This window comes from Haliotis rubra, unplaced genomic scaffold (assembly GCF_003918875.1).
Source record: "Haliotis rubra isolate DU_JTF1 unplaced genomic scaffold, ASM391887v1 Scf38, whole genome shotgun sequence".
Lineage (NCBI taxonomy): Eukaryota > Metazoa > Mollusca > Gastropoda > Lepetellida > Haliotidae > Haliotis > Haliotis rubra.
In genome coordinates this window covers 1,911,204-2,026,559 of record NW_025767057.1, presented here as the reverse complement: position 1 = coordinate 2,026,559, position 115,356 = coordinate 1,911,204, and the positions used below count along the sequence as shown (strand labels likewise).

General features: G+C 41.9%; 9 protein-coding genes and 1 long non-coding RNA gene across 17 annotated transcripts; 7 read left to right on the top strand and 3 right to left on the bottom strand.

Annotated features, from left to right (window-relative positions):
• Positions 1-6,189: 6,189 nt before the first annotated feature.
• LOC124286299 (60S ribosomal protein L19-like) lies at positions 6,190-10,847 on the top strand. The gene is made up of 5 exons (XM_046722657.1): positions 6,190-6,285; positions 7,480-7,586; positions 7,889-8,132; positions 9,644-9,754; positions 10,671-10,847. The coding sequence occupies exons 1-5, from the start codon at positions 6,281-6,283 to the stop codon at positions 10,795-10,797; spliced, it is 594 nt and encodes a 197-aa protein (XP_046578613.1). The 5' UTR covers positions 6,190-6,280; the 3' UTR covers positions 10,798-10,847.
• Positions 10,848-19,449: 8,602 nt separating this feature from the next.
• Positions 19,450-26,280, top strand: LOC124286250 (probable E3 ubiquitin-protein ligase DTX2). Its single transcript, XM_046722595.1, has 4 exons — positions 19,450-19,858; positions 20,808-22,348; positions 23,230-23,447; positions 26,151-26,280. Exons 1-4 carry the CDS (start codon positions 19,450-19,452, stop codon positions 26,221-26,223), a joined length of 2,241 nt encoding a protein of 746 aa, XP_046578551.1. The 3' UTR covers positions 26,224-26,280.
• A 4,836-nt stretch (positions 26,281-31,116) lies between these two features.
• Positions 31,117-43,247, top strand: LOC124286271. The gene is made up of 5 exons (XM_046722626.1): positions 31,117-31,221; positions 36,168-36,593; positions 37,862-38,820; positions 42,443-42,567; positions 43,049-43,247. The coding sequence occupies exons 2-5, from the start codon at positions 36,173-36,175 to the stop codon at positions 43,095-43,097; spliced, it is 1,554 nt and encodes a 517-aa protein (XP_046578582.1). The 5' UTR covers positions 31,117-31,221; positions 36,168-36,172; the 3' UTR covers positions 43,098-43,247.
• Positions 41,706-42,373, top strand: LOC124286273. The gene is made up of 2 exons (XR_006900995.1): positions 41,706-41,786; positions 41,821-42,373. It is a non-coding gene; the product is annotated as an uncharacterized LOC124286273 (long non-coding RNA).
• A 12,295-nt stretch (positions 43,248-55,542) lies between the features above and the next one.
• LOC124286270 lies at positions 55,543-73,070 on the top strand. Of its 7 annotated transcripts, none has more exons than XM_046722624.1 (6): positions 55,543-55,629; positions 60,294-60,738; positions 64,974-66,619; positions 68,495-68,712; positions 69,117-69,259; positions 69,350-73,070. In XM_046722624.1, exons 2-5 carry the CDS (start codon positions 60,312-60,314, stop codon positions 69,205-69,207), a joined length of 2,382 nt encoding a protein of 793 aa, XP_046578580.1. In that variant the 5' UTR covers positions 55,543-55,629; positions 60,294-60,311; the 3' UTR covers positions 69,208-69,259; positions 69,350-73,070. The 7 variants fall into 7 exon arrangements, with proteins under 7 accessions (XP_046578580.1, XP_046578574.1, XP_046578581.1 ...); XM_046722618.1 differs by having other exon boundaries at positions 55,549-55,608; XM_046722625.1 differs by having other exon boundaries at positions 55,574-55,680.
• A 2,576-nt stretch (positions 73,071-75,646) lies between these two features.
• Positions 75,647-79,463, bottom strand: LOC124286272 (kelch repeat and BTB domain-containing protein 12-like). 2 transcript variants are annotated; one of them, XM_046722628.1, is made up of 2 exons: positions 79,278-79,463; positions 75,647-76,678 (listed from the first exon to the last, which is right to left on the bottom strand). In XM_046722628.1, the coding sequence occupies exon 2, from the start codon at positions 76,674-76,676 to the stop codon at positions 75,876-75,878; it is 801 nt and encodes a 266-aa protein (XP_046578584.1). In that variant the 5' UTR covers positions 76,677-76,678; positions 79,278-79,463; the 3' UTR covers positions 75,647-75,875. The 2 variants fall into 2 exon arrangements, with proteins under 2 accessions (XP_046578584.1, XP_046578583.1); XM_046722627.1 differs by lacking the exon at positions 79,278-79,463 and adding an exon at positions 76,994-77,117.
• LOC124286249 (kelch-like protein 12) lies at positions 77,384-78,698 on the bottom strand. The gene is made up of 2 exons (XM_046722594.1): positions 78,292-78,698; positions 77,384-78,154 (listed from the first exon to the last, which is right to left on the bottom strand). Exons 1-2 carry the CDS (start codon positions 78,696-78,698, stop codon positions 77,479-77,481), a joined length of 1,083 nt encoding a protein of 360 aa, XP_046578550.1. The 3' UTR covers positions 77,384-77,478.
• A 2,034-nt stretch (positions 79,464-81,497) lies between the features above and the next one.
• Positions 81,498-84,446, bottom strand: LOC124286248. The gene is made up of 2 exons (XM_046722593.1): positions 82,742-84,446; positions 81,498-82,267 (listed from the first exon to the last, which is right to left on the bottom strand). Exons 1-2 carry the CDS (start codon positions 84,444-84,446, stop codon positions 81,498-81,500), a joined length of 2,475 nt encoding a protein of 824 aa, XP_046578549.1.
• A 9,236-nt stretch (positions 84,447-93,682) lies between these two features.
• Positions 93,683-94,720, top strand: LOC124286247 (protocadherin-9-like). The gene is made up of 2 exons (XM_046722591.1): positions 93,683-93,703; positions 94,154-94,720. The coding sequence occupies exons 1-2, from the start codon at positions 93,683-93,685 to the stop codon at positions 94,718-94,720; spliced, it is 588 nt and encodes a 195-aa protein (XP_046578547.1).
• An 8,532-nt stretch (positions 94,721-103,252) lies between these two features.
• Positions 103,253-106,940, top strand: LOC124286305. Its single transcript, XM_046722664.1, has 4 exons — positions 103,253-103,938; positions 104,513-104,610; positions 105,760-105,819; positions 106,445-106,940. The coding sequence occupies exons 1-3, from the start codon at positions 103,253-103,255 to the stop codon at positions 105,792-105,794; spliced, it is 819 nt and encodes a 272-aa protein (XP_046578620.1). The 3' UTR covers positions 105,795-105,819; positions 106,445-106,940.
• The last annotated feature ends 8,416 nt before the right edge of the window (positions 106,941-115,356 follow it).

Sequence of the window (115,356 nt, the reverse complement as noted above, 5' to 3'; positions counted from 1 at the left end):
TCCCTTAAAACAATCTCAAAGTTAAGAAAGCATCTCAAGAACAATACTCAATAATATACCCATAATGTATGGCCATTTTGACTTCTTTCTATGGCCATTTTGACTTTGTGGTATGGCCATTTTGATTAGGGGTTGTGGCCATTTTGACATTTTGTGTGGCCTTTTGACCTGTTCCTTAAAACACAGCCCTCTGAATATAAATCAAGCAATCCAAATGGTTGAATCTTGATTATGATGGGTAGTCAATACTATACTGAACATATTTTACATGATATTATCTGAGGGCATACCAGTATCCAAGAGGTACCAAATGACAGATCGTTCTTCATTTTCTGCAATTTGTTAAAGAAATATTATACCCCAATATGCTGTGATGACTAATATCTCGTTAATCATATTACCCACATAGATGTGAAATTTTGGTTATGACTTTGCTAATAATTCCTTCACAATAAGATGGAAGCTTTTCAAACATTGGACATCGAGAATATAGTTAGGCTGACTACTTTTAATTAGTTAGTTAGGTAGGTAGGTAGGTAGGTAGGCCACCATGATTTGGTAGGAGTCCATTACTTTTCAAACAGACGGATGTGTATAATGGCCGATATCTCCAATCAAGAGACGTGACTTGCTTAATTATTTACAGGCCACCATGATTTGGTAGGAGTCCATTACTTTTCAAACAGACTAACACGGATTTGTATAATGGCCGATATCTCAAATCAAGAGACGTGACTTGCTGCAGGAAATGGCCAGGGAGAACATTGACTTGACATACTAAAGTGACGAACGGCGGAAACGAAGCAAACAGTTTCTATTTCATAGTACTTCTTCAAAGTGCTACGTGATATTTAGTCCGTCACCATAATGTCTTGACGCAACACCACAGAGTTAAACTCGACAAACAGGATGAAACCAAATGTGCACAACCAACCAAGTCAGCTGCCTGTCACGACTGAGTACATTTCCTTCTCAACGTTAGCACACCATTTTCTTTATCCGAACACACACATATATCCGTACATTGCAAATAGGGGGGGGGGGTGGGTCTAGCAGTGGTTAAAACGTAAGCTCGTCACGCCGAAGGCCAGGGTTCGATTCCCTATCTAGGTACAATGTGTGAAGCCTTTCTGGTGTCCCCCGCCGTAATGTTGCTGGATTATTTCTAAAAGCGGCATAAAACCATACTCACTCACTCGTAGTTTTTATCAAACGTTTTCGGTTTTCTCCATACATTTGTAACGTCATGTTTGATTAATGAATCCAGAGGATTGCAACTAATGTGTCGTGCAAACATTAAACACTAAATATATGGCTTGTTGAACGGGAAACTAAAACATTTAATCGGATTTTATGCTTTACTAAGGAAAAAACACAATTAACTGTTAAGTTTAATCAAGCATGTTCCGGGCCATAGTTGACAGCGCCTCATCTATATTGCATACGTGACCACGATTATTTAAATACTTGTTTACCATCGACGGGACGTAAATTAGCAACGTCGATCAAATACACCAGCAGTGAATAAGTGGGTGAAGGCTGTTATAGTCATATCAGCAAAATTATGGCTGTCACGGAATCTAGATATAGATTAACAGTCTACTCAACTTTGGACTAAGCGAACCAGAGGTTGATAACATGAACAACTATATTTTTGTGCAAGGCATGTACGTAATATAATGCACACAGAACTCAATAAAATACTAATATATTTTATGGTGTTTACACACATACACCAGTGTAGGACCAGGGACGAGAATTCAGTTTTCAGTATGTCCCTAGAAAACCATTAGCTTGTATGTGCACATATTCCTCTATATGCTTGTACTCATCATGTGTTTGTACTCATCACATTGGGAACAATAAAAAAATGTTTTTTTTTAAAAGTCCCTAGAAAACAAACACAAAACAGGTAAACACGTGGAGACAGGGCCGAGTTCATACGAAAATGAAACTGTTCAAACCATGGCATAAGGTTGCAGTCGCCTATGTAAACCGACAAATACAGCAATTTGAGCAACATGGTGTATGTGATGAAGTTTTGTCAGTATCTGACTGTTGGAGGATAAAGACAGAATTGTCGTCTTTTTAATATCGTTGAGGTATTGATCACAAGTACGGTAGCTCCACACACATCTTCCAGTCCCTGTAGTAGGGGAACATCCCAGTGTAAACAGAACCGACAGTCCCTTTAAGTGCTCCGGATTCTCAGTGAGACTTTATGGGATTTTTCCTTTGTTCTATTTCACCATAAATGGTGAATCATAGGTGTTAAAGGACATCAGTTCAGTCTGCATGATCGTATCCATTTTCTATGGTTCTTAACCTAAACCTAAACCAAGTGGCGGCGATTCCTGTGAACAGGTAGTCAATATATTTTGACCCTGGCAACCAACATCTGGACAAATACATCATTACAAAGCTGATGTAAGCGGATATCTAGTTGCCGCTACATGTATAACCAGTCGCATATGTCTTACACCGTGACAGCTGCTCTGCGAATATAACATGCAGGGAGTAATCGCAGAGGGGGAGAAAACCATGGTGTTTTGATCAGTGGTAGTACAGAGTGTATGGGGTGGTTGCCATTAATACTCATTTCTCAAATAAAATGAAATATCAAAAATCAAATTCAAAACCTAAGTCAACATTGACCCAAATGTTTTTTTCAACAAGCATGAAGCTAAATGCGCATAACCAACATAGTCAGCTGCTTATGACGATTTAGTAAGGGGTGGGGGTGTTCCATGAGCGCATGTGGTGCCTCAGTTGGTAACTGAGTACCTGGGTTCTAAATATGCCTCTGTTCACAAAGCAGCTGACAATACCCAGTAGGACGGCAGGACGCGCGGTGACTGTTGACCGTCTATCGCCTCACAGACAGCTTGTGTTACACATGTGTACTCCCCATGGAGCTGAGATTGGAAATCTGGTGCACACTCACCTATTAGTGGGGATAAGAATGTAGACCATGCTGGTGTATGTTTGCCGCATGATAGATATTCTTCTAATTATCTGATATTAACATAACGCATGAATACTCCCTGGACAGTGATACATGACACTAGGAGAGATAAGCAGTTTATTGAATAATCGTGGTCAGCTGTAAAACATTGGTTTCACAACATAGCGTTCTTGTGTGAATGTCTTTGTATGTACAGTACAACCAGAAATTATTGAGAATTTAGAGATTGTAATTTTTTTATTTTGTTCACTCAATACTCACGTATTAAATGTGAATATTAGCAGAACATAACTCCAGATTCAAAGACAGGTGAACAGTTAGTATTTTGTCAAGTCACCATGGGCAGCAATGCAGGCTTCAATGCGGCGGGGCATACTACTGATCAAAGAAGTTAGAAAGTCGTGGTCCATGCTGTCCCAATATCGGACCACCTCTTCTTTCATTTCAGCAATATTTGTCAGATATTTCTTATTGACACTTTCCTTCATAATTCCCCAAACATATTCTATTGGATTTAGGTCAGGGCTATAGCTTGGCCAATCTAATAATGTCATATTTTGGGTCCGAAACCAGGCCTGTGAATGCTTTGAACGATGTTTTGGGTCGTTTTCCTGCTGGAAAATCCAAAAATTTCCATAGGACACGTGAGCAGATGGAAGTAAATGTCCCTCGAGAATATATGTGTACAGCTCACTGTTCATATTCCCTTCAAATACACAGAAGGGCGTTGCCCCTAACACAGCTATGGAAGCCCACACGTTAAATTTCGGACTGTACTTTAATTGGGCGCTGATACAAAGGTTTTTGAGTTTGTTTGGTCCAGAATTTCAGTGTATTAGGAAACAGCCACATAGAACTTTCATCTGAGAAAATCACATTGTCCCAGTTAAAATTTCTATGCTGTAAGCACCAGTTCAACCTTCGCTCCTTTTGTTCAGGTTTCATGATCGGTGATGGAATTCCTCGACTTTTCTGCCAACCCATTGCATGCAGCTCAGTTCTAATTGTCTCCTTACAGACAGCCACAGTTCCTCTATCAATCATATCCAGCCTTAAGTTTTCTAAACTCCTCCGTTTGTTTTTAGAAACAAGAACACCAAGCCGCCTCCTCACCGACAGTCAATTTTCTGGGCCTACCTGCGCCTCCCTGGTGCTCAATGCCATAACCATTTGCAATATTTTTCAAAACACGATAAACAGTGGACAAAGGGATGCCTGTTCTACTTGAAATCACTTTAGCTGATCTGATGTCCTTGTTATAATACTCTAAAATCAACTTCCTCTTCTCTAAATCACCCATACTGAGGATCACTGACAATGTCGTCTGCTGGCAAGTAAACAAAGGGGGGTAACTCTTCACAGGTTGTTTATACTAGAAATCCAATTAAACATATTCCTAAAATTCTCAATAATTTCTGGTCATACTATATATGTGTATCCAGGTGGTGGTTGTATAGTTGAGTCAACTTGAGTGTGTATATTTTGGATGGGTTGATGAATGGCAGACAGACAGATAGACAGATATTTTATTTCAGTCTCACCTCACATAAAATACATATATAAATATACTTACGAGATAATTATAAAATATATAAGTGAGCCACCCTTTAAGGGTTAAGAGAGACTAGTGTGTTAATGCATTATAAACACTAAAAATACATAATGATATAGTTATATACAGTATAAAATCTATCCGTATAAAATATGTTTTCTTCTTTGCAAGATATAAAAGCAGGTTTTGGCACCGAAATATACATGGTGTTTAAATAGTAAAACTAATTTATCATTATCACAGAAATCTAAGAAGTTGGGATAGCTAAAACAGACATTTTCATATAAACTTTCGCGCAAATCATCATACATCGGGCAATACAACAGAACGTGTCTTTCATCCTCAACACTCTCACAGCACCGAAAACATACCCTCTCATTCACATTCACATTTGTATATCTGCCGGTTTCCAAATGCAGAGGAGCAGTACCTGATCTGAATTTGGAGAAGGCAGAGCGGTAAGAACGGGGCATACTCACATAACTTTCACAGCCATACACATCCTTAAACATTCGTAATGAGTGAGTGAGTGAGTGAGTGAGTGAGTGAGTGAGTGAGTGAGTGAGTGAGTGAGTGAGTGAGTGAGTGAGTGAGTGAGTGAGTGAGTGAGTGAGTGAGTGAGTGAGTGAGTGAGTGAGTGAGTGAGTGAGTGAGTGAGTGAGTGAGTGAGTGAGTGAGTGAGTGAGTGAGTGAGTGAGTGAGTGAGTGAGTGAGTGAGTGAGTGAGTGAGTGAGTGAGTGAGTGAGTGAGTGAGTGAGTGAGTGAGTGAGTGAGTGAGTGAGTGAGTGAGTGAGTGAGTGAGTGAGTGAGTGAGTGAGTGAGTGAGTGAGTGAGTGAGTGAGTGAGTGAGTGAGTGAGTGTTGCTTTATGCGGCATCAGCAATTTTGCAGCTATGCGTGGCTATGGGTGTGAGTGAGAATCTGAGTAAGCTGGTATGTTGTCTGAACTGTGCTCTGATTATGTACCGCCATATTGTACAAAATATGAACATGTATGTTATAACTTTTGTTAATTAATGTGAAATAGTATATGGTCTCTCATATGTCAGTAATGGATGAGTAGTTACTTATGATTATACCATTTCACGTACCACGCGACAACGAAAAAACATAATCATTTATGAAATCTATAATTATTACCTGGCTCGATCAGTATCTGCAGACTAAATTAAAAATCCTTTAAAATTGCATACTTGTCGTTCAGTCATTATCAAATTATCTTGCTGATCATTTCGCAACAAAAAACTAGGGATTTCTGCACACCAAGCAAATACTTAACCAATGCCGGCTACATGTGTATCATAAAAGTATTTTCGTTATTCTAAAATAGATACAACATAATTCTGACAAAAATGGATATAGACATGTGTAGATATGTAATTAACCAGCATTGTTTAATTGCATTCCAGAACATCGTCGTGATATTATTTATTCCATGTTCGCATTATGCACAAAAAGTCTAAAAGCACAATTCAATTTCGGGTGATGATACATCGATGCACATGTGGTTCAAGGGAGGTAATTCTAATATAGCACGCGGAGGAATATTGTCTGATTTTTCGCTTGTAGATCTATGTTATGTAAACATGCCGTTAATGTATAAAAATAGTCTTAAAAGCCATATTGTATTCTTTTACAATTAATATAATGTTGTTTCATGACAACATCCAGACAAAAATACCGAACTATTTTTATCTGTGCTGTCACACCACGTGTTAGTATCCCTCCACTTCCTCTTTCTCAACAACGTGAAACGAAGCGAACATGAGGTGAGGCATGGCGCTGTAAAACAGCATCCATACCTGTATCTTACATATACATATCAGCGCATTCGATTTATATTAGAAATAAAGAATGGTTCTCGGAGTTAAAAATGTATAAAGGGCCTTGATTGCCACATGTCACCACACACTGTGGCATCAAAATGTGTTAGCCGAAGTAGCGAGCTTCTTTCAAAATGGCGGCTCCCATATGAAAGCACGTTTCACTAATGTGATCATCAGATCATTTGATTTTCACACTGTTTAGATGTCATTTGACTAGCAGTGGGCCGGTCGACACACTTTATTTTGCCCAGAGTTCGTTCATTATGGAAAAAGCGACACTGGCTACTTAAATTTGATGTACAAATACATGTGATCAGCAGGCCAAATGGTCAGTGTTGGGCTCACGAAAGGATGGCATAGCTGCTTGCATGCTTAAGTTAAATGGAAGGACAGCAATGAATTTTTGCCTACATCAGATCAAGGAAATAGATATAAATAACATGGTCAGGTCTAGTTATTACTGAGACCAGATTGATGTGTAAGCCTTGATGCAAGGACCATGACAGACACTGATCAAATAAAAAAGATCATGTCATAAATTCATGTCAAACTGCAGATTGCCAAGTGTATAAACACATGGCTTTGGACGTGAATAAATATTCATATATTCATTCCTCTGTGATGTTTAGGCACATCAGGCATGCAAAAATAATGTTGTGGTTCCGATTACCCAACCGACCCTTGAATTCTGGTGCCGACCCTATTTTTTTAAGAGGTATGAATAAGATAAGTGTTCAGATACCATTGTTTTTTCCTGGCACCGACTGACTTCGGTCATTCTGATAGAGAAAGTTGACATGATGGCCACAAGCTTGGTTGAATAAACAATTACACATTGATAAATGTGTTATTTGTTCATACTTTACTTCTAAAACAAATGTAAAAAAGAATTATTCCTACTTGCGTACCCTAAATTTTAAAGAGGTGTAATCGGACCCACAACATTTTTTTTATTTGGCCTCAGTTGTGTTGGGATGGGTTATCCCCAATTCTATCCTTGGCCTGTGGGTACCCTTTTCCAATGAAACACTCTTTCTCATCATTGGCTCGCCTCGTCTGTTTTGATGAATAAACTAATGTAATCTGTTGAAAATATGTAATGTCTTATTGAATGAAGGTTTTGCTTTTTGTTTCCAGCACGCTTCGTTTACAGAAACGGCTTGCAGCCGCAGTGCTCAAATGTGGTAAAAACAAAGTATGGTTGGATCCCAATGAGACCAATGAAATTGCAAATGCCAATTCTAGTAAGCATTTTATCTGTTGTTCTTTTTGGAGTTTTCAGATTTAGTGTAATAGACTGAAAGTCCTGTTATGTATAGAATCCAATTTAGTAATTGCTCTAACATTTCTCATTACTAGTAAAAGTTGTGTAATGACCTGGAGTTTCTGGGATGTAGTACTTCATAGACATTGACATTAATTGGAATGTTATCTCTTTTCAGACAAGTAGTGAACCTTTCTTGTTAATTTGTATCGGCTGAAACTGTATTTTGATACTGATCACTTACTAGATATATATTATAAACAATGTCGTAAAACATTTCAGGACAGAATGTGCGTAAACTGGTGAAGGATGGTCTTATCATCCGCAAGCCTGTCAAGGTACACTCCCGAGCTCGTGTTCGCAAGAACACCATCGCTCGGCGGAAGGGTCGTCACATGGGTCAAGGCAAGAGGAAAGGTACAGCTAATGCCAGAATGCCAGAGAAGATCATCTGGATTCGCCGTATGAGAGTCCTCCGCAACCTGCTCCGCAGATATCGTGAAGCCAAGAAGGTCGATAAGCACTTGTGAGTATTCATAGCAGTTTCAAACATTGCAAAGTTTGTGGGATGTATGGGTTTAAATTACACCCGCCTATGCTTTTGGTAAAGTGATCTTGATGAAATGGGTGGTCAGAAATTTTGTCAACTGACTGGTATGGATTGTTGTTCATATTATCAACCACTGGTCATCTGGTGTAGGACTCAATTTGGGCGGTGGGGTAGCTGAGTTGTTAAAGCGTTCCTCCTCACAATGGGTAAAAAGTGTGAAGCCCATTTGTAGTGTTCCCTGCCATGATATTGCTGGAATTTTTCTAAAACTGGTGTAAAACTAAACATGCTCACTCACTAGACATTTACATGCCCGTCGTAAAACTGAAATATTGCTGGCTGCAGCATAAAACAACAAACAAGCAGTCCGACTCAGAGAGTAACTTTATCCATGCTGCAGTGTTCATGAATGGCGTTTCAAAGTAACAGGACATTGGGTCCTGTAAGTTTCAGATGTCAGTCTGACCCACTGAAAATTCACAGGACCCACAGAATAAAATTAAACGCACATTTCAGATTTAACATTTCTTATAATTGGCATTGAAATTATCAACAAAAGATTTATAAACAGCAAACAAGTGTCACATGTCACATATAACAACTTCAGTCAAAGTCATTGTGAAATATAGTCAGACACTGGGGCCGGCGGGTTGTAGACTTCTATCGGACCATTGGCGAATCTGCCGGATTTGTCAGAGGGTCAGACGCTATTCGTGAACACTGAATGCTGCTGAGGTTGATGTAACCTTGTTAAGAACAGATTCTTTCCTCACTACTGACTCACTCTAGCATGGCCTCGTAAATATTTACAGATGACAGAAATGACTGCACAATGACCAAATGGAATTAAGTATTAGTGCTTGTTTATATTTGCCTTGGCAATTGCCTCAGCATAATACTCAGTAAGGACCACTGAATGAGGATGATAGGAAGCTAGTTTCTAAGACTGCTGCAATTCAAACCTCACCTCCAAAATAGTGGAATTTGATTAAACAGCAACCAAACATCCAGTTGTCATGATTAGGCTACTGTTTTAAGAGTGAATGCTTTTTTCTCGCTTTTCATCCATCAACTGATTGTTGCAAAATAAACTTATCATTTCACCTTGAATGAACATGTATTGTCTTGGGTTGGCTTTTAAAAGACATACATGTTCTTGGATTATAGCTCCTTTGATTTATTATTGAACTCTGATACTGCTGTTATATGCATGTAAATGCAACACAAACTTCTCATGCAGAAATTTCGTGTCTTTGCAAAGCATATTAGAAAACATGGCTTAAAGATGAAAATTCTAGGTGAACGTTCTTCAGTCGCAATTATTTCAAAATGGAAGTTTTTAGGAATAGAAAAATATGAAAACCCTTTTCTATTTTGAAAACATTTTGTGTGTTTTTCGAAGGTATGGACAACATACAGAGTTCTGTGGACAAATCCTGTTTCACCAGAAGATTTTCCCAAAACTGATAAGTGTGTTTTTGTTTCAGGTACCATGAGTTGTACATGAAATGCAAAGGTAATGGCTTCAAGAACAAGCGTGTTCTTATGGAGCATATCCACAAGAGGAAGGCTGAGAAGCAGAGGTCCAAACTGCTCAGGTACTTACAAATGTCACTGGCAGTGAGCTGCAGAGTGCTTGAGATAATCATCAATTTTCCTTAGAATCGGACACGTAATGTTTTCCAAGTCCTTGGAGGGTTAATAAAATATTTTGAAAAGAAGTATAACATCATCAAACTTCTGTCAAGACAATTTGTTAACATAGGTTGGTTATCAAGAACAATAGTATTAACATTGTGATGGCTTTCTTCTAAATTAAGCGACCGCCTCCATGGTGTAGTGGTTAGAGTGTCCGCCCGGAGAGCAGAAGGTCACGGGTTCGATCCCCAACCGCGTCATACCAAAAGACGTTAAAATATGGTACTTGTTTGTCCCTGTCAGGCGCTCGGCATTAATGGGTACAACAAGGACTTGTCGGCTCGGAGTCAGTATAATGTGTCTGAGTGGGGTATTCATGCTTCACTGCGGCATGGTATCTCAGTGGGCTAGCACTATAAAACCTGCTTCAGTCCGGGCTAGTACAAGCAGCCGCACATACACACGCATGCACGTCGTCATATGAGCGAAATATTCTCAAGCACGACGTTAAACCCAATTTCACCTCACCTCTAAATTAAGCACGTATGTTAAAGAGTCAATGTCGTAACCCTGATGTGGGGCTCAATGGGGGCCCTAATAATCAAACATGACTGGATGCTTTATCATTTTGCGCAGTGATATTTATGCTCTGCAGTCAGAGCAATAACCAAATGTGTGCCTCAATAAAGACACAAGTATTGATCAACCCACTGAACAAATGTGTTAAAAACATTCTTTGTGCATCCTGCCATGATAATGCTGGAATATTGGTTGTCTTGAGTTCAGGATCATTATGTTCACTTGTCATTTTTAGTAGTTGTCATTTAAACTTTGGATAGAACTTCCAAATTGTAATACTGAGTTATCTTGTTATAGTGACCAAGCCGAGGCTCGCAGACAGAAGGTGAAGGAGGCCCGTCGCCGTAGAGACGAGCGCATCCAGCAGAAGAAAGCAGAGATGCTCAAGTCTTACCATAAGGAGGATGAGGCTTCCAAGAAATAAGCACTTCTGTACAATTGGTGTAAAATAAAAAAAATTGAAAGATGTTTATATATATTTGTGATAGTATTTTTGAGGGTTGTAGGGGCATGCATTCTTGATAAGGCAAAACTATATAAGGTAATTAGGAGCACCCATGCAAATCAATCATAAAGGGGGGATAATTTTGCTATGGATTTAATCTGCCCTAGAAGATCTGAACCTTGTATTAATCAGCCAATCATGTTGCTACATTCTCAGCATGAATGAGCAGAATGTTCATAGCATTGTCTCATTTCCTCATTTTGAAGTAATTAATCAACCTTTTCTCAATTGAACAAATATAGACCGTGACTTTGAAGTGTGTTGGTGGATACACCATGAAAGTAATGTTTGTATCTGTTTTTGGGGTTGCTAAACTTGAAATGCTGAAATGAAAGTTGTGAAGAAGCGGAAGCGTTTAAGGACCTGATATTTGATTGGTTGGAGAGCTTTTATTCAGACTGGGCACTTGACATGCACTCAGGGATCTTCCCACAGCAGGGCTATGGCTTTTAATAAGATTGCCTTTAAAGGGTCCATTTTTGCTGGAGTGTGGCCACTGACCCTGCATTTCGTTGGACATTGGGTATCATGTTTATCTGAAAAGCCATTCAGTGTTGGCCAAATGAAACTGTATGTCATATCAAGCATGCGAGTCCTTTTGATTATAGCCAAATTCATAAACGAGAGCTGCAAACAGCTTTATCATAGGGAGTTCTATGCTGGGATTTTTTTCTGTTATGAAGTTTTTCTTCTGGGTAGTGGATGGAACTTTCACAGCAAGGTAGATGGGAGGTGTGAGAATTCCTGGTTAATAAGTGTAATTTGGCATGTTTCATTATTCCTCAATAGGTGGATTCCTCATTCCTGTTACTTACGTTTAGACTGCAAGACTCAGGAACTAAAACAAAGTGTGAGTTGTAAACAGGAATGTGAAAATGGCTTGGTCTATGGACGGCTTTCAATGTGTCATGATCGCGGGTAATAGTCTGACGGGTGTGGTGTCAAGAGTGGAAATATCTGTATTCTGTGAGTTCTAGGATAGAACTGACTATAGCAGGTGTGCTCTTGTTTTTGCAAAGTCGTGCTGACGATACTCTGATGACTGAAAGTACTAATCTTTGACGTTTTGATTTCACTCTCCATGTTACATACATCTTTTGTTAAATCTGCAGGGCTTCAACACTAAATAAATATCTGAATTGCAAATGCCAAGAAATATATCGAAGCTCCCTTGTCGCGTGTAATCATTTTGAACCATTTTGCATAGAAATCCAATACTGCTTGTATTAAGCGGAACGTATTGTGTGTCAGTCACGACAGAGAGGCCACATGGCTTGGAAATAAAAACTTAAAAGCGTTCAAAAACAAAATGAAATGTAGGAAAATGTGTTTGATGTTCCGTGATATAGTGTCCGTCACGTTTTTTAGCCATACAAACCGTAGGTATATTATTCATAGCGTCCATATTGACAGAAATGGTCTCTCTGTGGAGGAGTTATAAAAAGTACAATTGCGCAGATCGATTACTGCTGTTGATCACTGGATTGTCTGGTCCAGACTCGACGTTTACAGACCGCCGCCATATGTTGTTACCCTGCGGCGTAAAACTAAACTGCACTCCCTATAAAAGCATTACTCCAGCTGACCATACCAAAATACTTACAAATCTACTTGTTGGGACTCAGAACATGGCATCTCAGCTGACCAGTACTCTCCGTAAGCGTAGTAATTTTGTAAACTCAAATCTTTGGGGGTATCGCCCCATACCTGGTGCAGAGTTGCGTCCCCTTTGGTAGGTCAGAATCCTATCCTCGTTCGCTCTGTTTATGTGTGTAGGTTATCCAGCACCATACCCATACTTGAGGTTTGAACAAACTGACAAACGTCTCGGACGAAAGCTGAACGGTGTTAAACCCAACTGGCTAACCTAACCCCTTTTCACCTCCAGTGGGAGAATTCTTGTCATAAAAGGCGACTATGCTTGTCGTAAAAGGCTACTAACAGGATCGGGTGGTCATAGCTCGCTGACTTGATTGACACGTGTCATCGGTTCCCAATTGCGCAGATCGATGCTCATGCTGTTGATCACTGGATTGTCTGGTCCAGACTCGATTATTTACAGACCGCCGCCATATAGCTGTAATATTGCTGAGTGCGGCGTAAAACTAAACTCACTCACTCACTCCAGTGGGAGACGTTGATCAATGCACTGAGTTCCATGTTTGGATCCGTTTTTGCTGTCAAAGCCCCGATCCGCCCATAATATGACTCACGGTTTGGGCAACATGTGGGAGGAAATTGAAATTCGCCTGTACGCAAAAGTAGTCGCACATCATTTTGCTTGAACAGTTTGCTTCTAGGCATCAGTAAAGAATCTCTGAGGAGACTTCAAAAAGTCCAAAATGTAACGGCAAGAATCGTTACACGTGCCCCAAAGTACTCTCACATTACGCCGATACTGAAGTCATTACACTGGCTTCCGGTTGAGGCGAGGATAGTGTTTAAATTACTCTGTATCACATTCAAGAGTCTACAAGGCATGTCACCAGAATATCCCCTAAAACCATCCAGACAACTGCGATCTGAAAGCAGATTCTTTTTGAAAACTCCTTATAGACTGGCTTATGGAAAGCGTTCTTTCAGTGTTTTTGTGCTCCATCGCTGTGGAATGAACTGCCCCTCGCCTTAAAACTGTCCCCATCTTTTGCTGCGTTCAAATCACATCTTAAAACGCATCTCTTTTCACTGCACTATTAACTCTATTCAAACATTATTATTATTTTGTGGCGCTTTGAGCACCCACTTAGTGGTTGGATTTAGCGCTATATATATTTCCATTATTATTATTACTATTTTTATTATTATTATCATTCAGCAATACAATCTCCTGTGTATGACACCCCTCAGAAGTCGTCACCTTCTGAATCCTCGTTCCTTAACCCGATGCTGTTCCAAAGTGTAAGGTACACATGGAAGTACCGTATTTCCTCTATAATTAAAACACTTCCAATTATCCGGCCCTTACGCTTATTTGTACATGACAGTATAATATACATTGCTGGTTACACAATTATCACTTATTCATGACAAAAATATACATTGCTGCTTACGAAAAATATATAAACAAAATTATAAGCGTACAATCGCAAATCGAAAGTGCAAAATTGTGTACTTCGGTTTACTTCCCAAGAAACGAAGCAGCCGGGATACCGAACCCAGTCAGAGCGGGTGGGTGTGCACTCAAGTGTAACGGCTGGTTCATTTGCAGATGCCTTCACGGCTAATTGTGTGTATATATATAGAGATGTTGGGTTTTGTTAATACATGCTCATTTTTTGTGTATAACATTTTGCAATCAACAGACATCATAACATGTCATGTGTTCAAGTATCACACCTGCCTGTCTGTGTAATTACATAATGTGAGAGAGACCGAACTCGGGCCATAAATCAATGCATTTTGTTTATGGTGTATAGCCTGATTGGTGTTAAGTTCAAATTGCATGTGGTCAGTGATAGCAGCTGTGTATTGAATATTGTCATTAGCAGACAGGCAGGCAGACACACAGGTGTCAATAAAACCAGACATTGAGTTTTGTCTGTGACAACGACATATCTATATCACAGTTAGAAATTCTGTCAACGCTAAATAATGACATTGCTTTTAAGTATCGAACTGAGAAAGTGTCTCAGTAAGAAGAACGTGTGGTGAAATAGACAAATGAAATTATATAAACAGTTAATTTACTGTCATAACATATAAAAAGCTCGCGCCTGTGAGATATCAACAAAACAAAACATTAGAAAATAGCTCTCACACCAAAGCCTTCACCGAGTATTCACCCGACAACCCGCTTCCAAGCTGCGCGAACCTATTTACTTGCGCACGTGCTATGAGCGCAGCCCAGCTGTTGAAACCCGTTTTCCCCAGAAAAGTCTGGGGAAAATTAGTGAAACGTTTGAACTCCGATTTCGCGCGTTTTTTTTCATCGCGTTATTTTTCAACTTTATAAGTTGAATTTGCATTTTTGACGCTTTGTTTCGGTAAGTCCATACCGAAAGGTATCAGAATCTGCAAAGTTGTGTTTTACGTTGCATGTGACCTTTAATAAATCTATTTTTGGATCAGGGGACAATACATTTATTAAAAAAGCTCTACGGCGCTTATTAGAGGAAATACGGTAATCGAAAGCCACATTCTACAGCTGCAGCCACTGCCACGTGTGTACACAAGTACCTGTTGTCAGGTAGCAGACACACCGTAACAAATCTTTTCTGGACGCTTTTCCTCTAACCTCAACCGACGTGTTTCTGTAGCATTGTATTGCCCACTGATATGCTTGCCAACAGTCCCTGAAAACAGAAGTCATGACTTTGCCAACTGATATCACCCTCTTGTAGGTCAATTGTCAAATTAGTTTTACATGATGATAGGGCCAGAAAAAGCTCTGAATAAAAATAAAAAGAAGATGAAATCAAGAAAATTATTTATGTTCATAAAATAGCGTCTTCTGAAATGCCAACCAAGCGTCTAATTCGTGTGGATCGTTCTGTGCCAACCCTTTACGTGCACATACCATGACAGCTTAATGGCCGTAGTTTGTATCACTTTGTAAGTTATTGATAACAGAGGCGGTAATCAGCCTGTCATCTTGTCATGTTTTTTAACGTCGCATGGAGCAATGTACCAGCTATATGACGGCGGTATGTCTTGACCAGACAATTTTTAATGATTGACATCTCGATCATCGATCTACGCAATTGAGATGCATCAATCAAATAAGCCAGCACTGCCCACCCGATCCCGTTAGTCGCTTCTAACGACAGGCATGGGTTGCAGAAGACAGGTTCGAGCCCGGATCTTCTCGGGTTTGTTATATCTTCCAGGAAATGATGTTTTTAACTTCGAAACCTCACTACTCAAAGCAATATCATTGTTGCCACGAACTTTGTGATTTACCCTCATACCTACGTATTATCCTCTCATCTTGTCCTTTCCTCCCAAAATTAAGCTTACATGTGGGGTATTTCTAAAATACTTTACAAAATATCTCCAAGCTGTCTCTGGCGGTGTTGATTTAGAAATCCATAACCGTTTCCGTCTTCAAGTGGAGGAAAGTGTTGGACTAAGATCTTTAAATATTGAATGAAAAATCTGACTTTTATTCGAACCGATTGAGTGCTATTGTACAAAACAACCTAAGACTACCTTAAGTCTGTGTTAAGGTATGGGAGTTACGGTCACCTTAGAGCAAAGATCGCTTTGTACAATGGCACCCTGGAAGTTAATACTAGACCATTTGGCTGTTTCAGTTTGAAATAAATCATGGTTATTCACACGCGGAACATACCTTGATATAAAGTCTTTTGAAATCCTAAACAGACTTAATCAGGCATGTGCTGGTGTTAACATACAGGTCAATGGAACAACAGTTAGGAACCGCTTCTTAGACTCAGACTTATATGTGTCACGTGATCATTTGTTTGCTTCCGGGCCACTGTTTAGCCATGGCCACATGACTGCGCTAGGTTGGATATTCGCGGTGTTCGGAACCCCCCGGGTTTATCTACTACTGATGTGACGCACGGTTCGCTTTGATACGTAAGTACATACCCTAAACAGATATGTTCACAATGACTATATAATTACCCATATGTCTTGATGCTAAGTGAATATATGGAATTCACAAAGTGAACAACTTTAAAGACTGGATACTTATTAGTTTTGTGTATTTTTTCGTCAAATACAAGTTGCCATGGTCCACAATATTTGATGCCACTTCCTTAAAAATGAAGTCAGTGTTGACAGCAACGCCTCTCTCTACTTGCTATGTATTTGAACTCTATTTCCACCCTATGAGGAATGTTATAGTGGTGCTCAATACCCTATTCATACCGTCTCAGAATGGTGCACATCGACTTGTCACTGTTTTCACCGATGTGCGACCTACCGGAAATGAAAGGGGTCCGTTTGGGGTATATGTGTCTTCCAACTTATGGTGGTGGTGGTGGTGGAATTGGGTTTAACGTCGTGCTTGAGAATATTTCGCTCATATGACGACGTGCATGCGTGTGTATGTGTATGTGCGGCTGCTTGTACTAGCCCAGACTGAAGCAGGTTTTATAGTGCTAGCCCACTGAGATACCATGCCGCAGTGAAGCATGAATACCCCACTCAGACACATTGTACTGACTCCGAGCCGACCAGTCCTTGTTGTACCCATTAATGCCGAGCGCCAGGCAGGGACCAACAAGTACCATATTTTAACGTCTTTTGGTATGACGCGGCCGGGGATCGAACCCGCGACCTTCCGCTCTCCGGGCGGACGCTCTAACCACTGACAATGTTAAGTTCTTCACGTCACCAATTTCAACGTGTTTAACTAGACTGGAATTTGATGCCACACATCCGAGCTATTGACTGACTACGAATAGTTGTCGAACTAAGAAAGCTTTGTACAACTGAACCGAAAGAATTCATTCAGTAAAGCGACAACAGCGTAACGACAATCGTATATACATGTACATGCATTTATGCTTGATGTGCCGATTGTGGTGCTCTGGCGTCCGCTTGGTGGAACAGAACCGGTGTCCCTCGTGAGACCTTTACATTACCTGGAGTCTGTCGTCGTGCCACAAACTAGAACACCTTCTTTCAGAGAATCGGGCAACTTCGCTATGTTTGTTGAATTGGAATATCATTAGAATGCAAACATACAGACAACGCCCCTAGTAATGTAAATAATGATGAAAAAAGGTTATCGTGTCGAAGAAGCAAATTAAATAACAATAGCACTGGTGCATGTTCCCATGTGAGCGCAGTATCAGCAACATGTCGGTAGATGTATAGACACGCAATACCATGCCGAAAACACAAGGCGTTAATTCACCTGTATTACCGAACGTAAATTTATCCAGCAGTAAAACTGCATATATTGGCAATCAAGACGGCAGTCACGGAACACAAGTAACACAATACTGTGGTATACACGTGAACGGCAGTTGGCGATGATAACCGCTTTTGACTGCTGAACAAACAAGATAGGAGACCGCTTATGAATTGCATTGAAATCAGGCATAGAAAGCCGCTAGGCAAAGTCGACTCATCGTATCAACCCATACAGGGCCTCTACAAATGTCAACAACATTTCAATAGAGTCAATATTCGATATCAACTTGGTATTGATTTCTCAGTCCCGTAAGTAGGGAATGGCAGCGTATTGAGAAGTCTTCTGGTGGCCCGTGCAGCCTTTGTGTTCTATACCAGTTCTGTACATACAGTACACGTAAATAGCTCGTTCACTCGTTGTAGTTGACAGCGCTGGGAGTGGACTCAATATTCATGTACAGTGTAAGTACGTGATCGTGAATAGCTTAAAACTGGAAATAATCTCTTTAATCCGATTTTGGTTTTCAAAAGAAATCGCATGATGAAAAGTCATTTTTTTAGGTCTTAGTTTTCAAAGTAATCACAGAGAGAGAGAGAGAGCTGTTCCATTTGTATTTTGTTATGTGATACACGGGAACACTCAGTGCCTATATCGCACATGAAAAGAAATGAACAGTCGTATGGAATATGTACTTTTAGGTATGATTATGTACACAATCCCTGAGAGATAACCAAATAATATTAATTCGAGATGGGTGATAAAAGTTTGACTGAGTTTGAGGACATGTTACACATCTTATATCCAGGCGAATGAATACCCGCCCCTAGTACCATGTGGTATTCAGCATGTTTAGATTCCTATTTGTGTTGATCATCATATTAAGATTTGATATCTATGCTAAATACGCATCGAGTTGACAATTCAATCTGAAACTAACATGTCGCTACCGGTATAAAGTATGTCGGGTTTCTATATACACGCGTGGTAGCCAGCAGAGACTAATATTGGGACTGACCAACACATAGTGCACGGGGTGGTTTTGGAGATGATGTAGCATGTATGCGCAACCATAGACGATCTATATGAAGGTGGGTATTCCTCTCAGTTGGACGAGCGAGTGAGTAAATGGTGCTTTAAGCGGCATCATCAACTGGACGAGGTGGTAGCCCTGTGCTTACCTACCTGTTCGATTCACGACTTTGGTGCACTCTGTTTAGATTTGTATCCCACTTTTACATGAGAAAAGCGGGAGAAAACCGACTCACTCACTCGTAGTCAATCGGCACTGTACAAGAGTGAGTGAGTGTGGTTTTACGCCGCTTTTAGCAATATCACGACGGGGGACACCAGAAATGGCCTTCAAACATTGTACCCATCTGGGGAATCGAACCCGGGTCTTTGGCGTGACGAGCGGACGCTTTAACCATTAGGCTAACCACGGCCCCGCACTGTACAAGAAGCCGAACCTGTAGACTGGGTCCAGTATATCACCGGCTGGACAGTCCTGTTTTGATTTCAGAATCCTGTCGGGGCTTCGGGCAAGAATATTTCTCGAGATTTTAAATATGAACTTAAAGTTGGCGGTTATGGCTGGATATCTGGCTGATTGCATGGCATCGTATGTTGAAGGTCGTTTTTCATTCTTTCAGTCACTAGCCTCGAGTATATACAGACCGCTAGTACAAATGAACATTGTCATTGTAGAGCGTTTAACAACTTTTGCTCCCCTTATTTCAGGTGTAATGGCAAACTCGGAGACGAAAATTCCCAAATTTCAATTCAAGTCCCCGTTTGGTCTTCACGTGACGACGTATGTGGGTGACATCACTGACGCTGTGGCCGACGCCATTGTGACACAAGAAGACAAGTTGATGAAGCACGAGAGCTTCGTCACGAAGGCTCTCATCAAACTGGACCCGCTGTTCGAGATCGACAGAGAGGACATGAAGAAGAAGCACCTGACCTTCCCCCTCTGGAACGTGCTGACCAATCGGGCTAAAGACCAGGTCGTGTTCCACGCCTTCCTGTCCGCCTGCACGCCAAGTCAGACCAAACACTGGGTCATCAACATGAAGAAACTGTACGAGACGTTGTTCCGGGAGGCGGAGAAGAACGACATCATGGTGTTGGCGCTGCCGCTGCTGGGCGGAGGTGGGTATGATGGGTATATTACCCGGAGGTGGGTTTGATGGGTATGTTACCCGGAGGTGGGTTTGATGGGTATGATGTTACTCGGAGGTATATATGATGGGTATGTTACCCGGAGATGGGTATGATGGGTATGTTACCCGGAGGTGGGCGTGATGGGTATGTTACCCAGAGGTGGGTATGATGGGCATGGTACCCGGAGGTAGATATGATGGGTATGTTACCCGGAGGTGGGCGTGATGGGTATGTTACCCGGAGGTCGGTATGCTGGGTATGTAACCCGAAGGTGGGTATGCTAGGTATATTACTCGGAGGTGGGCATGCTGGGTATGTAACCCGGAGGCCGGTATGCTGGGTATGTAACCCGGAGGTGGGTATGATGGATATGTTACCCGAAGATGGGTATGCTAGGTATGTTACCCGGAGTTGGGTATGATGGGTATGCTACCCGGAGGTAGGTATGATGGGTATGCTGGCCCAGACTTCACTATTTGCAGACCGATGCGATATGGCTCGTGTATTGCTGATTCCAGTTTTATACACCATTAAATCCTATTGTAAATACGCAAGAAATGATTTCCCAGTTATTTAGGAATGCTGGATTTAGGGATCGGTGATGAATGAGTAAATGAGTATTAAGTCTCATAATTCGCATGAACAGTTTGGTAGTATATTTGTAGTCTGAAATCCACCCCATTGTGCATTTGCACACTGTATAACAGTTCTGAGTCCTTTAGTTGCAAGTGGCGAGTATTATTTTTACAAAAACAAAAACAAAACAAAACAAATGAACAAACATTTCCTCGAGCGATCTGTCCATATTATTATTGCGTCCCTGACTTGTTATTGTGTTGTCCTTTAACTTGTCTAGTAATTTCACATTATTTGATGCATTCAGGGCAGTTGCAATACGTTTCTTTTGCTGACGTTATTCATGCATTTCTACACTCAGGTGTGTCTAATCTCGAGTTCGCTGTGCAAGTTGCTGTGACCTCTGTAGCGACCTTCAAACCGAAGACACTGACTGACGTGTTGTTTGTGTCCATGGACGAGCAGCTGGTGGATCAGATTGCTGCTCTTTGTGAGTTCGAGTTCAGTGGGCGGCCTCAGAGCGACAAGACCAAGAGAACGGTGTCCTTCAAACTGGATGAGGATGAGGACGAGAAACCCAGATCCAAGTCAAAGCATAAAAAGTCCAAGTTCCGACGTGGTGGAATCCGGCGTGGTACCAGAAGAGGCTCTGGGTCTTCTATAGACAGTACTGGTTCTGACGATCACGAGTGGTCCAGGAGTAGACACAATAGAGAAAACCAAACAGTAACCAGAGAAAATAAAGGAAATCACAGATCTAACAAGCAATCAGGAACCAGGGAAAAGAACACAAATAATAGTCCCAAACAACGAGCAACTTCAAATGGGCATGATTCCCAGTTAGAGGATTATAATCCACCGAAGATACATTTTGGAAGAAGTTATCTTGATACATTTGATGCCTATGACTTTACAGCTGATGACACCAGCGAGACTGGTGGTGCATTCCGGAAACCGAAGAAGTCAAGATATTCCCCAGCATCATCTGATGAGGATCATCGAAGCGATAAACCCGTGGTCCGTCCGTCGATGAAGGGGACGAGAGTCAGTGTCGATGGGAAGACTTATAACATGAACATGAAGTATGAAGGCGGCCCTCTACTCAAGTCAGCAGAGGATGTCAGAGAGAAGGTTATAGGACCTGGTAAGGAGAATAAACCATCTTTAGAAACACCACGGAAAGAACAAGCTGTGACGAAATCCGTGAAGGTTGCAACTAAACCTACATACAAACCGACATATATTCCACTGCCCACAACCAAACCGTCTCAGGTTAGACAAGCAAAGAAACCTGCGGAACCCAAACCAGTGTTGCCTGTTAAGACTGACCAGTTGAAAGTGGACGACCCGGACACCCCGAGGAGGACGAAGTCCAGCGAGCTGGGAAGGACAAGGAAGAGGTCACAGTCGCTGGCAGCAAAGGTGGAGGAAGAGGCCCTCGAGCTGCTCCGAGCTCAACATGAGATGAACAAAACCAAAGAAATCGTGCCTGCTATCAAGATCAGCACCGAGACCGACTTTCCAGACTGGACAGTGGGTAAGGGTCATAGTCTCACCCCCGAAGCTAATCCCCTGTCGAGCCAAAACAGAAGTTCCTGGAGTTCTGATGAAGAGGAGGGTAAGACAGAGAATCAGGGTGTAGACTGTCCTATATGTTCACGTGTGATGAAGCACCCGAAAACGTTGGCTAAATGTGGACATGTATTCTGTAGGAGGTGTATAGACAAACATTTCGCTAGTTACAAGCCTGTGTGTCCCACTTGTGACATGGTGTACGGAGTCATCATCGGGAATCAGCCAGAAGGGACGATGGAGGTGGGTCTGGTGGATGATCGCTTGCCTGGCTACAGTAAATACGACACCGTAGTGATCACGTATCACATTCCTGACGGCGACCAAGGGGTGAGAAGTCACTTTATTATATTTATTTACTTTATATTTGTACATGTCCAGGTGCTACTCCTTAGTATTCGTGTTCGATGCCGGCGTGTAGCCGCTACTCCTTGTTGCACGTGCTCAATGCAGAGTCTGGCGTTAGTCCTTATTATACGTATCCGTTGCCAATGTCTACGTGCTGGTCCTAATTATACGTATCCGTTGCCAATGTGTTCGTTCTAGTTCTTATTGCACGTGCTCAATGCCAGTACCTAGTGTTGGTCCTTATTATACGTACTCGATACTCCTGGTTCAGACTCGTGAGTGAGTGAGTATGGTTTTACGCCGCTTTTAGCAATATTCCAGCAATATCACGGCGGCGAACACCAGAAATGGGCTTCACACATTGTACCCATGTGGGGAATCGAACCCGGGTCTTCGGCGTGACGAGCCAACGCTTTAAAAACTAGGCTACCCCACCGCTTCTGATAATGATGAAATAGACAACATACACATGGCTCTACCCTTTCAGAGTGAGTGAGTCATCGAGTGTAGAAACATCATTTCGAAGAATATTTCAGATATGTCATGGTATTGCGTCTTAATGTGACGTGAATTGTTAATGATGCTCGTCTTAGAAAATTACCAACTAAAACACCAGACGCGATTATATACAGACTGCCGCCATATACTAGTATATGCAGTATTGCTGAGTGCGGCGTTAAACAACAAACAAAAGAAAACTTAACGTGACATTAAATAGAGGGTATTTCAAATCTTCACTGGCAGCTACGTGGCAACATGATTTATGATATTGCAATAAGCGCGAATTTCTAGTTTTTGCTATCAGCTGAGGCAACATATATATTAAATGTTTAACGTCATCGACCTTCACCTTGTACCCACAGCCTGCACACCCTGACCCGGGCGAGCCATACACAGGGTTGACTCGGAAAGCCTACCTACCGAACTCGACTAAAGGAATGGGAATTCTGAGACTTTTAAGAATCGCATTTAAACGGAAGTTGATATTCACGATCGTTCGTGCGACCTCATCGGACCAGAGTTATGTGGTGACGTGGGGCGACATTCATCACAAGACCAACATGAAGGGCGGGGCGACCAGGTATGTATGAAGGGACGACATTCACCATTAGACCAACATGAAGGGCGGGGCGACCAGGTATGTATGAAGGGACGACATTCACCATTAGACCAACATGAAGGGCGGGGCGACCAGGTATGTATGAAGGGACAACATTCATCATTAGACCAACATGAAGGGCAGGGCGACCAGGTATGTATGAAGGGACAACATTCATTCCATCATTAGACCAATCATTAGACCAACATGAAGGGCAGGGCGACCAGGTATGTATGAAGGGACGACATTCATCATTAGACCAGCATGAAGGGCGGGGCGACCAGGTATGTATGAAGGGACGACATTCATCATTAGACCAACATGAAGGGCAGGGCGACCAGGTATGTATGAAGGGACAACATTCATCATTAGACCAGCATGAAGGGCGGGGCGACCAGGTATGTATGAAGGGACAACATTCATCATTAGACCAGCATGAAGGGCGGGCGACCAGGTATGTATGAAGGGACGACATTCATCATTAGACCAGCATGAAGGGCGGGGCGACCAGGTATGTATGAAGGGACGACATTCATCATTATACCAACATTAAGGGCGGGGCGACCAGGTATGTATGAAGGGACAACATTCATCATTATACCAACATGAAGGGCGGGGCGACCAGGTATGTATGAAGGGACAACATTCATCATTAGACCAGCATGAAGGGCGGGGCGACCAGGTATGTATGAAGGGACAACATTCACCATTAGACCAACATGAATGGCGGGGCGACCAGGTATGTATGAAGGGACGACATTCATCATTAGACCAGCATGAAGGGCGGGGCGACCAGGTATGTATGAAGGGACGACATTCATCATTAGACCAACATGAAGGGCAGGGCGACCAGGTATGTATGAAGGGACGACATTCATCATTAGACCAACATGAAGGGCAGGGCGACCAGGTATGTATGAAGGGACGACATTCATCATTAGACCAACATGAAGGGCGGGGCGACCAGGTATGTATGAAGGACGACATTCATCATTAGAGACCAACATGAAGGGCGGGGCGACCAGGTATGTATGAAGGGACGACATCCATCATTAGACCAACATGAAGGGCGGGGCGACCAGGTATGTATGAAGGGACGACATTCACCATTAGACCAACATGAAGGGCGGGGCGACCAGGTATGTATGAAGGGACAACATTCACCATTAGACCAGCATGAAGGGCGGGGCGACCAGGTATGTATGAAGGGACAACATTCACCATTAGACCAAGCATGAAGGGCGGGGCGACCAGGTATGTATGAAGGGACGACATTCATCATTAGACCAGCATGAAGGGCAGGGCGACCAGGTATGTATGAAGGGACGACATTCATCATTATACCAACATTAAGGGCGGGGCGATCAGGTATGTATGAAGGGACAACATTCATCATTATACCAACATGAAGGGCGGGGCGACCAGGTATGTATGAAGGGACGACATTCATCATTAGACCAGCATGAAGGGCGGGGCGACCAGGTATGTATGAAGGGACAACATTCACCATTAGACCAGCATGAAGGGCGGGGCGACCAGGTATGTATGAAGGGACGACATTCATCATTAGACCAGCATGAAGGGCAGGGCGACCAGGTATGTATGAAGGGACGACATTCATCATTATACCAACATTAAGGGCGGGGCGATCAGGTATGTATGAAGGGACAACATTCATCATTAGACCAACATGAAGGGCGGGGCGACCAGGTATGTATGAAGGGACAACATTCATCATTAGACCAGCATGAAGGGCGGGGCGACCAGGTATGTATGAAGGGACAACATTCACCATTATACCAACATGAAGGGCAGGGCGACCAGGTATGTATGAAGGGACGACATTCACCATTAGACCAACATGAAGGGCAGGGCGATCAGGTATGTATGAAGGGACAACATTCACCATTAGACCAGCATGAAGGGCAGGGCGACCAGGTATGTATGAAGGGACGACATTCATCATTATACCAACATTAAGGGCGGGGCGATCAGGTACGTATGAAGGACAACACAACATTTCCAGCAATATCACGGCGGCGAGAAATGGGCCAACATGAAGAGCGGGGCGACCAGGTATGTATGAAGGGACGACATCCACCATTTGACCAGCATTACAGGAAGGGCGACCAGGCATGTATAAGGGGTTTTCAGTTTGCTATCTGTTTCCTCTCAAGCCATTAGAGAATCATGTGTTGTTTCACAAAGGAAAACAATGTGTGTTTTTGTGTGGCATGTAGGGGTGGGTATTGCAGGGAATTTTCGTATTGCGATATATTGCGATGCGAAAGCATGTATTGCGATATGTATTGCAATATATTGCAAGAATTATTTTTAACAAAAAAGATACTTATAATCGAGTTAATGCTTGATTTGTAAAGCAAAAACACAACAAAATCACAATGCTTGATTAGGCTTTAATAAAACTTTTAATCATGGCAAAATATAAATGTAAATAATGTTTGGCACAAATGAAACAAGGAAAGGAACAATTTAAAAACGGAAATATCCGAAGATTTCCGAGTGTTACGAAGTTTTCCGAATGCATGTCAAAATACCGGTTTTCGATCAGCGTATCGCAATACGTATCGTTTCCATGTCTGAACCGGTAAATACCGGTAAACCGGTTATATTGCGCAGCCCTAGTGGCATGTTGTGTGAACTGACCGCCATATTGTCATGCAGGTTCGGCTACCCAGATGAGACGTATCTGACACGGGTCAAGGAGGATCTCGCCAGGAAGGGAGTCACAGAATAGGATCTCAAGTCATAAACGTTAATGTATTTTAATTAACAAATATATGTTCTTCAAGCGCATTCGTTTTTGTCGTTGATGGTAGCGTGTCCACTGACAAAATCAACACGGAGAAAGCGCCCGCATCGTCTGGCTCTATGACACTACCGACAAAGTACCGTGCTGTTTTAATGTGTGGGTGTATGAGGTATTACCAGCATGTGTTGTATCTTGTTATCTGATGATATGAGTTAAAATAGGGAATATCAATAGTAAAGACAACAACAACAAACCGACCATATTTAAGATAAAGCTCAAGCGTTCTTTTATTACCCTGGTCAAACCGGTTAATGGATCAGTGTGCAAACGATTGCCATTTTCAGCTCCCTGGGGAGTACACACCTCATGCTGCCCGTGAGGTCGCTTAGCCGTCGAGTTCTACCGCAACAAGGTCGTGTTCAAGAATATTGCACTTACACAGCAACGTGAATGTGTGTATGTGCGTGCGTAGTGCGTGCGTAGTGCGTGCGTGTGTACCATCTTTTACCGTATGACGCAACTCGGGATGGAACCACCGGCCTTCCCCTCACCGAGAAGACCGTCTATCAACTCGAGTTTTCTAGACAATGGCTGGGGTCGGTTGGAGTGATGAACGCCTGCTCCGTAGTTTGAAAGATATTAAAATAATCAAGTGGCCCAGAAACAAACACACCATCGGCATCCGTGATATTATTTGATTATTGCTGAAAGCGGCGAAAAAAAACAAACTTCGTGTGTAGGGGAGACCGGGGGCAATAGGGCGTGTAAGTGAATCCTGCGCATCGCGAGATTTCGTGACTTCCGGTGACAAACAAAGTTTTCAGCAATGGCGCTCTCCATTATGTACTGGGTGAATTACACTTCAGACAGGCCAAAATTGATTCGCAAGTCCGAAAATTCTGTAAGCTGCGATCGGGTACTTAGGGGGCAATTATAACAAGGGCAATGACTCTAAAAGTTTTCGCTCGAGCATAGTGTAGGTGAGTAGAGTTATTTCCCTTTTTGTTGCTGCGGTACACATCCAGGCGTTTTTCAACTGCTCGCTCATGGCGAGATACAGTTGACGAAAAATCGTTTTTAACATAGGTAAGTAAATTTTTCACAAAACGTAATTAAACGTTCTAAAGCAGTAAATGTTGCTTGGTGTGAAATTAACTTTTCAAGTGTAAAATTGAGGTATTACGACATATTTTGAAGTAGAAATGTTTGAGAAGCCCAAAGTGGTTAACATGTGACGTGGCATTAAACATAACTACCACCATCTGGGGCAATTGTAACACTGTCTTACAATTGCCCCCATGTAAGTTTTCCTTGTGCTATAACTATGAAGAAAACTATGATGATGGTTTTATGTTAGTTCTTTACTAGTTTTATCATAGTATAACCTTTTCAGTGTTATGTTGATAGTATTAGCCCTCGGGTGACAGTTTTGGTGTTGGTTACTCTTTGTAATTACATTTTAGGCATACGAAAAGAAGAATTATAAACCAAACACATTTTAAATGTCGATGTGACAAAGGTTTGATGTTAATCCATTTCCACCTCAAATCATCAAGATAGCATCTTTATTATTTTGATTCTATCTGGAAAATAAACAGATCGTTACATTAGTACCTTCTTTGTTACAACTACCCCATCCACCTGTTACAATTGCCCCGTGCTTGGTGTCAGTTCTAACACTTGCAGCCATTGCATTTGATACGTAATAACTTTGTAACGACATGATAGTAAAACGACACAGGTATAAAGCCAAGATGCCAATGTACTAGTTAGTACCGATTAACTTTGTGAACGGTCGAGTAATATCGAATTACAAGAAGTTAAGTAAAAAGTGTGACAATTCACCCCGGTCTCCCCTATTTATGTCATTCCTGATTCAACGTTAATTGATAGTTGAGTCTGGGAGGAACAGGAGAGGAAAACAAACTTTCTTTCCCGAAGTAAGCGCTGACACTAAGTTCAGGTACACGTCCTGAGTCTACAACGAGCACATCCGAGCACTACACCTCTTCACAGAATATCAAACCTTTCCACTGTTCTTTTTTGCGATTTTCCGGCGTCTCTCAATGAAACATAAACTAGTTGAGCTACCATTACTTGTGTCGTGAAGACGAATGTCTCCCCCTGCTTCCGAAAAGTACTGTTTTGGGTTTATAATGAACAGTGAATTATTTTACGTCAACATGACACTGTTAAAGGGTTTGCAGTTCTCAAGCTCCGTACAAACTACTGTCTCCAACATTAACAATAACCCTCCTGAATTAAAGTATGGACTTCCCGGAAGGTATTTCCGACAAGTACAAATCGAGGGGTTGCTTGTGCTGAGTTATAGTCTGTTTGCAGTGAAAACGTACCGATGAATTTCACTCTAAACAAAAAAGTAAATCGAATAAAGTGAAATTAAGATTGCGAATCCTCATAACTTTACCTTGCCAATTGAACATTACAACGGGGTATGCACATGAAATGAAACACGAGAACAAGTAGGTTTGGGCTAAGTTAACGCTCATCACGTACCGCACGCGCATTTGTTTCACTGTTCCATCTACTGCGCTTACCCCATTGTAATACAAGCAATAATAGAGATTTGAATCTATGATCGTTTGTTAAACAACTGTGATCCTAAGTTGAATACAATTTTGAGATTTAAATGATCATTAGGCAAGGTCAAATTATCTTAATTTCACTTACAGTGGAATCTGTAAAATCCGGACTACTCTCGGAGTCCCGGCAAAATTGTACTTAATTTATCATTAAAGCTTGCTTTATAATCCGGACTCTCTCAATTGCGGATTACGGACTAAAATAACAGTCCCAACAATCAACTTGCTATGAGAACAATGCTTTGTAATCCGGGCTTAGCTGACCGACCGTTGTAAAACAACTCCCTTACTTCGGTTGGGGTCCTAATCACGGCCAACTCAGACCACAAGACAGCTGGCAGTTTCTGTCTTAGATGTAAAATGGAAGGATGTTCAAATATACATTTTACTGACCCCTTACGTGGGAACCTGTGTTGGTTTTCTTTTTAAGATCATAACGATCACTGTCAACGAGACTGTAATTTTACTCAAAATGTTAAAACAGAATGTTTCTGCTAGCTGCAGTGAAATCGTGTGTCCCCCGATATTTATAACTTCGACCCTCTTTATTCACAGCGATCACTATCATATTTTGTCTACTCACGCCTCGAAGTGTAGTTGACAGGAAATGGATACGTAAACATATTTTGTTTCGCTAAAAGTCATAATGAGTGTAGCTGGACAATCACATGTCAACAAACTGTTTTTTTATTTACTTTTTTGTTTAAAATGAAATTCATCGGTACGTTTACACCGGAGACAGACTATACATGCATACCGACAAACATGGAAATAAACATGAAATGCCTGTGTCTCGCATATTCCACTATAAGGAAGATAGTACTTGCATTAACATTTAGTTAATGGGGAAATTCCCTTCGTTTTAAGCTTATTTTGTTTCTGTTTTGACTTATTAAAATGTGGTACACCGTTATTTTGATGTTAGCAATGGGGATCAAATGTTGGCACCCTCCTTGCCAGTCTGTTGTTTTAAGTTTACGAAAATGATTTTCTGCTGGAATTTGCAAAATCTTAAACGGGAATTTGTCGAAGATATTTAACTTATTCTTTAGATTTATCAATGAATTGATATCGTTCAGTAATGGTCCAATACCAAACTGCTTTGTTTTACCCACCTGAAAGAGAAATAAAAGGTTAAATCTCCTCATCCTATCTGTATCTTCTTACATGATCTCCGGCACTGAATGACAAGACCTCAACTTTCCAGGATTAAAATTCAAATATTTTCAGCAATATTCCAGCAGCAAGTTTGGCTGCCTAACTCATAACTCTACGGTACAATAAATAATACTTTTGTCAACGAAGATCTTCCTCAAACTGTTGTTTCATCAGGGCTACAACATGCAAGTCCTTTGTAAAGCACACAGTATTTGACAAAGTATTTGACAAATTTCAACGCGTAAGATGATGTTCGATGCACTTCCCTGTTTTGACTTATTCACTGCCGCGATATTGCATGGATATTGCATACAACCATATTCACCCGTTCTCGAGTTTCATGCTTTCCTTCGTTACTGAGAATGTCAAATCAAGTTCATTATTTTGTCCAAATGAAAACCATGGTGCCAGGCAATGAACCAAATGGCCGAGCCTGGCCACCCGTCCCATTCCCGTTACAGTCACCAATAGTACCTATCGTAGTATATGTAGGCATCTGTAGGCATCTGTAGGAACAAAAGGAAGAGTAGCAATTCCAGCTATAGTAGAGGTCCATAAAGCACGTTGATCATATGGTGGTGGTGTGGAATTCAGCTATGGAACAATATGCCTTGAAGAGTTGCCTCCCTTGCCAAAGTCACCACTCAATCATTGTTGTTGCTGAGATATGGGAGTGCGTTATGCACAATCGGCCCGATTTATGATCGTATATCCATTTGTCTTTTCATATTTTCATTTTAGAGGAATGAGTGAGCTGAGGTATAGATTTAGCTGAACATTATTTCGGTTGTATCAGAGCGTGCCAATATAACGTGATGGGAAAATGGGACAGTCTTTACCACTGCGTGAATTCCATAAGCACCGGTGTTTAGTATGGAATAATTTTGATAAAAAAATAATAACAATAATCATACAATAAAAGCATATAATAAAAAAATCACACTGACTCCCCTCATGAAATATAATTACATTATTCGTGAGAAGCTAAATAGCATACACAGTTTACTTAAGAGTGAAAGAGAGAGTGCCATCAAGTTTACAAACTGAAACGCCGCCTTCCTTATATTACCTCAACCACAGCACAAGTGCACACGGCACAGTTCTCTACTTTCATCCGGGTTCGTGGTTTTCTACTTTCTCTTTCGCTTTAGCTTGGAATTCTGTGACTTCGTTCTGACGGGAGGAGACGGACGGCTGGGTCTGGTCATAGGCACGGAACCAGGTACTGTACAGGTCACGGTTGGGACATTATGTAAGTAACACGACCTTATAATAGAAATATAAACAATTGGTAACAGCTGGTAGTAATACGATAAAGAGAATAGGTTCAATAGCGGTGGTGTGATTGCCATATCCAAGACACTAACACCACCATAGTATTCTTAAACGCACAAAGTCACACATTTTCGGCAATATTTTGGCCTATGTTATATATAAGGGCATATGCACTCACTTTAGCTTCCTATTGATTCAATAAAAGACATATTATCCCTTACAGCTTGCCTAAAATCGATATTTGACACCTCGAGGCGAACAGCTTCCAAACAGAGAAGACTTGCCATATATGTGATATAGTACCTGACAGTAAAGGCCAACGCATGCACCTCAAACGCTTCGTCATTCACCTCGCTGAAACGCTCTATACTCCCTGTTCATGGAAGCTTCACCAGACACAGGTCCGTGTCATTGACATCAGTGAAAAGTGTAATTTATATCTGTCATTGATATCACTGTATGTTACGACCCTCCGCAATACCACTGTATGTCACTTACCTCCCCAATACACACTGTATGTCACTTACCTCCCCAATACACTGTATGTCCTTACCTCCCAATACACTGTACACTTACCTCCCATGTCACTGTACCTCCCCAATACCCAATACACTGTATCCACCCTTACCTCCCCAATACACTGTATGTTCCTTACCTCCCAAATACACTGTATGTCCTTTACCTCTGTGTGTCCTTTGTTCTTCCATTATGTGTCCTTCCACTGTGTGTCCTGTGTGTCCATGTCCACTGTGTGTCCACTGTGTGTGTCTGTGTGTCCTGTGTCTGTGTGTCCACTGTGTGTGTGTGTCTGTGTCCTGTGTCCATGTCTGTGTGTCTGTCCTTCCTGTGTGTGTGTCCACTGTGTGTGTCCTGTGTGTCCATGTGTCCATGTGTCTGTGTGTGTGTCCTTGTCCTCCACTGTGTCTGTGTGTGTGTCCTGTGTGTGTGTGTGTGTCTGTGTGTGTGTGTCTGTGTGTGTGTGTGTGTGTGTGTGTGTGTCTCCTGTGTGTGTGTGTCTGTGTGTGTTCCTGTGTGTGTCCTGTGTGTGTGTGTGTGTGTGTGTGTGTGTGTGTGTGTGTGTGTCCTGTCTGTGTGTGTCTGTGTGTGTGTGTGTGTGTGTCCTGTGTGTGTGTCTGTGTCCTGTGTGTGTGTGTGTCCTGTGTGTGTCTGTCCAGTGTGTGTGTCTGTCCTGTGTGTGTGTGTGTGTGTGTGTGTCCTGTGTGTGTGTGTGTGTGTGTGTGTGTGTGTGTGTGTGTGTCTGTGTGTGTGTCTGTGTGTGTGTGTGTGTGTCTCTGTGTGTGTCCTGTGTGTGTGTGTCCTGTGTGTGTCTGTGTGTGTGTGTCCTGTGTGTGTCCTGTGTGTGTGTGTGTGTGTGTCTGTGTGTGTCTGTGTGTGTGTGTGTGTGTGTCCTGTGTGTGTGTGTGTGTCCTTGTGTGTGTGTGTCTGTGTGTGTCCTGTGTGTGTGTGTGTGTGTGTGTCCTGTGTGTCTCCTGTGTCCTGTGTGTGTGTCCTGTGTGTGTCCTGTGTGTGTGTGTGTGTCTGTGTGTGTGTGTGTGTGTGTCCTGTCTGTGTGTGTGTCCACTGTGTGTGTGTGTGTCCTTGTGTGTGTGTGTGTGTGTGTGTCCTGTGTGTGTGTGTGTGTGTCCTGTGTGTGTCTGTGTGTGTGTCCACTGTGTGTCCATGTGTGTGTGTCCACTGTCTGTGTGTGTCATGTGTCCTTGTGTGTGTGTCCACTGTGTGTGTGTTTGTCCTTCCACACTGTCCACATGTCCATTCCATTGTGTTGTGTCCTTCCACCACTGTGTGTGTCCTCCTTGTGTGTTGTCCTACCACATCCATCCACTGTGTTCCTTGAGATTCACCTTCCACACCTTCCATCTGTGTCCACTGTGTGTGTTCCACCACTTTGTGTCCTTACACCACACTGTGTGTTGTTTGTCCACTGTCCACACTGTGTGTGTATTGACATTACTTCCACACACCTGTTCCTTCCACTGTGTGTGTGTCCATTCCTTCCACTGTGTGTCCTTCCACACACTGTGTGTCCATTATTCATTCCATCCACCACACACTGTGTCATTGTGTCCTTCCACTGTGTGTGTGTCCTTCCACTGTGTGTGGGTCCACACTGTGTGTCACAGTGCACACCTTCCACACACTGTGTCGTTGACATCCTTCCACCACTGTGTGTCCATGTCACATCCACACACTGTGTTATTGACATCCTTCCACACACTGTGTGTCATCACATCCACACACTGTGTTATTGACACCTCCACTCCACACACTGTGTGTCACATCCTTCCACACACTGTGTGTCATCCTTCCACTGTTGTGTTGTTCCATTGACATCCTTCCACACACTGTGTTTCCTGTGTGTGTCCACTGTGTGTCATACACATCCACACACTGTTATGGCCTTCCACACTGTGTCCACACATGTGTTGTGTGACATCCTTCCACACACTGTGTGTCCATCCTTCCACACACTGTGTTATTGACATCCTTCCACTGTGTTATTGTGTCCCCTGTCACACTGTGTGTCATACACATGTGTTCACACTGTGTTGTGGTGTCCTTCCACACTCATGTGTGTCATACACATCCACACTGTGTGTTGACACACCACTGTGTGTATTGACATCCTGTCCACTGTGTGTCATACACATCCACACACTGTGTGTGTTGACATCCTTGTGTTCCACACTGTGTGTGTCATACATCCACACACTGTGTTATTGACATCCTTCCACTGTGTGTTGACACCCTTCCACACACTGTGTTTCATACACATCCACACACTGTGTTATTGACATCCTTCCACACACTGTGTGTCATACACATCCACACACTGTGTTATTGACATCCTTCCACACACTGTGTGTCATACACATCCACACACTGTGTTATTGACAGCCTTCCACACACTGTGTGTCTACATCCACACACTGTGTTATTGACACCCTTCCACACACTGTGTGTCATACACATGTGTTATTGACACCTTCCACACTGTGTGTCATACACATCCACACACTGTGTTATTGACATCCTTCCACACACTGTGTGTCATACACATCCACACACTGTGTTATTGACATCCTTCCACACACTGTGTGTCATACACATCCACAGACTGTGTTATTGACATCCTTCCACACACTGTGTGTCATACACATCCACAGACTGTGTTATTGACACTGTGTGTCCATATCCACACACTCCACCTCCACACACTATGTGTCATACACATCCACACACCGTGTTATTGACACCCTTCCACACTCTATGTGTCATACAGATCCACACACTGTGTTATTGACACCCTTCCACACAATGTGTGATTGACATCCTTCCGCACACTGTGTGTCATACACATCCATACACTGTGTGTCATACACATCCACACACTGTGTTATTGACACCCTTCCACACACTGTGTGTCATACACATCCACACACTGTGTTATTGACATCCTTCCACACACTGTGTGTCCATCCACACACTGTGTGTCATCCACATCCACACACTGTCCTTTTGATTTCGTCTGCTGCTTCTGAAATCAGAACTGTGCAGTCCCATCAGTGTGTTGTCTTGACATGCCAACGATTGATAAATGTCTAGTCATAACATTGTAAGACCTGTGCTGTGTATTGTTAAGATTAAACACTTGCGACTGGTTTGGAACATATTCCACCAGACTAAGGCGACTGACATGACATAATTTCAACCCCAAAGACCTATTTCTATGTTTCAAATTTTTCACAAAATGTTCTGTAACAACTGATAAGTAAGGCTCAGAGCTAGGCTATTTGTTATGCACGAGCCGACAGATTCAACTGTGTTCTCAGTCGATAAGATATGCACATATCTATACCACCAAAAAGTATTTTGAATAAAACGAATGACTAAGTTCCTAACACTGTGATCTGGCGATGGTAAACGATATTTAACATTCTATGTGATCTTTCAGAAACAATTGATAGGCTAACCTTTCTCAAACGTAACGTTTCACTTTTTGTAACATGATAGACAATCCATATTCAATAAAGGTGAATTCAATATCCATTTTAATCTGTCTAACAGTCCCTGAACCACATTTGTTCCCTACAGCTTAGCCTTCCCTGCAATGCTAAATCCCAAATGAAGCAAGTCTAGATTTCCGCAGCTTCTCTGGTCTCCCTAGGGCTCCTTTACAATTTAAATGGGTTTATTTGTTTCAATCATAATTATACATATTCAGAGAGACTAAGCATTAGTCTATATCCATTTATATTCTATTTCGGAGAATCCAGGTAATCTATTCTGATTCCATATTGGCATTGCAACCGTTAGAAGCCACTGTTGGCTGCAAGGATTCAAAACACAGTGCCATGACGCTGAAAATGAAATAATTGGATGCCCGGAGACTGCGGAATACCAGACTACAGTTTCATGTCCATCCACACAGGACGACAGTGAACCCACATAACAATCCGCTTTCAATACCAGAATCGTTGCATATCAGGCCACATGTGTCATAGAGAATTCACACATATTGGGTATTACTCTGTCCTGGTGAATTTGTATTCACATCCATCCACATTCCATGATAACAAAAAGCATATCTAACCGTATTCAGTAACAGAAAATCCTCACATCCTATAAACGAGAATCTACATATCGAAAACACAAAATATCATATCAATTTATCCACATTCTTGCATAGAATATGCACGTATCAATTAACATTCTATGACGCATAATCCATAATCCATGCACCCGTGCGTATTCAATAACATATAATTCACATATCAAATTGCATAATTTCCTTGAGCTTCAATGTAAACCTAGATTAGGGTAGAATCAAAAGTTGTGGAGTTTAAGTTTGGTATCAATGTGTTCCATCCACAGACAACATGGCTGCGGCGGCTTCTCAGATTGCGGGAAACAGCTATGAATCTCAGTCTGGGTTGTACATAGTCACCTACGTTGGCGATGTTACAAAGGCATATGCAGATGGCATCGTTGTCAGCGAAGGGCCACGTTTTACAGACATGGGATACGTTACAGCAACTCTTCTTAGAATGTACTCAGAATTTGACTTGAATCGCAACAATTTAATAATTAAAGAAAGAGGTCATTTCCAACCATGGACGGCGTACACGACGGGGGATTGCGGGAAGTTCAAGTCAGTGATTCATGCCATTGTCCTACCCCGAGGAAAAAAACAAACTATTGACGAGTGGAAGGTGAAGATGATCTGGTTATACAAGAAAATACTCTCTAAAGCTGAGGACAAAGGTGTCCCTATCCTGGCGGTACCTTTACTTGGCTCTGGTAAGTCATCTGAGAAGTATGGGGATATGATGATATAGTTCCGTCCATTTCCGTTTTCTATCGCAACTGACCGTCTCGAACAATAACTTACATATCTAATCTTCAAATTTGTTAATTTGATGTCGTAAAGCATTTGTATAACACTACGTGTGCTCGCGTAACATGTAAGTGTGAGGTAAAAAGCGGGATAAGACCATTTCCTTAACCTTCAGAAATCTCTTTGATAAATAATTTAATTTTGACAACAATTTCCATAGTACGATTTCAACTGTATCATAAGTATTTATGAATCACTGAAAGGAAGTAATGATACTGATTTGTTACTGACTGAGAGTTTGGTTTTATGCCGCTTTTAGCAATATTCCAGCAACATCACGGCGGGGAACACCAGATATGGGCTTCACACATTGTACCCATATGGGGATTCGAACCCGGGTCTTCGGCGTGACGAGCCAATGCTTTAACCACTAGGCTACCCCACCGCCCGATTTGTTACTTAAAGTATATAACCAACTGCGCTGCAGTCGTACACATACATCTGAAGGATAGCGTTTTCCAATTTAGGTTACATAACTTGTACTGTGCAATTAATCAACTAATTTGGTTAAACTTTCTAAAAGCCACATCTAAATGTCATGCCCTTAATGATTGGACAGTGAGTGAGTGAGTGAGTATGGTTTAAGCCGCTTTTAGCAATATTCCAGCAATACGCTTGCGCTACATGTTCTTCTTTCACTGTCCAGCGAGGAAATAGAGTTGCTTTTGGGGCAACTCCACATTTCGCGTGGACAGCGCTTCAACCCTGTGATCACTGGTACCGCCATATAGCTGGAATATTGTAGAGTGCGGCGTTAAACAACAAACACACACAAGTATCATGCTTGCACGTTACATAAGGTTTGTTGCCATATTCACACCGCATTGCACACATTGGAGGCTGACAGTGCAGTAGAGTGAGTGAGTTGAGGTATACCCCACTTTTAGCAATATACCAGCAAAATGGGCGGGGAACACCAGAAATAGGCTTCACACATTGTACCCATGTGGGGAATCGAACCCGGGTCTTCTGCGTGACGAGCCAACGCTTTAACCACTAGGCTACCCCACCGCCCGATTGGAGAGTCAATGTTATATAATCTACGTATGATTTGACATATACTGTGTATTCACCAAGTTCCATCACTCAGGACTGCAACATTTTCTGATGTACATATGTCTGTCAAAGGTTTACTAAAGCCAGTCTTTGAATTGTCTAATCGTTTGTTCAGGTAAAGGCAACGTGAACCCAGCAGAGGCTGTTCAGGTGGCAGTCCAAGCTATGTTTTCTTATAAGAAAACATCTCTCGTCAAGGTGTTGCTCGTGTCACACCGGGAAGACATCGTAGACATGTTGGCAGCTCAGTGCGCCTACATGTGCAATAAGAAAGGTGGAAAGGCTCTTGAGCCACCACATTCACACTCAAATACAGGAAGAAAGAATGGATCGTCGAATCCTCGATCTCTGCCCAAACCTAAGCTTAATGCAGACACTGATAGCAATAATTCATGCCGTGCGAAACAGGTGGTTGGCAGATCAGATCACAGCAAGGGCATCGTTGATTGTGGTGTCCATCAGCGTGGATTGGTACTCCGTAGTGGACGGGAATTACCACCAGGACAACAAACTGACGATTTCAGTGGCGGGGCCAAACCAAAGGTCTCAAACAAGGCAAAGCATAATGGTCAGGATGACGATGATGATGACAATTACGACGACGTCGGTGGCGGTGGCAGTGACGACGAGGTGAAACAAAAGAGACCCGTTCCTGCAGGATGTAGTTATGAAGAAGATGACCACGCTGATGATTGTGGCGGAGGTGATGCTGCTGCTGCTGCTGATGATGATGATCAGGTGCCAAGTGAATATAGAAAGAGACATCAATGTAAAGAGAAAAGGGCAACAGACAGGGCATCAGATCGAACTGGAACACATTCGAAAGGTAATGAAAGTAGGTCTGGGAAGTACACCAACACAGACCATGACGACCTTACCCTGTCAATGGCAAAGTTAAGTATCTCCCACACGAATGAAAAGGTGACTAAGAACAAACCAACACCTCAGTATTGTATCATTTGCCTTGAAGGAATATCAAACCCAAAGACCTTGCAGAGATGTGGACACGTGTTCTGCACAGACTGTATCAACAGACTTTTTGCCCGTTACAAACCGGTGTGCCCCAGTTGTAACATGTATCAAGGGTAGAATATTAGGAGTCCAGCTGGCCCTCTCATTAAGCAAATTAAGTAATTAAACACTTGCTCTGGTCAGTGAGATGCCATTGTCTCTGGGCAATACCCATAGGAGTGACAGGAGGTACTGGGCTGGGCTGATCCCACTTTCATTGTAGGGATGTGGAAACACCACCTATGTGCACTGAACCATTAATTAATGTGTCTCACAACTGGGAGTTCTCATAAATGGGAGGACACCTCCAGATATGATGATTAGAGTCCTAATTAGGATTAAGAGCAAATGGGGAGAGCGAAGAAGGTTGACTCATCACTGACCAGATGCGAAAGGGGCCAAAGACAAAGGACCAAGAATGACCAACCTGGGTATATAACGGGACAGGCAATAGGCCTGAGAGGAGAAGCTGCAGAGAAGTTCGAGCCTACGCTTGAAAGTGTAGCACTGAATAAACAGTTGTGGACCCTCAGACGGACTTGAGTTATTCATGAAAGGACATCCACTAGAGAGACAGCACGCTCATCTCTAAGTGCGATAAGAAAAAGGAATATCTGATAAATAGGATTCCACCTTATTGCCAGTTTTGAAGATTTCATATGTTGAACATATTGCTGAAGTTGCAGACATGTGGTCCATGTTTACCAATTCATATCATGTTCTGTTCAGTTAAGCGCACTGTGCGTGCCTTACGTTTCAATATATACATGACTTTAGTTATTGATTCCGCAATTTTACACTGATTTGCTGAATTTATCATTTTTGTTGAAAATGAACACCAAGATACGTATTCTCATCAACTAATTCCAGGTTAATTCCATTTCAAATAATATGCTTTGTTTGTCAGATGCATTACCCCAAAATAATATAAATTATTAATTCCTGTTTTGGCAAGCATTAGGACTATTATAAGCGCCGCAACTCAAGGCTTGATTGATTTCAAATCCAAGTAATGTCTGATACCCGTATAGTAATGAAGTGCATAGAACACTTAATCATGCTATCATTCTGCCTATTCGCTGCGGCCATATAGTCGACAAATTATCCATCCCGTTATATCAAGCCCTTGGCCAAAAGACCTTGTGGTCATATTTGACCAACCATGACCACCATCGCCCTTCCAAATATCGGCCCCCACTCACATATCTCTTAAACCCCCGTCATCCTGTCATACTTTAGGAAGATAATCACGCACGGGCCTTTCCCAGACTAGATTGTTGTAAGAGTTGCGGGTAATTTCCTTCGCCTCCCATCACCCTTGTCAGTACTGTTGTCCCCGACCGAGTCCACTTTATCTTCTCTAATTCCAGGGTACTCCCCCTCTCTCCGGTTGATCGGCAGGGACAATGTACATAATAAAACATGGTGTTGTATATATCAGACATGAAATATTGTACGTCATGTATATACCGAGTAGTTGGACATCTGACAGAATTTTGTTTCATATATTTATAACATGCCTACATGAGTACTTCAGTGGCCATGAAAGGAAGAAGGGAACATGTGCAGAGTTAAAACTCACGGCATGAACCCTGAATGAGTGACAAATGAGAAAGGATTGACGTATAAGGGTTATGAAAGAGTATGTATGTTGAGGTAGAGGTGGTGTCAGCTGTCGGAATCAGGTACAGGGCAACCGCAGACAAAAGAGCCATCACGCCATTGTCTGGGGACCCTGGAGGACACCAGTAGTTGTAGTATGTTGAAGCAGGGAGACTATATAAGGTTGTAGAGTATCCCTGGTTGAAGGAAGTAGTAGAGTAGTGAAGAGAGGAGGAGGTGTCAGCTGTCGGAACCAGGTACAGGGCAACCGCAGACAAAAGAGCCATCACGCCATTGTCTGGGGACCCTGGAGAGACACCAGTAGTTGTAGTATGTTGAAGCAGGGAGACTATATAAGGTTGTAGAGTATCCCTGGTTGAAGGAAGTAGTAGAGTAGTGAAGAGAGGAGGAGGTGTCAGCTGTCGGAACCAGGTACAGGGCAACCACAGACAAAAGAGCCATCACGCCATTGTCGGAGGACCCTGGAGAGGCACCAGGTGTTTGTCGCTCTGCGGCAGGGTTAGCTGATGGATTCCACCGCCTACCTGTCTCTTGATCACGGGTGGGTCCACAGGCGTGCTCGATATCCATGGGAGAGTGTTTAGAGCGACCATTTACTCCCCCACAAGTCCCGGTAGTATAGGGCCAGCTGACCTAAGGAAAATTTGTGTAGTTAAAGATGACGTCATTTAGAGGATTAGTTTGATACAGGCGATGTGAGTAGGAGAGTAGGTAACACAAAGGATGTGTTTAGTAGTGACTAGGATGAATGAGTGCACAGAGAGCACTTTAAAGAGCGCCTGTGATTGACTATGATGGACCTATACCTTGTGCCTTAAATTATATCCGGTCAGTTGTTTTACTTTTAGTTGTCAGTTGATTTCACTTTTAACTGCTTAGAAATAGTAATAATAGTTATGCTGACAGTGTACAAGTCAACCCCCACCCACATTCCCAGTACCACCCCTATAATTACCAGCATCACAGTCTCGAGCCCGCACACAACTACATGATTGTGAAGACACACCATACACACCAATGATGGTCTGTCACATATACATCATTGGATTCCGCAAACACTTTACACACCACCATATTTCTGTTAGGTCGCATTATATCTTAGTGGAATGTAATTGTAGCTCTGTATATATGTTATTAGTTTGTAAAGTGACAAATACGGGTCCACATTATATCACAACTTCCATGTATGCCCATCACTTAAATTCAATCGGTAACGGTGCTCTATCATAACTTGTACATTATATAACGCTACTATAACTCGTCTTTGTTTGAATGTATCATGTCCATCATTTAATAACACTCGCCATGTGAATGTGTTGTATGTACATCACATGTAAATACTGTACTCCATTGACATTGTAATCTCCATTCACATGTAACATTATTGTACCTCACGGTTGGTCACGGTCATTGGTCACATTCTCCACGTAAGGACGTGAGGTCACGTCCTTACGATACGACGGGGAAGTATATCCAGGGTAGAATATTAGAGGTCCAGCTGGCCCCCTCTCATTAAGCAAATTAAGTAATTAAACACTCGCTCTGGTCAGTGAGATGCCATTGTCTCTGGGCAATACCAATAGGAGTGACAGCGGGTAGGGAGGTCACTAATAGATGACCAGCCATCCCACGCTAATCGAACACACGTGCTGTCCCCTAAATATAGTACTGGACAGGGGATTAAACTATAGCCCCTGATCAGCGGAACACTGGACAAAGGACACTTTGGCTAAGTCATGATAATGAGGCAAAGCCATAATTAATGTCCAGAAATGATGATTAGAGTCCTAATTAGGATTAGGAGCAAATGGGGAGAGCGAAGAAGGTTGACTCATCACTGACCAGATGCGAAGGGGGGCCAAAGACAAAGGACCAAGAATGACCAACCCTGGGTATATAACGGGACAGGCAATAGGCCTGAGAGGAGAAGCTGCAGAGAAGTTCGAGCCTACGCTTGAAAGTGTAGCACTGAATAAACAGTTGTGGACCCGCAGACGGACTTGAATTATTCATGAAAGGACATCCACTAAAGAGACAGCACGCTCATCTCTAAGTGCGATACATGGTTTATGGCGTCCTGACAGGGAACCAGCCGGAGGGTATCATGGATGTGGCCTTCAGTGGGGAGCACCTACCTGGCTATGAGACCTGTGGCACCACTACCACTTCCATAATGGGACACAACGGGTGAGTTTATGAGTGATCGAGTTAGGTTCTACGCCGCACTCAGCAATATTCCAGCTATATGGCGGCGGTCTGTAAATAATCGTGTCTGGACCAGACAATCCAGTCATCAACAGCATGAACATCGATCTACGCAATTGGGATACGATGACATGTGTCAACCCTGTCAGCGAGCCTGACCACCCGATCCAATTAGTCGCCTCTTACGACAAGCATGGGTTACTGAAGATCAATTCTAATTATATGTTGGAGAAAACCACCCTGAAGACTGTGTTCCAGGAACGTCACTGTTGTTTAATGAGAGAGAGTCATCATCTACACACCACCCCACCCCCACCCCCAACACACACACACACACACACACACACATCTCCCTCTTCCAGTGGGCATATAGCGCACACTTTGATATTTCTGAGACTTTGTACGCAACCTGTATGCTTTAGTTTGTAGTATTTTTTATTGTAATATGTTTGCATATTCTCAGGCTGATCATCCGAACCCTGGAGATTTCTACAAGGGCACCACACGTGTAGCCTATTTACCAGATTGCGGAGAAGGTAGAGACGTTCTCCGTCTCCTGAGGAAGGCGTTTGACAGGAAGTTAACATTTACCGTCGGTCGTTATACAACTACCGGTCGTGAAAATGTCGTAACGCGGAACGACATCCACCATAAGACGAGTATTAACGGTGGGCCCACACGGTAATCATGTGTGATTATCTTATGATTGAGATACATTTAGATTAAATGTTATTTTGTGAAAACCTAAACTATGATTATCCAAAAAGGTGTCTCATTGTGCACGATCACATGTGCCAACAAGGCAGGCGATCCTGACCACCCGACCCCATTAGCCGACTATGAGGACACGCATGGGGTGCTGAAAAGAATTCTTACATCTTCGTGTGTGTGTGATCATTATTTCATCTTTGTGCGTGTGCGTGTGCGTGTGCGTGTCCATGACTATGACGACACGCATGGGTTGCTGAAAAGAATTCTTACCTCTTCGTTTGTGGTTGATCATTATTTCATCTTTGTGCGTGTGCGTGTCCATGTAAGTGCGAAACAAAGTTTCGAAATAAGAAGGCATAATCGAAAGGACAACCGAACAGATGAACTGATGCGGTACCTGATTTCATTTCGCAAACTTTGGCAAGATACGCAAGTGTTAACTCCCCGCCACCAGGTGGCGCAAACCAGCTTTTTCAAAGTCTCGCGAGAAATTGCCATTCTTCATTACCGGTCGATCCGTGAAGGTCACGGTTGTTTTACTCTTTTTTTCCTGGAGGTTAGTACTTTTCTTGTATATTTATTGTAATTCTATTATATCTACGAACATAAGACATTAAAAATGTCTAGTCCGCCATTGTCGTGTCAAAATAAGGAAAATAACGACGGGTAACACGTGGTCAATGTACCGGCAGGTAATACTGACCCCAGTAAGAAACTGTTGGTTTCGACCGCGGTAGATTCTGATTCTTGAGTGTGGGTTCGACTCAGACGATAACGCTGTCTCAAAACGTTGGTTCATGAGCGATACGAGAGCTAGAAGGGGTGACAGCAGGGTACCTCTAATATGGGGGACACCCTACCAGAACTTAGACATTTGGACCCTCTTGGGACATCAAATGCCCCACGTTGTAGGCTCCCTAAGGGACAATTGGACTACATTAACAAGCATTTCACCACTTTCATAGATGACAAGACTATGGAGGGTGTGTAATCAGAATGTTCTATACGAGAGGGTAAGGTTTTAGAAGCCCCTCAGATGGATGACATTATTGAATCCCTTATGGAACAAAATGGGATAGGTAATGGAAAAGGAGCGGACAAGGGTCTAAGATCCATTCAGTCCAGACTCATAAAAGTTGCTTGAACAGGCCTGTAATGATCAGTCTACTGAGTTAGACTTCGAGTTTGTGATAGAATTGGTTGAGAAAACGATACGTGGCACAGGCCAAGTTGATGTAGCCTTGAACTACAATAGGAGACTAGCTACATTGTACAAACTTACAAAGGATCTCAAGAAGAGTAAATCCTTGGTGAGAAAACATGCCAACATCTTCCATGACACCGAGGCCCAATTGTTTGGGGACGGTTTTCTGCAAATCTTGGAAGATAAGGGCAAGAATCGTAGGGAAGCAAGAGAGGTGGCTGGTGCGCTTCAGCCCCCTCAGATGAAGTTAAAATTCGTGCATAAGCCCAAAACACACCCTAACAATCCACAGTCTGCTAGTTATTCCAGACCCACCACGTTCAAGCCTTTCGGCCTGTGCCCTCGGGAAGCAGACAGGTTTCCAGGGGCGATATACCGGCGGACATGTCATCAGGTGAAGTTTTTCCCAGGACAAGAGAGGCAAAAGACGTGTATCACCAAGTTCCTTACCCCTAAAAAAATCAGCCAGAAAACCTGTTCTTAGATTTAGATACCCTGCACAAAAACGGAAATGTGGTGGCCGGAATGCCAAGTTTGAATTTGTCCAAGCTGGCGCCAGATGTTCTTTTGGCGGGGAGAATTCATGTCGTTCTCGAAAATTTGGATGTTAAGATGGAGGGTTTGTTCATGGTTCGGGACCTCAGAAGAAAGGACTTCATGTGCAAAGTTGATCTAAAAGATGCGTGCGAAAGGTACCTCCGGTTCAAATGGAAAGATATGATTTTTCAATTCATTTGCCGTCCTTTCAGTCTGGCCTTTGCACCACGCCATTTCACAAAGATACTGAGACTGGTCGTGGCATTTCTCAGACGCCTTGGAATGAGAGAGTGGTGGGAGAAGTATTGTTTCATTAAAATCCAGTGACTCACACAACATTCTCCAAATGTATCGCTATAAAACTCGCTAAGTTGGTTAGTGATGGCCTGCTCCAAATCATCTAATCTGAATATGACTACAGTACTTGTTGGCAACAGCGTGGTGAAGTATGTATTAGCAGGCGACCGTCAAGGATCAGTCTTAGGACCCCTAATGTTCATAACGTATATTAATGATATCGTGGATGATATTGATAGTAATATTAGACTTTTCGAAGATGACACGACTATATATATTATAATTGATGACCCCGGCATAGCTGCAGACTGTTTAAATAATGACCTATTAAGAATTTCAAATTGGACCCAAAGAAATTGAAGGTTTCATTCAATCCTAACAAAACGAAATCAATACAGTTTATTAGAAATATAAGATTTAAACCTGATCTTACAATGAACGGTGTGATAATTCAAGACGTAGAAAATCACAAGCATCTAGGCTTTCCCCTTCAAAATAACTGTTACTGGGATCTTCACATAAACTCTATGATTAAGAAAGTTAGTCCATTGATTAACTGCTTAAGAAGTTTGAAATATCGCCTATCGCATAAAAGTTTAGAAAGTATCTATAAATCTTTCATCTTACCTATTTTTGATTATTGCGGCCACATGTGAGACAACTGTACCCAGGAACAGTCCATTTTACTAGAAAAATTGAATCTAGACGCATGCGATCAATAAGTGGTGCGGTTCGAGGAAGAAGCCACAACATGATATATGAAGAAACTAACCAAAAACCGTTTAAAGAACGTAGATATATTTCTAAGCTGACAACATTTTATAAAATGAAGAATAATCTCTCGCCTCAAAATCTCTTACCTACAATACCCAGTACTAATGCTATTAACCTCAGGAGACATTTTTCAGCGTGAACAGTTAAATGTAGAGAGATGCCAGATTATATTTACCTGATACAATAAAGTCATGGAATTCCCTAAGTCCTGAAATTCAAAATATTGATACCTTATCCCGATTCCAAAACTCGCTATGCAGTCCCCATAACAAAGCTGTTATCTTTGACCTAAACTATGGATCAAGAATATGCCAAATTATCCATTCTCGCCTTACGCTCCTGTCATGCCGTACATTATTTCTTCACATGCAATAAATACATGAATTAAGACAAAAATCACCTTTTTAAAATCTCTTTTTAAAGGAATTAAGTATCCACACAGTGCCAAAAGGCTGTGCCTCGCTCACTAACAATGATCTACACAAATTCTTAAAATCATTCATGATTACATAATAAAATCTGATCGATTTGATGTTTCATAAATACTTTGATATTTACTGCCAAACAAACGAATCGATATTCATACATTATCCTAATCTTGACCGCTGATAAATATGAATTTTACACCAACATGGATGCGCAACAGGAGGAGGAAACGCCGCCGGAGGAAGCAACGACACCGATACGACTAGTCACCACCACCAAGAATCCTAAAAAAGTCGCCGCCGGTAGAAAAGGTGTTTAGCCAAGCACCACAAAAATAATAATACCCATTACACTCCGTGGATTGTTGCCGCCGTGGTAACGGGATTAAGCATGGTCGTCGTTATGCTGCTATATAATAACAAGCAACAACAACCACCGCAACAGCAGCAGGCGACGCAATTAGAAATAAATCCGCATGTTAATGTTATAATTTTTGTTTAAAATAAAATAAAATATATTTTATATTCACACACGATGTCGTCCGAAGGAAAAACATTCGTCAACGATGCATATCACGCCGCCGTGGTCGCCGGACTAACCCCGGAACAGAAAGACCAGGAACTGATTTTCGTCATGCTGGGTCTAGCGGCGACCGTGCTGACTAAACAATTAGACTAAAATATATTTATGTATGTATATATATAAAAATGGGAAGGCGTGCACCTTTTAACTGCAAGTACGTGCTGCTAGAAAAAACCGAAACCTGCGGCAGGAAATGCACCACCGAATATTGTGGCATACACATGATGTCTGTACGAAAAGGTTTCGTGAATGTGGCATCTGTTTCTGTATTTACTTGGACATGGTTTTGCCTACGGGAGCGGCCTTCAAAATCCTCTTCGGAGCATGTTGGCCTGTCCACTCATGACGCATATTTTCATGAATGAAACATGTTTAAATAAAGTATGTCGGATGTCACACAGAGAAATCCTTTTCGAAGGTATAGTGACAAGATCGCTGTCAGGAGCCAAGTTGGACATTCTTGATATCCTCTGGGACATGGGGAGGTTTAAGGTAGGAAACATATTCATACTATGTAACAGTTGCAGGAAGAAGCATCTTGAGGATTGTTTCACGCACGTAGTAGTAATACAAACATCATAGTGGATGTGGCATGTTGTAAAACGTATCTTATAGTTTGATTTTCCTAATCGAGTCAGTTCAAAATAATTATTTATATTATGTATATTATCAAGTTTTATGCACCTTTATTTCCACCAGACGATCGTCTGAAGATCAAACAAATTATATACATGTAACTACAAGAAAGGGGGGAAAGTTACAATATTGATATAGATAAAGTTACAATTTACATAAGAACATACAGTTACATGTGTATACAATTAATTTATACAAGAAACTTCCGAAAGTGGACACACATCATTATACATCTGCAGAGATCAATCAGTATAACATTGTAGGAGATGTCGTCTTATTCGGTAAATGTATAAAGAACATCGCAAAATGATTCGTTCCCATGTCCCTTGATCAACATTATCATTAAAAACAGTTTCACCTCCAAATAGAAAAGAGAGCATATCGAGTTCATCCTGCGATTCAAAGGCAACATAGGTTTCCACATCAAGAATATCAGTCATAAACGCACTAAATTCGTTTCTCTCAGTGTGAAGTTGTTCACAGTGTAGGAGTATATGAAAATCATAATCATAGGTATATTTGTTACATAGGTTGCATTCTTTAGATATTTTGTCACGTGATGAGATTTTAATACATATTTGGAGGGCAGATTTATAATTGGGATGTAAGTATGCCAATTGCCAGAGGATATGATAGTTTAACTTGCAATGGAGCCGGGCATAAAGCGTCATGTTTGTATTAATTAAGGTTTCCATAACCCATCTGTGTTCTTCATAGCTATGTAAAGATTTATTTACAATTTTTCGCCATTCGTACTTTGGAGGGAATACACCTTCTTTAATATATTTTTCTAAGTGTACATGTAAGTTATATTTGTAGAGTGTTGATAGTAGATCATCACAGAATGGATGGGATTTTGTAGATGTGGTTATTCCTGAACAAAATATGTTTTTGGCAAAATTATTACAAGAGATTTTGCATAGACGTCCAAGAAAGATGAGTTTACATTTGTCGATGTAACCAATAAGTGTCCACAATCCCAAATTTGCAGTAGTAGAGTCTGTTGGTGATCTTTTATCAAGCCCCTGCACAATACGAGCAAAATATCGTTGTGTAAGTTCAAGTGCATCGGCTTGTTGACCTCTAATGTTAGGTAATATTTCACAGCTATAGAGACTTGTTGTGAGTATCATTCTCAGCCAGATTTTGACACATTTAAATGGTGGAGTTGAGAGTGATGAAGTCCCGCAGATCTTAGGGAATATATGTTTTGTCTTGCTTCAGTTAGGAGAACACTTCCATATGTAATTGATTCAGATTAGGGGATAGGGGTCTCACCAAGGCGGTATTGGAAGTTAGAATAAGTGCATTTTCTTTTGCTGAAGACAACTATTTTATTTTTAGTTGGGTTGTAGGTCAAACGCCATTTAGAGGTATATGACGACACGATGTCTAATGATGATTGTAAACATTTAGGTGATGCACTAATAAGCGTATTATCGTCAGCAAGCAAGACTGCAGGAACATTCATACCGTATACACAAATACCACAACTGGCTTCTCTGAGAGAAGTGATAAGGTCATTTATAAAAATAAGGAAGATTCAAGCTGAAATAACTCTTCCTTGGCCAACACCTTGCTTGACACAATATGTGTCTGATCTCTCACCCTGGTAACAAACAAAGGATTCGCTATGAGTATAACAGTGATGTAAAAGATTCCAGGTATTACCGCTTATACCAATTTCATGTAATTTATAAAATAATCCATCGTGCCAGATTCTGTCAAGGCTTTTTCGTTATCAAGAAAGGCAGAGAAAACAGCAGAATCTCTATGCATATAAAATTGAATACTTTCCATGAGCGTGAAGACAGACATAATGGCTCCATGTTGGCGTCGAAAGACAAATTGTAACATATCCGGAAAATCTGGCCTTGATTTTTTTAATGAAAGGATTAACCAATCCTTTGATATACCCAACCCAGGGATGCTTTGAGAAGGTTTTGGGTGCCATCAAGGGTTTGGGGAGAATGTGAATCTCCGATAAGTTTCTTACGGGAAAACTGGCTATGCTGTTAGCATTAACCTCCGCTGGAAGGGCGTCAGAACTTCAGCAATTAGACACAAGATATGCACTCAAGAGGATAGGCTAACCTTTCATTTGACAAAAGAACAAAACTTGTGGGGCCTAGGAGAACACACAATGTGTTAGAATTTCTTTAGGTTTGAGGGATGACAAGTCCTTGTGTGTAGTTGAATGTATTGAAGGATATTTGTCAAGAACTAGATTATGGCGGGATACTTTGGACGAAGTCCTGCGCCATAATCTGCTCGTGTGTCATGTGAATCCCCATTGGCATGTGAAAACTTGCACCATAAGCAGATGGTTGAAAGACATCATGAGGAAGTTGGGGGTGGCGGCTTGGTTCACATTGCACTCTACCACTCTTCCACTTCTAAGGCTATGGGTCAGTGTATCTCGATTGATGATATCCTGAAACACGCGAAGCATCAACTTTCAGAAAGTTTTATTGTAGGACGACTCCAGAGGTCAACACTTTCCAGCAGGCAGTTTTGACCAGGGAAGCTTTAAACTAACACTTGAGTATCTTGCCGAAGGTTGCGAAATGAAATTGTAGATTTCATCAGCTCACGTAGTGGGTGCCACGAAATCATAATTTTATGAGTAGCGAAGGCAAGATATGAAAGTGTTCCCGACCATCCATCCCGTTTGCTTGCCTTCGGTACTAAAGTATGTCGACTTGTTGCAGGTAGAAGCTAGTCTAAGATGATGGTGGAGTCGCGTGTCGGTGTGCCCTGACAGTGTAGGGCCTGAGATATTGACTTTAACATTCCACACGTTTCAATTCGATTCTGTCCAGCTGCCATGTTGGCTACTTCTTGTTGATGAGCTTGGATCCTTGTTTGCTTCAGGTTGTTCTCCTGCTAGCTGAGAGCTGGTAATGGAAAGTGGCGAGTTCTCGCGAGACTTTGAAAAGCTGGTTTGCGCCACCTGGTGGCTTGGAGATAACACTTTTATATCTTGCCTTCGATTGTTCATATAAGTATGATTTCATGGCGCTCACTACGTGAGCTGATGAAATCTACAATTATAGTTGGGTTTCATTATTATTCCTTGTTTACGTCTAGATTCGGCTACCCAGACGAAACCTACCTGATCCGGGTAAAGGAGGAACTTGCCAGCAAGCAAGGTGACGGATGGCAATTAGAAGCTATTAGTTGTAGTGCAAGATAATCCTGTTAAAAATACTTTGTGATGGAAACACAACAGCTAATATTGTCATGTATCATACGTCATGCATTATATTGTATCGTTGGCTTCTCGCTATTTTTATTATCAAAGTTATGTTTCTCAAGGTTCTTTTCGAGGTCCACTTCTATTGAATCTAGTTCTAGCTTGAAAAGAAATTACTGCAACATGGCCCAAGAAGTATTGTGGTTGATGCAGACTTTTTAGACAGCCATCGTCGAAATATTTCTAAAAACCAAAAACTATGAAGCCAAGATATGTGAGACATATTTATGTAATTATTTATATGACGCTCATCTGCATACTTAATCCTCACCACTACCACAGTGTACACTGTCTTGTCAGCCACCCTGTATCACTCTGTCACTTTCATTAGTTACAGTATATCACATATACATATAGCTTTAATTGGTCATCCCTCTTGGCCGTGTCTGCCATCACATCAACTGGTCCAAGGAAGTGCTATTTTTTTCTCCATCTTTCCATTGTTGAATCTTCGCCTGTGCATTGTTGTAAAAAAACTGTATATATGCTCACATGTATATTGTCAAACAGTCCGGTATTCCGACTGCCTGTGTAGGGACGTCCGTGAGAAGGATAATGTCGCTCACCTCATTTATGTCTTGTAAACTAAAGAAGTTTGAACTCAACCTATCCTTCGCCTTCGTTTTAATTATGAGCTAGTTCCCCAGTCGACCATATCAACGCGATGACAACTGTCTGTTTTACTGTATGCATATGATTTGTGTATATTGATAGTGTTATTAATTCCAAAACAAAGGAACACACGTTTTCGGAACTTTGTCTAAAGTGGGGTTTGAAGCAAAATGTTATTGAAACTAAAATACTTCTTGTAATGTCATAATACTTGATTATCTCCCTTTTCACATGACTGATAAAGGGTGCAGCATTTCTGCTGTGTCTAAAGATAACTTGCTTCAAAACAACTATTATGACACTAATTGGAGTATTATTTTTTTCCTATAATTCCAAGTAAAACATTCTGTTTTGTGAAATGCAACGGAATATTCAAGTCAGTTAAGAGCCATGACTGGAGGTTTTTCCAGAACTTCACAGTCCCAAAAGAGATGGGTAATTGATTCACTGTTACATTTACAAAAACTACAAATGGGAGAGTCTGTATACTTGATTTAAATCTGTATTGTAACCATCTTAGATCAGTACTATAAGTGCACGTCCATGGGATAATATTAAATATTTCCCAGTCCTTTTGTGGGACATTTAGATTCAAGCTATCCCAGTTTTTATTATAGTGTTCTATTTTAGATTTAGAGCATAGGAGTGTTTCATAGAAGTATTTGCTACCTTTTTCACTGAAGTTTAGTTTAGACAAATTAAATGGGTATGTCGGTTTAGTGCTCAGAGTTGTAAAATGTGGGATATTTATCTTTAACATGTATGTAATAATTGCTTGTTTGACCCCTTCAAGGGTCCGGAAATTAATTCTGAGTTTATATAGATCTATAAAGTCATCAAAGGATAGAAATTTCCCTTCTGCTGTCAACATGTCGATTTCTTGTCAAAGTTAAAGGTATATTCAAATTGAGATTTTTACATGTAATTAAGGTGTCATGAATAGAAGCATTTGTCTCATGTCAACCAGAGAGACCAAAAAGATATTTAAGATTATAAAGCACTGAAAATTACAAATAATGCAAGATATAGGTAGTTTGGTAGTAGAGCTTTGTCCCCTTTGTCAAAGTATTATAGAAGTATTAACATAGTTTGGAACTAGGATATCATAACAAAAAGAATCCCAATTATTTTCCAACAGAAGTGTATTTCTCTCAGAAAAAAAATACAAACATCGAAACTGTGCTAAAACATTGTATATGCCTTATCTTTACGTTTTTCATTATGATAAATCACATGAAACATTTCTGATTTGTTATTGCACTAACACTTACAATATACCCATGTATCTGAACGTGGGCTCGTGACCTTTATTCTGTACTCCAATTAATATAAACAAATGTAACTGACAATGTATCTTTGCAACTGACGGGAGACATATTTCCACCGACGCTCCATACGTCTAGTTTGCCATGACAATTGGATTGAGACATTTCTTCTATCATCGAACCGTCAGTACAACGGCAGAAAGCCCATGCCATTGTTTATTGCTTGCAGTACGAAACAGTTTCTCAAATTCATTAATGGTCTTTAGCTTTAAACTACAGTGGGAACCTGATAAGTAAAATTTCAAGGGACTCGCCAAAATTGTTTACTTTTCAGGTATTTTACTTATCCAAACTTATAAAAAACCTGCAAATGACAACCATATGCATGTATATGTATGCATATGTAACTGTGAACAATTTATCAGGGCTGGCCTCCAGTTGTCAGTGTATTGTCAACTGCTTGACGCCAGCGAGCTGTAAGTAGGATGTTTGTTTGACTGGAGACTGACACGACTGCCCCTCATGTCGGATTATGTGGTGATTGCTAATTAGTTGTCCAGTCTCTTTTGTTAAGTAATTTACTTCCAGGGACCGTGAGAAGACGTTTATTATATTAGTTAAGCGGTATTGTTTACTTATCCGAGTTTAGTTAACCGGACTCTAATAGTGATAATTAATGAAGAAAGTTGCCGGGACCAAAGAAAAGTGTTTACTTATCAGGTCTGTTTAGTTAAGCGGTCTTTACTTAGGCGGTTTCCACTATATCATTTCACTTACGTACTATTATGCGTATTCGCTGGCAACTGTAAACGTTATGATGCTTAAATAAACTTTTGTATATCAGACATTATTTTCTATTGTCAGTTTGTTTTACCCCGTGATGAGGAGGAAAGTCACCAAGCGTCCTTTGAGAAGGAGTGAACTGGTTGAGTTTAACGCCTTTTTGAACAGGATTTCAGTTATGTCACTGTGAATCAGTGTATTGTGGGAGGAAAACCCGAAGCAGGTCTCAGGTGTTTAACCAGCACGAGTAGGGTGATTACAGACTTAGACACATCATCATGTCGAACCGGGAATCGAACCAACGTCCACATGTATCTGACATACTCACACACAGACACACTCACACACAGACACACTCACTCACAGACATCACCACACACAGGCGCACGCACAGACATACTCACACACAGATACACAGACATCCCCACACACAGGCGCACACACTCACACACTGATACACAGACACACTGACATCCCCCCACACAGAGATCCACACACAGGCGCACGCACGCACACACAGAGACATACTCACACACAGACACACTGACATACTGATACACAGACACACTGACATTCCCACACACAGACACACTCACATACTGTTACACAGGCACACTCACACATAGACACTCACACACAAACACACTCACATACTGATACACAGGCACACTCACAAACAGACACACTGACATCCCCACACACAGGCACACACACAGACACTGACATACTGATACACAGACATCCCCCCACACAGAGACATACTGATACACAGACATCACACAGACAGACAGACAGACAGACAGACAGACAGACACACTGACATCCCCACACACTGACACAGTCACGCGCGCGCTCACAGTAGGCATTGTTACACCACTTCCCTCCTTTATGTGTGCATCTGAAATGTCACTGAACTGATCACGCTGACGACCCGGGCTCGATTCCCCACATGGGCACAATGTGTGAAGCCCACTTTTGGTGTCTCCCGCCGTGATATTGCTTGTACATATCTGAGTGAGTGAGTGAGTTTGGTTTTTCGCCGCTTTTTGCAATATACCAGCAAAATCAAGGCGGGGGACACCAGAAAAAGGCTTCACACATTGTGCCCATGCGGGGAATCGAACCCGGGTCTTCGGCGTGACGAGCGAACGCTTTAACCACTAGGCTTCTTCATTGTAACCCCAGGTGCAGCCGAGACAGATGCCTATTTCAGTTGATGTTATGTTCTATGTGAGCATTCTGTTACATTCATACAACAAAACACACCAACCGGCGCCATATATTCAACACATAAAGGTCAGTCATGATCCTCTAAGTAAGGCTATATGGAAGGGAGGAGTTACCTCTCCGAATCTAGGTATCTGATTGGTTTTGCAGTTTGAAATTATATACATGGCTGACCGACACATACATTTACAGCAAATATACGTGTATAATGGTAACATTTAGTTGTTGAATGACACGACTTCTTTTTAATTATTCAATGGCAGTCACCATTGCTATTTCTAACACAAGACAACTAAGATACGACAACATACCCCCAAAAAATTCTATGTTTCCCATGTAAACATCTCTTGGAGAAATACAATTTTATGTGCCGAAATACTTTAAAATGACCACTGTTGACATATGCTGTTTGTGCTAAAAAATCATCTTGGTCAGATGATATTTACATACGGGTAAAGGGTAAGAGGTAATTCGACCAGCAAATATTTTCGTTAAAACACGGACCAAAACCAGTTCATCGTGCCCTGCATTCGTCACCATTCGTAGAATTCCGTAATCGGTTTGTCTCGGACTTGCACGAATCAGCCACGAAAACTCGGGTGATGCGAGTCCAGGTGGAGTTACCTCCCTTACAACTACTCTTGACTCGGCGAATCAATGCTCGTCCAATGCAGACGACATTTGGGTGTTCTGGGAGCAGCTGTGGCCACTGGGTATGGTGTCACTAGCCCTGGGTATGGTGTGACGAGCGACAAATCCCGACCTATCGCTCACCTCAGATCAGGGTAGTTCCCATGTTAAATTTTAGAGAATATACATTTATTCTTTTATTCCAAAGTCCACACATAATGGCCTGGTATGCCCAGATTGAGACATGTAGACACCAGGTCGTGTGTATGCGGTGCAATATCTAGTGTATAACATCTGAAGTGTGAAAGGATATTTATCAATCAATACGGATATTAATGTAAATTTTTTCAACATTTTGCTAATTTTCATTAATGCAGATATACCATAAATAGTTATCATAATGAATGTGTATTCACAATGTTAATAAGGACAGAAGTTATCATGCGTCATCTTTACTGTTATTACGTCACTGATGTCATATATCTCTATCGTGGGGTGGTATAATATCATACAGGACGCACAGCCATGAGGCCACTCTTACTTGAACCCGCTCGGTCGTGACACAATTTCCTAGTTTCGGTTTGAAGTCAGTCGATCAAGGCTGCAGTCGTGTCGTGTATATCTAAGGTGAGTACTGAAGAAATGGCAAGCTGACAGTAAATGTAAGCTTCTGTAGGCGACTGTAAGGTCTGTGAAAGTCTCCCGTGCACTGTAAACCTGCCATGGTAGACACACAGGGTAGTGACTCATGGAGCACAATTACTTTTTGAACCAGGAAGTGGGGGGCTGTTCGTCAGCAACATGGCTGTGCTCCGTGATGGCGATCTGACAGCTCACTGTACGATATGATGTTGTTCACGGTTATGTTATCGTAGAGTGGTATTACTCTACAATGTATTTCACAATCCGGTGAACGAATAGATCGTGTTATGATAAGAAGTGGTTTAATGTTTACCTGCAGTTATTAATTTATCACATATTTATCATGTACATTTCTCCGGTATCACTAGCAGTGCATGGATTGTTGGTGATGAAGCAATGTATAACATACATTGATACTTAGAAATGACGTGCACATCACCGATCGATCTATTTTCGCTTTCGTTTTATGCAGATGATTATAAACAGAGTTATCTCCCCTAAATATTCACTGACGCTGTGGAGAGTTCTACAGCGACTGTAGTTGTATTCGGCTGCATTGTTATACTACTCACACTTTGATAAGGATCACAAAAAATTTACAACTTTACTTAAACGTAGATTTATGATATGAAATTGTATCCGTTTAAAACTGGATAAGTAATAATATGGTAACCCTCTTTAGGCCAACAGCCACTTTATTTGAACCTTTTTCACTTGATACACGAGTAACATAAATATGGTTTTCATGGCACAAATCAACCATTTTGCAAATTATGGAACTAGCACAAACAACACCTGTCAATAGCAGGTATGGGATCCACAAGATGCAATGACATACTGAAACCTAGGAACCATGCTTACAATAAGCTTAGATATTTAAACCAAATTTGACCCCACATCATAGTTTTCTGTTGAATCCATGATTTGATCTTTAGCAAAGTGTGAATAGTATATGCTCTTATCAGGTAAAGTATGTAGCTCGTCGTTGTCCAGAATTTGGTTTACATTATTCGGCCATATTTGTGAAAAATGTAATAATATGTGATACGAGTTTAGTTGGGCCAAACGTTTATGTTTCGTTTTTAGTTTAAAATGTGACCTTTACGTGACCTTTGCATTTCAAGCTGATTTTATTTATAATCACTATTCAAACATTTGGTTTTAAATTGTAATGAAACATAGTGTATGTCTAGTTAGTATCGGGATCAAACGATCTGTACCTTATTGTAATGAAACATAGTGTATATCTAGTTAGTATCAGGATCAAACGATCTGTACCTTATTGTAATGAAACATAGTGTATGTCCTGATAGTATCGGGATCAAACGATCTGTACCTTATTGTAATGGAACATAGTGTATGTCTAGTTAGTATCGGGATCAAACGATCTGTACCTTATTGTAATGAAACATAGTGTATGTCTAGTTAGTATCGGGATCAAACGATCGGTACCTTATTGTAATGAAACATAGTGTTTGTCTAGTTAGTATCGAGATCAAACGATCGGTACCTTATTGTAATGAAACATAGTGTATGTCTAGTTAGTATCGGGATCAAACGATCTGTACCTTATTGTAATGAAACATAGTGTATGTCTAGTTAGTATCGGGATCAAACGATCTGTACCTTATTGTAATGAAACATAGTGTATGTCCTGATAGTATCGGGATCATACGATCTGTACCTTATTGTAATGAAACATAGTGTATGTCTAGTTAGTATCGGGATCAAACGATCTGTACCTTATTGTAATGAAACATAGTGTATGTCTAGTTAGTATCGGGATCAAACGATCGGTACCTTATTGTAATGAAACATAGTGTTTGTCTAGTTAGTATCGAGATCAAACGATCGGTACCTTATTGTAATGAAACATAGTGTATGTCTAGTTAGTATCGGGATCAAACGATCTGTACCTTATTGTAATGAAACATAGTGTATGTCTAGTTAGTATCGGGATCAAACGATCTGTACCTTATTGTAATGAAACATAGTGTATGTCTAGTTAGTATCGGGATCAAACGATCGGTACCTTATTGTAATGAAACATAGTGTATGTCTAGATAGTATCGGGATCAAACGATCTGTACCTTATTGTAATGAAACATAGTGTATGTCTAGTTAGTATCGGGATCAAACGATCTGTACCTTATTGTAATGAAACATAGTGTATGTCTAGTTAGTATCGGGATCAAACGATCTGTACCTTATTGTAATGAAACATAGTGTATATCTAGTTAGTGTCGGGATCAAACGATCTGTACCTTATTGTAATGAAACATAGTGTATATCTAGTTAGTATCGGGATCAAACGATCTGTACCTTATTGTAATGAAACATAGTGTATGTCTAGTTAGTATCGGGATCATACGATCTGTACCTTATTGTAATGGAACATAGTGTATGTCTAGTTAGTATCGGGATCAAACGATCTGTACCTTATTGTAATGAAACATAGTGTATGTCTAGTTAGTATCGGGATCAAACGATCTGTACCTTATTGTAATGAAACATAGTGTATAACTAGTTAGTATCGGGATCAAACGATCTGTACCTTATTGTAATGAAACATAGTGTATATCTAGTTAGTATCGGGATCAAACGATCTGTACCTTATTGTAATGAAACATAGTGTATGTCTAGTTAGTATCGGGATCAAACGATCTGTACCTTATTGTAATGAAACATAGTGTATATTTAGTTAGTGTCGGGATCATACGATCTGTACCTTATTGTAATGGAACATAGTGTATGTCTAGTTAGTATCGGGATCAAACGATCTGTACCTTATTGTAATGAAACATAGTGTATGTCTAGTTAGTATCGGGATCATACGATCTGTACCTTATTGTAATGGAACATAGTGTATGTCTAGTTAGTATCGGGATCAAACGATCTGTACCTTATTGTAATGAAACATAGTGTATGTCTAGTTAGTATCGGGATCAAACGATCTGTACCTTATTGTAATGAAACATAGTGTGTATGTCTAGTTAGTATCGGGATCAAACGATCTGTACCTTATTGTAATGAAACATAGTGTATATCTAGTTAGTATCGGGATCAAACGATCTGTACCTTATTGTAATGAAACATAGTGTATATCTAGTTAGTATCGGGATCAAACGATCTGTACCTTATTGTAATGAAACATAGTGTATATCTAGTTAGTATCGGGATCAAACGATCTGTACCTTATTGTAATGAAACATAGTGTATATCTAGTTAGTATCGGGATCAAACGATCTGTACCTTATTTCGATGCATTTTCAATTTGAACATTGGACCAAGAGTATTAGTTATCCCTAAATGCTTTTCCTCTCACCGTGAACATAATGTCATCAGAACACACTGGACTTTTGAAGCTGTAACATGATATAATTATTATTTTCTCCCAATGATGAATTCTGAATTTGTTCAAGTGCAGCTTTTATTCTGTAAATATCTTCTCCTTTACAAAGCCAGAGTGATGAAGCTAAACTTGGGATGTTGTCCGTAATATGATGTCGTTTGTGCAAAGAATTAGGGCTTTGCTGAGCATTTGTGAAACAATAAATAAATTGGGGTAGCCAAGTGGTTTACCTGTTCCCTCGTCACACGGAAGACCCAGGTTCGATTCCCAACATGGGTACAACGTTTGACGCCCATTTCTGATGTCCCCCGTCAAGATATTACTGGAATATTTCTGAAAGCAGCGTAAAACTAAACTCACTCACTCCATATTAACGCATTTACTTTTGCACATAGGAAAGGTAAATAAGAATAGGAAGATAATTGTTTGATATTCGTCTTTACCTTTGTTATTCCAAAAATATATATGAGTATTCATTTTTTAAACTGGCACTTTGAAAACATGTCAGAATGTGTCCCCCAAACTGTGAACTTGTACCCAATATCCTTCACCTTTTGTGAATGCAATATGTGTAGATCAACGTTTCGTACGGAATTTAATATCAAAGAAATGACTATTATCTGCAGTTATTCCAAAGCCTGCGAGTTGAAAGGCCCTGATAATAAAACTGTTAAGACTGTACAACATATTGAACGAATTACTTCTTTGAGACTAAACGTGCGCTACCACATAGAAATCGCCAATCTCAAAACCATTTGGGATGATATGTTGCAGGCTGAAGAAGAAGACGGAATGGCAGAAGCCCGTCCACCGCCCATTGAGAAAACATTTAAGATGGCCAACAAGATTGAGGTGGTCACTTACGTCGGGGACATCACGATGTTGTCTAGCGAGACTGGCGTGACTGGCGTTGTGACAGGGGAGGGGCAAGAGTTTCAACACGAGAGTTATGTTACAAAGGCTCTGAAAGAATATTCGAATGAATTTGCTGAAAAAAGAGAAGAACTGAAGATGAGGGCAAGATATTTTAAATCTTGGTCAGTTCACACAACGAAACTATCCGCATCATCGCCATTCAGTTATGTCTTTCATGCTGTCATCAAAAATCCGGACCATACCAACAGATGGGTGAAGAAGACAGGAAAATTATACAAGAAAATAATGAAGAAAGCAGAGAAGTATGACGTGAAGGTGTTGGCCATTCCCCTTCTTGGTACAGGTGAGATGTGTGTACTCATCTATTATGTCATAAATCATAAATGAATGATTTAAGTACACAGAGATGTCGATGTGCATGCCTTGATTGTCTTTTTCTGTCGTGTGCAGAAGCATAAACCTATATCAGCCTTCGATTAAGTCGGAACTTCCGTATATAGCTCTGACGATAACATGTATGTGAGGATAAACGTGTGTATATACCTCAGAAACACCAGGTGTCTCTTCAGTATAGCTCTGACGATAACATGTATGTGAGGATAAACGTGTGTATATACCTCAGAATCACCAGGTGTCTCTTCAGTATAGCTCTGACGATAACATGTAGGTGAGGATAAACATGTGTATATACCCCAGAAACACCAGGTGTCTCTTCAGTATAGCTCTGACGATAACATGTAGGTGAGGATAAACATGTGTATATACCTCAGAAACACCAGGTGTCTCTTCAGTATAGCTCTGACGATAACATGTATGTGAGGATAAACGTGTGTATATACCTCAGAAACACCAGGTGTCTCTTCAGTATAGCTCTGACGATAACATGTAGGTGAGGATAAACATGTGTATATACCCCAGAAACACCAGGTGTCTCTTCAGTATAGCTCTGACGATAACATGTAGGTGAGGATAAACATGTGTATATACCCCAGAAACACCAGGTGTCTCTTCAATATAGCTCTTACGATAACATGTAGGTGAGGATAAACGTGTGTATATACCTCAGAAACACCAGGTGTCTCTTCAGTATAGCTCTGACGATAACATGTATGTTAGGATGAACATGTGTATATACCTCAGAAACACCAGGTGTCTCTTCAGTATAGCTCTGACGATAACATGTATGTGAGGATAAACGTGTGTATATACCTCAGAAACACCAGGTGTCTCTTCAGTATAGCTCTGACGATAACATGTATGTGAGGATAAACGTGTGTATATACCTCAGAAACACCAGGTGTCTCTTCAGTATAGCTCTGACGATAACATGTAGGTGAGGATAAACATGTGTATATACCCCAGAAACACCAGGTGTCTCTTCAGTATAGCTCTGACGATAACATGTAGGTGAGGATAAACATGTGTATATACCTCAGAAACACCAGGTGTCTCTTCAGTATAGCTCTGACGATAACATGTATGTGAGGATAAACATGTGTATATACCCCAGAAACACCAGGTGTCCTTCAGTATAGCTCTGACGATAACATGTATGTGAGGATAAACATGTGTATATACCTCAGAAACACCAGGTGTCTCTTCAGTATAGCTCTGACGATAACATGTAGGAGAGGATAAACATGTGTATATACCTCAGAAACACCAGGTGTCTCTTCAGTATAGCTCTGACGATAACATGTATGTGAGGATAAACATGTGTATATACCTCAGAAACACCAGGTGTCTCTTCAGTATAGCTCTGACGATAACATGTATGTGAGGATAAACATGTGTATATACCCCAGAAACACCAGGTGTCTCTTCAGTATAGCTCTGACGATAACATGTAGGTGAGGATAAACATGTGTATATACCCCAGAAACACCAGGTGTCTCTTCCATATAGCTCTGACGATAACATGTAGGTGAGGATAAACATGTGTATATACCTGAGACACACCAGGTGTCTCTTCAGTATAGCTCTGACGATAACATGTAGGTGAGGATAAACATGTGTATATACCTCAGAAACACCAGGTGTCTCTGCAGTATAGCTCTGACGATAACATGTATGTGAGGATAAACGTGTGTATATACCCCAGAAACACCAGGTGTCTCTTCAGTATAGCTCTGACGATAACATGTAGGTGAAGATAAACATGTGTATATACCCCAGAAACACCAGGTGTCTCTTCCATATAGCTCTGACGATAACATGTAGTTGAGGATAAACGTGTGTATATACCTCAGAATCACCAGGTGTCTCTTCAGTATAGCTCTGACGATAACATGTATGTGAGGATAAACGTGTGTATATACCTCAGAATCACCAGGTGTCTCTTCAGTATAGCTCTTACGATAACATGTAGGTGAGGATAAACATGTGTATATACCCCAGAAACACCAGGTGTCTCTTCCATATAGCTCTGACGATAACATGTAGGTGAGGATAAACATGTGTATATACCTGAGACACACCAGGTGTCTCTTCAGTATAGCTCTGACGATAACATGTATGTGAGGATAAACGTGTGTATATACCCCAGAAACACCAGGTGTCTCTTCAGTATAGCTCTGACGATAACATGTAGGTGAGGATAAACGTGTGTATATACCTCAGAAACACCAGGTGTCTCTTCAGTATAGCTCTGACGATAACATGTATGTGAGGATAAACATGTGTATATACCCCAGAATCACCAGGTGTCTCTTCAGTATAGCTCTGACGATAACATGTATGTGAGGATAAACATGTGTATATACCCCAGAAACAGCAGGTGTCTCTTCAATATAGCTCTGACGATAACATGTAGGTGAGGATAAACATGTGTATATACCTCAGAAACACCAGGTGTCTCTTCAGTATAGCTCTGACGATAACATGTAGGTGAGGATAAACATGTGTATATACCCCAGAAACACCAGGTGTCTCTTCAGTATAGCTCTGACGATAACATGTATGTGAGGATAAACATGTGTATATACCTCAGAAACACCAGGTGTCTCTTCAGTATAGCTCTGACGATAACATGTAGGTGAGGATAAACATGTGTATATACCTCAGAAACACCAGGTGTCTCTGCAGTATAGCTCTTACGATAACATGTAAGTGAGGATAAACATGTGTATATACCTCAGAAACACCAGGTGTCTCTTCAGTATAGCTCTGACGATAACATGTATGTGAGGATAAACGTGTGTATATACCTCAGAATCACCAGGTGTCTCTTCAGTATAGCTCTTACGATAACATGTAGGTGAGGATAAACATGTGTATATACCCCAGAAACACCAGGTGTCTCTTCAGTATAGCTCTGACGATAACATGTAGGTGAGGATAAACGTGTGTATATACCTCAGAAACACCAGGTGTCTCTTCAGTATAGCTCTGACGATAACATGTATGTGAGGATAAACGTGTGTATATACCTCAGAATCACCAGGTGTCTCTTCAGTATAGCTCTGACGATAACATGTAGGTGAAGATAAACATGTGTATATACCTCAGAAACACCAGGTGTCTCTTCCATATAGCTCTGACGATAACATGTAGGTGAGGATAAACGTGTGTATATACCCCAGAAACACCAGGTGTCTCTTCAGTATAGCTCTGACGATAACATGTATGTGAGGATAAACGTGTGTATATACCTCAGAAACGCCAGGTGTCTCTTCAGTATAGCTCTGACGATAACATGTATGTGAGGAAAAACGTGTATATACCTCAGAATCACCAGGTGTCTCTTCATTATAGCTCTGACGATAACATGTAGGTGAGGATAAACATGTGTATATACCCCAGAAACACCAGGTGTCTCTTCCATATAGCTCTGCTGATAACATGTAGGTGAGGATAAACATGTGTATATACCCCAGAAACACCAGGTGTCTCTTCAGTATAGCTCTGACGATAACATGTATGTGAGGATAAACGTGTGTATATACCCCAGAAACACCAGGTGTCTCTTCCATATAGCTCTGACGATAACATGTATGTGAGGATAAACGTGTGTATATACCTCAGAATCACCAGTTGTCTCTTCAGTATAGCTCTGACGATAACATGTATGTGAGGATAAACGTGTGTATATACCCCAGAAACACCAGGTGTCTCTTCAGTATAGCTCTGACGATAACATGTATGTGAGGATGAACATGTGTATATACCTCAGAAACACCAGGTGTCTCGGCAGCTGAAAGCTATATAAGAACATTACAACAATAGTGTTATTATATTACTCACAGAACGACGTGATGCCCCACATAACATTTATACAACGCTAGTGTCATAACACTACAATACTCTACAGTATCATATATATTCTAAGTCACCCGAAAGCTGCTCTGCAGAATAAATACCCTTACCGATTGCAGGATCCGCTGGACTTGCCAATTAGCATATTCCTCCAGATAATGATCCTACATTACCCGACCATAACCAGTCATTTGTTATGCCATGAGGTAATTTTCGTGAGGTTCACTGGTGACAGTCATATTTACACTCGGTAACTATTACATATCTGAGTACTTGTGTGGTTTGAAGTTTGCCGTTCACGCTGTGTGTTTCTTTGGCTGTCAGGTCGAGGTGGTGCAAAGAAGGAAGACGCTGCCCAGGCCGCAGTTGGAGCCGTGGCTAAGTTTGAGAATCCGTATCTGGAGAAGGTGTTCTTGGTAACAAAGGACACATCCGTCGCCGAAGTAATCGATTCCCAGTGTGAATATGAAAGAAGCCCGCTGAGTCGTGAGAAAACTTTAAAGCGTCGAAAATCATTTATGAAGAGGTTGGGCTGTGCAGGTTCCAGAACGGACGACGGTGACAGTGGTAGCTATAGAAAGGCACCTGTGGACAACCGTTCACGTAGACACCAGAATGCAGACCAGTACCAAAGTGTTTACAAAGAGAAGTACACACCCATTTCTGATAGTAGGCGAGATGAAACCAATATACAAAGGAATCAATATACACGATCGATGGACACGAGCGAGAACCGCCACAGACACTGGCCAGATAACGAGGATGACAACAGCTATAGAAATGCACCAACGAACGAACGTTCAGGATCTGGCCGTAACCACAGACGTCCGGCCGAGAGGTACACACACAATGCTAATGGACATGGCGATGGGGAGAGGGCTGAAGCAACGGCAGCGGTACAAAAAGAAGATAACTCAGTTGATACTCGAGAAGCAGTGCAAAGACCTGTTGCTGGACCCTCTGATGACGATGGAAGACGAGAAGGGAGCCTGCAGGCAAAGGTGGCAGGGGAGATGTACAGAGATCATGAAAGATCTGAGGGGCGCAAAGAGGTAAGGGGAGGCAACTCTGATTACAAGAACATGAAAGACAAGACCACGTATTCTTCACCAGGTCGACAAAACAATGGCGATACAGTGGGAGAGTCCAGACACAGGACGTCGGACGTCGCTGAAGTACATTCCAGTTACATGCCATCCCAAACTGTGCCAAGTGAATCCAGGTCGGATCCTGTAACATCTCTCGCCATGGTACAGCGGAACAACTCCACAACCCACCGCAACACCACACATGACAGCCATCAGTTTAGTTCTGAGGGAAATCGAAAGGATAGACAGGGCGATGATGGTAGGCGGCAACAACCGAGGCAGCAAACCAAGACCACCACGGTGACAGGTGTGGCCGGGCAGACACGTTCTGATGAAAGAGAAAGTCATAGTAGAAGGGTCAACCATGGCTCAGCCTATCCAGTGATCAATCTTGACGCTGTCGGTGGACGGCCAGGGGAAGTAAACTATGCTTCAAGGACTTGCAGGGAAAGAGGCATGGACAACTCTACTAGGCAAGAAATGGCGATAAAGACTGAAATCAATGGGACTTGCAATGGGGATAATGATGGTACAATCACGCAGCTTGTTAATGGATCGCCTGGAAATAACAAAAACGAAAGTAATCATGATGTAAAGTTTCTTGATATGAGTGTGACCAGAAACTGTCCTATTTGTATTTGTCCAATCTCAGATCCAAAATGGTTGGATAAATGCGGCCATGTGTTCTGTAGGGAGTGCATAGATAACAGTTTCAAGAAGTTCAAAACTGTGTGCCCCAGCTGTAACATGGTGTATGGCGTCCTGACGGGGAACCAGCCGGAGGGGACCATGGATGTGGCCTTTAGTGGGGAGCACCTGCCTGGCTATGAGACCTGCGGAACCATCAGCATCACATACGATCTGCCTAGCGGCATACAAGGAGTAAGTATCATTGCATTTCCACGCCGTCTGACCCGTGAAGGTCCGTGTTAGAATAGGTCTTCAGTACCCATGCTTGTCTCTACCCGTGAAGGTCCGGGTTAGAATAGGTCTTCAGTAACCCATGCTTGTCTCTACCTGTGAAGGTCCGGGTTAGAATGGACTTCAGTAACCCATGCTTGTCTCTACCCGTGAAGGTCCGGGTTAGAATAGGTCTTCAGTAACCCATGCTTGTCTCTACCCGTGAAGGTCCGGGTTAGAATAGGTCTTCAGTAACCCATGCTTGTCTCTACCCGTGAAGGTCCGGGTTAGAATAGGTCTTCAGTAACCCATGCTTGTCTCTACCCGTGAAGGTCCGGGTTAGACTTGGTCTTCAGTAACCAATGCTTGTCTCTACCCGTGAAGGTCCGGGTTAGACTTGGTCTTCAGTAACCCATGCTTGTCTCTACCCGTGAAGGTCCGGGTTAGAATAGGTCTTCAGTAACCCATGCTTGTCTCTACCCGTGAAGGTCCGGGTTAGAATAGGTCTTCAGTAACCCATACTTGTCTCTACCTGTGAAGGTCCGGGTTAGAATAGGTCTTCAGTAACCCATGCTTGTCTCTACCTGTGAAGGTCCGGGTTAGAATAGGTCTTCAGTAACCCATGCTTGTCGTAAGATGCGACTTACGGGATCGGGTGGTCAGGCTCACTGACTTGGTTGACGTAATCATGTTCCAATTGTGTGGAATGATGCTCATGCTCTTGACCACTGGCTCGTTTGGTCCAGACTCGATTATTTACAGACCGCCGTCATATACCTGGGATACTGCTGAGTGCGGCGTAAAACTAAACTCACTAGAAACTAGAATTAGTGTGAAATGTGTTCTTTTAAACGCATATTAATACAGTGAATTTGGATATTGGCGTTACATGTTGATTCCCAAGTTGATATGTCAGCCGGAGATCAGTCAGTAAACGGACGAGATGTGAAACCATCAAACAGCAAAGCTATGTGATGAAATAGACAATTGTGTCCTACTATATACTAGTAGTGGGTTCACAAATCAATTCAAATGAATCACGACAGCAGTACAATAGTAGTGCCAGTACAAATCAAAAGATAATATTACACGTGACCAGTGATTAAGCAATATAAATAGAGATGGTAATATCCATCCGACTTATCCATCTTCGAAGAACGGCTTAAGCAGAGTTCCACGGGTATAGAGTGATCACACAGAATGCTGTCTTTCTTGTGGTTAGATATGTGATGTGAGATGAGAGGCAAGAGTTAACTCCCTATCTAAGGAAAAGGATTCTGGAATAAGCCCCTTGTAGCTCTTTCAGATCTTTCTGACTAAATCCAGTTCAAGTCTACATATGGTACACCACTGCCCCGTAGTAACTACAAACCTTACAATGTACAACACTTGGACTGACTGAGTTTGGTTTTGCGCCGCTTTCAGCAATATTCCAGCAACATCACGGCGGGGGACACCAGAAATGGGCTTCACACATTGTGCCCATGTGGGGATTCGAACCCAGGTCTTCGTGACGAGCCAGCGCTTTAACCATTAGGCCACCCCACCGCCCCACAACACGTGGAACATTGTTACACGATATATACTAGTATATGACTGCCTTATAACATTCGTAATTATTGTTATTATCTTAATTGTATGAAGAAGCATGTTGAGGTTTTCCTTCATTAGCTTAAAACTTTTATGAGCATATCGCTAATTTTCAATAATCCATTCACATTAACTTCACCTATATCTTGCCTTTTGCTCCGAAGAGAATCTGTTTCGGCAGATAATGTTGATTTATAAATCGTTACAGCCCGATGCTTTGGTGTAATGTTTTCAAAACTTATGCCAGATCCATGTGGAAACTTGCAGGCAGATCATCCGAATCCAGGACAGCCCTACAAGGGAACAAAGAGACGAGCGTTCCTGCCAGACTGCCGAGAAGGAAGAGACGTTCTCCGTCTCCTGAGGAAGGCTTTTGACAGGAAGTTAACATTTACCGTCGGTCGGTCTTCTACTACCGGTCAGGAAAATGTCGTAACATGGAACGACATCCACCATAAGACGAAAATGGATGGTGGACCTACCAGGTAAACATATTGTGTCTGTTCGTACTTTAAAATGATAATTTTACTATTTATTAAAAAGTCGATACAATATATTTTTTTCCAAAGCAATTATACCCATGGGACATATAAACATGTGAGTGAGTGAGTGAGTGAGTTAACGTTCCATTTTCCCGGCCATATAGCGAACTTTATGTTGCGATTTGAAGCCAGCGTAAGTTTCATATGTAAATACAACTTCAACGAGTGGTATTTTCAAGTTCATCTTACGACTTGGTAAATGATACACTCGCAACACATCGCATAAGCACAAACTGAACCTCTATGAAGTGAGAAATAACATATCCTGTGTACATTCACATAACAACAGTCGATGCTTGTCGAACTGCTTGTTTCTATGTCGTATTGAAGTGACACTCTGTATTTAGATTCGGCTACCCCGACCCGGACTATCTGGGGCGGGTCAAGTGTGAGCTGGCTAGCAAGGGAGTGACGGACAGCAAAGAGACGACGTTTTAGCGGATTTTGTTGTCTCTGAATGGCAGACCGTCAGATGTCCACAGGAACACAGGCCATCACAGGCTACAGCCAAACGCATTGGGACTCAGGAACACAGGCCATCACAGACTACAGCCAAACGCATTGGGAGTCAGGAACACAGGCCATCACAGACTACAGCCAAACGCATTGGGACTCTTGTTTTACTTTCCAAGTAATCCACGCATGAGTCAGATTTAAAACCCTGAAACTTACAGAATGATGGCGATCAGCAGTACTTGAGAAGGTGACACAGACTGACTCATTGGACATAAATAATCCAGATTTCAAAGTAACTAATGGTTCAGTTACAAATTGTTTATTTATCAGCTAGGATTCGTGGTTGCAATGTACCCTGTGCTTGTAGTATGAGGCAAACAATATCGTTGGTCACGCTTGGCTGTTTAATGATTATGTGCTATCTTACCCATTCTGCGTCGGGCTTTATTCATAACATCAACCACGTGTTTGTCTAATCCAGATCCGATACATGTTACTGCACGAGGAGCGGCCTCAACAAACAAAACAAATGATACGTCAGTTACGGAAACTTATGAATACAAACATCTTCTGCTACTAAGGAGTCTTTTGGAGGTCGCACTGCGTGCGTCATAGACGGTGTTGACTGTAGACTAAGGCAGTGCAGAGAGCACAGACGGACACGCAATGCTATTCCGTTGTTGTGAGGCGTTATATACTCCGTGCCATTATTGAAGGGTCATGTGTCTTTTGCATTGATAGGAATCAATTCCATATTATGAATATATCGGTAATGAGAAGTCAATATTGTTTAAAACCCAGTTGACATAAGGCACCATAGAACATTAGGCTACGCACATGTCTCAATGATTGAGAATTTAAATATATACAGTGTTTCAAAAACATGAACATTTTGATTATGTTTGGTTTCCGTGAACACTGTCAATATCTGTATCGCGGAAACGCGGCATTGTGTCTTGCATTGCACGAGAAAGTGCGATTTCCCATACACAGGTTTAGGTTATAAACGTCAACTGTAGTCTCACCCTGACATCATGGTTTCTGATACGAAATAAGATGTTTCCTGACGGTAGCGGAGAGGGGTCAAGCAAATGGTCTCGTGCAAGCTGGTCAACGACAAGCTGCAAATCACTTCAATGTGAGTAAAAGTGTCATTTGGAGACTGTTGCAAAGGTTTCAAGCCACGGGATCGATGGAATATGCGAGAAGACCAGGTCGACCTAGAGTTACCACTGCAAGGCAAGATAGGCACTTGGTTAACGTCGCTTTACGTAACCGATTCCTGACCGCCGGCGACCTTCGGATTGAACATTACAATGTTCATGGTGTCAGGATAAGCAGGAACTCAATACGACGCCGATTACGTGCCAATGGGCTCCTTTCAAGGCGACCAGCAGTCCGTCCACAAAATTCTGCAACGTCACAGACATGCACGTTTCGCCTGGAGTAAGACCAGGTCGACAATATTCTGCAGAAGAACTGAACGGTTCACTGATGCTACAGTTGTCACACACAATAGGTTTGGTGGCGGGTCAGTCATGGTTTGGGCCGGTATCATGGCTACAGGAAGAATCCAGCTGCACATTATTGATGGAAGTGTGACTGGTCTGTGGTATCGAGATGAAATCTTGACCCCCATTGGACGGTAATGCCAGATCTCACAGAGCCAGGATAGTCACTGATTATCTTCAGCAACAGGGTGTGGAACGGATGGACTGGCCGGCATGCTCACCAGACCTGAATCCAATCGAGCATGCATGGGATGAACTTGGCAGACGTGTTTACAGACGTCACCCTGCTCCGCAAGAATGGGAGGCTATTCCACAGGCATTCTTCGTGAACTTGATCAAAAGCATGGCGTCTCGGTGTAACTCTGCCCAGGACCAGAGAGGCGGCTACACAAAGTACTGATTGGTCCTGGACTCGGTTGTTGTGACTTTCCGGTTTTGGGGCATCCCTTTGTTTGATGTCCGTGTAGATACAGCCCTGGGGCTCCTTTCACGAAGCAACCTTTACTAAGATTAACCTTAACTCCCATTCTTTAACATTGCACTAAGGTGTAAGTCACAAAGGTAACTTTAATGCAATGTTAAAGAATGGGAGTTAAGGTCCTTCGTGAAATGAGCCCCTGATCCTTTTCTCACAGCTTAGCACTGAACACTCTTCTCAGTTAATAAACTATCTCTTCTTTCTGTTATCTTGTCACAACAAACTTTATTTTGCATTATATAAAATTATTCCAGCGTGACCCTTCAATAGTGGCACGGAGTATATATATTTATTATGCTTTATATCCTTTGCACATTCCTTTTTAATGTATCCCATCTATTGTAATTACGAATTACGAATTTTGAATATTACGTTGTGAGTTATAACTTAAGTTGCGGTTTATTGATATTAATCGTCACGCAGAATTAATCGTCACGTCACATGCAACAAAACACTTCAACCTAGTGTTACAAGATACGTCACCCTAGTGTTACAAGATACGTCACCCTAGTGTTATGCGCCATCCTAGTGTTACAAGATACGTCACCCTAGTGTTACAAGATACGTCACCCTAGTGTTATTCGTCACCGTAGTGTTACAAGATACGTCACCCTAGTGTTACAAGATACTTCACCCTAGTGTTACAAGATACTTCACCCTAATGTTACAAGATACATCACCCTAGTGTTACAAGATACGTCACCCTAGTGTTACAAGATACATCACCCTAGTGTTGCAAGATGCGTCACCGTAGTGTTACAAGATACGTCACCCTAATGTTATAAGATATTTCACCCTAGTGTTACAAGATGCGTCACCCCAGTGTTATACCTGAACCTAGTGTTACAAGATACGTCGCGTTAGTGTTACAAGATACGTCACCCTAGTGTTACAAGATACGTCACCCTAGTGTTACAAGATACGTCACCCTAGTGTTACAAGATACATCACCCAAGTGTTACAAGATACGTCACCCTAGTGTTTCAAGATCCATCACCCAAGTGTTTGCAAGATGCGTCACCCCAGTTTTTCAAGATCCGTCACCCTAATCTTATAAGATATGTCACCCTAGTGTTACAAGATGCGTCACCCCAGTGTTATACCTGAATCTAGTGTTACAAGATACGTCACCCTAGTGTTACAAGATACGTCACGTTAGTGTTACATGATGCGTCACCCTAGTGTTACAAGATACGTCACCCTAGTGTAACAAGATAGGTCACGTTAGTGTTATACACCACCCTAGTGCTACAAGATACGTCACACTAGTGTTACAACATACGTCACCCTAGTATTTGAAGATACGTCACCCTAGTGTTACAAGATGCGTCACCCTAGTGTTACAAGATGCGTCACCATAGTGTTATACGTCACCCTAGTGTTACTAGATACGTCACCCTAGTGTTACAAGATATGTCAACCTAATGTTACAAGATACGTCATCCTAGTGTTACAATATACGTCACCCTAGTGTAATTAGATACGTCACCCTAGTGTTACAAGATACGTCAATCTAGTGTTACAAGATACGTCAACCTAGTGTTACAAGATTCGTCACCCTAGTATTACAATATACGTCACCCTAGTGTTACAAGATACGTCAACCTAGTGTTACAAGATTCGTCACCCTAGTATTACAATATACGTCACCCTAGTGTTACAAGATACGTCAACCTAGTGTTACAAGTCCTGTAGATGTTATGAGATAAACGTTATGAGATAAGTAATTATAACAGTTGCATGATCCTTCCAATAAAGTAATTCATAATGTTTATTAAACAATCACAAATATTTAAATATTCTACGTGATTCATTTTCGTCACTACAATGCCTTGATTAAAAGCATTTTTTGGTCACACGGCATGATGTTGTTTATTTGCTCACACGAAACGTTGCAGAGAATAATTCGCTAAATCATGGTTTGAGTCCGTTTCTTCTCTGAGCTCTTGGAGAGGGAACATAGTCGTCCAGTGGTGTGAAGAGCTGCCGCCTTTAACTTTCATGATGTTCCTATCGTCGGTTCCAATCCCAAATTCGCCCGGGTTATTTCCCTTGACTTCCGTGAACATCATACCCTGACAGCTGACACGCCTTGGCATCTAAATTAATAACTATACGTGACCGAAATAATCTGTATATATCTATACTCTCCGAAAAAAGAAACGCATATATGAATTTCAACTGTATTTTTATGTTTATTTTGAAACATCTTGTAGGCTTTATGAGTCAATGAAATATAGCGAAAATGCACACTGGGAATGCAGACTTATCCGTCTTTGGCACCAACTCGAGGAAAGTCAGTTTGAGTGTCACATGGAGACGTGTGGTGGCGCTGAAGTCAATACCTCATGTGACCACCGTGAGCATCCAGAACTGCACGGCATCGCCTCGGCCTTCGACGAATAAGTCTAAGAATCTCGTGTTGCCCAATCGCAGCCCACTCTGCCTGCAGTGCCTGCGCGAGTTGCTGAAGTGTCTGGGGCCGAGGGTTACGGCGTCGCACCCGTCTGTCCAGGGCATCCCACAGATGTTCGATCGGGTTTAAGTCCGGTGATCTTGAGGGCCAGGGAAGCACATTGATGTTGTTGTTCTGGAGGAAGTCTCTAGTGTGACGTGCTGTGTGGGGCCTGGCATTGTCTTGTTGAAACAACTCCCTCTGGCGATCAATGATTGGAAGGAGGTGTGGGCGTAGGATTTCGTCAGAGTACCGTTGAGGTGTCAGGATGCCCTGGATCATCACCAAATCACTTCTCCTACGGCAGGTGATCGCCCCCACCTCTCATAACACTTCCCCGGCCGAATCTGTCCATCTGGGGATCGCAAGCGTCGGCGAAACGTTCACGTCAACGTCTGTACACCTGCATTCTTCCATAGCGTCGTTCCAATAGAAATCGTATTATCACTGAACCAGATTCTACGCCAATTCGGTAGGTTCCAGGCCTGAACGTTGGTGCACCATTGAACTCGATGTCGACGATGTTGTTGTCGAAGCACAGGGCCAAAATAAGGTCTTCTGGCACGTAAACCAGCCTCTCTCAACCTGTTCCTGACGGTCTGTGCAGAAAGCCTCCTCAATCCGGGTATTTGTCGATCGGTACGGGTCGCCGTAGCTGTTCGATGACGCAGGTGATGTACCCGGATGTAGCGATCCTGCGCCGCACTGGTCGCTAGAGGTCGCCCACTACGAGGGGCATCTGCTACCGCATTCTGCCGGCGATATCTCTCCCAGAGCCGTGAAATGGTGCTTTAGTGAACATTCATGCGTCGGGCAACTGCACGTTGAGACTGGCCAGCTTCAAGCAAACCAATGGCGATATGACGGTTGGCTTCACTTAGACGTGGCATTTTGCGTTCGTCAACAATATTCCAAATGCAGTGAATAATCGACAGACAGCGATCAACCTTTTATACCCATCATTGAGACTATCTGATCCCCAACTTTCACGTGCATTGCATGTAAATTGTGTATTCTGTGACACTACACGCCGAAATTGAAAATCATGCTGTTAAATACAGGTATTTACGGATGGTGCGTTTTGTTGTGATGTTTCAAAACATAAACACCATAGGACTCATAAACAGAGCAAAACCTTTTGTAAAATGAATCACGTTTTAATTCATTGCTACATGAAATTGCTATTTTCATGATGCGTTTCTTTTTGGGGAGAGTATATTACCCAAACATGGAAAAAACGTATGGGAAAACAATATATTATTGTGTCGAACAGAGTTAGAATGAATTAACACTGTGTGGAAATATATATATAACTCCAATGCGAACAGTGGGCGGTGAAGTAGCCTAGTTGTTAAGGCGTTCGCTCGTCGCGCTGAAGACCCGGGTTCTATTCCCCACATGGGTACAATGTGTGAAGCCCATTTATGGTGTCCCCCGCCGTGATATTACTGGAATATTGCTAAAAGCTGCATTAAACCCAACTCACTCACTCACTCCCAATGCGACCGGAGAGGGTTGCAAAAGCTTGAAGTGTTGACAATTGTCTGTAATATATCTATATGTAATAGATGAACTCTTGTTGGTTGGTTTGTTAATATCCCAGCTATATGGCGGCGGTTTGTAAATAATCGAGTCTGGACCAGACAACCCAGTGATCAACAGCATGGGCACAGATCTACGCAATTGGGAACCGATGACATGTGTCAACCAAGTCAGCGAGCCTGACCACCCGATCCAGTTAGCCGCCTCTAAGCATGGGTTACTGAAGACCAATTCTTGTTGGACAACCCGTTATCACACTAGGTTGGAACCCAGCAGCCACGAGATGCCAGTGACTAGCGTGGGCGGTAAGTCAAGAGGTGGAAGCGTTCGATGGTCTCAACGAATACACGAGTTCGATTCCCCGTGTGTCGATTCCCTGTGTTTCTGAAACAACATAACGTTGCAAAGTTGAATATTATACGTAATGATAAGCTATTTTGGTATATAATGTACTTCTATTTAATGTCTACTTACGTTATAGAATGTAGGATACAAACAAACACTTTTTTTCAATTTTGCTGATCCAGTTCAAATGTGTCCATTTCACCGATCTGTTGTTACGTGGACTCACTGCTAACTCAAGATCACGTGCTACACTATTGTTCAGTGGCTGCCTAGCTCCGCCGTAATATTGTTTAGACCGATGTAAAACTTCACCGGGTTATTACAGATAGTCCTTGTACGTTGGGATTGGCGCTTCGGTCGCCCCGTCAGGGTCCGTCGTGTGGTCACGTTCCCATGTGTCCAGCAGTAGAGAGCTGAGACGCTGATTGGCTTCCATCTGATCCATGCACCTAATTTCATGGATGTTCTCCTCCGTTATCAATGGCATCACAGGGACAGAAATCAACAGCTTCGTCTCGTCCCAAGACAGCTGATTCTGAGCTAGAATCCAGTCAACGAGAGCTTTCAGCAGCACAAACTCACTTGAAAGAATAAGATCATTGCGAAGGGCGAAATGATGTAGCTGGTTGAAGCTCATTGCATTAAGTTCACCCTTCTTCCATATGTACTCAAAATGAAAAAGGATAAACTTGTATACTTCATTTTGGATGAACGAAGAATTATGTTTGATGGCCAAAGCTTGCAATGACAAATAGTTGTGTGCACCTATGATGTCTCTATGGCCGAACTCCTCTTCAATTGCAAGCTGAAGATCATCCATTTGTAGTAATTTTGCAGTATTAAGGAGGGCAGCTATGTTGTCTTCACGAAGCTGCGGTAGGACACCGGTGTACATGAAGTTGAGGGTGTCTTTGAAGGCATCGACATCTACATCCTCCAACGCCATTTCAACATCTCCAGCTGACAACCGCTCTTTGATATACGGTGACATGGACTTGACAATGATCCTGTGACAAGGGAAAGATGCATCACCAACTGTCACGGTCAGATCGGAGTGTGATCCTTCGTCTAGTGCCCTCTTTAGACCTGCCATGAAATGTGTTTGGTGTGATGTTTCCATATCTGAAACAAATAAATTAATTGTTTATGAAACATTTTTTATCACAATTTCCATCATTTCCAGCGACTTATTATTTTCAGGACACAACAAAAAACTGAAAGTATTGGTCCATAAATATATCTTGTGTACCTAGTGAACAGACAAATTGGGGACTAAGAATCACTGCGTGGCAGTTTCTGTGGGAGGAAAGCTCGAAGCGATCATATTCATTAAAAATACCATATGTGTAAGGAAGGCTCTTCAGGTATGGAGTCTACGTGATTGTGTATTGGACTTATACAACATTTTCAAACATATGACCTGAAGCATAACCCTACCAGAATATGCGTCACCAGATGCACGCGTTACACCGTTGTTGATATTGAAACCGTTTGGGTAACTGAAGACCATTCGTCGATGATAGATGTTTTGACTTTGCCAAATTGACAATGCAACAACCTAGCAGGAACCTCCTGGAGTATATGAAGAGTCATTTCATCCAAGTCCAAAGCTAAAATCTTTGTTTTGGATTTAAACTTCATCAGAACCATCAACTCGTTTCCCTTTTGTTCGAGAGAGTAGCCAGTGACATCTTCAAGCTGAGGAAAGTGTGTGATAGCCTGTGGGGAATTGTTATCGTTTATCACTCCGAATTCCAAGTCTGACGTCAGGTAATACATCTTGTCGTCCTTGGAAGCTATGGATGCAGAAAATAATCCTTGAGATGGCTGAAATTGTCCCAGACATGACGCTGCATCAATTCCAAATTCATTCAGAATAAAGACCTTCTTTGTAAGTGAATAATTGCTGACATCTTCTCCAATTAAGTAGACCTTGTCCCCAAAACAGCTGCCGAACAGTTTCTCATCTCTCCTCCAATGACACCAACCATCTTCCAGCCAGGCTCCCCATCCTCATCTTCTTCATACCTCAGTAGCTGGATGCCATCCTCGCATAATCCAAACACATACAGTTTATGTTGTACAGTGAGTATCTGGATGACATGCATTGGCGGCATGTCCATATCCTCCCAGCACCATGTCTGTACATTCAACCTATAGACACTGCTAAGACTGCTGAGCATTAGATCACCATTGAAGGCGAAGCCTCTTGGTGTTCCAGCCACACTGTGCATACCAGGTAGTGCTGGAACTTCGTACATCTTGCGGTCATCCAAAGAGTACATCTTCAGTACTTTTCTCCCATGGACTTCGTCATCACCAAATAGGACATTTGTAGGTTTGTCGTTGTGTCTCACAATCTGTTTTCCTGAGGCATTCTGCTCTTTCTTGGCCTCCTCGACAATATCTCGCGTATTCTGTCCTAGAGTTTCGAGTAGAGGGGCTATTTTAGATTTGAAGGTGTCATTTGAAACCTGGTTAATCGAGACATGAGCCAACAAGCGTGGTAGATGTGTTTCTGAGGAACTTTCTTGGTTTATTGTCCACAGGAGAACAGCCTTCAAAACATCTGCTTCATTTGTCACTCTCAGCTCATCACTGGCAAAATCTCACAGAGCTCGTCCTCAGTCAGGCTTGCAAACAGGTCTGTGTAGGATATTTTCTTGAAGTTTTTACAAATGAAACTGTTTGTCAGTTCGCACAGTATTTCCAGGACATATGTTCGTGCAACTCGCCATTGTTTCAACCACAATTTGCTCACGTCACCCTCGTTTATGAGGAACGTTTCACAACGTTCAATAAGGCTGTCCAAAAGGAACATTGAACTTGCGTGCAACACATCAAGCACATTGGAAGTATTCACGGCTGCGTTTCTGCGGTAAATGTGCTCCAGCACATTTCTGAAGGTATCCGGACTGATGCTTTGTACTTCTATCACCTTGTTGTCGGTTTCCTTGAAGCCCGAAGTAAACATGGCATCAAAGTAAGGTGACATCATTGCCAGGACGACCTTGTGGCATTGGAACATATCATCGTCTATCTTGATTGTGACGTCACAGTCGTTGTTCTTTGTTAAAGCTTCCCAAAGTTGTTCACGTAACTTGTCATAGACCCTTTTCTTGAAAGCTTGTTTATAGGCCATGGTGAGGGTTGGCTTGAAAGAAAATCATTAACTTGAAGTTGTGTCTATGGAACGGTTGGTCCAATCAACAGGTCAAATGTATGTTTGTACATTGCGTAGTAATGTGTAGATATATACTGTGATTATTTGCATGGGAAATATAATATAGAAATAATAATGAAATGAGAAAACGATCTATTTTCAGTTTAGCTAAATGAAACTAATTAAAGGCTAGATAATGCAATAATGTTAGTGGATTAGCATGGGTATACTGAATATTCTTTTTGTGTTTTGGTGGAACATCAACATAACAAAGGTTTTTTGAAAGTAAAATCGATTTGGATATTAATCCGCGTATTTGGAGTGTATTTTGATACAATGAAATTGAACTGTTGGATAGGTATGAACAAATACAATAGCTTGGGCATATATCCGCTCGTATCTTACATGGTGGAGTGAGTTTGTGGTCAATGCAATCGCCATGCCGATAACAGGATACGACCATCAATATGTGTACGTGTGAATCCAAATACCCCTGGCCTATCAATCGTGATACAACACTACCATTGAAGCGTCAGATTTTGCAAGAAAGTTGCTTACCTATGCTTAAGGTCAGGTTGTTATATATCTGCGACCTGTTCCTGTGTGGACCGTCCTTGCCCAGTGAGCTGATGCTCTGCTCAGACAGGTACAGATCACAACTAGGTTAAACCTCCCTGTTGCGAAATACACTGTCACCTCATAGCAGTAGTGATAGTTTCACAAGGCACAGATGAAACTGACCTACATTTCTGGCCACGATTTGCCCCAAATACGTCGATTGAGTTCATCTGTATGATAGTGACCATTGTACGTGGGCGTCATTGTAAGCGATCAAGTTATCTTCTCTCAGCGAACTCGTATACCTATACTAATAAGTCAACATGATTAATCGTAACACACATATTCACACCAAATACTGGTCGCGACAATATATGTTTGTGTGGGAAATATAGAGATATTTTTACTCTTGTGTGTTTCAATGAAATACTTTCGGAATATATATGGAATTATAATAGAGTCCTCCTGTAATGACCGTGCACAATAATGCTAAATAATTAGTAATCCAAGCTACATTAAAACAAAGTTAAATAATAATAAGTACATTATCGGATAAACCATAATTGTTAGGTTATGAATACCAGATATATTAGGTAAATAATGATTTTTTTGTACCTGCATTCGCTTGTCTGACATCTGTATCATTAGCTGCTTGAAAGGTGGTTTCGGGTTGTTTTTTGCTGTACAGATGTGAGTCATCTAACCGCGAGGCCTCATACAAATACCAGTATTCTAGATTTTCAAGAACGTGATGGATTTCTACGGCCTTGATCATTTCCTCCCACAAAGCGCCGAAAGCCTACGTTACTAACCCATTGACACAGGATGGGAATACATCCTATATTCCCAGATGTTTCACATTTCGCCGAGAAAGAAAGCAGTGAAAATCTGACAAAATATTGAGGGAACCACATTACGACTATAATAGACCATATCTAGCAACAGGAAGTGACGTCACTGACAATATTCATGTTCTGTGACGTAATAATCGTGTGTCTGTCTGTATGACTACAGGTCTCTCTTCATAGTATATCACTTTCATATTGTTATTGTATTCAACCGCTATTATTAGTCATATTAATAATATTGGTAGTATAGTATGTACTTTTGATTAAATATTATAGACAAATATGATCGTTGAACTCATTTATTTGATGTATGTTTGTAAATTGCTGTTGTTTTTATAAATACAACATACACGTCAGTACATATAAGGATTATTGTAACAATTTTTCAAGAACATACATGAACTTGAGTCTGGACCTTCAGGACATTCCAACAAACCCAACAAAGTAAAAGTAAATATTTCCATACACTCTTGGTATCTCGAAATATTTGTGTATCATTCCATTCGGCTTGTACAACCAGTTTTGTTTGTGTACAACACGCCAAAAACAACAGAAAACAACAACAACAAAAAAACCAAAAAAACAACAACCAAAAAGCCAAAACAACAAAAACAGCAGGCAAACAAAAAATTCTGAGCGATGCGATGAAGGTATGTGCTCAAAATGTGATACAGTTACATCACACCCTTTGTAGTTTCGTTATATGGAGCACACATTTTTCTCAGAGTTAACCCAGGGTGTCGTAATATCCAACTTGGATTTGGTTTGAAAGTATACAAGTGACTATAAACAATGCTGGTGATGAATTCAGACTGCAGATTTTCTGGCAATTTCCTGGTTATTTCTTAAACACGGCCCTTGGCACTGAGTTTGAACCTCAAACTGTGCAGTTCATACACAGAAGAACGTCGGTGGCAGCCTCTCCGGTGTTGGCGTGATACATCATATTGAGGAGATAAACCATTTCCATAATAGAATGCAATGTCAGCTACTAACACAGCCATGTTACTAGTATATCATAAGCGGGGTAGACTAGTAGTTAAAGCATTCGCTCGTCACGCCGAAGATCCGGGTTCGATTCCCCACATGGGTACACTGTGTGAAGCCCATTTGTATTGTCCCCCTCCGTGATATTGCGGGAATATGGCTAAAAGCGGCGTAAAACAAAACTCATTCACTCACTATATCATTAGCATGTGTAAACATTCTTAGAAAACAATTCTTTTAACTTGTTTCAACCAGTTTCGAATATGATTCCCTTTTGAACTACATGGAATCTCTTGATTTTTGTATGGCCATTGCATGCCGATAAGCTGCAGTCGTTCTATTGAGTAAGACAATCCGTAATAATACTGATAGTATCATTATCTCGCTACAGATAGTGCATGTGAGAATTGAAACTCGGAGGGTGGTCTCTGTTTCTCATGCTCAGGACCTTTGTATGATCACGCTGCCATGTCTCCAGCAGTAGAGAATTGAGACGCTGATTGGCTGCCACCTGATCCAGGCACCCAATCTCCTGGATGTTCCCCTCCGTAATCAATGGCATCCTGGGGGCAGAGATCAGCTGTTTCGTCTCGTCCCAAGAGAGCTGATTCTGAGCTAGAATCCAGTCAACGAGAGCTTTCAGCAGCACAAACTCATTTGAAACCAGAAGATCTCTGTGAAGGGCAACGTGAAGTAGCTGGCTGAAGCTCATGGCATGAAGTTCTCCCTTCTCCCATATGCACTCAAAATGACGTAGGATAAAGTGGTTTACTGGACTTTCGATGGTCGAAAATTTATGCTTGATGGCCAGAGCTTGCAAAGACAAATAATTTCGTTCAGTAATGAGGTCACCCCATCTGATTTTCTTTTCAATATCAGTCTGGAGATCCGCCATTTGCAGTGCTGTTGCTGCTTGAAGGGCGGCAACAATGTTGTCTTCACGAAGCTGCGGTAGGACACCGGTGTACATGAAGTTGAGGACATCTCTGAAGGCATCTACATTCACATCCTCCACCACCATTTCAACATCTCCATCTGACAATCGCTCTTTGATATACGGTGACATGAACTTGACAACCATCTTGTGACAAGGGAAAGATGCATCGCCAACTGTCACAGTCAGATCGGAGTGTGATCCTTGGTCCAGAGCCAAGTCTGAAATACCAATAAATCTATATTGAAACTTGCTCATTGTACAATGGTTTGTTATCGGTTACAGGACTGAAATAGAAAACATTTGGTCATTTTTAAGTACAGTTCATGAAGTACAAATATATTCAGTAGAACTACTGCTGTGTATCGAAACATCTGTACATATTACAGAAATATTTTCAGCAACATTCCATGAATATCGGATACCACAATTCGCGATGTAGAAACAAATGTCCACACAGCTCGTTATTGATTCATGATTGCACACCGAAATTTTACTGGTTACAGAAGTGTTATAAGACCAGGTAGTAATTAAGAAATATAGTACAGATTAAAAACTGAAACAATGATAATTTCCTGAGTATATTGGGACGATATTTCTTGTAAAGACATGATATTGAAAGTTTCGAGCGTCTCACATCAATATCTTTGGCAATATGTACATCGTTGAGCAAACTAAAGAATGTTTGAGCATACCTGCATAAGGGTGTCTGGATATCTTTTTAGACCTTTGTACCACTTTGTCAACTTCAGAACACTTGTCGATAACCAAGGTTTTGATGACATCAAATTGACCATCACGCAGCACAACAGGAACTTCCTCATGTGGATGGAGAGTCATCTCCTCCAAGTCCAAAGAGTAAATTTGTATTTTAGATGCAAAATACTTCAGAACCATCAACTCTTTTCCCTTTACTTGTAGAGTGCAGCCACTGGGATCTTCAGGCTGAGGAAAACGTGTGATAGCCTGTGGGGAATTGTTATCGTTTATCACTCCGAATTCCAAGTCTGACGTCAGATAATACATCTTGTCGTCCTTGGAGGCTATGGATACAGAAGATCTTCCTTGAGATGGCTGAAACTGTCCCAGACATGACGCTACATCAATTCCAAATTCATTCAGAATAAAGACCTTCTCCATACATTGAGATGGGAAACAATCGGTGAGATCTTCGCCAATTAAGTAGACCTTGTCCCCCAAAACAGCTGCCGAACAGTTTCTCATCTCTCCTCCAGTGACCCCAACCATCTTCCAGCCAGGCTCCCCATCCTCATCACCTTCATACCTCAGTAGCTGGATACCATCCTCGCATAATCCAAACACGTATAGTTTATGTTGTACAGTGAGTATCTGGATGACATGCATTGGCGGCATGTCCATATCCTCCCAGCACCATGTCTGTACATTCAACCTATAGACACTGCTAAGACTGCTGAGCATTAGATCACCATTGAAGGCGAAGCCTCTTGGTGTTCCAGCCACACTGTGCATACCAGGTAGTGCTGGAACTTCGTACATCTTGCGGTCATCCAAAGAGTACATCTTCAGTACTTTTCTCCCATGGATTTCGTCATCACCAAGCAGGACATTTGTAGGTTTGTCGCTGTGTCTCACAATCTGTTTTCCTGAGGCATTCTGCTCTTTCTTGGCCTCCTCGACAATATCTCGCGTATTCTGTCCTAGAGTTTCGAGTAGAGGGGCTATTTTAGATTTGAAGGTGTCATTTGAAATCTCGTTAATCGAGACATGAGCCAACAAGCGTGGTAGATGTGTTTCTGAGGAACTTTCTTGGTTTATTGCCCACAGGAGAACAGCCTTCAAAACATCTGCTTCATTTGTCACTCTCAGCTCATCGTTGGCAACAATCTCACAGAGTTCGTCCTCAGTCAGGCTTGTAAACAGGGCCGTTTCGGATATTTTCTTGAAATTTGTATAAATGAAACTGTTTGTCATTTCGAGCAATTTCTTCAGCTTATACTTACGTGCAGCTCGCCATTGTTTCACCCACGATTGACTCATCCTATACTTATCTGTAAGAAACTCTTCACAACGTTCTATAAGGCTTTCCAAAAGGAACATTGAACTTGCGTGCAACACATCAAGCACATTGGAAGTATTCACGGCTGCGTTTCTGCGGTAAATGTGCTCCAGCACATTCCTGAAGGTATCCGGACTGATGCTTTGTACTTCTATCACCTTGTTGTCGGTTTCCTCGAAGCCCGAAGTAAACATGGCATCAAAGTAAGGTGACGTCATTGCCAGGACGACCTTGTGGCATTGAAACATATCATCGTCTATCTTGATTGTGACGTCACAGTCGTTTTTCTTTGTTAAAGCTTTCCAAAGTTGTTCACGTAACTTGTCATAGACCCTTTTCTTGAACGCTTGTTTATAGGCCATGGTGAGGGTTGGCTTGAAAGAAAATCATTAACTTGAAATGGTGTTGTTTTTAGATCGGCACGATGATATCCGAGTTCAATGGCCAAATGTACGTTTACATATAATTGATTAGAAATGTGGTGTGATTATTTGTACGTAATGATACGAAAAGGATGATAATTACCAAATTAGCTACATAAAACTTGATATAATGATTCCATGATTCCAATATTAAAATTCTCAAAATTAAATTAATCCCAAGAATTAATTACTTGATCCATGTGTTTATCGAAATATTGGTCGGGGAAAGTATATGTATATTATGAAATCCTGATGGGCCCCATATGTAGGGACCTACTCGAATACACACAATCATGTGCCAACGTACCTAACAAAATAAGGGCCTACCTGTGGGTTACTTGAAGGAGGCCTATGTGTTCGCTAGGGAGACAATGTCTCTTTGTATTGAAATGATGTTCTAGATCATCACTGGTCGTGATCTTTGTTCATACATTCATTGTCCGTACATACTGAATACTGATCAAACACTCCCATCCAAGTATTGCAACGTCAGCTGTCACCTTACACCGGTAATACAGCCCAACCAAACTTCGCTGTAGCTGACCTACATGTTGACGTGTGGTGATATATCGCACAAACAGATCAAACTCCCCCTCCAAGTATTGCAACATAGTTTGTAACCTCAGACCAGCTGTACAGCCCACCTAAACCCAGCTGTAGATGGCCTACGTGTTGACGTGCCGTGATATAACGTACACACTGATCAAACTCTCCCCTCCAAGTATTGCAACATAATTAGATCAGCTGTACAGCCCACCTAAACTCCGCTGTAGCTCAACTACATGCCACGGTTTTAGTCCTGATATTGTTGGTTAGCTGTACAAGGTTGCCACGTGTGATGTGGGGACGTGTCCTCATGTCCCCAGTTTACACAAAGGGGACGAGATAAGACTTTAGTGTGCACTGATTTGCATGCTGGAAATACATGCAACATTCAGTTTCCTTAGCAAAATTCTTAATACAATATCAAACCATCAATCAACCTTTCTCATCACAATCATCTGATACCCTAAGCCGCTGTCAAAGTCCACCTCCCTGACAACTCCACGAAGCATCTTGTCACTATCGCGATAAACACATCGCACAAGCCAACATGGTCACGTTTGCGTTTCATGAACCACCACACAATACCGAAAATCCAAAGTAATACCAAGCTTGCCTCGCACCTCCACTGTCTAACGTCAGTCTTACCATTTCACACACCACCTCACATTACCTAACATCCGATTCATACCGATCTTGCCTCGCACCTCCACTGTCTAACTTCAGTCTTACTATTTCACGCACCACCTCACAATACCTAACATCCGATTCATATTTAGGGCTTTATTTAGGGCTTTAGAACTGCAGAGAGGGCTTGGCAGTAGGGAAAATAATGTGGTTCAGGGACTGCGAGACAGGCTACAAATGACCTTTAACCTGGAATCGGGTTTGATGTCAGTGTGTTGACAGACGAACGCTGTGGTGAATGCGTGTTGGCAAAGTTATCTCCCTTGTTATTCAGACGGTTCGTGCCGGTGCGTGCGTAAAAGGTCTTGCTGAACGTTCTGTTCACTGTTTGAGCGTCATTACATGTGAGTGAGTGAGTGAGTGAGTTTAGTTTTACGCCGCTTTTAGCAATGTTCTAGCAATATCAATGGGCTTCACACATTGTACCCATCATTTCATGTGTCTCTGTTAACAAGTTTGGCGCAGTAGAACCGAGGGGTACACGAGTAATGGACCCTTGTACATCAAACGTTTGCTTCGGCAGCGACCACGTTCACACCTTGGCTAGCACACCCCTGCATGTTTATACATTCGCTTGCTTTCGCGAGCACTTTTGATAGTGCTTATACATCTTAAGGGAAGAAAAAAACCCACAAACATTCTCACAGCCGTAAAAGATCTATGTTATTAGCATCCGAATCGGAATCGGAATCTTACAAACAATGGTTTCTTATAATTTCTTGTGCTTTTCCTCTGATTTAATTATTTAGATCCAGGAAGTATATCTACGACATATAGACCCCTGTTCCACATTGATGTCCCCCGCCTCGGTTAACCCTACACACATAACGTCATGCCAGATAGGGGCAGTTGGGTAGCTTAGTGGTTAAAGCGTTCGCTCAACACGCCGAAGACCCTGGTTCGATTCCCCACATGGGAGCAATGTGTGAAGCCCATTTCTGGTGTCCCCCACCGTGATATTGCTGGAATATTGCTAAAAGCGGCGTAAAACTAAACTCACTCACTCATGCCAGATAAAATATATCACATGTATAATTTGTAGTCAGTATTGGCAGTAATGTAGTCACTTGTCATTGTCGCGATAAATTAACACTGTCAACAGGTCAAAACAGGTCAAAGAATATATTTTGTTATTGTTTCAGTGAATATAAATAATTACACTCCAGCTGCTGACATGATATTGTATTCGTTAGTGTAGACCGAATATTCGTGATATGTATCATATTCGACTCATAGTGGTTTCGTCTTTCAGATTAATGCGGTAAACATATACGTTAACATGGACTGACTGACTGAGTTTGGTTTTACGCCGCTTTTAGCAATATTCCAGCAACATCACGGCGGGGAACACCAGAAATGGGTTTCACACATTGTACCCATGTAGGGATTCGAACCCGGGTCTTCGGCGTGACGAGCCAACACGTTAACATGGATCCCAATTGCATTCATATACCTATACCTATACATATACGTATAGGTATACATGTATAGGTACGCAAAGTAGGCTGTTTTCAACTATAACCTATGCAATACTTGCATTGAATTGACGTATCAATTAACGGAATGTGTATGCTTGCGTTTCATTAAATGATAATGTCTGTCGCGGCTACGGCTGGAGAGGTTATATATGAATAACCATGCTTTGAAGTCCGTTATATGTCACTAGCACCTGATATATTATGGTTTAACAGTTCTCTTTCACCTTCTATAGGTAAACGTGTCAGCGTAACAGAATGTTACAAGTACATTTATCTATTCATCAAATATTTATTTTGTATTTTCATTATTTGACAAATAGACGCAATATACGAAGATTCATTCTGATCAATAAACGATCATGTATTACTGTATTACTATTTCGATAGCAATCGTCATTAAATCAGTATTACTTTAACGCTTACGTACTTTGACCCGGTTGATAAAGAGATATATGACATGGCTATAGAATATACGGTGTAAGGCATACACACAATCAACAACAAACGTGGATTCACACCTTTGATATCCTAGGAAGGTAACGCGTGTTTTAACGGCTTTACCTCTACCAGGAGAAACATTTCTATTGCTTTCTTAGTTGTGCGGGGCTTTCATTCAAAGGGTGTTTGTTGCTGGATTGTGGTGTTAGGCTGGGTCAGTTAGCAATACATTCACTGCTATAGAAAACCAATAATAAGAGCACATCTCCTCAAATATACACGTCAATAATCTGAACGAGACACTTCGTACCATTATCATTGATCGTTCAACTTGAACATGCCCTTTCCCTGTTTACATAAACACTGTGATCGAACTGTACCACCGACGACTTGAACGTTTCGCCAGACACTGAAATGTGACTGATCTTACTACGTTGAAGAATTATTCTTACTGATAAACATGTAGACATTTGGATTGAGGATTATTTGGGAAGAACTTGACGAGACCAGCATGGATCTGTATGTGACACTGTACCTGTGTTTAATGGCCGGTGTCGGTCTTGGCCAGGTAAGTTGGAAGCACGCTATCAACCGTTAACCTATTCCCATAAGGTTCTGTTAATGTATTACTCCAAAATCTCCTCCTCTTTGTCTTTTGCTCACAGCTCTCTGATTCACTAATTTCATATATATTTTCACCGGGGACAGCAAATCCGTAACCCTGAAGTGTATCCGGCGTTCTCTAGTATAGAGGGGCGGTGGGGTAGCCTAGTGGTTAAAGCGTTGGCTCGTCACGCCGAAGACCCGGGTTCGAATCCCCACATGGGTACAATGTGTGAAGCCCATTTCTGGTGTCCCCCGCCGTGATGTTGCTGGAATATTGCTAAAAGCGGCGTAAAACCAAACTCAGTCAGTCAGTCTAGTATAGAGATGGGTGAGTGAGTTAGTGAGTGAAGTTTTAGGCCGCTTTTAGCAATATTCCAGTAATATCACGGCGGTGGACACTAGAAATGAGTTTCACATATTATACCGATATGGGGAATGGAACACTAGGCTACCGCCCCGCCTCGTACAGAGATGAAACAAATGTCTCGTTACACGATCCGACTCTGTCAGGGTATTCCAACGTCTGCCAAGTCACCTCTTCCAACAGTAAAACTGACATATTACTCTTCATTTAACACACCATTAATACTCAATATCACAGTTACAACTTGGTTACAACTGAATTCTCGCCTGAGTGTGACTGTGCGACAGAGAGTGAACGTGTTCAGCAGTATTCCAACAAAAGACCCCAAGGAAGGTCAAATGTGAATTTTGAATTCAGTTCAAACGTATGAAATCGAACCTGGCCTTTTTCTGTTTGTGGAGCGAAGGTGCAGACCACAAGGCTATTCTTCCGCAACCTGAACCTAGGAAGACGCACATGAAAGCTGTGCATGTCATAGTCATAGTGAGTGAGTGAGTATGTATGGTGTTACGCCGCTTTTAGCAATATTCCAGCAATATCACATCGGGGGACACCAGAAATGGGCTTCACACATTGTACCCATGTGGGGAATCGAACCCGGGCCTTCGGCATGACGAGCGAACGCTTTGACCACTAGGCTACCCCACCGCCTCCATAGAATTAGAATGAAAAAATTACAGTACTATGCTGCTACAAATAATTGATAATGGTATATTGAAAAATTTGCTTTGTCCAGGTACAGATTCAAAATCCAACCCTCTCGGCGACCTTGAACCAGCTTCAGCCGACAGACCTGTGTGTCTACCCGCTAACTGTCACCCCTGACCCCCACACGTGCTCCCAGAATATCACAACCCTCGCCATGTTTGCCGTCCAGAAGAGAGCCGGGGACCCTGGTGAGTTGCTCGGTTTCTACATGATTTTAAACCAAACCAGCACCGTTCTCGTGGGTTCCACCAAAATGGTAAAGGTCAGGGACATGACAGAAACGTGATACAGTCTGATATTCCTGAACGATACCCATCCCAATCCAATTGCTACACCCTTATTCTCTCTTCGACATGTGAAGGACAAGAAAATTAAATCTAATATTAGTTTAAGTAAATGATTTATACAAATGATTTATAAACATCATAACCAACCACAGAAAATAACAAGTCATGGTTATCTATCGAAACAGCTTCCGTTTTGCATAAAAGGTAAAACTATGGAATTCCAGAAGGGACATTGTAGCCCTTATAAACACAAGCAAACAATGTCATGATTAACCCAAGTGCTACAATGCTACAACGCGACAATGTCCCTAGTAGGATTCCATACACACCAGGTTCATGATACAGTAAATTAACGCCTGGCAGAAGTTGATGAGATGATATACGACCATTGCAGTCTTGGTTCTTAACGGCAATCCTTTCAGCATCACGAGATAAAGAAATACGTGAAAATGATTGCAATAGTTAGTTCATGGTAGTGCTCACACTTCCAGACTTCTGTGTGTACTACTTGTCTGCCAATGGGCCTCCAACTGTACCGTCCTACAGGGTGGAGTTTTCATGTCTCGACAGCAGCAACAACATCGACCACAGCTACGTCCAAATTGCTGTCATCCCCGACTCTCCGCCGGTGTTCACGGAGGGTGCTGCAAGTATGAACCAACTGTCTCTATTCCTACCTTTCAGTGAAGCGGGTTAGAGTGAGTGAGTGAGTTTAGATTTTACGCCGCTTTTAGCAATGTTTCAGCAATACCACGGCGGTTAACAATAGAAATGGTCTTCACACTTTGTACCCATGTAGGGAATCGAACCCGGTTCTTCGGCGTGACGAGCGAACGCTTCAACCACTTGGCTACCCCACCGCCGACGAAGCGAGTTAGAATCGGCAAGCAACGCATTCATGCTTGTCGTAGTGGGGGAGGAATTGGGATCAAGTCAGGCAGTGACTGTACGCCATAGTACCCCGATGTACCGCGATGTACCCCGATGTACGGGGCAGTGCTCATTCTTTCAACCACTGGTTTGCGTCGATTCTAGGCGCCATGATTCAAAAGGGATAGGTATGATAGACTACTGACACAGAGCTGGAATAATGCTGGGTGCGGCGTAAAACAAAACTAAATAACAAGCTGAACAAAACGAATTTCTCAAACCAGACGATGAAACCAGACGGACATGCCAGCATAATGTTGTTAAATGCCGCTTCCAGTATTCAATTACAGTTTACTGAATCTTTACTACTTAAGATTTCTCAACACTACCAAAATGTCCAAGACAGCTGATCGACATAATTTTTTTTACACAATCATGCCAGCTATAAACACCGACCTGTCTGATGTGCAGGTTGTCAATATCCACAACTAAGGAGGTGTTTAGATGAAAGATGGCGATGTGTCGTAATGTATGACCAACTCTCACTGTTTTTTTGTGTCTAGTATCGAAGACCGTCGACGCGCTGACCATAAAAACCGGCAACACACTATTCCCATCACTCGTCACCGACCCGAACGGGGACGATCTCGTCTTCAGCCTGGATCCAACATCTCCAGCGTTCGAAATAGACCCACGTACGGCGCTTTATCACCTCTTTATAAATATGCTTGTTTTGTTGGCAATGATCATGACAGGATTCCATATATTTTTATTATCGTAACATAAACGTGTATTGACAAACTGTGCAAAAACCATGCAAGTGTGGGAAAATGAGTACAAGGAGTATGATGGGAGCGAGCATAGTATTGATGATAAGGACACAAATGCTTCACATGAACATCATTTAAACTGGAGTGTTGCTTTGTCCTGTTTGGGGAAACTAGTTTGTTTCTGTTTCCAGCTACTGGTAACGTGAAGGCAAAAGTAAATTTCGACACGTTGAGTACAACACCGTACAACTTCAAGATCAAAGTCACAGACGGTCAGACAATGGTGGAGCAACAGGTGACCCTCAACCTGAATAGTGAGTATCAGTGGTGGTCATCTGTCAATGGTCATCAGAGAGTATCGGTGGTGGTCATCTGTCAAGGTCATCAGAGAGTATCAGTGGTGGTCATCTGTTACTGGTCATCAGAGAGTGTCGGTGGTGGTCATCTGTCAAGGTCATCAGAGAGTATCAGTGGTGGTCATCTGTTACTGGTCATCAGTGAGTATCAGTGGTGGTCATCTGTCACTGGTCATCAGTGAGTATCAGTGGTGGTCATCTGTCACTGGTCATCAGAGAGTATCAGTGGTGGTCATCTGTCACTGGTCATCAGTATCAGTGGTGGTCATCTGTCAATGGTCATCAGGGAGTGATCAGTGGTGGTCATCTGTCATCAGAGAGTATTAGTGGTGGTCATCTGTCATCAGAGAGTATCAGTGGTGGTCATCTGTCACTGGTCATCAGTGAGTATCAGTGGTGGTCATCTGTCACTGGTCATCAGAGTCACTGGTCATGAGTATCAGTGGTGGTCATCTGTCACTGGTCATCAGTGATCTGTTATATCAGTGGTGGTCATCTGTCACTGGTCATCAGAGAGTATCGGTCGTCACTCGTCATCTGTCACATGGTCATCAGTGAGGGTGGTGGTCATCTGGTCAGAGAGTATCGGTCGTGGTCATCTGTCACTGGTCATCAGAGAGTATCGGTCGTGGTCATCTGTCACTGGTCATCAGGGTGGTGGTCACCTGTCATTGGTCATCAGTGAGTATCGGTGGTGGTCATCTGTCACTGGTCATCAGAGAGTATTGGTCGTGGTCATCTGTCACGCCGAAGACCCGCGTTTGATTCCCCACATGGGTACCATGTGTGAAGCCCATTTCTGGTGTCCCCCGCCGTGATATGGCTGGAATATTGCTAAAAGCGGCGTAAAACCATACTCACTCACTCATTCACTCATTGATCATCAGAGAGTATTGTAGTGATGATCTTTCACTGGCATCAGTAAGTATTGGCTAAAGCGAGGGTTGGGTGGGGATGGTTGCGGGGAGTTGAGTGGTTGATTACTCTTCCTCTCCAAAATATACTGGAGCTGTAGAAGAGCATTATATTACCTTAAGCTTGGCCAAAGAGTAAGGTACAGTCAACCACGTAGAAACTCAAAGGGACAACTAAGTATAGTTCGTTATACCCGGAATTCGCTGTACATATTTCGACTAAAATGTAGAGTAAGTGACCCAAACCTACTTCGTTACACCCGTTAGTTTGGTATAAGCGAGTTCGTGTTATACACAGATTACTGTACATATCTACCAAACTGTTGCAACAGGGAGACATGGTGAATAAACAAGTACATATATACTTGTTTTCATGATGGTGATGACTAACATTAGCATTGCATACACACGGCCATGCATGCATTTACATGCATATTGTTGCCTACAGATCTCAACACAGCGCCTACTATAACAAACTTGCCGACGACGCTGACGATTCCCGAAGACGTCGCTCCGGGCGTCGCCCTGTACACCTGCACCCATGACGAGCCCGGCACCATCACTATAACGCTTGACGTCAATCCCGTCACTGAAAGAGCAACATTTGACTTGAACCCAACAAGTAGGTGCATTGTGGATATGGTGCAGTGCCCCTCGTACCTTTATTCGGATTGTAGTGGAGAATTGTGACCGTCGAGATGTGGTTTATTTTTGGCATAGCATTGCGACACTATTGTAGTAGATGTACAACTGTGGAAAAATAGTTACAACAATTAGACAGCCACTTGGAGAAACTGGACAAATGTTGCGTTGTTTGAGAAAGTCTGGGTGGGTGGGTGAATGAGTGAGATAGGTTGATGTAAGGGAAGTAGCCCGTGTCGATGTGCATCAGTATAGACAATTGATCGCCAATGTACATAAAATAGATGATCTTTACTGCACATCAATGCAGACAGTTGATGTCCGCTTCCCACATACCGTGTTTCAGCGTGCACCATATCTGTAGCAGCAGGGAAAAAACTGGACTTTGAGACAATTAGCTCCATGACCATGACCTTGGTCTTGAATGATGGAGTACTCAGCTCGACATTCTCATTTCCTCTGAACGTCCTCGACCGGAACGACCCACCAGCCTTCACAAGCCCCACCTACACCATGAACATCCTGGAAGGCCCCGTGAGTGCACCAACAGCTGTTGGTCTAGATACTGATGACGCGGGAGACGAAATCTCGAATTTCGTCCTAGGTTCTTCTGCAAGAGGCATTTTACACAGGAAATGCTGTTGATTGATTAACTGTATGCCCACTAGAAATGGCGATAATTCTAATATTGTTTATAACTTCAATATATAAATGAGTCATCGAAAATCAAAGATATATAGTAAAATAGTCAGCATGCCCTATTCCATATGGAAAATATTTTACCAATTGTTTTCATTTCTCGTTGAATTTTGAATGAGTCCTCGTACGTGACTCTGTTATCATGCAAGGGGTTGTCATTGTGCGACCTTTGTTTAGCATGTCAAGGAATTAAATTGTACATATCGTTTAACCATTATTGCTCCCATTTACCCAATGCTTCTGCTTAAGTAATACTGAAATTTGGATCTTTCTGTGAAACTGCAGGTCCCCGTCACGCCAGCCATCCAGCCAGCGTTCACCGTGACCGACGAGGACGCCGGCGAAACCCATACCTTCGCCATGGGTACCGGCACATACGACTCCTTTTTCACGATCAATTCTGGGACGGGGGCACTCCAAAACATCAAAGAAATCGACTTTGATGCCGGCCTAACGCAAGTACCTGTCACGGTCATCGTCACAGACAAGGGAGGGGACACAGCGACGACAACCGTTAACGTCAACGTTGCCGACTTCAACGACAACGACCCCGAGTACGCAATTACCAATACAAACTTGTTCATCAGTCCGAAGACTCCGGTGGGCACTATTGGTCAGGTGACGGCAACCGACAAGGACACTGGTGTCAACGCTGCGCTGACCTACTCCCTCCAGGCGGACAACTCCGGGGGAAGGTTCCTCGTGCAACCTGACGGGTCAGTGTATTTACAGACAGTCGTGACTGAGGCCCAGCGTAACGACATCTACACCCTGACAGTGAGAGCCACGGACGGTGGCACCCCTCCCAGAAACGCTGATACTACCGTCACTGTGCAGTTTGTAAGTAAATAAGTGAGAGAGTTAAAATTAAACGTCACATCACTAAATCGTGACGACAGAAAGTTTCACGTAGATGGATATTATGTATTCAGATATTCAAAAGCTGTCTTTGAAGAACAGTACAGCACATAAGTCCTCACAGATTATACAGATATAACTAGTCTGAGAACAAGAATTAAATATTATTGAACAGAGCGTTTTAAATATGGTCTCTAGATCACCAGGCCCCGATTTCTCGAAGCAAACTTAAGTGTGAGTTTTGACTTGAGTAAGAGTTTTTACTCAAATTTGAGAAAAAGCAGCAAAATGCATTTTTGACAATTTGAGTTGGGTAGATAGGCTATTTCAGTTGTTTGGGCTTTTTTATAAAAAAAGAAATGCAGTTCAGTTAAAAAATCAGCTGTTCCAAATTGTCAAACTCAGTTTGAAATTTGAGTAAAAACTTAAGTTTTTTTCGAGAAATCGGGGCCAGGAGCCAAAGTTTGGCCACCGCACTAGCAATACTTCTGCAGTTTACTGCAGGAGTTACCCGAACCCTTCAGCTGTAGGCGATGGTGCACAGCTTAGCCTCCAGTTCAACTTTACAAATATACTACGATTTCAACTGTTCAAGGAATATACGTTAACATACCTTCTGAATATGACAGTAGTTTTTCACTACTTCAAACCGCTTTTTGGATACATACCATTCTATGTTCCAAATATGTTACATTTTATTTTTCTGTATTATCTATTAATAAAATTATCGATAAGTTCTAAAGTACCATAATTAGATATGAATATATATGATTCAAAAGATCCTTTGGGGATGGAACTTTGAAATACTTATCCCCCGTGATTGAAAAATCGACAGTCAAGCACGGCATTATTGACTGTGTAAGAATCATCTCCACACACTTACTTGTTTAAAGCAATTGCGTTTAAAGGTGAGATTTAAGGTGAGATGAGAGGCAAGAGTTACTTCCCCTTATATACCTAGAAAATGTACCAGATCCGCCTTCACCTCCCTGGTTCAGAATATGGTGGAAAGGATCATAGGATTGTAGAGTACCTTCCCGAACTCTGTCTTAAAGTAGCACATCCCTGCCCACTACTGTACAACGTCATACACTTGGAACGCTGTTACTCAATGATTAACACTTCCACATAACAATACAAACTGACGGACATAAGGCATAGCCTTGAAAATTGGATTTTGAACCAAAACATCACAAAAGCCATCAAAATATGACTGAAAACATTCGCCGAAACACTGTAAAAACTTCCGTTGAAATCACAACTCTGTCACTCGTATCAACTACATAACCATCGAGACCCGTGAAGGTCCGGGTTAGAATATTGATCTTCAGTAACCGATGCTTGTCGTGAGAAGCGACTAACGGGATCGGGTGGTCAGGCTCGCTGGCTTGGTTGACACATGTCATCGGTTCCCAATTGCGCGGATCGATGCTCATGCTGTTGATCACTGGATTGTCTGGTCCAGACTCGGTTATTTACAGACCGCCGCCACATGGCTGGAATAAAGCTGAGTGCGGCGTAAAACTAAACTCACACACTCATAACCCCCGAATCACAAGTTTTTGTTTGTGTCATTCTCAGAAACTGTGAAACAATTGTCCAATTGTCCCGTAGTTGTGGAAACTGAGACCGAGAACACGATTGTTTTCGCTATGTGTGAACACCCCCGGAAAAAAAACCAAACTTACTTTTCCATGTTTCCAGAACGTACCCCCTGTGATTACCAACTTGCCAGGTTCCGCGTTTCTGAGTGAGGACACAAGTACGAAGACAGAAGTCTTCAAGATAGAAGTGACTGAGACCGACACTTACGGTTGCGAGGCCGACAGAGTCCTTCCCGCCACAGCCAACACTGCGTTCGTCGTAGAGAAGAAGACGGGAGGGCAAGGTAACTACATTTTTTTTATTTAATGTCTATCTAATCGCCTTTGCCAATTGAGTTCAATGAGGTTCATTCTGACAGAGTAGGTGGGTAGCCTAATGGTGAAAGCGTTTACTGGACATGGGCACATCCGGGATTGAAGCTGTTGATACTGTTGGAATGTTGCTATTTTATAAAGGTATCGGTAAACCAAAGCATTATTCACTTCACCCTGGGATTGATGTGTATCGCATAACAATATCATGATTAAAGAATGAAATAAGAATTATGTATATATTTCCAGATTCGTTCGTGTTTTACACTGGTCTGCAACCATTATCGTTTGCAACCATCCCTTCTTTCACTGTGGATGTAATCTGTACGGACTCCCACGACGGCAAGTCAATCAGGAGCACGCTCACTGTCAACATCAGACAGAATACCCCTCCGAACCTTAACTGTAACCCCAGTAAGTTATATTCCATATACTCGAGCTCATTGTCAAATATTTTCTTGAAATACAATGGATGCTGTGACACGGTGAAGTTGCCTTTAGCGGTAGTACAGGGATTAGAGTAGATATTTGGTACAACAGTTACAGAATTACTGAAACTGAAAACATATAGTTGAACTCAGCCTCAAACTCGAGCTTGTGGCTTTCATCTCCGTCTAACATGTCAACGACCTCAGCCACCAGGCCGGCACGCTTTGGAGTGGATGGAATTCTGTTCTAAGTGGCCAACCACACTCACTTATTTTGAATATTAACTTCTTAACTGAAATCTAACCTTCGGAATCTGTATCATAAGCAAGGTTAATGTTTGATGATTTTGTTTCGTAGATTTGATTGGTGTTGATGCGTCTGTAGCCAACGTCGGCGACACTGTCCACACCATGGTTGCGACCGACGATGACACTCTGACGTTGCAGATGTCTGTACAACCGAATCCTGGAACATTCACCATACTCAATAGTACGTTACCAAACCTATATTACGTCAACAGTGGTGTTTATATTACGTCCATAAAGTTTGTTCAGTATATATTACGTCAACTGTAGTGTTTATAGTATGCCAACAGCGATTTTTATATTACGTCAACTGTGATGTCTATATTACGCAACTGTGATGTCAATATAACGTCAACAGTGGTGTCTATATTACGTCAACAGTGGTGTCTATATTACGTCAACAGTGGTGTTTATATTACGTCCATAAAGTTTGTTCAGTATATATTACGTCAACTGTAGTGTTTATAGTATGCCAACAGCGATTTTTATATTACGTCAACAGTGATGTCTATATTACGTCAACAGTGGTGTCTATATTACGTCAACAGTGTTGTCTATATAAAGTCAACTATAGTGTTTATAGTTTGCTCAACAGCGATTTTTATATTACGTCAACAGTGTTGTCTATATTACGTCAACTGTAGTGTTTAAAATATGTCAACAGCGATTTTTATATTACGTCAACAGTAGTGTCTATATTACGTCAACAGTTGTGTCTATATTACGTCAATAGTGGTGTCTATATTACGTCAACAGTGATGTCTATATTACGTCAACAGTGGTGTCTATATTACGTCAACAGTGGTGTCTATATTACGTCAACAGTGATGTCTATATTACGTCAACAGTGATGTCTATATTACGTCAACAGTGGTGTCTATATTACGTCAACAGTGATGTCTATATTACGTCAACAGTGATGTCTATATTACGTCAAAGTGGTGTCTTTATTACGTCAACAGTGGTGTCTATATTACGTCAACAGTGATGTCTATATTACGTCAACAGTGATGTCTATATTACGTCAACAGTGGTGTCTATATTACGTCAACAGTGATGTCTATATTACGTCAACAGTGATGTCTATATTACGTCAACAGTGGTGTCTATATTACGTCAACAGTGGTGTCTATATTACGTCAACAGTGGTGTCTATATTACGTCAACAGTGGTGTCTATATTACGTCAACAGTGATGTCTATATTACGTCAACAGTGGTGTCTATATTACATCAACAGTGGTGTCTATATTACGTCAACAATCACGTTTGTTTTACCTGAACAATGCAGCCCATACGACGACAATAGTGATGATTGTATTATGCTAACCCTAAATCACGACTCTGTGTTACAGCTGGCGTGATACAGTGTCAGAGGTTGATGATACGAGAGACGGTCAGTCAGTACACTGGTGTGGTGACAGCCTCCGACCCCTTCAACACCGTCACCTGCACCATCACCTTCACCATGACAAGTGAGTCGTACTTAAAATATAGGACTATTCCCCGTTCAGGGGGACATTGTAGTTACTCCAGCCCCACTACATTGGTCAACCGATTTTGATCATTGTGGTTAGGCCAGACCCTTTATTTTGGTTAACCGATTCTGACCTAAACATTTCAGGTGTGTAAATCTACATTAAATTAAATAAAATATCAAGTTTCATATATGTTGCTTACTTCTTCTTTGAGTGGCATTTTAGAAGTTGGGAAGAACAAAATAGAACAAACTTTATGGATAACAACTTTTTATTCGTTCAAATACTGCCTAGCCAATTATGTTAATTATGTTGTTTTCTTTGTTACATTGTTACATCCAGTATATATATATACTTCCCCCTTCTTCATGTTCCATTAATGCTTGACAACGGTACAATAATCTGTATCGAAACGTCGCACTCACGAATAAAAAGAAGTTGTTATCCATAAAGTTTGTTCTATATTGTATGTCTATCACACCTTTTAAAGAATTGTTCTATCTTACCTGTGACGTAAGTTTCTCTACATTTTGTTCAACATAATATTTCTTCTAATCAACATTACACGCGCTGACTCCATACCGTGTTGAATAGAATAGTTCTACCGTATGTTCCGGGAAATGCCTTTATCCAAAATTTACCAGAATGGTTCTACTTAACTCGTTGGGTACTGAATTTACCCATTGTTTTAGGGTTATATTTATCCTACATTTCACATTTGCATCCTACATCTATCACAAATCACTATCCCACGTTGTAGAGACGGACGGTGTTTTAACTTTCCAGACACGAACCAGGCCCCCGTGTTTCAAGACCTACCGCGAGCTGTGGAGGTAGCCGAGGATCTGGTTGCGGGTGGCGTTATAGCTCAAGTCACCATTGAGGACACCCAGCAGTGCACCACGTTAAGCCTTACCTGGGAAGTGGTACCTGACATGGACCGCCTCAAATTCAACGCTGTCTTAGCTAACAAAGGTATGTGAATCTCTGACGGATGCTGGGGTCTGCTGATGCACGCATCACTTCTACCTGAGAGAAAGAAATGTATAGCGTCTGTGAGATATATCGCCGCCGGCAGTACGTAAGGGGACGGGTGAGGGGTGGGTGGGTGAGGTGGTGTATTGGAGAAGAACGTATGGTGGTGGTTTGGAATCATGAAAAATTGACACCGCGAAGAGGGCGACGCATTTCAGCACAGCTGTGTACTTTTTGGGTCGGGTGGAAGGAGGGGGTTGGGTCATGAAAACATTGCCGTTTTGTTTTTGTGAATTTCAAAATTGTAGAGAGGTCAGCTTAAGATGATACAGATCTCTGAGACAAACATTCCACCACTGTGATTAATGACTGATGACAACTCCCTTTCTCACGCTGCAATGGGTTCCTGGTGTCCCGGAAGTGTGTCCCGGTATGGCCCAGCACAGCACTGGGACAGTCCACACCGTGCAAGAGCATTTACCTGTGACTTTGTCCGGTTTGTTTCACATTAACACCCATGTTGCCTGTTCTGCGTTTGTTAAAGTGTGGGAGTTGAGATCGCCTCAGCGCTGAGATCACTTTGTGAATATGGCCCAGGACACGAGAGATCACTTTGTGAACATGGCCCAGGAGACTATGTCAGTGTTTTTAGATGATCTACAATATATGTTCATGCACATTAATGGTTAGATAATGAGTAAAGATGATCACAACTATACGACTGTATAAAGTCACCGTCTCACAATCTCTCTCCCACATACAGTCGTGACCTTGACAGTGGCTAACGGTCAGAAGCTAGACAGGGAGATGATAGACAAGTACACCTTCTCCTTCCGGGCTAAGGACGGATGTCTCGACTCCCAGCTTTACCCCCTTTTTGTCGAAGTGACGGACGTCAACGAGAAGCCCGAGTTCCTCAATGGTCAGAACTACATTGCCTACTTCGACGAGGTAAATCATGGTGCTTGAAATACTAGACTTAGTGTTAATGACTATAGTAGACTAACACTTGCTCTTAGCATATGCTTCCATTAAACAGAGCAGGAGCCCCATTGAAGTAGGAGATTCTAGTGAGGAAAGGCAAGACTTGCTTCACTTAGGTTTTCACATTGCAGAAAGGGCTGTCCAGCTGAGACTCAATGTCGAGGAGTAGCAAGCTGCACTCTGACACATAAGTTTGATATATATGTTGAGCATACACCTGGGAATCAAGACATTTGGGGAACCAGTCCAAACTCAGAGATGCCTAACACCCAGGACCCCTTTAAGTGGTAGCAGTACCGATGGCGGTATGGTGGCAGGCACGTTTGTCAAACTGGAGATCTGGTTTCGAATCCCAACATGGTTACACTGTGAGATGTCAGTGCTTACTGTCCCCACAAAGCGGCTTTACCCTACTACTATCACAGTATCTCGGAGAAATTCAGTACTTAGCGCTTGTGATGATAACGACGACCGATGTAAACGATGGCGATTAGATGATGATGATGATGACGTTATCATGATGATATGATGATGATGATGTTAGTGGTGGTGATGTAATCTTAATGTTGCTGCTGCTGATGTAATGATCATGGTAATGGTGATGACGATTGTGACGCTAGTTTTGATGATGATGATGATGGTGATGATGATGATGATGATGATGATGGCACCACCATCATGTCCTCTCCAGACAATCATGACGCCACAATAAAATCAAAATTATATCCAACCCTCAGGTAAACTCCCCAGGTGTGTTTCTAAACTGTGGCGGGATTGACCCCGACATCGGCGACGTTCACACCCTCGTGCTGGAGGGAGCCGACGCCAACAAGTTCACCATCGTGGACACAGCCCAGTGCGTCCTGGGACAGGCGGTGGAGCTGGACCGTGACAACAACGGTCCGGCACAGATCACCCTGACTATGAAACTCATAGACACGACGGGGCTGTCTGCCGAGGCCACGGTCACCGTGTTTGTCAGGGAGGTAGGTTACTTCATTATCTAGTTGGTTGGTTGGTTGTTTAACACCGCACTTAGCAATATCGTTAAATAGCACAGGCCCTCGTGTCTTTGCGAGGATTAAAGATTTTATAAATTATATACAAAATTTTGAGATGACCCCCGACTCGAAATGCTTCTCAGTACAATACATCTTGACAAGGTCGGACACTTCGGTGCACCCCACCCGACTGCTTTGCCGATCGCTACGCTACCATCGCATGCAATCGATTAAAACTTAATCATGGATGATTGGCCTATCGAACACCACTCATGACACCTACCAATTCTTTATTGTTATTTCTGCAAGTCGATTGAAACCCGATTTTGACCGTCAACAAAACGATCTTGACACAAATGGCTGACGATATATCCGCACAAAACGGGGGTGTGGTCGAATAAAGTCCTCTGGTTGGTTGATGTTTGTTAAAGAGACATTTACAAATGATGCTTTCTTTGAGAAGCCATTTTGCTGGAAAAACATCTTACATTTCTTTCAAGTCAAGCAGTCGATGGAAGTAAAAATTCCAGAGAATTTATAAAGAATGTGCAGATTTAGCAGCGTTGACCAACCAGACGGCTTGCTTCGACCACACTCCGTTTTTTATGTGGATATATCGTTATTTATTTCTCAGACCCGTGAAGATCCGGGGTAGAATAGGTCTTCAGCAACCTACGCTTGCCGCTGACTTGGTTGACACATGTCATCGGTTCCCAACTGCGAAGATCGATGCTCATGCTGTTAAACACTGGATTGTCTGGTCCAGACCCGATTATTTACAGACCGCCGCCATATAGCTGGAATATTGCTGAGTGCGGCGTAAAACTAAACTCACTCACTATTTATTATCAAGTGATTGAAATCTTAACATATGACAAATAGGTTAATAAGCAGAGAACATATTTGTTTAAATTTATAAAATCTACATATTTTTTCTCCCTACCGTTTTCTTGCTGCTCCCCCACAGAGGGCTGAAGTATTTTAAAATAATTGTACTCCGGGTAGGGTACGTAAAACCACATCATTTAATGTATGTTCATCATTGCCATAGTTTTAATCGTAGATTTTTTGATATTTTAACGAATGGCTATTTTGCTCAAAAACACCTGGAGGTATGATGTAAACCCAGCTAAGGTTCATGCAAAAGAACTGTAAGTCCCATGGCCTCTAGTGTGGTATCTACCATCATTTGCTGGTGATCCGCAGCCCAGTGTTATATTGTATTGTGCTCTTTAATGACATCTTTGTTTGATAACATGCTTTTTAACTTAACACCTGTTATACACTAGAGGTTTTACTATCAATCGACGACAGATTTGTAACTTCTAAATTTATTCATCTTTAATGCATAAATTGTTCTCGTCACGATATGGCTGAAATATTGCCTATGTGACGTTAAATATTATTTCACCCACTCACTGTTGTTTGTTAAGGATATAGATGAGACATACAGTAACATACGGATGGCCTTACCAGCAATCTGTTTTTCTGACGTTTCATGTCATTTCTGACTTCAATACAGTAGATTTGTTTCCTCTTCAGGTTAACGATAACGACCCAATATGCACCTTACCCGCATTCAACTTTGGCATCATCAACAACGGCGACACCATCGGGCGGTCGTTAGGCACAGTTGTAGCAACCGACGAAGATCAGTCAGTCAACGGACAGGTGACGTACGGTTTCGCCAGCGGTACTTCCGGAAGCGGTGTCTTTGGCATTGCCGGTGACGGTAACGTCAGGTTGATAGGGGACCCAGATGGAAAGCTGGCGCCTGGAGCCCTGGTAGATCTGACCGTCCAGGCAACAGATGGAGGAACTCCGCCACGGTCGACAACGTGTACAGCGAACGTCCAGTACGTATATACGACGACGCCTCCTCCACCTCCTACCATGCCGCCAGTGACAGGTGCAACTGGAGGCGCCGGCGGAACTGGTGGAGCTGGTGGGACCGGCTCGGCTACAACGTTGTCCCCGGTAGATGCTGCGTTGCAGAACCCCGTCATCCTTGGCTTGATTGCTGCTTTGGCAGCCTTGCTGTTGCTGGGTCTCCTCGCAGGGCTTGTTCTGTGCTGCAAGAGTCGGGCCTGCAAGGGATCGGGAGGACAAGGCTCTAAGAATTACGAGTACGAATTATGAAATTGTATTTTGTTATGTATCTTCAATTTTTTTGGTATTTGTTTTGGAAATCTTTGAACCAAGTTTCGATCATGATTATTTATCTGTACCTAAACCGTGAATCTTATAGTTCCCCTATGAAGTAAATGCTCTGCAACATTTCCTTCTTACATAATCCTGGTAAGTCGATAGGAACGCGGTTCAGCCCCCTTCAAACCGTAACACTTTTATATGTAATATTTATGGATTATTTTGCACCTGCCCGCTCCCTTTGCTGGTTTAGTTTGGACACGAGAAACACATAAATAATACGAATGGCCATGTGGTAATGCTATTGTTATCAATACCATACTAACAGGCACCAAAGGGGCGGTGGGGTAGCCTAGTGGTCATTTCAAAGACCCGGGTTCGATTCCCCACATGGGCACAATGTGTAAAACCTATTTCTGGTATCCCCCGCCGTGATATTGCTGGAATATTGCTAAAAGCGGCTCACTCACTCACAGGCGCACCCGACCTAACCATGTCAAGAACTGTTGTCGTCCGTTATCGATAGTTTGTTATATGTTCTCCACTCTACAGTTTCAAGCGTGACAACGTTCCTAGCAGAGGTCGGGGGTCGCCAAAGTCCAACCAGGTCAGCACGCGCGTCACCACCGTCAGCGAGGTGACCCCGGCCAGTAAGTATATATGAATGCATCACACAATAACTCCCACTTGTAAATTTTTTAACATGCACACAATGAGGTGAGGTGAAATTGGGTTTTACCTCGTGCTTGAGAATATTTCGCTCATATGACGACGTTCATGCGTGTGTAGGTGTATGTGCGGCTGCTTGTACTAGCCCAGACTTAAACTGGTTTTATAGTGCTAGCCCTCTGAGATACCATGCCGCAGTGAAGCAGGAATACCCCACTCAGACACATTATACTGACTCCGAGCCGACCAGTCCTTGTTGTACCCATTAATGCCGAGGCGCCAGGCAGGGACAAACAAGAACCATATTTTAACGTCTTTTGGTATGACGCGGTCTGGGATCGAACCCGCGACCTTCCGCTCTCCGGGCGGACGCTCTAACCACTACACCACTGGGGCGGTTTGTGTCCGTATGTACCTGGAGTTGCGGCCCTTAGCTGTTACACGATATACGTTCGAATCCACATTTAACATTGATTATGGTAATTGACAAGCTGTGATAAATATACTATCCCAAAAAGAAATGCATAGGCGTTTTGTATTTTTTAAAAGCTATTAATCACCTATTGTGTTCAAACAATCGTCAAACTATGTAACAAAAGTGTTGATGACATGATTTTACACTATTGCACACGTACAAAATCGACTCTACCTGAAAATATTGAGTTTGATGAGATTTCTTGCAAGGATTAAAACGCATCGCCATAACGCAACAGAAATCACCTTCCAGTTGAAATTGTGCAGCAAAGAGCATGCACTGTCTGGCTATAAAAACCATCCAGATCCAACTGTACGGAACAGGTTGAGAGAGACTGGACTGAGAGAGCCAGGAGTCCCGACGTCGGGACCGTGCTACGTCCTCACCATCGCGCTCAACGTCCCCGTTATCTACAATTATCCACTTAGTTATATAGATATTTCCTTCTTCTTAACTGATGTGAAAATACATGCACTAAAGTCTATTTGTGGACGAGTTCTACATGTTTGAAAATACAATATTCTCGCAACAGATTAATGGCCTATGCGTTTCTTTTTTGGGAAAGTATATTTGTATTTCTTCACTCTTGAACATACACCATTGTGTTTTTTGTATCTGATTAGTTTTTACGTTTAATCTACAACTTTGATTGCAGTGCACGATGGGCCAACAACATTCAAATACCTGTAACAGTCAACGCTCCGCGGGGGAAAAGGTTAAGTACCGCTTGTTGTTTCTTCTTTTGTATTCTGCATTTCCATGTATAAGTTGGAAATATCTACATACTAGATGTATCTCATGTTGATACATGTCTAACATACCACAAACACCAGCGACAAATATGGTGAGGACTCTCGAGTCGATCCTACGTGAGTGAGTGAGCGAGTTTAGTTTTACGCCGAACTCAGTAATTACCAGCTTTATGACGGCGGTCTGTAAATAATCGCGTCTGGACCAGACAATCCAGTGATCAACAGCATGAGCATGATTCTAAGCAATTGGGATACGATGACATGTGTCAACCAAGTCAGCGAGTCTGACCACCCGATCCCGTTAGTCGTTTCTTACGACAAGCATGAGCTACTGAAGATCAATTCTAACCCGGATCTTCACAGGTCTCATCCCAAGTGCTCCGTCCTGCAAACAAGCACAGGCAGTAGTGGAAGTAGTGTTTAAAATTCTGAATATCCGTCAACTTAGTCTATAGATAATCTATTTCGGTTTCATTCTCAGGATGAGAATCTGCAAACAAAACAGATGTTTTTGTCTATGGAATTTACACAGCATTCTTTTATCAAAGATAAACGACATAATCGCAGCTATGCTCTACTTCTTTCCAGGCGTATAGGTGACATATAGAGGTTCCGCAGATCTCCAGGGTCAAGTGTCTGGCACCATATGTCCATTCCCTCCACTAGTATGTAAAACATGTGTGATTCATAGTGCCTGTGACGTCACGTCCCTGTTGCCACCTTCCAGACTTCTATATATGGACATTTGTACTTACCGATTATGGACTTACCGATGCTACATTTAGCTTTCCTTGTTAGCATCTGTACTCTGTTATATACTGAACGATGCATTTACTACATAGTTTTGATATGTTGCAAAATAACTGTCATATTTTGATTTTGTCAAATATGTACATATTTATTGGCATTGTACATGCCCGTATAGCAGTATTTGGTGACGCTTTGATATGATGTTTATCACACAAATTATGCGATTATCTCCCTTGTATCATAACCGCCAATGACGACGGTCCAATTGACTGAAGTTTGTCCTTTGTATATATGCTCGTGGATGTGATTTCAATAGTAAAAACCAAGACCACAACCCATTTGTACTTTGATTTCTTTCGGCAGAGCCTCTCAGGGATCTTTTGCACTGTATAGAATTCATGCAATTAATGCCGTATGTTCTACCACTATAGCCACACAATAGACACCGTGGTGTGAAGCAATATTCACTCTGAGTGAGTGAGTACGGGTTTACGCCGCTTTTAGCAATGTTCCAGCAATATCACGGCGGGGGACACCAGAAATGGGCTTCACACATTGTACCCATGTGGGGAATCGAACCCGGGCCTTCAGCGTGACGAGCGAACGCTTTAACCACTAGGCTACCCCACTGCCCCTATTCACTCTGAGGCCAAGGTTGGTATCGTCTTTCTGCATATGAAACCACCTCAGGCCAAGTAGATGAAGCGCCTGACAAGAGCGGAAGGCTGGTTGTTCGATTCCCAAACGATGATAAATGACGGTACTTGTTGTTACCCTGCCTGATGCACGGCATTGAAGGGACATAACCATGAGTAAGCGGCGTCTGAGTAGGCTGGTCCAGACTCCATTATTTACAGACCGCCGCCATTTAGCTGGAATATTGTTGAGTGCGGCGTTAAACAACCAACCAACCAACTATATAAGTGCAATAGTGTTGATTGTGACGTTGAACCACATTTCACCTCACCCAGCTCACCATCCCTCTGTATATGGACATAATCCATAAAAGAATAAACAAAACACTAACAAAATGATGTAGGAAGTGACACTTCTTAAGCATCTACTATATACATTAGGTAGTACCATTCCATATACATGTAAATACACACGTTCATATACTGCATTTGGTGTTACTATATATGCTACAATCAATGTACAAAATCAATGATTCACAAAAAACAAAATGCCTACATTTTTCAGTCACATTACAAACTGACTGAAATATCTGTTCATTTTACAGACAGACTGACAAGGAATATTAAGGTGGGATTAAAAGTCAGAAAATATGTGTTGGCTTTCGTTTTCCCTTAATCCAATTATCATTTTACAATTACTGGGTACTGAAATTCAACATCAAACTGTTTGTAAAACAGTACACTGAATAAATGGAGATAGTGTTTCAATCAGCTTGTAAACTGAATAATATATTTAGGCGTTTTGTATATTTCCTAAGTGAATAATTCAGGCATTTTACACATCGACTGTAACAGTCATGCAAACAATATGCCTTCAGGATCTGCAATAGATATACAAATATAATCATACAAAAACATGTAGTATATATTCCATGATATCTAATGAACAGGGTTCGAATCCCCACATGGGTACAATGTGTGAAGCCCATTTCTGGTGTCCCCCGCCGCGATGTTGCTGGAATATTGCTAAAAGCGGCGTAAAACCAAAACTCAGTCAGTCAGTCTAATGAACATATACATATTATACAATGTACAGTACATTTAATCTAAAAAGTACATATACCCAGATAAATACCTAATTGCTAGACCGCGTGTAATGCCAGGTTAACTAATACCACAGGAGATATGTTCGTACAGTGCTGCCTAAGTTATATGAAGAGGAGGACGTCTTTAAACGAGTTCTACTCATACAAACGCTGCATGCTGTCGCCATGTTGTTATGGAGTTTCCACTTCACAGGGAGATAGTCTGAGTCCATGGTGACGATACTACATAGCCCTTAACGACTATATCACTTAATACTTTGTGTCATGAATGATTCCTTCATGATATACTCGGCTGTGTCACTGTTTGTCTTTGAAGTCCAACTGAGTGTGTTTCGGCAGATAATCGAATTTGGTTGTTCAGGCCTTGACGTTTTGAATTTGTAACGTGCCAGCGTCATTAAAGTGAACACCAGCTAGGGTATCTCCATCTCGATGCGACATTTGTCAGCGTATATGAAATTACTGCACTAAATTACTATAAATTACTATGAGTTATAGCACTATAACTAGAATATAGACCCAGTATTTTTTGTACCTATACGAGGCTGTCTGCGCCTTATTATATGACAGATGTATAGCCACACCCTGTACAGTCTTCTTGTACGGTACGTTCCATGTTTGCACATTGTGTTCGGACCAAATAGACAACTGGTAGCTTATTTCTGCAAGCATCAAAGTGACTGGGTATGCACTGTTGATGAAAATGGACATAAATGGCTACATGATCGAAGTATCCCCAACTGAATGGGATAACTCAACAGTTGCCGTCAATACACGGTGTTATCTTCAGGAGATAATGCTCATTCCTTTACCACTGAGGGCAGATGGTTTCAAGAGGTTGCTTTGGAGATGGTCCAGGATCAGGAAGATCTTCACTTGCCACCAATCAGGAAATGTATGTCATGATTACTGGTGACTAGCCACACGCCGCTTGCCAATAGAGGAGTTGAGAACATTCTGAAGAATGAATTGGGAATATCAAAGGTTCTAGCACGCTTGGTTTCAATACTCCTGACTCGGGATGTGTTCATCAGCTCTCGTCAGAATGTCGTCTTGAAGCAGGCCCAGCTGGTATTGTTCAAGAAGAAAGCATAGTCTGTTTCATCAGATGGCAAGATGATGGTTTTGAGCTTATTGGATTCCAAAGGAATGATAGTGGAGGACTCCTGGATGTTGAGACCTTAATGGCTTAAGTCTGCTAATCTGCTGAATCAACTTTATGAGAATACCAAGGCTGATTGAAAAATCACAGGGTTTGAGTTGTTCGACCAGGACAATGCACCTGTACACAAGTCTGTTTTCGCCATGGCTGTACTGCCTCGCTGGGGCATTAAACTCGTTGTGTGGACCTCGGAGGGGGATTAGTTTGAACTCAATTAACAAGAAGCTCCATGAACGAAATGACTCATAGTGGAACTCAGAACTGTTAAGCCATCCATCGTATACGCTGGCAGGAAATATTAGCGATATTGAAGCTTATTATGACAATAAGATAGTTCCATCGATTATGAAGGTGTTTGGGGGCGTTGGGGTAGCCTAGTGGTTAAAGCGTCCGCTCGTCACGCCGAAGACCCGGGTTCGATTCCCCACATGGGTACAATGTGTGAAGCCCATTTCTGGTGTCCCCCTCCGCGATATTGCTGGAATATTGCTAAAAGCGGCGTAAACCCGTACTCACTCGCTCACTCACTATGAAGGTGTTTATAATTCTCCAGAACTGACTTAGGTGAGGCACGTCTGCACATAGAAAACATAAAAAAGAAGGGCGGAATATGTTTTTGGTTCGGTATACTTGAACATGGCACATGAACAGATTCCCAAGGTAAATCAACTAAGGCACAGGGGAGACTTAGATATGAATGGACTGTGCATATCATCATGAAATGTATTATATATATTGTCGGTAACATCGTCATGAATTACGCAAGTTGCAGTGGCACTGAAGATACGTGGTGGCTTGCGCATACATTGTATCTTCCTGCCTGAACTCTAAACTTATAACTTTGCGCAATATTACTAAGGTAGGTGCACATATATACAAATATGATACAAATGAAAGACTCATGTTTGCGTTTGACAGTGGCCGATGACTCTCTGGTAGTTTTTTTCTGCTTTCCTTTCATGTTATGTCATGGCCCTTTCATATGGTCCGGTTTAGAAGCAATGTCTCCGTTGTTTCGCCTGCTGTCTTCAGAGACATATTGTACGTTTCTGAAGGAAAGAAGAAACCCATCATCATTAAATATTTATGGAGTTCATTATGACAGTCGAGAAGTCTGATTTATAATGATGAACGGTGGGATTTATTGGACCTGGGAAAACACCGCTCATCAGCACTCGTCGCGATGCACTTAGACTAACAACTTGTCTCTGAAATGAACATATTTTACTGAAAAAAGTTCATAGTAAAAAATATATATATAATAAAAAGGAGCCCTGAGACTTCTTCGTTTTCAGAGGAAATCTAGACTTGCCACATTTTCTAGACTTGCGTGGGTTTTCTTGGATATATTTACTTCAGGGTCTGTACGACAGACTACGATGCACTGTGTGACCGCTATTGTTAGGTGAGTTAATAAGTGGCTGTAAACTACTTTTAAAAAGTAACAACTTCTCGACTAGACCCGACCACAACTAACTCTGGTGGTCGTACATGTTGGTTACGAATGGCAGTAATACATGCTTGCTAAACTGTCCCTTAAAGGAGTGAGAATACAGAAACGACAAAACATTTTCATTGTTAAAAGAAATCTCTTCTAACACTAGAGTTTATTGATTGCACAGTTCCAACTATTTGACGAATACCAATTTATAAATCTCTATCAAATAATAATGGTAGTAGGTGTTTCATGGACAGAAGGATTACAATATCGAAATAAATGTGGAAAATCGACTTTTTATGATCTCTGTGTTACCACCGACACTGGTAATTACACGCAACAAAGAAAAGCACAATTTCTGTCAGTACCTGACCCTATGGCACGTTATCGATGAAAGGGTTTCAATTTCACTGAAAGCGCGGCATGCATCACTGTAAACCCTACAAACATTTATATATTTCCTATGATGTGTGAAAAGATGCTAAAATCTAGCCCTAAACATGAATCCGTAACACCACAAACTGTCCACTGTATTGTTTTTGTACTGTTGAAAAATGTCGCGACTAACTAGAGTTTCGTTTGTGCAGTTATGTACACACTGATTAGCACTCGGAGATAAGCCAATCATTACGTTCACCAGTGTGTTAGCGTGTGATTTTAGTGCCCTTACCAGAGTGCCCTTACCTTTTCAAAACATACTTGAAATAAAAATGAATGAATGAATGAATGAATGAATGAATGTATGATGTCTTTATTTGTCCATCAAAAGGTAACGAGTGGGAACCAAACCGACCAGGTATAATTGCCTCATTAGTGAAAAATACCTAGAAATTCTAATTGTCAGGATTCTGTAGAATTATCATGTCCTGATTTCAATTTAAATGCCAACGCAAGAGAACGCCTGAAAATAACGGTAATTCACCTTGATTAACTGCCGAAGCAGATTCCATTAGGCTTAATAGGTAAACCAGAGGTCAATATTAGATAAATGGAATACAGAAATCAAAATTGATCAACCAGTCACATACTACACTGTAGGACATGAACCAACACATTATGTAATGTTAGAATGTATCTTGTACATCCTCTGTAGCATTGTGCCTCTAATGCCTCTATCAGCGGCCCGGCTGAACACGATCCGCTCAGTAACAAGGTAATATGCACATTGTCGACACCCTCATTACCTTTGTAAGGTTTTCATTTTGCGACTGTTAGATCGTGATTGATGGGAGTAGGGCGACTAAATATAATCTTTTGGGACACTATAATTACTAATGTTTCGGTATCTCTCAAACAAATTAAACAATAAACGTGACATATTTCTTGGTTTATTAGGAACAACAATTGTTTCAAACGTTTCAGAACGCAGGACCCAGGATTTCCAATGCTGATACTCTGATCTCCGAGCTAGTTATTGTAAAATGGGACATGTGCAGACACACCTAATGTTTATCACACGTGGAACCTAGGCAGGTGTTTGGCTGTTGAACATAATGACAATAAATGTACCGATTAACAAAAAACTGACCTTTTGACAACCTTCTTGATTTCAAACCACATGTTATTCTATCTCAGAAAAGAAAATAAACACGAAAGTTTGTCAATACTGTGTATTCTTGATCTCAGTCAAGTGACAGTTTTTGTAGCAGGTAAAACAACAATCGTATGTTTTCCTTCGTCTAATGAATTTACATGAAAGAAGCATGAAACGAATACAACAAAGACAGTGAATACAAACACGATTGTTGTTGTACGTTTCTACTGTCCTTGACAACTTCTGATGAAAAATAGTCCAATTAATAATATTGAATATAAGACAAGTAAAATGATTGATATGAAAGAAACTGACACAATCGATAAGCCTTTAGATAACAACTATGGTTAAGAAAGCTATTCCGTACAGCATAGATAATGATTGTTAGAATATAAGAATGTGGAAGGAACTGTCACATCCATATCTCGATAACAACTCCTCTTGGTAAGCTAAAATTCCATGTAGCACATGTAGATAAATATGGATAAACAGAATAAACACGTAGAGAAGGCACATCTCTAACAATCCTAATGTGTGTGTGTGTGTGCGTGCGTGCGTGTGCATGCGTGAGTGTATGTGTGTACATTGTATGAAGCCAATTCCTGGTGTCCGCTGCCGGGGTATTGCTGGAATATTGCTAAAAGCGGCGTAAAACCAAACTCACTCACAGTTTTCAATATTGCTTAATATGACAAAACCTTTTTAGGACGGTTCTGTCTTAAGTAATACTACCATGACAGAATCGGTAGCCTGATGAACATATCATTGAATAACTTATGTTTTTCCTGTTGCCATGGACAACGAGATGAGGTTGGGAAAGCTGTTACCGGGTTGTGGTCACTTCAGACGCCAAAACGGAAGCTGAGTGTCTTAGTTTAAGAAAGGGGTGATACTGGTGCTAGATGATGGCACTTTAAGACCTGCATTGAGAGCCTAGCCAGTGCTTTCAAGCAGTGCACTCACACTTCTATATATGTACCCTCGGCAACTGTCGGGAGTATTTGTAACCATTAGAGTCTGATTCTACCGTAATGTGGCAAATTAGCCATAGGCTAGTCTTTGCCACTTGAAATAGAATCAGGAAATATCGCGGCTTTTAGGAATGTCTTTACCTGCAGAGTGAATCTAAACAATTGGGAATATTACCTACAGTGATGACAAAAACAGATAAAATTCGTTTTTCAAGAAATATCCCGTATGCTAACGATCTACATGTTTGAGTTTTGAACACTTGGTTATAATCTGGTTCACTCAGGTTATTACGAGCGGCCTTATCTTTAATAAAGCGAGGCGTTTCCGAAACCGTGCACGTGAAGATATTTCTAGGGTAAAGTCGCCTTTACGTTACTGGTATGTTTGCTAACACGGAGTGTACCACGTATACTGTAACATAATCTGACAATTAGAAGGTGACGGTCACTCATTTGCCTCGATGGCAAGGAATTGATGAACATCAAATGAAGTTGTATGCTGATGATATGATTTCGAACCGCTCCTCCATTAGTAATTAAGGTTTACCACAGTCATGCAGATCAATGCCGAACAGAGACTACGGAGGTACATGACGTATCTGGAATCCGAGCTAACAGCAAGCGGATCCTGTCACGGATAAGGAAGGTTACTCTACATAAGTAAAATATATGACCTTAGACCCTTCACTATTCTGCCAAAAGTGAGTGCGTGAGTTTAGTTTTACGCCGCACTCAACAATATTCCAGCTATATGGCGGCGGTCTGTAAATAACCGAATCTCGACCGGACAATCCAGTAATCAACACCATGAGCATCGATCTACGCTATTGGGATCCGGTGACATATGTCAACCAAGTCAGCAAGCGAGTCCACCCGTTCCTGTAACTCGCCTCTTACGACAAGCATGGCTTACTGAAGATCAGTTGTAACCCAGATCTTCACGGGTATTCTGCCGAAAGAGGGTATGGTATGGTTTAACATTGCTTGTGACAACAGTTCAGTCACTTCACCGTGAAGGACATCATTACTGACACAGGGTGCACCCGTGTGAGACTCGAACCCGACCCTTCACACTGATCGGGGAGGCTGCTGTCTGGTTTTTGAGGCGTTGGCTAGTCACACCGAAGACTCGGGTATAATTCCCTCATCAGTACAATGAGTAAACACGATCCCCGCGTACTGATTCTGTCCTGAAGTTGATTCCTAAATATAGACGAACGCAGGACAAAACTCAACAATTCACATCAGACTGGCGAACGGTTAACCCATCGTGCTACTCCACCTCACCGTTAATATTTAATCAGTAACTGAACCAAACAACAAAGTAAGAATAGGTTTCTGCAACATACTGGCCGCGACCGGCCGGGTTTCGTGACATACAACCTGTGAGCGCTGTCTTTGAAATACCATTATGATCTGTTAGAGAACATAAGAGATAGAGTCAAGCCCGGAATGGCGTGCTCAGGTGACAGCGAATCCTCTCATTGTAATCTGCTATTGATTAGAGCTCTGTAACTTGCTAATGTTTAATGACAGACGTTATTTGCAGACATCGTTGTCCTTGCGATCACTCATACTTTCCATTGTGCATCTATTGAATGTTGAACTGAAGTTTATAATATGAATGTACAGATGGCAGAGATAGGTGTCTTAAATACGGGTGATATTGAAGCAACCTCAGGAATTTATACTCCTATTGGACACATCTCCACTTGAAGTTTGGTAAAGGGAGTAATATATGTGATGTTAACGACACGGTGTACGGGTTTGAATACAATGTCGAACTACGTTATCTCGATCTTGGATTTGTCGAATTTCCGCTTGTGTTAAACACACGTCTCCCGACGAGTACTACTCTTTTTCTCCTCGTTGGTATGAACTATGTTTAACACCGAACCCAGCAA

Excerpts from the sequence above, each read along its gene's own strand:
- LOC124286299 (XM_046722657.1), top strand. Across the intron at positions 7,587-7,888 it reads AATTGCAAATGCCAATTCTA|GACAGAATGTGCGTAAACTG; the intron begins GTAAGCATTTTA and ends AAAACATTTCAG. Across the intron at positions 8,133-9,643 it reads AAGAAGGTCGATAAGCACTT|GTACCATGAGTTGTACATGA; the intron begins GTGAGTATTCAT and ends TTTTTGTTTCAG.
- LOC124286250 (XM_046722595.1), top strand. The coding sequence starts at position 19,450 with ATGGCAAACTCGGAGACGAAAATTCCCAAATTTCAATTCAAGTCCCCG. Across the intron at positions 19,859-20,807 it reads GCTGCCGCTGCTGGGCGGAG|GTGTGTCTAATCTCGAGTTC; the intron begins GTGGGTATGATG and ends TTCTACACTCAG. Across the intron at positions 23,448-26,150 it reads ATGAAGGGCGGGGCGACCAG|GTTCGGCTACCCAGATGAGA; the intron begins GTATGTATGAAG and ends ATTGTCATGCAG.
- LOC124286271 (XM_046722626.1), top strand. The coding sequence starts at position 36,173 with ATGGCTGCGGCGGCTTCTCAGATTGCGGGAAACAGCTATGAATCTCAG. Across the intron at positions 36,594-37,861 it reads GGTACCTTTACTTGGCTCTG|GTAAAGGCAACGTGAACCCA; the intron begins GTAAGTCATCTG and ends TCGTTTGTTCAG. Across the intron at positions 38,821-42,442 it reads CGGTGTGCCCCAGTTGTAAC|ATGGTTTATGGCGTCCTGAC; the intron begins ATGTATCAAGGG and ends TAAGTGCGATAC.
- LOC124286270 (XM_046722618.1), top strand. The coding sequence starts at position 55,564 with ATGCAGACGACATTTGGGTGTTCTGGGAGCAGCTGTGGCCACTGG. Across the intron at positions 60,739-64,973 it reads CATTCCCCTTCTTGGTACAG|GTCGAGGTGGTGCAAAGAAG; the intron begins GTGAGATGTGTG and ends TTTGGCTGTCAG. Across the intron at positions 68,713-69,116 it reads ATGGATGGTGGACCTACCAG|ATTCGGCTACCCCGACCCGG; the intron begins GTAAACATATTG and ends CTCTGTATTTAG.
- LOC124286272 (XM_046722627.1), bottom strand. The coding sequence starts at position 77,066 with ATGGTCTTCAGTTACCCAAACGGTTTCAATATCAACAACGGTGTAACG. Across the intron at positions 76,679-76,993 it reads ATCTGGTGACGCATATTCTG|ATATGGAAACATCACACCAA; the intron begins GTAGGGTTATGC and ends TATTTGTTTCAG.
- LOC124286249 (XM_046722594.1), bottom strand. The coding sequence starts at position 78,698 with ATGGCCTATAAACAAGCTTTCAAGAAAAGGGTCTATGACAAGTTACGT. Across the intron at positions 78,155-78,291 it reads AAATTGTGGTTGAAACAATG|TGATGAGCTGAGAGTGACAA; the intron begins GCGAGTTGCACG and ends AGATTTTGCCAG.
- LOC124286248 (XM_046722593.1), bottom strand. The coding sequence starts at position 84,446 with ATGGCCTATAAACAAGCGTTCAAGAAAAGGGTCTATGACAAGTTACGT. Across the intron at positions 82,268-82,741 it reads ATCCAGACACCCTTATGCAG|ACTTGGCTCTGGACCAAGGA; the intron begins GTATGCTCAAAC and ends TTGGTATTTCAG.
- LOC124286247 (XM_046722591.1), top strand. The coding sequence starts at position 93,683 with ATGAACATCCTGGAAGGCCCC. Across the intron at positions 93,704-94,153 it reads TGAACATCCTGGAAGGCCCC|GTCCCCGTCACGCCAGCCAT; the intron begins GTGAGTGCACCA and ends GTGAAACTGCAG.
- LOC124286305 (XM_046722664.1), top strand. The coding sequence starts at position 103,253 with ATGAGACATACAGTAACATACGGATGGCCTTACCAGCAATCTGTTTTT. Across the intron at positions 103,939-104,512 it reads CAAGGCTCTAAGAATTACGA|TTTCAAGCGTGACAACGTTC; the intron begins GTACGAATTATG and ends TCCACTCTACAG. Across the intron at positions 104,611-105,759 it reads CAGCGAGGTGACCCCGGCCA|TGCACGATGGGCCAACAACA; the intron begins GTAAGTATATAT and ends CTTTGATTGCAG.